This window comes from Cololabis saira, chromosome 17 (assembly GCF_033807715.1).
Source record: "Cololabis saira isolate AMF1-May2022 chromosome 17, fColSai1.1, whole genome shotgun sequence".
In the NCBI taxonomy this organism is placed as follows: domain Eukaryota; kingdom Metazoa; phylum Chordata; class Actinopteri; order Beloniformes; family Belonidae; genus Cololabis; species Cololabis saira.
Window position 1 is genome coordinate 4,371,157 of NC_084603.1, and position 124,627 is coordinate 4,495,783.

A 124,627-nucleotide genomic window follows, 5' to 3' on the forward strand; every position below is an offset into this window, starting at 1 on the left:
AGACATTCTGTGCAGTGCAGCTATTGTATGATAAATATATTTTGAAAAGAAGGAAATATTTTTGTTTTATGATTGTACTCTTTCACTGCAAGAGAAACAAAAGACTACAGACAGCCCTCGCACAGCCTTTCAGACAAACAAAGAGTGAGAGTGGTAATATTGGAAGTAAGTAGAAGAGAATCTAATGCTGCACTAAATTACAGTCATTGAAAGCTTGTATGGTAACCCAGCGATCTATCACTGTCACACAGAGAGGGAGGGGGGAAGCAGGGCAGACAGGCGCCAGGCACAGCAGGATCAAAGCAGGAACATACCTCAGGGAGAGAAACAGTTAACTTCGTTTAACCAATTGTCCTACAGAAGGAGAGACAGGCACACACACACAGTATGCTGCTGCAGGCCGAGCAGCAGAGACAATCTAGCATACTTGGTTTCACTGGAAATGATTTGACTTGATCTGTAGAGCTGCAGCACAAAACCAATTTGGAGAGGCCTCCTCAATGGGCCCTTTACAGTCTCTCGAGGGATTACAGCTAATAAACACAACAGACTGAAATATGGCCACTGACAATTTGATTACAGCCACAATATATAGAAATTTACAGTGATAATAACTCTTAGAGCAATGAATACAGACGTAAACGGCAGCTCGGATCTTCTTCCTACTTTAATGAAAAGAATGAATAAACCACCGTTCAGCGCGTGTTTTAAGGGGAGCCCCGATGAGGCCCAACAACAAACAATGTGACTAGTTTTTGTACCATAACTAAAATATATGATCCTGGAAGCAGTCTAAACAAACAGGAATTCAATGTACTTGCTCAGCAGTAAAATTTATTGATGTAATTAGCAATGGCTTAGAGAGCCAGAAGCATGAATTTAATCAATGAGTTGTAAACCTGAGCAAGAGGTGGAGTATTTTCTTTTGTTGTGGTAGTGTGTGTGTCTCGCTCTCTCCAAGACTATTATTATCATTATTAAATGTTTCAATGGGCCCCTGCCAGTTTACTACTTTGTGAAGTTTTGGATGTGTTCATATAGTTGATTTGGCCAACTTTACAAGACTGGCTCACAGTATAAAATTGGTAGGTCAAGTTCAAAATAAAGGCTGCATACTACATAGATAGCAGCCTATGCATCACCATTAACAAATGTATTGAAATTAATACTTGTTCCTATCTTATTAATACAAATAATACATTTACTTGATCTACGTTAACTTATACAAATAATATATCTTAATCTTTAGCAGCTACTGTATATTGACTCCGTAGCAACCTATCGCTTCTGAAAACAAGCTTGATAAGAGCAGCGTCATCAAATTTCATTGGCAAAGTTTTATGTTTTTTTTTTTTAATCAATCAATCAAATTTTATTTATATAGCACCTTTCATTCAGGTACATGAAATACAAGGTGCTTTGACATTTTGATTGAAAAATAAGCATAATAAACAAATAAATAAAAACTGGGAGACCAAAAAATAAAAACTGGGAGACCAATGCACCCTGACATACAATATAGAATATATAAAATTTATAAAAAGATAAAAGTTCAAGGATTAAGGCTAAAAAATAATCAGTCCACAACAATAAAAAATAATAATAAACATTATAAGAGATAGATAAATAAATAAAACAGATACCTTTAAAAAATGTTAAACAGAATAAAACTATAAAAACAGTGATGCTACATAAAAGCCAGACCAAAGAGATGAGTTTTTAATCTACGTTTAAAAATGTCCACATTTCCAGCTCCTCTCAGATCCTCCGGCAGGCTGTTCCACAGTTTTGGAGCATAGTGGCTAAAAGCAGCATCACCAAATCTTTTAGTTCTACTCTGTGGAACAGCTAGAAAGGAAGAGCCAGAGGAATCAATACCTTGCATCACACGAGAAACTTAGAACTGCCAGCAAGTGTTGGTTGATAACCTGATATCAGCCATGTGATCCACTGCTTGAATAAAATGTATGGTTAAAGTTACTAAATGTGATTAGTGTTTAAATGAAGAGTTCGTGGAAGAGAGCCTACTAGAAAGGCGGGACCACACTGGCAGTCCTTACATAACATGACTCGGCGTTTTGTAACTGATGAGGGGTTTACATCTGTCAAAAGCCATGGCACACGAAATCCTCCACAACATTGTCATGTGAAGTCGGACCTATCCGATCACGCTCTTGCCGAGTCACGTGGAGACGCCTCGAGTCTGATAGGCGTGCGGCAAAATGAGAGAGAAACTTGTGGCACTTCGCTGGAGCTGAGGTGGGCCCATGCGTAAAACCTGAAGTTTCACACGCAGCTGTGCAACATCGGTGGAAACTTGGCGACGACACTGCTCCTCCTTCACGCAGCCACACGGAACATAAACAGTGACGGCGAGAGCGGCAGAAAAGTTGGTTGTATGGCACCGCAGTCGTGCGTAATGAGTCTTGCGCAGGGATCACCGCCCTCGGCTGCTCCTGGAGACGCGACGCCGGAGGATAGAGCCGACTGTGGAGTTGGAACTGACAAATTGGCGCTGTCACTTGTGAAAAGATGTAAAAGCAAAAGTTTAGATCTGCCCTTCAGTGTGGAATCGCTGATATCGGACCGGGCTCCGTGCAGCAGGAGCCTCCCATCCCCGGAGCCGGAGCCGGAGCGCTGCGGCCGGACGGAGGAGACTGAGTGCGCGTCACCGAGCGGAGTTCACCGCTCCAGAGCGGAGGCCGCGGACGCCGGAGACCCGGACCCGAGCACCTGGCCGCAGGGGCCGTACGCATCTCCCACCCGTGAGTTCAGGGTTTAGTTTACGTCGGAAGTGTGAAAAGTGCCATTATTTGAATTATGTCACTGAGATCTGAAATTTGAATATCTTTTGTGGAGGCTTCAAATAAGCCCATTGGGTTTTTTGCCTCTTCCTGCACCTATAGTGTTTATCATTGATATGTCCTGTATATTTTTTTAAAAACTGTGCAAAACAATAAACTAAACTAAAACTAAAAAAAAACTAAAGATCAAATTAAAAGGCCTATACTCAGATGCAAATTTACTGATTACAAATTATGTAGGCCTCTGTCATGATTGCATCCGTTTATTTGATGATGAATTGTTTTACTATTCAGAATCACAATCAGAATCATGTTTATTTGACCAAGTCAGGTCAAACAAGACATGGAATTTGACTCGGTTATTTTCGCTCACTGTACAGTAAATAGACAAATGGCAGCTTTTACAATTTTTTTTTTAAGTGAAAGGTGCAGCAGTATGAGGTAGACATGGTTATTGAAAGGTGCATTGTTACAGCATATGATTGTGGTTATTATTATTATTATTAGTAGTAGTAATATAGTAGTAGTAGTAGTAGTATTATTGCACATTACATGTTACTCTGATTTGATGAGAGTTCATCAGAGCAACAGCTTGGGGGAAGAAACTATTGCCATTAGGTTGCCTTTTAAGAGTACACATAACTCACTGAATACCTTTCACCTACTGGGTAATTTATTAAAATATGTGGTTGGGCCGTTTCATGCAAATCCAAACATCACCTGAACAATCATTTCACTGTTGTGACTGTGCGCATCTCCTTCCAGGACTCCCCAGTCCGCCCCCGTGCAATCTACGGAAACACAAGAACAACAGGAAACCCAGAACCCCCTTCACAACCTCGCAGCTGCTTTCTCTGGAGAGGAAGTTCCGCCAGAAACAGTACCTCTCCATCGCGGAGAGAGCAGAGTTCTCCAGCTCACTGAACCTCACAGAGACGCAGGTCAAGATCTGGTTTCAGAACCGCAGGGCCAAGGCCAAGAGACTGCAGGAGGCCGAGCTGGAGAAGCTGAAGCTGGCCGCAAAGCCGCTGCTCCCGGCCTTCGCCTTTCCCTTCCCGCTGGGCGCGTCTGTGGGCGCGCCCGCGGGCCTGTACGGGGCTCTGAACGGACCCCGGCCCGCCCTGCCGGTGCCAGGATTATACAGCGGACCTTATGGGATGTACTACCTGTCTTAACTTCCACTCACTTTGAACTGAACTGCAAGAGCTGCCCTAGAGAAATGCCTAAGTGCAGCAAATAACCGGCCCTGCAAAACAGTCATTGTTGCGACTACATCCTCTTAAAATTACATATTCTTATGACAAATATTTTTGTTATAGTGACAAATCTAATTGCTTAAAAATATTATTTTTAAGCAATATTGTTTGCAGGATAATCTGCCTTAATTTTGAAGAGTGGGTTTATTTAAGGAATAAAACCTGTAATAAATCCGGGAAAAAAAATCCAGAGGACGGTCAAATATCACCTTTTAATTAAAGAATTTCCCCCAAAAATGAATAAAAAAAAATCCAAGTAAATTATTTCGGAACATGACCATTTTTGCAGCGCATTAATCCAAATCATTTTCCGTGATGGACGCAGACAGAGCCCTTCCTCAGATGCATTTTTTTTTAGACTTTGTTGTGTTGTGAGCGTTTCTGTTGCAAATGATGTTTTCCTTAATGCTTTACTGTTGCTCCATTAACTTTCTTGTCACAGCGAAGATGCCATGATTATTTAAAGACCAGCAGCTTTGAAATGAGTGCAATAACTCAAAACAGTTACTAAAAAGGTACATGCAATCTGCTTTAACTCTCATCCCAGAGGCCTTAGAAAATGTTCTATTTTAAAAGGATATTTTAAGAAAACACTGGATAGTGTCAGTCATGAAAGTTGATTTACTAACAACCGATGTAGTCATACTCGTGATTTAGCTTTACAGATCCCTAAGAAACTAAAACACATAATTGAATCACAAGCTAGCACTGAGTGATATGTATCTTCCTGGCTAAAAATACGCCCTTAGTTAAGTAGAAAATATCACATTTGCAATTAAATGTAGAGGGAAATATCCTCCAATCACTCACCAGTCTAAAACAACACTTTTTGACTAATATATTTACTTTAAAACAGACTTACACTGCTCACTTTTAAAAAATATTAAAAAACTTAAGTTACACTTCTTAGTGACCTAGAGCCCCCTACAACCTGAGAAGAAGCCATTATTAAATATGGATAAACCTGAATAAAATCGCTGTTTAACTCTAAAATTAAACAACAAACACTTCCAGGACAAATATCGGTGCCTTTTATATGCTGTTGATGATACCTGTATTATTAAAATAGGCTTTTACAGGTTTCGTCCTCAAATGTTGAATTTCTAAAAAGACATTATTTCTGCTTCTAAAGTGTTAACGAATTCCCATATTTCAGAGACACTTATCAACATTTAAGTGTTCAACGCCTTAAAAGAAGAATGTTTTTGCACAAGTTGAGACCTCCCAAGACCATTTCATTTTGTTACTAAATGCAAGTAAAACCTCATGTTTTTTTTGTTTTGCATACATTCGAAGTGCTAAATATGACTGAAAGACCTACAGCAGTCATTAATGTACAGTGTATTTGATATTTCAAGAGTTAAAACATGTTTTGTACAATTATTAAAGTCTATTGCATAAAGTCCGACATTCCTCTCATTTTTCTTTGTTTCCTGTGGACTAAAAATGCCCATATTGCAGCCTCAGACTGCACTGCACCCTTCTGCCAAACCTTTCCAGTAATAGAAAGTCATCTGCATCCAATTGCATAACTTTCTTGCAAAATTACATTAACACTATCATTTATAATTACACTTGGTCACACACTTGGTCCTGTGTAAGATGAACAAAAACAAAAAAAAGTCCAAAAAAACAACACAGCAAGAAAAAATATCCTACTTTCAGTACCTGAATAAAATATTCATTTATTACAAGTTACTTACACATTTGACATTTTATCTTAAAAAAGCATTTTCAAAGAACACATAAGACCATGTCTAATTGCAGTACTTCACTTCCTCCTGCCCCGTCGTCCTCTAAAGCTTCGGACTGAGCCATGACCGAAGCACACAGTCGAAGGAACCCTTAGAGTCAAATAAGACACATGCAGTTTAGTTCTGTATCACAAGTTGTTTAAATGATCAAAACTTCAGTAAATATTTATTAAACTTTTTTTAAAATCTTAAATTGATCCCCATGACAAAAAGATAAGTTAATAAACCAAAATAACTACGTAATAACACAAGATCCTTAAAAGAACAAGCTAAACCTAATTTTGAAATTAACATTTACAATCATCCAAAAACAATGCCTTCCATCCTTTATATTCAAAGACCAACCTGTATGAATATTGTGGTTTTATTGGTTCTGCAGTTGTTTCTGAGTCCTGAGACGTAGCAGACAAATCCCTGTTGAGAGCAGCTTCTTCCCCGGACACATGCATCTCCATGGATTCCTCTTGCTCATCTCGGTTGGACAGGGCATTGCCCATAGTCTCACACACACCCTCAGAGTCACACACATCCCCTACTACCTCCATGGCTGTGTCCTTCTGCTGCTGTTTATTCACTTCTCTGGATCTATGAATAGAAAAAAAGACATTATATACAAGACAAGGCCAACATTCCAACTTGATCCTTGGTTAAGCTGTACTTATATGTAAAAAGAAAAATATATATATATATATATTAAACACTAGTTACAAAGACGCAGCAAGGCAAATCTTATGATCTAACAAGGTTAAGAGAAGAATTTACATTCTTTTTTGAACTGAAACATTCTGCAAAATGATAGTGACCACTGTAAGAGAGTGTTAAATCAAAAATTACAAGTGTATTTTCTGACACTTGTAATTTTGCAGAGTAGCCTGCAGCATCACATTCTTACAGACGTTTTGCTGCCATCTAGTGGACAAAGTGTGATATACACTGTCTTACCCTCTGTCTTTTTTAGCTTTGTCAAATCTGAAGTCTGGTGGATATTTATGTATTTTCATTAGGTGGTCTTTTCTTTGTTTACAGGTCCTGAACTTCTGTCCACATCCTTCCACCAAACACTGGTACTGAAAAAATCCAGGAAGGAAACGTAGCATAAAATCATTTGTTTTCACCTTTGTTAAAACATTATTAGGAGCTTTTTGCTCCTAGCTTCGGAGGGTGAGAGTCACTGGCTTACCATGTCTTGCTTCTGGGCAAGAATTGTAAAGAGGGAGTCATGCCACTCCTGAATGTGAATATCAAGGAGCCGGGCACTTGGCAGGGAGCGACGGCAGGAGCAGCACACGTGTCTGTGCAAGGAGTTGTAGTGGTGCTCATAGTCCTCCAAAGTACTAAAGAGTCCAGTGCAGCCAGAGATGTGACAGGCGAACTCTGACACACTGTCAACAAGGAAACAACAAGAGGAGGACGACTGTTAGTGGCAGCCTGACCATCCCTGAAATTACACTCAAGTACAGAATTATTTCTGGATAAACTTGATTGTTTTGTTTGTTTTCCCCACACATAATTAGATATGAGTAACCCAATAACCATTAATCAATCAATCATGTCTCAATACTTTTTTTTTTTTTTGCTATTATACAGACACTATGCATTGACTTTCGTGCATTTTTTTTTTAATTCTCTTTTTATTTATAACAGCAGTATTCCATCTTACACGTTTATACATTCAATCTTTGACTTAAATGATTTTGTCCCTACTGTCCTCCAGGCATTTTTTATGAACAGTAATTGGAAACACTAACAGAAAAATAAAAAAAATAAATAAAAAACAAAAAACCAGGGAGCGCACCCATGTTTACAATCATTACATCACATAAAAAAATAGTTCACATGAAATCAGATGTGATTGGTTTCACAAACTCAGTCCATTTGGACCAGATCTTATAAAAGTTTTCTTTCTCAACTTTGAGGGAGGAAGAGATCTTCTCCATAACATAGATCTCGTAGATGATCCCAATCCAGTAGTCGATAGTGGGGGGTTCTACTTTTAACCATTTCCTTGTAACACATTTCTTACTGGCTGCCAACAGTATAGTCGGCAGTTTTTTGTCTTTTACATTCCACGTTTCGAACATTATGTCTCCCAAAAATAACGTTTCACAATTCAATGGCATGTTCACATTAAATATATTTTCCACATGCATCTGTATCTCCTTCCAAAAAGGGTCTTATTCTTTTGCAGTCCCAAAAAATATGGAAGTGGTTAGCTTCTTGAGACCCATATAGTCTCCAACGGGCATCCCCGCTGCCCTGATATCTTTTTTGAATGGGTGTGATAAAAAATCTTGTTATACTTTTCCAGCAGAACTCCCTCCAAGTATTTGACCCGGTTGAGATCCATTGTAGTTGCCATATTCTTTCCCAGCTTTCCTGTGTGATTTTCCCATTTCCTTTTTATTGACTCTCAATCATGTCACATGAGATTGCTGAGACAGCTCCAGGGCAGCATCCTTATTTGTGTGAGTGCTTATTTGCAGTGGTGGACAGTAATGGAGTAAATTTACTTGAGTACTGTACTTAAGTACATATCCAGAGGATTTGTACTTTACTTGAGTATTAAATTTCTTTGGTACTTATTACTCTTACTTGAATACATTTCCAAGACAAATATTTTTACTTTTACTCGAGTAAATTTCTAGGAAGGCTGAAAAGTACTCGTTACTTTCAGGTCTGCTCTTTTTTCTTCTTCCCTAAAATCCTATTGGACACAAGCTGTTTTTGTCAAAGGAGGAGACCTATCACAGTGCACGCTCTCCACTGGGATGTACGTAAAGCGGAAATACGTCAAGCCTCCTCAAAACGATACTGCCAAAGTAGCCTGCGTTTGTCAAGACAGAGACATTTGACATTTGAGTTATTGAAACAGAGATGTAGTTTTTTATAAAGCAGTGGTCTTTGAGGGGGATCCAGACTTAGTTGGATGGTGCAGGTTCATTTGGTTTCAGTTCATGATTGTTAATAAACTCTGCATCATCTGCTGTCCTCTTATGATCCCATTCATTTGATTTGTTTTTGGTGTTTCTGCAGGTTTTATATAACATTGTGGTTCTAAAAGCAGCACATATCAGTGCAGCTGGTTTCAAAGAGTTAATTCTCAGAAACAAGAGTTAAAAGATCCTTAAATTAATTTAGAAAAAATATAGTAATTTACTGATGTGGAAAATGAGAAATTTACTCTTACTCTTACTTTTACTTAAAGTAAATTTAAAAGCATTTACTTTTGGATACTTAAGTACCTTTAAAAGCAAGTATTTTTCTACTCTTATTCGAGTAATATTTTGACTGAGCTACTTTTACTTGTAACAGAGTAAATTTTGACCAGTAGTATTTGTACTCTTACTCAAGTACTGGGGTCGAGTACTCTGTCCACCTCTGCTTATTTGTGTCCTCTTATTTTGTTTTTTGTTTTTCTTTTCTTTTTTTAATCACATTTTATTGAGTGCAAACATTTTTGGTTCCAATATATTTACTTTACTTATCATACTTTAAAGTAATTGGCTATAAAATGTGTGTGGCCTTTTTCTTAAAAAAAAAAACAACAACCTTGATGCCATACCTGAGCGTGGGTTTGTCCTCTGCCTCTGAGATGTAGAGGTCCTGAAGATACATGTGTCTGATGATGTCTCCATCCTGCAAACAGCGTGTTGACATTACAGTAGTAAGTTGATGAGAGTTCGGGTACGTTGTCATGGTGACAGCTAGGGTAGCCACCTTTCAGAAATAGAAATAAGGGACGCCCTGATTTCAGCAGCGCAGGAGCCAAAAAAAAGCCCCAAAACTTCTAAACTGAATAAAAATGTGTTTATTTTATATGAAAAAACAAAATGCTTTGATTTAAAGTTTAAAGTGCTTTAATAGCATTGAACTTGCATAACTGTACAGACAGACAACCATATAGCAACTGAAATAACCTCCTATGCTACGTATGTCCATATCTGCCCAGATGTAGAATATAGATACAGGTGAAGAATATGGTGTAAAAGTTAATTTATTTCAATAATTCAACTAGAATATGGTGTAAAAGTTAACTTAATTCAATAATTCAACTAGAATATGGTGTAAAAGTTAATTTATTTCAATAATTCAACTAGAATATGGTGTAAAGGTTAACTTATTTCAATAATTCAACTAGAATATGGTGTAAAGGTTAATTTATTTCAATAATTCAACTAGAATATGGTGTAAAGGTTAATTTATTTCAATAATTCAACTAGAATATGGTGTAAAAGTTAATTTATTTCAATAATTCAACTAGAATATGGTGTCAAAGTTAATTTATTTCAATAATTCAACTAGAATATGGTGTAAAAGTTAATTTATTTCAATAATTCAACTAGAATATGGTGTAAAAGTTAATTTATTTCAATAATTCAACTAAAATATGGTGTAAAAGTTAACTTAATTCAATAATTCAACTAGAATATGGTGTAAAAGTTAATTTATTTCAATAATTCAACTAGAATATGGTGTAAAGGTTAACTTATTTCAATAATTCAACTAGAATATGGTGTAAAGGTTAATTTATTTCAATAATTCAACTAGAATATGGTGTAAAGGTTAATTTATTTCAATAATTCAACTAGAATATGGTGTAAAAGTTAATTTATTTCAATAATTCAACTAGAATATGGTGTAAAAGTTAATTTATTTCAATAATTCAACTAGAATATGGTGTAAAAGTTAATTTATTTCAATAATTCAACTAGAATATGGTGTAAAAGTTCATGAAAATATGGTACAAATCGTGTCCCGTATTAGTTCAATACGGGCAACATTTTTTTCTCAAATAAAGGACAATTCCGTATTTTACGGGACGGGTGGCAACCCTAGTTCGGGTACGTTGTCATGGTGACAGCTCGTCAGCGTTACCTCGAACAGCTGGTGATCCTTGTGCAGGCGGATGAGCTGAGGGACGAAAGTGAAGGGGTTCTCCTCAGACTGATGCTGCTGCTCCGAGGCGCCTGTCGGACGGTTTTCATAGCTGCAGCTCGCTGAAATACCTCCCCCCGCTTCATTCTGGACCGATTCCGCTTTCATGACCTCGTTATGGGAACGTTACACATATTCAACTTCAACCGTCGTAGGGGAATTGTGTTTGGTCCTTGATTGGCGCAAGATTACTGCGTCACAGACGCCACAGGCGGTGGCGCCTGTCAACATTTGAGTCGTTACTGCCCCCTACTGGCCAAATCAAATATATCCCAGAAAGTGAATAATGTTTGACCTAAATCCCACACATCAGCAGTTTTACTTTCTTGAATGGTGGTGCTGACTCGTGATGAGGCTATCCAAAGTCAGGCTTATATCCAGAGGTGGGTAGAGTAGCCAAAAATTGTACTCAAGTAAAAGTAGTGTTACTTCAGAATAATAACTCAAGTAGAAGTAAAAACTAGTCATCCAAATAATTACTTGAGTAAAAGTAAAAAAGTACTTGGTGAAAAAACTACTCAAGTACTGAGTAACTGTTGAGTAACGTCTGATTTTTTTTAACACAACCATTCAAACAGACAAAAGTACAAAATAATCATCTTCAGGCAAATTAAATCAATAAAATAATAAAATTAATTGAAATAAAAAGAAATAAAAATAGCTTGAATTAAAACAATCTTAAAGTAAATTAAATAAATAAAATAATAACAGAATAAAAAAAATAAATTAAGCACAAGTAGCACAAAATTTCAAGCGTTTGTACTTTTCTTTTTTAAACCAGGCTCCGCAGGCAGAACTAGAATAAGCCCATGAACTCATATAAACTCTGTGTGTGTTTGAGTCTGTGTAAATGTGACAAAACATGCAAAAACAAACATTTTTCCCAAAGAATCACTCAGTGATGTCATGAGATTGACGTGTACGCGAAGGGTATAAAAGAAAAGTAACAGCTCAACGTAGCCTAATGTAGCGGAGTAAGAGTAACAGTTTCTTCTTCACAAATCTACTCAAGTAAAAGTAAAAAGTATAGTGATTCAAAACTACTCCGAAAAGTACAAAATTTCCCAAAATTCACTCAAGTAAATGTAACGGAGTAAATGTAACTCGTTACTACCACCTCTGGTTATATCCACCAGACATGGTCCAAATCTGAATTTTCTTTGTCTTTGTGCTGTCACTGGCCCTCACAGTGCTTGCAACAACCCGTCTCAAGGACAGTTTATGACATTTGGGTCCACATAACACTTGCCAGTGTTGTAACTCCAGAATAGGAGTTACAGGGGAGGGTGGCTCAGTTGGTAGAGCCCATGAACCTGAAGGTCAGTGGTTCGAACCCTAGTTCCTCCTGTGTCCACCAAAGTGTCCTTGGGCCAGACACTGAATCCCCCGGTTGCTCCCGGTTGTCAGGCCAGCACCATTGTATGGCAGCTCCGCTGACAACCGGTGTATGAATGTGTGCGTGTGTGTGGGTGAATGTCCACAGTGTAAACGCTTTGGGGCTGTAGGAGTACAGCTAGAAAGTGCTATATAAGTGTAAGCCATTTACCATTTACCAATAAACACTTAAAAAAGCCCCACATGTCCCTGATCTCTGTTATGGACGGCATCTTCATCAGAGATGTCAGCTAACTACAATCTGGTACTACAATATTGATGACATGATGGCTTGGTAGTCAGCACTGTTGCCTCAGAGAAAGGAGGTTCCTGGTTCAATGCCCAACAATGGGTTTTCTGTATGAACTCCATGCCCTCCCACAGTCCAAAAGAACAACATTGATTGTAGGTTAAATGGTGATTTTAAATTGCACATAGAAGTGAGTGTTTGGGGTTGTTTGCCTATTAGCGACTTCTCTATAGGTGTCTCTTTTTACACTGAACAGACCTGGGATAGTCTTCAGGAGATTTCCGTAACCCTAAATAGAAATAAACAGGTCTAGATTCTGTGTGGAGTTTGCATGTTCTCCCCGTGCTTGCGTGGGTTCTCTCCGGCTTCCTCCCACAGTCCAAAAACATGCATATTAGGTTAATTGATGATTCTAAAATTGCCCGTAGGTGTGAGCGTGAGTGTGCATGGTTTGTGTGTTTATATCTGGCCATGTGATGGACTGGTGACCTGTCCAGGGTGTAACCCCTGCCTCTCACCTGAAATGAGCTGGGATAGGCTCCAGCAGACCCCCGTGACCCTGCAAGGGATAAAGCGGGTATAGATAATGGATGGATGGATGGAGGTCTAGATGACGCATGGATGGATAATAATAACAGTAAATTGTGCAACAAACCGCTTGGGTCCTCAAATACCACAACCACGTAGTGTAAAATGTTTTATGTTATTTTGAACTGAATTGGAAAAATGTTTTTCCCTCCTCTGTAACGAAGCTTCTAAATATAGAATAGAAATAGAAATAGAAATAGAAATAGAAATAGAAATAGAAAGCCTTTATTATCAATGTACATGTACAGTGGAATTATGCAGCAGCTCCGTCAAAGTGCACACATGCAAAGACTATGTAAGCAAAGAAGCATAAATGTATATGTACACTAGGGTTGCCACCCGTCCCGTAAAATACGGAATTGTCCTTTATTTGAGAAAAAAATTTTGCGTCCCGTATTGAACTAATACGGGACACGATTTGAACTTTTACACCATATTCTAGTTGAATTATTGAAATAAATTAACTTTTACACCATATTCTAGTTGAATTATTGAAATAAGTTAACTTTTACACCATATTCTAGTTGAATTATTGAAATAAATTAACTTTTACACCATATTCTAGTTGAATTATTGAAATAAATTAACTTTTACACCATATTCTAGTTGAATTATTGAAATAAATTAACTTTTACACCATATTCTAGTTGAATTATTGAAATAAGTTAACTTTTACACCATATTCTAGTTGAATTATTGAAATAAATTAACTTTTACACCATATTCTAGTTGAATTATTGAAATAAGTTAACTTTTACACCATATTCTAGTTGAATTATTGAAATAAGTTAACTTTTACACCATATTCTAGTTGAATTATTGAAATAAATTAACCTTTACACCATATTGTAGTTGAATTATTGAAATAAATAACTTTTACACCATATTGTAGTTGAATTATTGAAATAAATTAACTTTTACACCATATTCTAGTTGAATTATTGAAATAAATTAACTTTTACACCATATTCTAGTTGAATTATTGAAATAAATGAACTTTTACACCATATTCTTCACCTGTATGTATATTATACATCCGGGCTGATATGGACATACGTAGCATAGGAGGTTATTTCAGTTGCTAGTATGGTTGTCTGTCTGTACAGTCATGCAAGTTCAATGCTATTAAAGCACTTTAAACTTTAAATCAAAGCATTTAGTTTTTTTCATATAAAATAAACACATAAAATAAAATAAACACATTTTTATGTGTTTTAAGTTTAGAAGTTTTGGGGTTTTTTTTTTTTGGCTCCTGCGCTGCTGAAATCAGGGCGTCCCTTATTTCTATTTCTGAAAGGTGGCAACCCTAATGTACACACACTATAAACAAGAGTGAATGGGAGGATAAAAAATGTACATGGATGGGTGGGGGGATATTGCACTTAAATGGATGGAAGAATAATATTGCCCTTGAAAGGATGGGAGTATTGCACATAGATATTAAGATATATTAATGTTTTCACCAAATTAAAATCACATCCCCCCTCCTTACAGCTAGAGGTCATACAGAGAACCAACGATGCGACGTGAGCTACTAGGTCAGGCCCAGGTTACTATTAGGTCACAACAGTTTTAATGCTTCACAGCGCCTGCAATTTACCGTTTAACCACTAGATGGAGACAAATATCTCTTTGGGCCTCGCTGCTCAAGGGGAGAACCTTTGCCGTAGGGGCCAAGTTAGATAGTCAGTGGGTGCAAGTTAGGTCCGGGACTCACTTTTAATTCATAAATATAACGCTTTCAAACAGACCGACTAACTCCGAGCGGAACAATCATTAGAGTCTTTTTTTTTTAAACTGAAAAAAATCACTTGTGAGTAATTGTGCGTGACAGATGCTGATTTTCAGGATATTACACAGCAGATGGGCGGAGAGCCGAAGACATTTCCCACTGACTTCCAGCACACGATGACAGAATCCGTCCGACAGAGCAACATGTTACACAGGGGATATTTAGTATGGATTTTCTTGTCTTCATGGGGTAGGTGTGGGTCTTTCTTTCTTTCTTTCTTTCTTTCTTTCTTTCTTTCTTTCTTTCTTTCTTTCTTTCTTTCTTTCTTTCTTTCTTTCTTTCTTTCTTTCTTTCTTTCTTTCTTTCTTTCTTTCTTTCTTATTAACTATCCATAATGCTTGCAGGAATAATTGCAGCCAATGTGAGGACTCTCCCTCATGTAATAAAGTACCAAACAGCGATACCTCAGAGGCTGAAGGATTTGTCTCTTAACAAGGACACTGGTGCACACAAGGTAACGCACGCTTCACTGGTTTTAAAATCACATTTTAAATGTTTCTAACCTTTAAAGACTGCTTTGAAAGCATCCTCTGCTGTTCTTTTGTGCGTGAATAGAAATATCCTGATGTACTCCAATATTCTGTGAGTATTGCAGGGAAAAACTACACTCTACATCTGGAAAAGAACAAGTGAGAAGACTTCAATTTTCTTTATCTACCGAGTGTTTTGTACTTTTCTTCTTAATCAATACCACTTATTTATACGAATTTCTACCTTTTCAGGGATCTTGTTGGGAAAAACTTTACTGTGACATTCTACTCTGATCAAGGCACTGAAGTGTCAACTACAGACTCTGAGGTATGTAGTTTTTCATTCTTTCCTTTTATTTCAACTGAGTCTGACAGGAAGATATGTCTATATAATTATGACAGCAAGGTTAACATGATAACTAAGCTACCCTTTTACTTACTAACTTCATTCATGTAAGACACGGTAGTAGTTATATTATGTGTAAGCTTGACTGGGCGAGGACAGGATATTCTGCCATCTCCCCACCCAGTTTCAGTGGTTTTGTGATTAGTGACTTGTTAAAACACTGTCATTGCTATTCCCTTCTTGTAATTTTATGCACATCCTAGCACAAGATCAAAGTCAAGATATGTAACTGTTGATATAGGAATCAGGGCTAAAATTTGACCCAAATTGACTTATCACTGTGACTTTTATGATGGCACTGCCATATGAATATTGCCAAAGTTCTGACGACAGAAACATATCTTTCTCAACCTCAAAGTTCCCTTTTGATGACAAGTGACACAGAAGAATACTTATTTGGAAAAGGCCTTGAGACATATCTTATGACTAAGAGGCATACTAAATTTCATGTGTAATTGGACCACACAACCAAATATGTCCATTGATTTTTTCAAAAATGATCATTTTTTCAGGTTCAATGCTACTACCATGGACATGTTGTTGGAGTGGAGGAGTCTTCTGTCAGTGTTGGATTGTGCTCAGGAATAAAGTGAGTAAAGTTGCAGTAACCTTACTTTTATAAAACTTACATCAAATGACAAATGTTTTCCTAAAACAAAAAAAATATGTTTAGTTCAGCTTTGGCCATTTATATTTGCTCTGAAGTTCTTGCTGTGCTCTGCAGGGGGTTTGTAACCATTTATGACCAGGTGTACCTCATTGAACCACTGGCCACTGGGCAACCAGGACAGCAGGATGGCAGACAAAGTGTTGAAGCTCCCAGTGATGAGGGTCTTCATGCCGTTTACCACTACCGACACCTGAGGAAGAAGAGGAGCTCCTGCTCTCATGGAAACACCACCAATTTCTATGATCATGGAGCTCGTTTTTCTGGACTATTCCGTCTTGGCAGTCTGGTAAAGACAGCATGGACATATTATTTTGACTCTTGGGGATATTTTATGGTGCAGTTTAACATTCAGCCACAAAAAAAAAACAACATAAAAAGCATATGCAGAAAAGAAAATTATAATTAATGATGGATTCAATTGCTTTCAATCCCAAATTCTGTATCAGTAGGTTTGTATTTTCATCAAATTGTATCAATTTCCCAGAAAATTTTACAAAAGATAAAATGACAATCAATATATATATATATATATGTATATATATATATATATATATATATATATATATATATATATATATATATATATATATATATATATATATATATATATATATATATATATATATATATATATATATATATATATATATATATTTATATATGGATGTGTTTAAATTTTGTTAGATACATTTGGACAAAATGATAATTGGATTAAACAAATTTAAGAATATGGGCATAAATACATTATACCATAGATAGAAATAAACCTATCACCTTCAAGGTGATTCATAACGATTTAAAAACTCAAGAACCTTGGTTGCTTTTTGTCTCTGTCAGATTGGTTGTCTGAGCCCTCATAACAATAAGTGTGAGGTCTTTTCACCTCAGTCCCAGAGGCTGCTTTATTTTATTAACCATCTATGTATACGTTCTGTCATGATGCAATAATAAAGTAAGAGAGGGGATTTCATCATCTGCTGTGTATGCTCATTGAAATGTGGTTCTTATTGAAACAATTTGGCACTCTTCTGCCTAAAAAAGTACAGAGTAAAAAAGCTTGATCGCTACATGAATCTCATAAACTCATACATGAAGCTCATACATTGCATTTACAAAAATTATTATTGCTGTTAACATCCTCCTCTTGTGATTCCCAGAAAAGCAGTGCCCAGATCAAAGACTACCCAAGAAGAGCCAGGACAGTGGAGCTGGTTGTGGTCGTGGACAACAAAGAGGTTTGATTCCCCTTTTTCCTTTGTCTCAGTGTGTGGGTGCAGCCTGTGAGAGATACTTGATAGTAACACAATGGAACGAGTGATTATTGTCTAAGTGTAAGATGCTATTGATTGTATTACTAATTTAACTAATTTTGTAATTCATTATTTCTTCTAGTACAATAAATTTGGCCGTGTGGCGACCATAAAATCCAGAGTGCTTGAAACAGCAAACCACGTGGATAAGGTATGTTTTTTGGTCATGGAAGGGTTTGAATTTGTAAGGTTTTTATCTGGCGCTGACTTCAACGTGCACAGTGAATGCAACAGGAAGGAAAAATCTCTGTAAATTCACACCTAAGATCACAGTATTCATACCTGAACTTTAAAGCAAAGACTGCAAGTAGTTCTTGCGGTAACTTCCTGTCAGTTCCTGGCAATAACAGTTTTTTTTTCAAGAAACTCACATATACACACATATACACACATACTCACATTATCCACACTGGTTTTAGTTTCTTCTTATAATGTAGTTATTGTATGCTCTGCTCTGTCACAGCTGTATCGCCCTGTGGGTATCCGTGTAATGCTGGTACATCTAGTTATCTGGTCAGACAAAGATCAGATAGTGGTCAGCACCAACCCTGAGGTCACCCTTGGTCGCTTCCTTGAATGGCGTCGACAGTACCCGCTGTCAAGGATCAAACATGACAATGCACAGTTCATCACGTAAGAGATGCTTCCTGCTGTTTTAACTGACCAGCAGAAGGACAAACAGATGTTTAATTAAACCCTCACAGCAGAAGCCTTAAAACTTACCTTTTCTTCATTCAGAGGTGTGAATTTTGACGGCGAAACTGTCGGCTTAGCGAACATCAATTCCATGTGCACTTCTAACTCTGGAGCTGTCAATGAGGTGGAACAATTTTTTTATTTACAAATTCAAAACAGGTAAAAAGGTATTGAATTAGAAACATGTAAAATTAACTGTACTTATACTTGTCTCCTTAGGACCATAACATCAACCCAATAGGAGTGGCCTCTACTATTGCACATGAGATGGGTCACAACTTGGGCTTGTCTCATGATACTCAAAACTGTGACTGTGGCTCTGGCACATCACAAAGTGGCTGCATCATGGCTGACAGGGTTGGGTAAGCTAATTTTCCCACAACAATAAAACTCCCTCATGTTTTCAAACCCAAAAATAATGTGAGATGTTCTTGCTCTCTTGTAGCTTTGTTTATCCCAAGGAGTTCAGCAGCTGCAGTCGGCAGCAGCTCAGCAGATTTTTGGAGGAGGTCAATCCTTCCTGTCTGCTGGATACTCCCTCCACCAATCGTATCTATGGGGGGCCAGTTTGTGGAAATGCTTTCTTGGAGCCTGGAGAGGAGTGTGACTGTGGCACTGTGGAGGTTTGTGCACGAGGCAGTGAATAAATACACATTCAAAATGGCATAATCAAAGTACACAAAGGAAACTGATTTGGAATATTTTGATTTATAGGAATGCAAAAACCCCTGCTGCAATGCCACCACCTGCAAGCTGAATGCAGGAGCTGAGTGTGCAGAAGGAGAATGCTGCTACAACTGCAAAGTAAGTATTATTTATTGTGTCAGCTGCTCGTGAGTTGAATGAAGTCCCATAGATGTTAATTATCTTATATATCTAGACCAGGGGTCGGCAACCCGCGGCACTAGAGCCGCATACGGCTCTTTAGCGCCGCCCTAGTAGCTCCTGTAGCTTTTTCAAAAATGTTTGACCTTTTTTTTCCTTTTTTTCTTCTTTTTTCCCCTTTTTTCTCTTTTTTCTTTTTTTTCTTCTTTTTTCTTCTTTTTTTTCTTTTTTTTCTTTTTTTTTTTTTTTTCTTCTTTTTTTCCTTTCCTCTTTTTTTCTTCCTTTTTCCTTTCCCTTTTAATCTCGAATTTTCGACTTTTTTCTTGAAATTTCGACTTTTTTCCCGACATTTCGACTTTTTTCTCAACATTTCGAATTTTTTCTCGAAATTTCAACTTTTTTCCCGACATTTCGACTTTTTTCTCAACATTTCGACTTTTTTCTCGAAATTTTGACTTTTTTCTCGACATTTCCACTTTTTTCTCGAAGTGCATAATGAAAAGAAAATCTTGCTCCTCTAAAATATTATTTTTATTTTTCTCCTGCTCTAATACTCTTCCATAGATTTGCGTAAAAAAAAGAGTCATGTGGAAAGACATTAGCAGCTACATTTGCAGCCGAGGACCCAGTTCTAACTAATATAGAAACGTGCAGCATGTGTTGCCTTCATTCTAAGGCTGATACAAGACTCTTCATTTTTTGCGGCTCCAGACATATTTGTTTTTTGTGTTTTTGGTCCAATATGGCTCTTTCAACATTTTGGGTTGCCGACCCCTGATCTAGACACAGTTTGAGTGGTCCATCTGACTGGTTTTGTGTGAATGGATTTATTTCAGTAGTAGGTGCAGCGTCATCTGTTTTTTTCTCCTCTCTGAAGTTGAAACCGACAGGCAGGATCTGCCGACAAAAGGCAGGAGATTGTGACCTGGCAGAATATTGCACCGGCCTTTCTGCAACCTGTCCGACTGACTCTTTCGCCCAAAACGGCTTGCCGTGCAACCGTGGAAGAGGATACTGCTACAGTGGGCAATGTCCATCACGACAAGAACACTGCCAGAAACTTTGGGGACCAGGTGAAATACCTAGAAGTGACTGTGATTTAAATGTGCTTGTACTCTCATTCATCAAGACTCACCATACCATTGTCTGTGTAATGACTGTCTTCAGATGCTGAAGTAGCTGCAGATGCTTGTTTCTTTCTACATGGTAACTGCAGGCGGACAAGGTCCAGCCAGAGATGTCTGTATGTATTCACAAATGCAATCTGGTGCCAATGATAGCACATAATATCAGGGCTTCACTGGTGGTTTTGGCATTAACCACTTATTGGTGCTGTTTGGTTTCAGAGAGCAGTCTTGTGGAAAGCTTTTCTGTACCGGTGGATGGGAGTTTCCAGTGACAGCCAGGAAGTCCTTTTACAATGTAGGAAATGGAGTAACATGCAATGAGGCAACCATGAACCCTGATGACAACTACCCATCAGATTTGGGAATGGTTCCTACTGGCACCAAGTGTGGCAACAGTATGGTAAGAAAATTGTTTCTAAACAGATGACATGAGCAAAAAACCCCATGTGCCAGACATAATCACAATGCCTCTCCTATTAGGTGTGCTACAATCAACGATGTGAGGACATCAAAAACATTAAAGTGTATGGAACCAATGACTGCTCATCCAAATGCAGCAATCGTGGGGTAAGAACTTAAGTTGAAGTGTTAACGTGTCAGCATATTAGGGCTGGGCGATATGGACCAAAAGTCATATCTCGATATTTTCTAGCTAAATGGCGATACTCGATATATATCGATATTTTTTCTGTGACATAATTGGGGTTTCCCCCAAAGCATTATAGCATAGCATCTCTGTTAGCTTCATTTTTTTCTGAGGCAAACCCTTAAAAAAACAGTCAGTTTTAATACAAAGCCTCGTGCCAAATGTCACACAGGTTCCTTTATTAACAGAGGTCTGCACAATATCAAAATGTATAAAACAAATGAAATAAAAATAAACTGCCTGCATATATAGAATAAAAATGCTTCTTTAATAGAATAAAACAAATATCACTTTCCTGCATAACAATTAAATTAAAATACACACTGTGCAATTAATACAATGTAGACAGTAACAGGCAGACTTTTCCACTGAGGTTGACAGTTGTGCAAATAACAAAACATTTGTGCAAATCTCAAATAAAACATTCAAGTCAATTTGTCACAAAATAAGCTATATCAAAATCATAAAAAAAAATATAAATATATATATATATTTTTTTTTAAATCGATATAAACGATATTGTCTCGTACCATATCGTGTTTGAAAATATATCGATATATATTAAAATCTCAATATATCGCCCAGCCCTACAGCCTATAGGAGTGCTGTAGAGGCAGGACAACACAACTAACTATGCGGTCTCTAGGTGTGCAACCATGAGGGCAAGTGCCACTGCGATCCTGGATGGGCTCCACCTTTCTGTGATGTGCTGCAATCAGAGCTGACTGAAGGTATTGTATTTCTCAAGTTTGTCTAACCCAGGGGTCGGCAACCCGCGGCTCTAGAGCCGCATGCGGCTCTTTAGCCCCGCCCTAGTGGCTCCTGGAGCTTTTTCAAAAATGTTTCACCTTTTTTTCCTTTTTTTCCCCTTTTTCTTCCTTTTTTTTCTCTTTCTTTCTCTTTCTTTTCTCTTTTTTTCTCTTTTTTTTCCTTTTTTTCTTTCTTTTCTTGTTTTTTTGCTTTTTTCTTCTTTTTTTCTTCCTTTTTTCTCTTTCTTTGTCTTTATTTTCTCTTTTTTCTCCTTTTTCTCTTTTTTCCTTTTTTCTTTCTTTTCTTGTTTTTTTTTCTTTTTTCTTTCCTTTTTTTCCTCTTTTTTTTCTTCCTTTTTCCTTTCCTTTTTAATCTCGACATTTCTGCTTTTTTCTCGACATTTCGACTTTTTTCTCAACATTTCGACTTTTTTCTCAACATTTTGACTTTTTTCTCAACATTTGAACTTTTTTCTCGAGATTGTACTACAACATTAATCTCAACATTTTGACTTTTTTCTCTAAATATTGACTTTTTTTTTCTACATTTCTCCTTTCACCATTTGTCTTCATTCTAAGGTTTATACAAGACCTTTCATTTTTTGCGGCTCCAGACATATTCGTTTTTTGTGTTTTTGGTCCAATATGGCTCTTTCAACATTTTGGGTTGCCGACCCCTGGTCTAACCTGACAGATGGTTTCTTTTATCGTGCTTGGCCTGTTTAAGACCATGACTTTCGTAATAATTTGCTTTTCAACAAGATTTAATACTTCTCATAGACTCTAAAACAACTGTTGTCTGTTCTGATGAGCACAAACAAACACTGATTTAGTGGAATTTCCCCGTTAGCCTGTACAAATGAAGTAATGACGTTACAGTGAATTTTGTTCGCTGAACAAGTGATTTTATGTTGTTGCTCATCCTTGAGCTATAGATGTACCCTGACAAGATCTGCTGTGTGTTTTTGTGTGTAGAGCAAGGCCTGGTTGTGCTGATCGTGTCGCTGGTGGTCGGTGCACTTCTGCTGCTGGTCCTGATTATTGGGTGTCTAATGTGCAAAAGAAGACAACCTAAGAAGAGGTTAAGATTCTTTTTTTGGTCTTCTTTTCAGTTTTGATTAAATCACAACATACCGTAAGAATGTGAAAGAACCATATTATCTTTAGCGTCTTTAATTTTGGGTCCTGTGTGCATTTTCTTCAACTTTTTCTTACCAGAGGCCGAACCCCCTCAGGACAATCAAACCCATTGTTTCAGCCCAGCAGTGCACAGAGCAGCCCTCGTCTCGGGTCTGCACACATTAGCCAGCCTACATTTCTGGAGTCGTCAGCCACTCAAGCCTGTAGACCCCTGTTTCCTGCTGCTATCAAACCAGGGACTGGTGAGCTGAAACCATGCAGAGCAGCCCCAGGGGTAAGCCTCAGTTTTAGACTATCATCAAGTCTACATGAGACATATTTCCATTTATATCTGCAATTCAAAGCTTTGTGAACTGTCCCTGAGTCACACAGTGACGCCCAATGAGCAACTCTTAATCATAAACAGAACACTATTAAACTTAAGCTGCAAAACCCACTGAGGATTTAATCTTGAAAAAGAATAATGAAGAATTTGCTTTTTATTCTTCATGGTTTCTCTCTTTACAGCCACCCAAGAAAACTCCAGCAGTTCCTCAGTCAGCAAAGGTTTACCGGGTAAGTTTCTACTTTGTCTTTATCTAAATGTAACTTCATATGCATCTCTTACATTTCAACCACTAAATAAATATTTTTATTCATGCAGCCACCAGCCTTTTCCAAGACGCCAGTTTATACTGAGGTAAATTGGTACAATGATTTAAGCAACATGTCTTATTTTATTCTATTTTCTGTTAAACAACTCCAGTTGCTTGATCATCAAAATTATTGATTACTTATTAGAATTTTTGATCTTTTGTTTTGATAGTCAAAACCATCACCTCCATCTAGACCTCTTCCACCCCTCGCAACAAAACCAGTAAGTGATATTACAAGGCACTTAGACCTGATGTTGGGATTCACACAGAGGTGTCAAAATTATTCACATTCATTACTCAGGTAGAAGTATAGATACTAAAGTTTAAAAATGCTCCTGTAGAAGTTGAAGTATCAACTCAAGCTTTTTACTCATGTAAAAGTATAAAAGTACTGGTTTCAAAACTACTTAAAGTATAAAAGTAAAAGTAATGTAAGGGGGGGGAAAGCCATTGAAAATGAATGCATCTTAGTATAATGCAAATATATTAAAAAAAACACGTGTAATATTGAGCATTAACATGTGTTTCAGAGAGCAGCAGATATGATGACTAGTTGCCTATAAGTATTGTAATGGTGCAAAAAGTCAAACTTCATGTTCATGTTATCATTTATCCTAACCTTTATTGGAATGTACATCCAAGTTTAGTTGCAGGAATCTGAGGGAACGGATGTAAGAACAGAACTGGACAAGAACATCATTCATTTTGCCACAACCACAACCAAATTCACTCTATCCGGATGGCGCAATTTAACTGGATAGTTTTTTTTTAAAGGCCGAAATGAAATAGAGTAACAAGGCTGTTTTTAAAATGTAAGGAGTAAAAAGTACAGATAATTACGTGAAAATGTAAGGAGTAAAAGTAAAAAGTCGTCTGAAAAATAATTACTCCAGTGAAGTATAGATAACCAAAATTTCTACTTAAGTAAGGTAACGAAGTATTTGTACTTTGTTACTTGACACCTCTGGATTCACACAGTTGGCGGCCCTTGCCTTTGCTGCTTGTTTAAAAATGAATGTCTTTTTTCTAAGATCACGAAGCCAAAGCCTCCTGTGCCTCCAGTGAAGACAAAGCCTTCTGCAGTCCTGCCTTCCCTGCCACGCACTCAGTTGGTACGTATTCACACAGCGACAGACAGAGTGAACTGGACTTTCCAACAGTTGCCATAGCTGCAACTGGCATTCAGACATTCCTACATCCCGAATAAAGGCATTCACGTTTATAAAGACATCTGTGGTTTTTGGCATATCCCCAACATAGCAGTTTCATGAACAAGCAGTGGCTCACTCTTGGTCACAATAAGCTTCTCCTGACCAAAGAGCCAAGACTCTGACACAGTTAAATAAACATAAGGTCAACTGTGGGGAAGTGAACCACCAGTTCATCCAAAGTACGTGTTCTGACGTTGTTTTTTCTTTGTTCTTTCAATACAGCCTGGAGGGAGAACTGCCTTGATGCCCCCCAGCAAGCCAAGATAACAGAGTAGTTCACCCTGGTAGATCATAATGTTTTTGTCTCATCTTGAAGGATGATGAAGACGTGCACAGCAGCTACTCATCTGTTCCAAAATGAAAGTATGATCCACTGAAGGATCAGGAACATGAAACGATAGAGCTTTTCTATCAATTAGAGTTCCTCTGTGGACTACCTGTGTCTGTGTCCTGCTAATGCCTTCAGCATGGTGATGCAAACCTGAAGCCATCTTTGACTGAGTCAATTTGAGTTCTTTATGATTATCAATTGATTCTTCTACCGTGATTTTCTATTTTATCTTCAAGGGAAATGTATTTCACTGTGTTGATTCAGGGATTTTTATGATGCAGCTGCACTACCAATGTTTCTGTTTACATGTCCACCAGTGTCCTAGTTCTAACTGGATATTTTTAAGTATCCTGGTTGTATGCTGCACAGAAACTAGGACAAGAGCATATCCTGACTTTTTTTGTCCTGATTGTTACTTAGAGTATTCAAACAACCTGAATACATATGTGTGAGAAAAAGATAATGGTGAAACTCAAAACCAAGATAATAATGAGAATGTAAACACACTCATTGCTGCAACTTATTATCAGTTACTGTTCTCTGATCTTATTTTGGTACTGTCTTAAAGAAAATAATATAAATGGATTTTAAAATGTCTCTTAAACACAGATCAGATTAGAAAACAATCTTTCTTTGGGATGCATAAACTCTTGACTCTTTGCTTGAGACACCCAGCGTAAAAGAGACATAAACCAGCCAGTGTGTAGATGATGTCGGAGGTTGTTCTATCTCTCAAGCTGAACATCAAACAGATGTTTTGTGAAATGTTGTCTGATTCATCATTTTGCTCCTGTTTGTGGTCAAATAGCAAAACAGTATTATTTTCTGTTACATATAGCCCAATGAGGTTGTATTTTATTGTTTCTTCTATGCCACATTCATGTGTCTCCTATATGGTCATTTTGTCTTTTTTTAAGTATTCTGTATGTCCTTTAAGCAACCATTGAGATATGGTCACTCAAGTGTCTATTTATTTTTTGTTTGTTTTCTCAGTTTGGGTTTATGTTTCTTTAGAACCATCTTGTGTCTTTGGGTAATTTTAATTGCTTAATTGTTAGTTATGTGTCTTTTTGTGATTATTTTTTGTCTCCTCTGTATCTCATTTTGGTTGTTTTGGATCATTACAGAAGCCCAGTAGTTTCCTGGGCCTTTTTTCCATTCAGTAATCTATCCACAGCGTTGACATGGGCACTTTATATATTTTCTAAAATCGACAATGGACAACTTTTCTTTTTCTTGAACTTTTGTACTAACCCATGTACGCTTGAATGACTACATGTACCAGACATTTTGATTGTAAATCTGTATTAATCATGCCATAATGGGAGAGTTCTGCCTTAAGTGTTCTTAAATTGTAATGTTTAAAATATTATTGAGATTTTTTTTCTTTGTTTGTAAATCCAGCTTGAAATAAACGTGAATTGTTTAATATTCGTTGTCTCCCTCTTTACATCTGCACATTGGTTGCCATTGTTCATCAACGGTCGCCTAGCAACGAACCAAACAACACGTGGTCGAGAGAGGACATGTAAATGTTCGCGTTTTTATAAACTCTTCAGAAGCAGACTATTATTTCCAGACGAATGGATCGAGAACCCAACGATGACGAACTGCAGGATCTGTTCGCATGGATAGACCAAATACCTCTGTCCAGGCCCAAAAGAAACATTTCCAGAGACTTCAGCGATGGAGGTAGCGCATCTCTAAAGGGTGATTTATAGTTCCGCGTTACACCAACGCAGAGCATACGCCGTACCCTACGGCGTAGGCTCTGCGTCGATTTAACGCAGAACCACAATTCAGGCTTAAAGCTTGAAGCGTTTGTTTATGCTTGCAGTCCACAGGGAGCTCCTAACCACACAAGCCACAGGAGTAATGTGATCTGGCTTACTTTGCTACTAGATACTTTGCACGCATCTCTCCATTTGCAATAATCCTATTTAAATGTTTACTTCGTTTATCGACTCAAATGTCCGTCTGTTTACTTATTTACTTATTTCCCTGCTGGACCTCCGCAGTGATGGCTGCCGAGGTGGTCAAACATTTCTTCCCAAAGCTTGTTGACCTGCACAACTATAACCCTGCAAACTCCACACAGCAGAAGATTGGTAACTGGACCCTCCTCGACAGGCAAGACACCAGTAATCTGTTATTGTTGATGATTTTTCTTAAAAATACTGTGGTTACTTGAAGGGAAAATGAATAATAGTTCTAGATCATAAAACAGATCATTTTTTTCCACAAGAGTGAACATAATATAGCTCTATTAGAGCGTATAAAATGCAATTATAATAAAACATAACACCTCTGAAGTCTGCAAGGTAATTGCAAAGGATTTTGAATCCCCACATACAACCCTTCACAGTATGATGAAGAATTATCACAGTCATTAAATGGTTATTTAAAGGGTTACAAGAATACTATGCCTGAATTAAATCTGATGACAGTACTATGTGAACTTTGATGCTGATTGTGAAAATGAGCAAATAAATTAAATCATATATGAATTCAGCCAGTCCATGCCCTTTATTGAACCATGTTGGACTCAGTGGTTGAAAGCCAAAGAGTCAAAAAGCCCAAAAATTAAAATACCAAACATGGTGGAGGTTATATTATGTGGGAACTGCTTTGTTGCCCCTTGCCCAGCATCAAATTAATTATCTATCATCCATCCATCCATCCATCCATCCATCCATCCATCCATCCATCCATCCATCCATCCATCCATCCATCCATCCATCCATCCATCCATCCATCCATCCTGCTGATACACAGAAACTACACTTGGGTGCGACTAATTTCACAAGGGCTTCAAATAAAATGAATGGCCTGTTGCCCGTGGTTTATATTTTAGTTAAAAATGTCAGTTCATTTCTCCAGGGTGCATTTTTAATTTCTAGTATGTCATCATGACTAAAATTTGTTTTTTTTGACTTTTAGTTCAGTGGTACTTGACATTTTAGATGAAATCTTATACGAGTATAAATTATAAAAACTGAATATTATTTTGGCATTTGCATCTATTCTTGTAAATATTCTGAATTATGCACTTCACATTAATTCTGAAGGCTGTGAAAATGCAACAACTACGACCAAAAAAAGTTACTCAGCAACTATAAAAAAACATTTAAAAAAAATACAATTCTAAATATTTGACTTGAGAACATTCTTCCACAAACACATTCTCCACACAAGGTTACCTCCCTTGTTATTGTCTGCTGGTAGAAACGGTAGGCATTACTTAACATTCATGCTTTTCAGTATAGGTTTGCTGCTAACACTAAGTCACCTTTGCTTCGCCTGATATTGAACGTACTTCATCGTACTGTGTATCCACACATCTTCACCTTTGACACTTGTATGGAACAAAAGCAGTTACAGATTGATGGAACTACACTGTAAACATAACAGTTTCTTTGAATTCATCAGTGACTACGTTTACATGCACTCAATAACCCTTTTAAAACCCGAATATTGGCAATAACCCGAATTTGCACGGCCATGTAAACACTTTAAATAACCCGAATTTGCTCATATTCCGGTTTTTAAAAACCCGAATATTACCCCTGGGTTACTCCTTTTAAAACCCGAATATTCAGTCATATAAACGCCAAATGGAATATCCCGACCAAACGGAACAGGAATTTGTTTTCTGCGCATGCTCTGTTCGCAAGGAATCCTGGTCTTTTGAGTCCAGGAAGTTCTTCTAACCAGCCTTTCTCGACTGGGGTGTCGCGGCACCCTGGTGTGTCGTCAAAAAATGACCAATTCTGAGATTTCATATATAAATACCGTATTTTCGCAACCATTCGGCGTGCTGTGTGGAAAGGCATACCCTCATTTTTGTGTGTCATTTGTGTATTTTAAACACACACACAGTGCACCGCCGTCTACACACTAACACACATGCGCCGCGGAACACACACACAAGCACGCAAGTGTGCGTATTTAAAACATAGAGCGGGAGCAAAACTTATTTTGATTTACTTTATTTCAGTTTTTACATTAATCAAACCCATCGAAGTCTCATCCTCTGTGTCTGCATTAAAGAGCTCCGCTAAATCAGCTGTGCCAATCCGGATTCCTCGCTGTCAGAGTCTCTTTCCGTGCCGCGCTGAGCCTCGGAATGCTGGCTTTTGCAAAAGCTCGCAAAATAGTCCCAGCAGACACCTTAGCCCACGGATCAACAATCTATCTGCAAACTGTGGCGTAACTTGCCAGGCGCTGCTTTCCACTCTTGGAGAAACTGTGTTCTCCCTCAGTCATCCATCTCTCCCACGCCGCTGCAGCCTTAAGGCTGATTTATGGTCCCGCGTTAAACCGACGCAGAGCCTACGCCGTAGGTTACGTAAACTCTGGCGTAGTCTCTGCGTCGGTTTATCGCGGAACCATAAAAGGCTTCACTTTGAACGGCCGGTTCACACCGACGTCCAGCGGTTGGAGTTCCTTCGTCAGACCTCCCGGAATAACAGCAAGCACAGCGTTCATATTTTTCACTTCTTTTTTTACACTGTCTGTGTGAGATGGGTGCGCATAGAGTCACAGATCAGCAGCGATGGTGATATGTGGAAAAAACCACCGGGTCCCCGCAAACATACACCTGCCTCAGCCACTCATTTTGGCATTTGTGGACGGTAGCAAGTACCGGGATAGCGAGATTTACATGAAGTTGAGAGAAAAGTTGTGCGAAGCAGCATTTGTTTTGAATTTGGATACAGGAAGAAGAAGCGGAAATGACGTTAATTGCGTCATCACGTTCTCCGCGCGTCGCTGGTTTGATCAGATATCCCGAATGATTAATTACCATGTAAACAGGGATAACCCTGTTTGCTCACGCATGTAAACTGAATATTCCGAATGTTTCAGTAACCGGAATATTAGTAATAACCCGAATTTTGACTGCATGTAAACGTAGTCAATAACTCACAGTAGCTGCTTTTTTCACTGTTAAGACAATTAGAAACATATGTTGTTGTCATTTTTTTGTTGTTGTTCCTTTTCTTCTGTATGACTAGGAAAGTGTTTTCCAAGCTGGATTTTCATGTGCCCGAGGAGACAGTAAAGAGGATTGTACTGAGCACTGCTGGTGCAATAGTGCCTGTACTGAGTGCCCTCAGAGGGAAGATAGTCAAGAAACTGGAGAGCACGATGACCAATACACAAGTGTGTACTTAGACATATTTATAGAGTACCACAAGTCACTATTAATTTAAGGGCAAATTATAAATGATAAATTACTGTGCTGTGGCTATTTTTATTTTAACCAGATGTCTCTTTTTATTTAGAATTTGAACTACTATGACACCAGGAACCAAGAGAAACATCACGCAGGTTGAGCTGTTATTCTGTTATTGTCCTTAGACATGCAATAAATCTACTTTATTTCTTCGTCAAGAAGCTATTTAAGGGAATTAATAAGTAGAAGACACTGTGTATTATGACTTACTTTGCATTATAGCATATCACAGGACAATGATGAAGATTTGACTATGAATCAGAAAACGTATACGTCACGTCAGATGTGACTGTGTATCCATGTCTGCATAAGATCAAATGGATTACAAGAACCAAAACTGCTGAATTAATATAAATGTTATGACTGTGTTTTTAGTTGTATATTATGCAGTATGCACACTTGTGTTAGTTTATTTTGTGAAAAATGTTAGCTGACAATACTAAACTTTGGATTTTTTTAGCACAGAAAGGGAAGTGGGTATAATTTTAGAGCTTTTCTAGTGATACTATATATGCTTTTAGCTGACAAATATGATTTTAGCATCGTCCAAATGACACAGATGGGTTTTTTTGGTGTCTCATAAAACTATATAATGATTGCAATCTGCTAATTCTGCCAATGCAGTGCTTTTTCTTTCATTTTTTTTTTCTTGCCTGGTCTGATCTGTGCCTTCCTAACAGCTTCAAGGAGACAGCACTGACTCAGACATACCTCTTTTTAAAAGCATCAGAGAGGACTGATTAGAAAATGTCAAAACCTTCAGGGTGTGAATTGATGATATGCATCTCTTCCTTTTCCTGTACTTCACTGAAACCAGCCTGTGACGCTGATCTCAGAGCAGCACCTCCTCTCTCTGCTCTTCCTCTTCCATTTGAACCCCGTCCACTATCAGTTACAGGGCTTAGGTCCTCTTATCACTTCCCAACATCCAGATGACCTTAATCAGAGGCCTAAACTCTGCACTGTTGACGTAAAGCCAGATTTTCTCTTTTTCTATTTTCTTATCTGACTTCCTTGTTTCCCTCACTTTCTCGTAGTCACTGCCTGGCTGCTTCTAATCCATGTATCTTTACCTTAGTTGCACTCAGGAGATTTAGCAGAGGAATCTCTAGATTTTTAGATGCTATAAATATTTTTAGGCTGTAGTATTTTACTTCACATGCTATTTGAAGAAACAATTTGCTTTTGTTTTGATTTTTAAGAAATTCCTCAGAGTGAAGCAAAACGTCTGGCTCAACTAGCAGAAATTGGAAAAGAAGAGAACAGGATGACAAATATGTATGTATAACCAAAAAGTTTATTTGAGTTTAAATAAATTGACTGAACTGCCATTTTTTATACATCACTTATGCTTGATTTTCCTTTCAACTGTACAGGAGCCCACATCATGTAGTGACGTTTTATTCAGACATGCCCCCTACTTTCCAGCTAATGCTGCAGGAAAAAGAGCAAGCGGTCCTGGCTTTGCAGCAGACTGTGGAGGTACACACAAACACACTTTCTCACACACTCTGCTGACTGGTAGAATATGTGCAAACAAAGCTCTCCTCCATTTTTATGTCCTGTAGGGGAAGAGCTTTGTCATACACACTCACCACCTGTAACAGAGTTGCGTTAGCTTGTGTGTGTGTGGCTGATATGTATGTGTCACACGCTGTGTCAGCAGCGGTCAGTGAGTCAATATCAGCACAGCGGATGTGATGTGTTTTTCTTTTCCTTCTTTCCCCACATCTGCAAGGAAATAAAAAGGCAAGAATGATGATACATGCGTGCAACTTCCCCTTTTCTAAAGTGAATTCATTTAGTTTTTAAAGAAACATCTTCTTGTTTAACCTTTCAATTGCTTCCATGTGTGTAGATCCTTCAGATGAAAGTGAACAAGTTAGAGCATCTGTTGCACTTGAAGGACATGCGTATTGAAGATCTGACGCAGCACCTGGACCTGTACAAAGCAAAAGGCAATAAATCCTAATACACACACAAATGTACAGTACACCAAATATATGTAACCTATTTTCACACATAGTTTGGAGATGCCTTATCTTCTGAATAAAATGTGTTTTTCTGAAGAAAATCTCAGTCAACTCAATCTTGTCCCTCTCACCATTCATACCAGAAGTAAAAACATTTATATTGATGGTTGATGGTTCTTGGCAATATATTTTATACCGTTTGAAAGCCCCTTTATTTCCCTGTTAAATGGTGCCAGATTTTTAAGGAACATGCATTTGGGGGATGAGCAGCAGAGCTGAGGGTGCAGATTGTCACGATGAAAAATGTGCAAAATCTTCCTTGCCTATTCCAAACAGTTTATTTTGCCTTTGACTCTTGTTTGGTGTTTGGTGGATTGGATGAATGAAGTCTGAAGAAACAACACATATTGGCAATTTAAAAATTCATCCATTTGACAAACAGGAGCCGTGTGGAAGAACCACACACAGCCTGGCAGCTCGTGACCAGCCTGGTCACACACTGCTGTGCAATGGCATCCCATTCTTCAACCAGCATTTGTCCCAAGTCAGCCGGCGTGGTTGAGTTGGTCACTCTGGCATGAACAGCACGCCCAAGCCGATCCCATGATCCAACTGCTATAGACAGAGTCTGGGCTTATTTCTGAACATAACTTTCCTCCACATGTTCAGGTCCCAGTGCACGTGTTGCTGACACCAGCACAAACGGGCTTGACGGTTAAGGGCGATCATAGCCGGCCTCCTAGCCGCCCTGACACCAGAGATTAGCTGCATGTAGTCTGTTTTAGACTCTCTAGTCTAGATTGTCTGGGCAGAGAGCTGGCGGCCGTATCGTCCTGCAAATCTTGACTGCAAATCTGTAGAAGCCAGATGGCAGCAACTGGGGTTACCAGAAGCTCAAAAGAAGAGTTAATAACAGCAAAATAAGCTGTTTGTCATTTGGCAAATCTTTCATTGGCAAACCCTGCATACTCAGGTCTGGTGTTCATCCCACAAATGCATGTTCCTTACAAATATGGCACCATTTAAAAGGGAAATAAACGGGCTTTGCAAAAGTATAAGATTTATTTTCCAAGAAACACTGTTGGAACAAAGAAATAATCTAATCTAATGTCCTTACTTTTTGTGCTAAGTGTACAAACAGAATGGGGCTCTCTTAAACCTGAATAGAATGGCATTCTAATAAGTATCATTGCAAGCATCTGTATGTTTGTCGTCTTCAGAAGAGCTGAATATGTACTTGGTTCTGCAGGAGGACACATTAAATACTATATTTTCCTGGTAGAGTCATTTTGTACTGAACATTATGTGGTTTTTATTGTCTGCATTTATTAACAAGAAAGAGATTGATATGTTTTTTTATGGCCAATGCCAGCGATTACAAAATCTCCAATATTCATCAAACTGATGTATTTGTCTGTCTATGAAACTATCATTATATTTTCTGTTTGTATCCAAGGTTCATAAAGCAACCAAAGTGGGGTTGCCAAAGAATTTTGCACAGTACTGTAGTTATTTATTGAGGAGCATTTATCCTGTGATTGTTTTGTTTTTTTCATCGTAATAGTTGTTTTCTCAGAACTTATGTATCTTGCAGTTGTCTTTGCAGAACCTGTAGCATTTACGTGTCACATGAATAAGTCAGAAAACCACTTCCACATTGCTTCACTAAAGATGAGCTAAGTGCTTCACAAAAAAATGAAATAAATACATTTAAAAGGAGGAGCTTTGGTGAGATTTCCAGTCAGTCAACTTTCCGAGGAAGCTTACATCACTTCAAATCCTGTGAAAACTATTCAGAAAAAGAACACAGATATTAAGAACTGAATTGGCTCTGTTAAATGCACAAGTTGGTGCAGATGACCAAATATAGATACGTTTTCTTCTCCCAGCAGCCACAAGATCCGCAACCCAACCCACACACGACCAGTGGTTTGTGTGTAGGTTGTTAGAAAGCCTTTCTTCACTTACTGACAATCGACGTTACTCCTTTTAAAACATAGAGCTGCATGTCCTTGTAAGACTAAGTAGACCACCCAGTTAATTACCAAATTAATCTATTTATATATATGTGTGGTGGTGTATTCCTTTGTGGAGGCCCTGACCATGGCCTGCTTTTTCTTAAGTACCTCTTATATTCTGGATGGTTTTAGGGTGCAGCTTCTGAGCAGGCTTGTGGTATCATGCCGCACAGGAAAAAGGGAAAACAAAATGACTTTACGGCCTCGTCGCTCTGCTCTCTACTTTCATTCATTAAGCAGCAGAACTGTTTGTATGTTTGACCGAGAGAAGAGAGCTTGTAATCCACACAAAATGCATGTAGCACCATCCTGTAGGGTTGTACCGGTGGGCTGGGGAGGCAGGGTTGGCTCTGCTCAGTGAGCTTTATTGTCCTGTAGAAAGGCAACCCCCCACCATCGAACACCAGATCTGCATGCTTGTGCCTGTATGTTAACAATGAAAGTGTTTTATAAGACTAATAATTAGTTTACACCCTTGAGTGCAGAATGACTCAACATTTTCATGTTGTTCTCTTGGGCACTGCAGACTTTAAAATAACATTAATAACAAAATAGGTATTTTGTAATTACTATTATTGGTGATATATAGGCGACGTATGACAAACATACCAATAAAATTGTCAATTTTGATTGAACACTGAGCATGAATAGTACTCCAATATAAATCCTTCATGTGCCTCTTCAATGCATTCTTTAAACATTTATCATCCAGTGAGCAGGGAATGCAACAATATAGTGCAAATTCATCGAAATGTGCATGAATGACACATGTGAAATACTATTTGAGGTTCTTGTACCAGTCTTGAGGATCACCACAGAGACAAAAAATGATTTACACAGTGGGATATGCTAGGAAAAAAGTGCAACACACACAAGACAAGAATGTGAGAGAAAACTGCAGACTAGAGCAGCACTGTCTGCCGTTGATGATTCATATCTGTGTCACACTGCCGTTATAGGGCTGCTTTTACTCAAAGATTAGGCGGCCCACCCTTGTAACTCTAGGGAGGCACATATCCAGGAAGGTGTTGAAGGTAAAATGGACCACGTGTGATATGATGTGGGAAGATCAGGGACAAACGGAAGGAAAGAAGAGTGATGTTCAAACAGGAAGCTGGAAAAGCTGACCTTCACCTCACTTCCCATAAGAGGGAAAGATTAAAACTTGCTGATTTTATACCCTGACAGCAAATAAGACTACCCAGTGAAATAAGCACAAGCCAACAAATTCTTTACCCTTTAGTAATATATATATATATATATATATATATATATATATATATATATATATATATAAAAAAAAATAAAAAAAATCAAGATTAATTTATTTACACTTTCCTTTGTGACGACATTTCTCTAAAGAAAAATCTGATACTAGTCAAACATTAGTCACCGTCCCTCAGAAAGTTTGACAGATAAACAATACAAGACCCGGGTCTAAGAGGAAGGCATCTTTCATCACATCAACATTGAGGGTAACTCACAGTTTAGAGTTGCTTTTTTGTTTTGATATTGATGACATATCCTGTGGTATTAGAACAATGGAGCTCTGTATGACAGTGTTTATCAGTTCAACACAAGCTTACAGTCACTTCTCCCTAGCCACAAACATTCAAATGACAAGCTTACACAAGCAAATATGCTTTTCAATTCACTTCTGAATTTTCTGGGATTAGATATATCTACTTTGCATGTACTCAAAACTGGTTGAGACTAACTCGGGTTCAACTCTTTCCTAAAGAATTAAGAACAGTGTATATTTTTACTGTCCAAAGCAGATTCAAGATGCAGTCCTCAACTTGGCCTGTGTATGTTTTGTTTGACAAAAAACAAGATCACCTCTTTTTTTACTTCTAATTTTTACAGTCACATTTCTTAGATGTCAACCTATAATTATTAATTTTGTTCTTACATTCTCAAATGTTCGTATTATACGGTCACAATCCTATCTAGAGGGGTTTTTTCAAATTTGACGTATCTCTTATTTTGTATTCTCACAAGCTGGTGATAAATTGAGTCTATAATGTAATTTTTCAGCCTCTGTTACTAATCTAGATCAGATCTGTTTGGGACTGGGTGGTAACCACATAGCTCGTCTAGCATGGTCTTGGATTACCTCCTATTGACAATCAAGTGTACTACACAAAAACCAACACACACACTCACACACACCCATGCACATCAATGCAGAGAGGAGATGTACCAAAATAGGCTTTATTTTACATAAGAACATTGTCAAAACTTGAAAACAATTTTATATATATAAACATTTTAAAACAAGGAGACAATGTTTAGATTTCACAGATTATAGAAAATATTGACAAAAAAAAAAAAGAAAAAGAAAAAAGTGTTTTTTAATAACTAATCTGTACCACCCTATTTGAATCTCCATGTTTAACCCGCCACCAAAAATGTGGAGTGCAGCCTCCGACTGCTCTTTTGGAGATCAAACATTTCTCAGTGAAAGTGGAACTTTTTATTTCAGTCTGTGAACATGCCTGCCTGCAAGTATTAGCTAACTGATCATTTAAGGCTTGAATTCTGAATAGTGGAAGTTTTTAAAAGTTTGTAAAGCTCAAAACTGAACAAAATCCCCAAAAGTTGAGCACAATAAAAACTAGCACCAATTGCATCCTGTGTACCCCTAAACAAAATTAACCTCTCTCTTAGCAGAATAAAGAACATTTCTCTGAATAACACAACGCTGCCACAAAAAGGAAAGATTAACCAAGTTTAAAAAGTACAAGTTACAATTGCAGAAACTTTATGTTGCCCTTAAATCCTTACAAACCTCCTTAACTACTGATATTAGCAAAGACAGTGATTTTCCAGTAAATCAAATTTTCAATGACAAAATAAAATGTAAACTTTGATGGTTAAGATTTTAGTTATTTCCATCTTGACAGAAAATTCTCATAACATCACAGAAGGCTAACGGGCTGTATAGATAAAAACGAGTGCTGCAATCACTTTTACATGCCTACAATTGTTCATTGCAGTTGATTATGACGTTTTTTTTCCATTTTAATTTGAGATTAAACCATAGCATTGCTTATAATCATATCAAGTTTAATTGCCTATTTTGGTTTCTGGAGATATTAAGCTTTGGCAAACAAGAAGCAGCTGTCTTATTAAAATAAACTTCCTGAGAATTTACATTTAACCACCTCTGAATAAGCCATGTATATAAAAAAAAAAAAAGAAGAGAGATGGCAGACAGTTGCATACCATTAATCATCCATTTCAAGCAAACTACTTCCACATGCGTAGCCCTGACAATCAAAACCAAAGCACAAAAACAAATAAAAATGCATGCTGCCTACTTGACAACATCTTACAGTGTAGTGACCCACCATAAATGCTTTGCTTTTGTCTCCCCATATTAAATAGTTAATCATTTGCAATTAGTTATTTTCAAAAACCAAAAATCAGATCCTTCATCCTCTTTATCACTGCTCCATAGCTTGTGATGGAGGAATCAACACCTTTATGATAACAAAAAACAGCAGCGAATGAAAAAACTAGCAATCATCCAACCAATGTTACCAAAACTTAAGTTTTCCACTGAACATCTGTATAATCTGAGCAAGATGGAAACAAAGACAACTTCCATGAACTTCCATTGCTGCGATCACTACACTTGTAGCATCAACACTTCTGCATTTAACCTGTCCAAGTGTCAAAAGATCACTGTGAGCAGTGTTTCATGAGGGGTTTAGAAATGATCCTCGCACTTACTCACAGGAAGAAAACAGTCAACCAGAGACTGGAACACAAGATGGCACAAAAATTACTTACTCCACCTTACAATTTCACATTGTCCATCCAGCTTTTAATTCGTGTTGCATGTAATGATTCCAGTGCAGCTAAATCAGAAGTTAATTCTCAAAAATTTAAATGGTTCCTTTGACACACAACAAACGTTGAATGCAGATCCAAAAGCAAAGTTAAGCATTGTAACAGTAAAAAAAAGAAAGAAAGAAAAGCACATAAATTAGGGCGACTTCTTGCTGTCACCTTCCCAGGCATTCGCATTTTCATTTTATTGATTTTAAACTATGGCATCATACTCACTCTTTTAGCTCACTTTTCCCCAAAGAGAGGAACATGAACAACTTTCCCCTTTACCTTATCCCATCTACTCCTCAATTTCAGCATCTTTCATTTTTACCCATTCTTTCTTTGCAGTTTACATTTAAGACTGAAATGTGCTGTTTAACAAAACTAGCTGCAAAGCTGCCCCACCAATCATCTTCAGTTATAAATCCTCATCAAGTTCTCCTGTCACGTGGAGAGGCAGATGTGTCAATTCAATGTCCGTCCGTCTTCCCTTTAAGCAACTCTGGGTCTCTGGGCTTATGTGGACTGTTGTTTCCCTCAACGAACATGTTAGGAATGTCCTGGCCGAAGTAGATCTTACTGTTAGCCGCTATGGCCTGATACTTCATCAGCTCCAGGTATTCTGGCGTTAACTTCAGCTGCAAAGATTAAGGAAAAAGACAAATATATATAAATGCTTAGTCAAGACACTGTTAATAACAATGCTGGAATGACTACTGACATCCCAATGACCAGGGAGGCAATCTACTTCATTTGCAAATGAATGCATCACAGCTCTTGGAACGACTTTAGTAGGTAAGAGTGACTGATAAAGACTTCAAAGTCAGTTTCAGTTGAGGAGGATCTTTTCATGATTAATCAGCACAAACTATTCCCTGAAGAAGACACAGGAGACGTGGAGAAAAGGGGAGGAAATAAGCCCCGCCATCTAAAGCTTTGATGGTAAACACCAGCTGGACATGATTTACCCAATATAAGAATCTTTTTAAATGGATTCTAAGTCTACCACATGGACCGAAAATGACTCACAAGATTACAGCATGTCTGTCTGTATTAACAAATTTAATCAGATTTCCATGAGTTTAAAACTCTGGCAAAAACCACAATGCAGACAGAAAACACGGGTTTGCAGTATAAATAACTGACAAGCTGGAGTCGTGTTACCATCATGTACATCATACTGTAGTTAAATTTGAAAGATTTACAAACCTCCCATTCCAACTTTTTTTAAAACAAAATCCAATTACACACCGTGTAATGTTTGTATTATGTATAATAATACTGTTTTTACCCTGTTTGCTTCAGCAATCTTGGCAGCCGTGTAATATTCTGCATCGGCCTTAGCCCTCTCCCTAGCCAGGAAGGCAGCATCTGAAACAAAGAAACAGTGTTGAATGGGACACATGATGAGCTCACACGCTACTCATAGGAATGCGCTCTCTCATCCATCTCCAGGAAGAACTGAGAGCAGTAATGCTAACCCTCTATCTCAGAGATCTTCTTCTCCGTCTCTTTCTCCATCACTTTCTGCTTGAAGTGGATCTCTGCTACTTGGGCCATTTTCTGAGCCTCTGTACGAGATAAAAAGAAGAGTTTTAAAACACAGTGGAGCTCCACCTGGAGGAAAGGGGTTACACATGAGTGACTGAGAAACCAACTTCTAAAACTGCATGCAAATATAAAAACTGTGATTTACAGTAAAACACTGTATTTACCAATAATGGCTCTCTTTCGCTCAGTCTCTGCTTCCTTTTCCACCACCTTCTGAGTCTGAGCTGTTATCAACAGACGAGTCTTCTCTGCTTCCCTACGCACACGGACAAAATTACTTTGCATATACTCTATTAAGCTTTGCAGTCTTAGTTGAGTGTTTGGGTTGTCGATAGAAACTGAAGCACAAACCAATTCTATGCTCGTAAATAAGACTTCATAAACTCACATGAGTTCAAAGTTCCTCCTGATAGACTCAGGGATCTTTGGCTTGGTGACACGGACTGCCTTCATTGGATGGTGAAACAGAGGAGAGAAGGGGGAAAAAAAAAGACCCAATGCTGAATGACTGAAAACTGCACAACTTAAGCCTGTTCAGAACTGGATTTTAATGCTCTCCGTTGTGATTTAAATCTCATCTGTTACCCTTACGATTGTCCGAAGAAAAAACAGACTGCGACCTTTCACTGTTTACTAAACTATTAAATTCAAATAAATTGTCAAAGAGACCATGAAATTCATTTATTACTGACTATGTGTCACGGAGATTAAGGAAGGAAAACCCTCAGTTGAAGAAACTACCGTATTTTCTGGACTATAAGCCACTACTTTTTTCATAGGTTTTCAACCATGCGGCTTATACAAAGGTGCGGCTATTCTGTGGATTTTTCTTCCATCGGGGCGCTCTAACCGGAATTAGAATAAAAACTAAGACAAAATAAATGCAAAGAAGAATACGCTATTTCTTCTTTAGCAGATAGAAGTAGGTAGAAGCAGATTTCAAACAGATAAATAAATACTGGTTATTTTCTCTTGGTTCTGTCCCGTTTTAATCAGCAAAGTTGCTGCCGTGTTAAAAGACACTGTTAGGAAAGGATCTATTTAGGTACAAACATGTACATCATTTACAGTTAAAAATCCTTCTGTACATGTAGTAAATGTCTAATCTAACAACATAAATATCTGCGGCTTGCATATCTTTTTTTTTTTTTTTTTAAATAGAGCGGACGCGGCTTATATGCACGTGCGGCTTATAGTCCAGAAAATACGGTATTTGCATGTTTACAATCAATGTAAAACCAATTGTAACGTGCTTACGTACTTGTATTGTTAGTCCAGGTGCCATGACATTCAAATCCTTCTGCAATGCAATCTTCAGATTCTCATCTATAATATCTGCAACACAAAACAACAACTGCTTGAATTCATATCTTCCTGTGGCATATCATTTAAACATTTTCAGGAATGAATCCATCCCAACATGTACTACATTAAAAAAAGGAAAGAAAAAAAAAGTCCTACCAAACAACTCGATGTACACCTCCTGCAGTGTGTGCACACTGCAGAACTGGTTCAGTTCGTGGTGAATCTTGTTAAAAATAAGTGTTTTATCATAATCTGCAGTGTAGTTCCTCACAATGTCCAACACTGCAACATAAATAAATAAATAAAAACAACAGTTATAGAAATGCCATGCAGCCCATATAGTTTATGGGTAAACAAATAAGGGACTTTTGTAATGACAGATTTGAACTTTTACCTGCTAAAGGAACCAACATATTAACAACTTCTATCCTGTCAAAATAGATCATCACACCCCCACTGTGGAGAAAAACATAATCTGTTTAATAGATCATCATCATTTTCAAGAGGGGGGATTCATTTCTGAACAGCTCAGTAAGTTCAGCTGTACCTTGTTCCACAAGGCACATTCTTGATTTCATCAGTTTGGAGTGTCGTCTAAGAGAGAAAAATCAAAAACATAAAGATGCTGACAATACACAAATAATTTACAATGTTCTTAACCCACATGTTTCTTGTACACGCTGAGATACAATTGAATGTTGTGCATGCTTGTTTTGTTTTTTGACCTCAAATACAATAAAGAATGCCTATAACAACATAATAATCCATGTTGAAATTTATTAAAGACAATAGTTTTGTAATATATAAGTGATCTTGATTAACTTTAAGTTTCAAGATAACACTGAACTGTCCTCATAATCAACAAGTCCAAGCTGTTAGGTGCAGGTGAAAAAGAATTAAGTTAATCTCAGCTTTCACGGTCTTAACAGTTTGTGGGAATGCTGGTTTAAAAATAGTAAATTATATAAAATAGGAATTTTACATTATATGTAAACAAATAATAATCTAAGAATAATGTAAAATCTGTAATCTGTATTAAATACTTTAATTAGAATTTAATGGAGGGAAAAAAAGAGCAAATATGCATTAATGATATTAATCAAACAATGTTAAACAAATGCTCATACTATTCTAAGCATGTAGAGTACCATAAAAATGCAGTATAAATTTAGTGTAAAACGTCAACTTTTTGCATGCTGTATTTGACAAACGTATAAAGGATCAGAGCTGGTTTTCAGTGAACTGTCACATGGTTGACTGACATTGAATATAGATAAATTAAAAGAGCTGAAAGGTGACTTTACCTGCACTGATCTGAACGTTGTAATGAAAGGCATCATAATGTGATATCCAGGACCGTTGGGACCAGTCAGCAATGCCCCACCTCTGAAACAAATACAAATAATAATTGGTCAGTGTTGTCCTCTGCATACATGCATAATCTGAATAAACAGCATATATACCCAATTCACATCTAATACCACACAGTGCTGCAGACAAAATCTGTTTTGAAGAGGCTTCACACAAACATGGAAGCAGAAACCATAAACTAACTTTAGACTGTATGTGAACAGCCTTTGTAAAGCTTTTTTCTAGTTTGGCTGATGACTTAAAGTACTTTACAATACAAATTACATCCAGTCATGCATACACATACATTCATGAATCTTTTTCTTAGTTAATGTTATTCTAGCCATTGCACTCATTTCTTTAAACCATACACACTCTCATACACCAATGTGGCCTCACAATAGACCTAAATTCCCCCCTACACTAGGAATGGGTGATATTTTACCGTTCACGATAAACCGTCAAAAATATTCCCCACGGTAAGAATTTGTATCTCACGGTAAAAATGATAAATTGAGGAAATGAGCCAGAAAGAAAGAAAGAAAGAAAGAAAGAAAGAAAGAAAGAAAGAAAGAAAGAAAGAAAGAAAGAAATGAGCCTGAAAGAAAGAAATGAACCTGAAAGAAAGAAATGAACCTGAAAGAAAGAAATGAACCTGAAAGAAAGAAATGAACCTGAAAGAAAGAAAGAAATGGGCCTGAAAGAAAGAAAGAAATGAGCCTGAAGGAAGGAAGGAAGGAAGGAAGGAAGGAAGGAAGGAAGGAAGGAAGGAAGGAAGGAAGGAAGGAAGGAAGGAAATGAGCCTGAAAGAAAGAAAGAAGGAAAGAAAGAAATGAGCCTGAAAGAAGGAAAGAAGGAAAGAAAGAAAGAAATGAGCCTGAAAGAAGGAAAGAAAGAAAGAAAGAAGGAAAGAAATGAGCCTGAAAGAAAGAAATTAGCCTGAAGTAAAGAAAGAAAGAAAGAAAGAAAGAAAGAAAGAAAGAAAGAAAGAAAGAAAGAAAGAAAGAAAGAAAGAAAGAAATTAGCCTGAAGGAAAGAAAGAAAGAAATGAGCCTGAAAGAAAGAAAGAAAGAAAGAAAAAAAAAGTATTTTTTTATCGTCATTTTTATCGTTATCGGGATAAATGCCAGAAATGATTGTGATACATTTTTTAGTCCATACCGCCCATCCCTACTCTACACTCCATCTCGGAGGCTGAGATCATGTGACCAGAGCCTACTCATGGTCCCTCGTACCCGCTTTAAGACGCAAGGAGATCGCTCCTTCCAGGCCGTGGCACAGAGGCTCTGGAACGATCTCCCGCTGTCTCTACGTTCTCTGGACTCCATCAACGCTTTTAAGAACAAACCTTTTTCTTCAAGCTTTTAAACATTAGTAGTGAGAGGGTTGTTTTATGGCCACCATGTTGATTTTATGTACTTTTATTCTAGGAGCTTTTATCAGTATTGTCTTGATTTTAATCGTAGTTCTACTTTTATTGTAGTGGTTTATTTGTGTTATTATTGATGTTATTTTATTTTTTGTGAAGCAGAAAACTTTTTGCACACCAGATAAGCAGAAAGGTGCGTCGGAGGAGGATGCCTTGAGAAAGGTCGATGACCGAAACGTTGGCCCAATAAAACACTAGTCTGGTGAGAAGAATGTGTGCGGGAGTTTTCTTTTTAATTTTTTGTGAAGCACCATGTGACATTCCGTTGTCTGTGAAAGGTGCTATATAAATAAAATGTATTTACTTACTAAATTCAGAAAGTAGATGACAGTAAACTTAAGACGCCTGCCTCACCTGACTTGAATCAAAGTCTGGGTACGGTTGCAGATCTACACTAATGACTGGATATGCATTTGGTAAAACAAGTTAAAAGACAATATTTCTATATCCGGTGTAATCTTTACAATAAGGGTTCTTACATAAATCAAAATGGTGTGTACGCCCCTGATATTCAAATGTTACTTCCGTATTACACAAAACTAAAGGTAGCTTTTGCCATACCTGTAGTAAACTGCAAGGTGTCCTTCCTCTATCTTGTGAATAGAGGAATGCAACATGATGGCCATCAGTCCTAGTACCGTTGCAAACACTGCCCCTACATGCGGCATCGTCATCCTTGCTGGCACTCACCTGCAGGCAGAAAAAGAAGCATAAACACACTGAAGTATTTATACAACGTTCAGCATTCAGGGAAATCTCATGGCCTGTGGTCAGACACCTACACAGTCATTTGCAGCTGCAGAATACGCAGTCAGTTCCAAGTTGTTTTTATTTAGGTAAACCTAACAAAATGACTTTATATTATAGTCTAATTTATCCATACTTGACGTATTGCAACATTGTTTGGGGCGCTTCTTATTCTTCGTACCTCAACCAATTATTTCTAATTCAGAAAAGATTCTTGAGAATGATTTCATTTTCTTCTCATCAAGCACCTTCTGCACCCTTATTTAGCAAATTTAAGTTTCAAACATGCCTGTTTATGTTTAAGTTCAATCATTTCAAACAAGACATTCCAGGCACTTTTCATAATTTTTTTCTGTTATCATCAGATATTCATTCTTATTCAGTTAGAGGTGGGAAGAACTTTCATTTACGTCTTTGTCGTACCTGCAGTCACCAATCCTTTATCAAATTCCATGGCCCTCAACTCTGGAACTGTTTAGATAGATCTCTTAAGTTAGTGTCATCCTTAAAAATGTTTAGGACCAGCTTAATGGGGTATCTTTTATATAGACAAAATTAACAGGCTATTCGTACTAAAATGAAATTGCCATTTCATGGATATTTTTGTTTGGGTGTTTATTGTGTTTTTCTTTGTTTCTTTTACCTTTTTGTTTTTCCTTTCTATTCTTTTTCTATTGATTGATTTGTTTTGGTGATTTTGTATTGAGGGGGAGGATTTTTTATAAGCCCTTCGGGCTTCTTTTCCTCTCCTGCACAAATTATTTGTCCTTGTATGATAAAAAAAAAATGTACTGTTGTCATTGTGCAAATAAATAAATAAAATAAAAATAAATAAATAAAAATTAAAAAAAAGTTAATGCAGTATAGTCAGCCTGCACTTTCAGCTGTACTTAAACTTTCTGAGACTGTCAAAGCTGTAAAGGATAATGGTCATAAATTGAATGTACAGTATAATATTAAAGCAATTATAAGTGGTTATTCAAATTCATATCCTAAACTGCAGCAGTTTGATAAAGGAACTGCAGATACTCAATAAAGAGGAACCTTTTTAAAATGGTAAGTTCAAACATGACAAAACATTAACACAGTTTAGATAAATGCAGCAGTTATCTTGAGCACACAGCCACATGTAAAGATAATTTCAGACTGATATTTTAAAACAGGTGCCATGCAGTGAACGCTGCACGTCCACGGCTAAAGGCTGATTTATGGTTCTGCGTTACATCAACGCAGAGCCTACGGCGTATCGTACGCGGCGACGCACATCGTACGGTGAGCGTCGCCGCGTACCCTACGCCGTAAGCTCTGCGTCGATTTACACGATTTAGCACGTTTGCTTGCAGAATAACTTTTAAGGAACAAAGAAGAGACTCATTCCTCTGCCAACTAACGACGAAACGCATCTGGAGCTTAAATATACGTCTTTTACTATAGCCATCGCAATGGGGGAAAAGGCCGAAAGTGCTTGGTTTGGTGAAGTTAACCCGGACTGAAAGCTAGCGGGTTAGCTCTCACTATCGTGCAGGAAGTCACTTCCTCCGGAGCTGGTAGCTCAACGCTGACTTCAGCTGGCACGGCTGCTAGGGTAAATGACATGAATCAACTCACCTTGCTCTACGCTAAAACATAACAATAACAAAACGAAAGCGTTAAATGACTAACAGTTTATGAATTAATTTACCACAATATCGAACCGCCTCCCCGTCTGGTGTTCTCATTCAGCGACCCATCCCCCTCAGCCACGCCCACATCCCACTAAGCCCCGCCCATATCCCGATAAGCCCAGCCCACTTTTACGCCCACTCCTACGAGCCGTGACTTCTTTTGTCGCGCTGCCTTCACGAACCGTCAGAAAGGCAAGGCAACTTGATTTTTACAGGACTGTCTCAGAAAATTAGAATATTGTGATTTTCTGTAATGCAATTACAAAAACAAAAACGTCATATATTCTGGATTCATTACAAATCAACTGAGATATTGCACCCTTTTATTATTTTAATATTGCTGATCATAAGATAAGATAAGATAAAATAAGAAATCCTTTAATAGTCCCACAGAGGGGAAATTTCCAGATTACAGCAGCAAAGGGGATAATGCAAAACACAAGAGGCATCAATATCACACAATAATAATAAAAAACACTATAAACAGTATATACAATAATAATAATAATAAGAAGGAGAATAAAAATAGTAATAAAAAATACTAGTATATAAAAAGAATAACAGATGGATATTTACAGATGTTATTTACATAATTGCACGTTGCAGAGAATGATATTGCACATTATTTTCCAGTTTGTATATTTATTGTCAGGTTTACAGTTTAAGAAAACTCAAATATCCTATCTCAAAAAATTAGAATATTCTGGGAATCTTAATCTTAAACTGTAAACCATAATCCGCAATATTAAAATAATAAAAGGCTTGCAATATTTCAGTTGATTTGTAATGAATCCAGAATGTATGACATTTTAGTTTTTTTAATTGCATTACAGAAAATAAAGAACTTTATCACAATATTCTAATTTTCTGAGACAGTCCTGTATGGCACAATTCAAAAACAAGGTCATTCAATGTGCTTTACATCGACATTAAAAGCGGCAAGACATAATTAGACAGTAAATAACAAATAAAATGAAATAAAATTATGAGAAAAAAAGGTAAAATAATAAAAAGCACAAGTTGCTGATTTAAGACTACGCTTAAATAACAAATAAATGAAATAAAAATTATAAGAAAAGAGGTAAAATAATAAAAAGCAGAGGTTGCTGATTTAAGAGTACGCTTAAATAACAAATACATGAAATAAAATGGTAAGAAAAGAGGTAAAATAATAAAAAGCACAAGTTGTTAAAAATAAGTGCAGTAGAGTACAGCAGGTAAGTATTTAATTTAGGAGTATGCTTGAGTAAACAGTAATGTTTTTAGGCCTGATTTAAAGGAGCTGACAGTTGGAGCAGACCTCAGGTCTACAGGAAGTTTGTTCCACCGGTGAGGAGCAGAATAACTGAACGCTGCCTCACCTTGCTTGGTTCTGGTTCTTGGAAAACACAACAAACCACATCCAGAACCTCAGGGGTCTGGGAGCTTCATAGGAACTAACAGATTAACCATGTATTTTGGTTGAAGACCGTTCAGTGCTTTGTAGACCAGCAGTAAGATTTTAAACTCTATCCTTTGACTCACTGGAAGCCAGTGTAGTGATTTCATGACCGGTGTAATATGGTCCAGTTTCCTGGTGTTTGTAAGGACTCTGGCGGCAGTGTTCTGGATCAGCTGCAGCTGCCTGATAGTTTTCCTTGTTAAGGCCTGTAAAGATGCCATTGCAATAATCCAACCTACTGAAAATGAATGCATGAATAAGTTTTTCCATGTCTTAGACAGAATCCCCTTAATTCTAGCAATGTTTTTTAGGTGGTAATAGGCAGATTTAGTGATAAACTTTAGATGGCTGTTGAAGTTCAGTTCTGAGTCAATAAGTACACCAAGATTTCTGGCTTGATTTGTTGCTGTCAATGACAGAAAGAACAACTTCTAAAACGGACATCTTAAGCTTAAGAAAACTCAAATATCCTATCTCAAAAAATTAGAATATTCTGGGAATTTTAATCTTAAACTGTAAACCATAATCAGCAATATTAAAATAATAAAAGGCTTGCAATATTTCAGTTGATTTGTAATGAATCCAGAATGTACCGGTATGACATTTTTGTTTTTTTAATTGCATTACAGAAAATAAAGAACTTTATCACAATATTCTAATTTTCTGAGACAGTCCTGTATACCTAAAATATACTGTATGTAAAAGCCAAAGGAGGTTCAAATTAGTAGTACATTGTTACGTAATTACTACAGAATATCAGTATGCAAGCGCCTTAAATTGTATGTTAATAAGAGCCATTTGTCTATTACTGTTTGTAACTATTTCAATCTGGGTTAAATGAGCGAAAAAAAAAAGAAAACACGTTCATACTTGGCCAATAAAGCTTATTCTATTCTATTCTATTCTTATAAAACGATTTACATACAATTGTCAAGAGGTTTGATACTTGTTGGGAGAAAAAAAAATTATACCAACAAACAAATAACTCAAAGAAAAGGTAAACATTATGCACGTTCCATGCAATCATAAATATTTATTCACATTCTGTCATGCATAATCTGTCTGCAGAAATTCTTCATTGATTAAAATTACCAGAAAAAAATAAATACACCATTAACTGCTGGAAAAACTTTTCAACATTTTGTAAATACACTTTCAAAACATGCATAGTGCATAGTGCACTCTGTCATAATGTCTCACAGATTCCTGTCTTACACCACTATACACTATACTAATACAAGTAAATAACACAGATGGGGGACACACATCTTTCTGATAGTGTAAATTTGATAAGGCACTTATTACAGTAAATATTTTTCGGAAGATGCTACAGCTTCTGAGAATTGACATTCACTGCTTCAAACTGAGTCCAGGTCCAGTCCTGATCCTGTAAAGAGAAGCAACTTTATCTCACTATACAACTTATACTTATACTTTGTCTTAAAATCTTTTGTGTTGAAAGATGATATAGAAAAAACTACATACAAAATCAAATATTTAAGTGGAAAGAAGTTAAATACAGAATAACTCGGCACCAAAAAATTAAAAATGATATTAACAGCTCTAAGTTATTAAGATGACATGTGGAATCAAGGGTGCAGAAGGATATTTACATACTAAGATTTATTTCAGGGATCTGATAACATACATTTGCACAATGTTTTTTTTTGCCGTTACAACTTACCATAACACTATGGTTCGTTTCTTGGGTGACATCTTGCAACAGAGAAGTGAGATGACTCAGATAATGGTGATTTTCATCTAGCAGCCCATTAACTGTTTCACTGAAAAAGACAATCATCAAGACTCTTAACTAGCTGCATGTGTTCAAATTATTTATAATTCAGTTGAGAACTTATTCCATATGTTCTTACATTTGTAAGGTCAAATAGTGACCTCTTGTGACTTCTAAGAAAATACACCCACATGCCAAATGGTTCAAACTCATTTTCTAGACATTAGTTGATTCAAATGAATAAGTCACATTGTGTTTTATTGTGGCTGGTCCCTAATAATATTTATTCCAGATGCAAATGCAATATACACGCTTACCAGCTCTCAGAAATGTGATCTCACCTATTAGTAGGTTGTTCTGTCAGTGGCAGAGTTGGAGAATTGTGCTGGGACTAAAGGCACAAACCACACATAGTATTAGTTACAGCATCCGATCACTTCAGCATGTATCACTGTAAAGTATCACGCTCCTAAATCTTCACTGATGGTGAATCATTTTCTCCGTTGTGCATTTTATTATGTACTTACACAAGCAACCTTGAGAAGGAACCAGAACTCCTTCTGTCTCTTCCTTTGCATCTGCATCACTGCTGCCTCTGCAGCTTTTATGTTCTCTACTGCCCTTTCCAATTTAGGGAACAAATCCATGATGCGTCGCTTACACATTAAGACTGTACTACAGAAAACATTGGGAAAATAATGCTCAACACAATGTAAAAATGAACAAGGATGAATTTTACTTGGTCATGATTTTATCCGAATTAGACTTGCATATCATTTACCTTAGGTGGGTGTACAGGTCCTTCAGCACTCTGTCCTGGTTTTGAACCATCTGAAGTATCGTCTTCACCATGTCTGAGCTGTCACTGTAGCCATGTGGGGGGTCGGGACCTGCAGAAAACAAAAAATGATCCAACTTTAATGTTTAAAAAAGTAAATTACACAGTACATTTATTTACAATCCTGTTTTTTTCTAATTAATAGCAATCCTGAAGTGCAAGGGTGATTGAGCTTTAGCGATACATTTGTTCAGTAAGACTTTCTGCAGCTCTTCCAGTCATATGTTACTACATCATTCTGAACTGTATCTATAGCAACAAGCATCCCCCCAGCACTATAATATGCTATAAATAGCATAAAATAAAAAAGAAAGAGCTCCTTTAACCCACATTTACTATCTTATTCATGTAAACGTTTGTACTAACTTTTGCATTTAGCTTTAAGTTGCTTGTAGAGTTCAATAGCTTTTTCTTCACTGAAAAAGACACAAAAACACACATACACACACACAAAGAATGAGACTGAGCATATGCATACCTGGTTAAGGAATGGGTTGACATATGTTATAAAAATCCAATTTAAAAATACATTTCTGAGTCAATTAAAACTGCTAAGAGGCTTCAGAAACCTGATTTAAAAAAACATTGCCAGAGAACATCTATTTTCTTCCTGAAACAAAAAAACACAACAAAAATATCACTTGTACTGTAATCCGTTTATAATGGTTGTATATATCAGTTTATTTCTTCAGAGACAATATGAATATAAAAACTGGTCGCAGCCATAAAACAGAGTATCAGTTTGCTCATGTGACTTCAGTTTTAAGACAACCTTAAATGTGAATCATTAAACAGTTTTACAGTACTCACAGTTTTTCCATTATATCCCCTTGTTTTCTGGCAAACGGACTCCTCTGGAGCTCCACAATCTCAGAATGTAAGGCCACGATTTCTTCATCCAAATACCCCACATCTGCAACCTATAATAATAATAATAATAATAATAAGCTTTATTTGTATAGCACCTTTCCAAACACAGTTACAAGGTGCTTTTACAAAGCAGAATTAAAAGGCAGAATCCAATAAAATGACAAAAATATAAAAACATAAGAACATAGAAATACAATAAAACATTACAAAATAATAACATTGGATATTATAGAGTACATTATTAGATGTTAAGTAAAAGCACATTTAAAAAAGTGTGTTTTTAAAAGAGATTTAAAAATGGACAGAGATGTGGCTCGCCTGATCTCCTCCGGCAGGTCATTCCAGAGCGACGGGGCCCTGATAGCAAAGGCCCGGTCGCCCTTAGTTTTTAGTTGAGATCTTGGAATCTCTAATAGGGACCCGCCGGAGGATCTCAGGCTACACCTTGGCTCGTATGGGACTAAGCAGTCTTTGATGTACTCAGGGGCCAGTCCCATCCGGGCCTTAAAAGTGATCATTAAAATCTTAAAATCAATTCTAAAACGCACAGGTAGCCAGTGTAATGAAGCTAAAATCGGGGTTATGTGTACTCTTTTATTTGAATTTGTGAGGAGTCTGGCAGCAGAATTTTGGATAAGCTTAAGTCTGGAGAGATTATGTTTACTTAGGCAGGAGTAGAGTGAGTTACAGTAATCTAAACGGGATGTGATGAATGCATGAATGACAATTTCCAGGTTCTTGGGAGACAGAAAGGACCGGATTTTGGAGATTCTGCGTAGTTGAATGAAACAAGACTGGACAGTTGCTTTAACATGCTGATTAAAGTTGAGATTACTGTCGAAGATGATACCAAGATTTCTGCAGCTGGGGGTAATACTGGTGGAGAATAAGCCAAGTTGTGGTGAGATGTGATTGTGATACAACAGGAGAACCTACTTACACGGTATGGTCTTTCCACTACTGGAAAGAATGACCGTGAACTGTGCAAATGTCATACCTTTGTAAACTCATCAGACTTTTCTTCATTTTCTTGCCAAGTCCTCAACATTTTTTCTGAAGCTTCACATAAACACAAAAAAATAGCAAAACAATGACTTGGAGTTGGTTTCAGCAATGACTTTGAACTACAGTGTGTATCACAGCAGGACATTAACATCCACTCACAGATGCCAGAGCTGCACTGCTTTTTATATTGCTCCAGATCATGTTGGATGCTGGTCTTGAAGAAAGTCAGTTTAGCTTGGAGCTGCTGAGACTGGCAGAACAGCAGGTTCTTGTACCTCATCAAGTTAGTATTGTAACGCAGCAGACTCAGCCTACACAGACACAAGCTCAAGTCAACAAAGTCTCATTGTGTTTCTGTACCGGTATATATTGTATGTGAATGCACTTACATGGCAGCCCTCTGTCCCTGGTACAGGCGGAGGTAGTCCTCTTTTAGCCCGTGAATATAACTGACTGCTTCGCCCCACACTTTCCTGAGGGCAGACAGGGGCAGCTGTGTCTTAGTCTCCCTGACTGAGAAAACCACAGTGCACAAAAACACAGAATGGCACATATATTTAGACAATTTAATGGAAAAACTGAACATAAATCAAATTCAATGGGAAGTTTGTCAGTTCAACATTCACATTTTGATCAAATGAAAACCAGAAGAGAGCACATAAACAAATTAATCTCCATATGACTCAACTGTAAATCTCATAGGTCATGAGAGGTGTATGAAACTATGCTTTGCATTGTTTCTGTTCCCAGAATCTCTTTTTGTGAAATATCCTTTCTATTAACAACTCTCAAGGGAAAACACAACGCTCGAGAGATCAAAGAATAACAAGAAAAAGTAATTTATTAATAGAATTATGTTTATTATATATTTTCACAGCTAATCATAATTATGTGTCCCACCTATAAAGTTGACACTGTCTGGCAAAGGTCTGGCAGTCAGTGGTCCGGAGTACTTGGTGAGGTTCTTATCAAAGAGGAAGACTATGGAGCTGTCCCAGCCACGCTAAAAACAAAGAGATAATATCACTGAAAACACCCAAGTGTGTCTTCATGAAAGCTTACGCAACAATAAAGACAAAAACGTGTTAAAAAGACTAAAATATGCCTGTGACATTTATAAAATATGATCCAGAAAGAATTAATGCAATGGAATACAGAGCAGTTATTATTTATACTGTCTGCAAACATTTTATCAAACAATTACAAACCAACAATTCTCCCTTATTTCTTCTTACTCTACAAGCTGTACTGGTTAAATATAAAGACAAAAAAATAATATAAAAGAATATGGACTAACTAAGGACTAGATACCGTATTTTCTGGACTATAAGCCGCACCTGCATATAAGCTGCATCCGCTCTATTTTTTTAAAAATGATTAAAAAAAGATATACAAGCCGCATCTGCTTTATTTTAAAAAAAAAAAGATATGCAAGCTGCAGATAATTTCTGTTGTTAGATTAGATATTTACTACATGTACAGAAGGATTTTGAACTGTAAATGATGTACATGTTTGTACCTAAATAGATCTTTCCTAACAGTGTCTTTTAACACGGCAGCAACTTTGCTGATTAAAACGGGACAGAACCAAGAGAAAATAACCGGTATTTATTTATTTATCTGTTTGAAATCTGCTTCTACCTACTTCTATCTGCTAAAAAAGTAGTAGTGTGTTCTTCTTTGCATTTATTTTGTCTTAGTTTTGATTCTAATTCCGGTTAGAGCGCCCCGAGCGGTGGAAGAAAAATCCACAGAATAGCTGCACCTTTGTATAAGCCGCATGGTTCAAAACCTATGAAAAAAGTAGCGGCTTATAGTCCAGAAAATACGGTACTTAAAAACAAAATAATGGCTTTAAGTAATCAATTAAAAAAAGGAGATGCTGCTGCCTGCTGCTCCATATGCAAGTATGCCAGCACCTGTTTCACATCAGACATTTTGACCTGTGTTTCTGTGTCCGTGTGTGTTACACATACCAAACCATCTGGCAAACACTGTGCGGGTGGCCTGCGTGGGTCAAGGGAGATTCCCGTCTCCAGCAGTAGCTCTTGACTCAGCGGGGAGATAGGTGTCTGGGTGTGCGACTCCAGACGAAGCTGCAGGGAGTGTAAACTCTCCTCAGGACTCAAAACCAATGAATGCAGCTGAGCTGAGGTCATGTCCAAGACGTGAATGACCTGGATAAATAAACGTAGTATTTGTGAGGTCTACTGGGCTCACTGCCCTTTAGTCTACGATAAACACATTCCATACAGAGGCAAACGTGATCAAAGCCATGTGGTTAACCTTCATGCTGAGAATACTCTGCAAAATGGTGTAGCAATATGGCTTGTTTGTTTCAGGATCCAGCCCACCGCCACGACTTGCAGGGTCCCACATCAACAACATCTGAAGCAGGGTCTCAACTGGTTCCAGCAGAGGCCTGCGAAGACACACACGAGCGCATGGCTTAGACAGTAGTTACTGGGAAAAACTGGATAACTGGGGGGTATGAAAGATATCTTTTAGTCTCTACCTGCTCAGATTGTTAGGATACGGCAGATGTGTTGAGAACCTCACTTCTCCGTTCATGTCCTCAACTGCCACAATGTCTTTAGGACCTTTGTTCTTGACTTTGCTTGTCCTACAAAAGCAGGGGAAAAAACGGGTGAAAAAAATATATAGTCCCAAAAAAAAAATGCAAATTTTTCCGTAAGAATTGGAGGTTATGCTTATTAGTCTGAATTTATGTCCTCCTCTCATGCACGACCATTTTGACAACAAAAGTTTTATACTCTTCCACGTAAAAAATAACGTTTGTACTCAATCTTAGACGAGGCATTTCTCGCTAATAGTGAGTCAGTATTATTCACTAATTAATTTAATGTACCCTTAAATCTTTATTAAATAACAAAATCAAATAAAAAGAAAGTATACCATAATTCAGTTGTAAGTGTTTATGTATCAAGACATGATTGAAGGAAAAACAATTCTGATTCTTGTCAGGTCTTAAAATCAGATGATCAACAAATAATAATTTTATATTGACTGAACCAAAAAGTTAAATCCTGCAAATGTGTTTTAGGATACTTCTTCACTAGTATATTTGAGCCGATCGCTTATGAAGGTGTAGAGTAACTCATAAGGGACGTCTGCAAACCTGTAATGGCTATAAGTCCTATATAAACACTGCATATACTGCTGTACTGCTGCACCTTATACATACACATGCGTAAATACAACTTTATGTATTATTACTATTATTATACTCTGAAAAAAATTGAATGAATATTGCTTTGACCCAACTCTGAATGGCCCTAACATGCAGTTTCATCAGTATACAGACGAGAGATGCATCTTTACCCACCACTGTACAGGCTGCATGTGGTGCAGAAAAGGCCGAAAGCCACAAGTGCACTCAAAGATCACCGTCCCAAAGCTCCAGTAGTCCACAGTTACAGTGTAGGGTTTACTCTCAAACAGCTCTGGGGCCTGCCACAAATTCAGAAAGATTTGCAAATAAGTCGGAATGATTATTGGCATTTAGAATTTTGAAACAAGAAGAAAGTGTCACATTAGTGACCCTATCTTACCAGATACTGAAGAGTTCCAACAAAAGATGTACAGAGACTGCCCTGATCCAGATCTTTTGCATATCCCAGGTCTATTATTTTATGGACAAGCTGGAGAAAATATATGTTCCAAATGAAAACAAATAGAAAAAAAAACCTTCCACATGCATAGCATATAACAATTTGCATTAATAGATTCAGAAAAATTCACCTTCCCATCACTCTCTTGCAGGACTATGTTCTCTGGCTTTAGGTCTCTGTGAATTATTTTATTTTCATGGAGATACTGGATACCAGAACCTGTGTTTATAAATACAAAAAAAACCAAACCCCAAACATTATGCATAAATATGAGTTTTAAAGTAAAAGTCTAAAAAAAAAAAAAAACATTACCGATGTCTCCAAGCAATGTGAGGATTTCACTCTCCTTTAAACCACAACAATTTTCAGGTTTATTCAGCACCTGAAAAAAATAGCTAGATCAGTTATGTGCAACATTTAAAGGGACAAATATTTAGGGTCACCATAAACTATTCTTTGGTACCTTTCGTAGGTCTCCTCTTGTGCAGAACTCCATCGCCAGCAGCGGAAGGTCATTTATTGCAATGGAGTTCAATTCTTCTGGAACTTCTCTGGCCTGAACAATATTGACATGGTTCAGCCTGAAAAGTAAAAAAAGAAAAGAAAAAAAACTATCAAACATGCCATAATGTTTTCACAAGAACTAACCTTTGAAAAAAAATAAATAAATGCAGTAAAATTTGCACAAAAGGTATGTAACACTCACTTCTTCATGATCTGAATCTCTCTGCCCCACCGGTCTTTGTTTTTTGAGTTGAGCTCCATGCGACAAAGTTTCACAGCAATCTTCTCGCCAGTGTCCTGCTCCAAAAAAAGACAAGAAGTTAAACAAAAGAAGACGTGGCTGGGTTTGGAGTTTCTGCTCTTTACAATCTATATGATGAATTAATGAACTTACAAGATGCTGGTACAGGTAAACATGCCCAAAGGCCCCCATCCCCAGTCTCTCCTTCATCTCCCAAGAACCACACTGTTTGGCTCCAGATCGCTCCATGGCGAGATCTGCTGCAGGTCTGATCAGGTGAAAAGAGACAAAACAGCATAAACTTGGTCTTATATTTTGTATATATATATATATATATATATATATATATATATATATATATATATATATATATAGTTTAGTCTTGAGTGTGGATTTTTCTTGTATTTGTCCCTAACTCAGCTCAACGTTTTACTTCAAGACAGATCTGCATGCATGAGCAGAGGTGTCAAGTAACGAAATACAAATACTTTGTTACCTTACTTAAGTAGAAATTTTGGTTATCTATACTTCACTGGAGTAATTATTTTTCAGACGACTTTTTACTTTTACTCCTTACATTTTCACGCAATTATCTTTACTTTTTACTCCTTACATTTTAAAAACAGCCCCGTTACTCTATTTCATTTTGGTCTTTTAAAAAAAACTATCCAGTTACTGTAAATTGCTCCATCCGGATAGAGTGAATTTGGTTGTGGTTGTTTCAGATGTTCTTGTCCAGTTTTGTTCTTACATCCGTTCCCTCAGATTCCTGCAACTAAACTTGGATGTACATTCCAATAAAGGTTAGGATAAATGATAACATGCCTCTGAAGTTTGACTTTTTGCACCATTACAATACTTATAGGCAACTAGTAATCATATCTCCTGCTCTCTGAAACACATGTTAATGCTCAATAGTACACATATATGCTTCTTTAATATATTTGCATTATACTAAGATGCATTCATTTTCAATGGCTTTTGTCCTTAATGGCTTTTTCCCCCCTTACATTACTTTTACTTTTTTACTTTAAGTAGTTTTGAAACCAGTACTTTTATACTTTCACTAAAGTAAAAAACTTGAGTTGATACTTCAACTTCTACAGGAGTATTTTTAAACTCTAGTATCTATACTTCTACCTGAGTAATGAATGTGAATACTGAAGACACCTCTGTGCATGAGTGGATCAAAGGCAAAAACATGTTTATTGAGCTTGTGTTTTTTCTAATAGTTGCTTATTTTATTGTTTTTGTCCACATATTCCAGTAACATACACTCACATTTCCAAACGCCCCATTTCATTTCCAATAATTGACGTTTTCCTTAGACTTATGGCAACTAGCTGTTTTGGTCATGTTGCAGGATTGACAACATTACTCAGTACAGACAGTTCAAGGAGAGCTCGGATATCTACAGCGGAATAGGTACAAAAGTGTCTCTCTATACATATAATAAACCTACCTGTTGTGCAGATCACCGTCGATAAATGTTACTTTATATAAGTCATAACATTGTTGCTTCACAGTTAGCTAACCATGTTGTTTACGGTTCATCCTCAGGGTTAGTTTTTGAAAAAGAAGAGCTTTCCAAAAAGTAAAAAAATAAATACTTTTACCCAATAAGCACAACTTTAACGACAGAGTTTGTATTGAGTTTTTGTCATAATTTTAGACGTAAAGCTACAATTTACGACAACAGAAACCTGAGCAAAGTGAAAGTAAATGGCTGGAATAGTCTCTGCTGCGCATGCGTGTGTAGTTTACGAGCCGCATGCTTTGGGGCTTTCCCAGTCCTGGCCACGTGGATCTGGGATTTAAGGTCAGTATGCGTCCGGAATTTGTCTCCTCGGTTTTCCTTTCTGCCAGAAAAAGGGGAAAACCCCCTGGCAGCTGAGAGGACATATTTCTAAAACTTTAACGGTGCTTTGACTTCTCCACTAGATGGCGCCAACACACAAATGTCTTCGCCTCTACCATCATACATGGTGCCAGAGAGAAAGATGAAAAATTGGCTGCTTTGGTTTAGTAATACACATACTCAAGGGCTGAAAGTCGCGACACATTTAAGGTGCGTGAGATACGTATTTGTTGTGTGTTTATGCATACAGTGGGAATATGTTACACTAAATTTATAAAAAAGTTCTCATTCACAATAAAAGTCACTTCATGGCACTTTACACAGAAAACAAGTTCAATATAACGAAATTAAGTGCAATCCAGTTCAGTCCAATTCCAACTTAATCATATTAATTGTAATTCAATTAATCCAATTCATCCCAGTAAAGTCTCGGTACTAAAATCTGATATTTCATTAAAAAATAGCTACAGAAGCCAACAAATTTCATAGAAATGTCTTAATATCAGTGAAAATCACCATCATGAACAAGCAAGAGGAGACAGTGGAAAGATTAATTGTGGGAAAAAACAATTAACGAAGGGGGATCTCCAGCAGAACAATGCTCAGGATTGGCAGCCATCTGTTGAGTATCATGTTTTTTAAGATGTGCCTGCAGGAGCATGTTTGCAGCATGTTTGCAGCTCTTTGCATGGATTTTTTTGTCAATACAGGTGGACTAAATGACTTCAGACAGACTGTCAGAGGTGAGGTCTATGTAAGTGTCCATCCATGCTGTCAACTAAGAGTTCATCTGCACTATCTGCCAGTGTTGCATGTGATGTCATCAACACAGATGTTGCCAGAAGACAAACAAAACACGCCAATACATCAATGCATTCGTGATGCTTTATTAGGATTTCACTAGCAATCCACAGCTTTGCACCCCATGTTTTTTTCAATATAACTTTTTTTAAACTTTTGCACTGCAACAACACGATTGGGACATATTTGCCTCAACCAGTTGCAGGTCTGAGATGACAGGACAGAGAAAACCAACAAACAGCAATATTAGTCCAGGGATACCTATCCATGAGACACAGTAGAGAATAATAAGGAATAATGACACATAGATACAAAAAGAATAAAGAAAACAGAGTGATGAAAGAACCCAGTGCATCAAGAAAGACCCCCTTGCAGTCTGGGGCTATAGCAGCATTTCTAAAATGATGGTTCAGGGCACCTGAGACAGTCCTTACTATCAGCTTTGTCAAAAAGGAACGTTTTAAGGAACATCTTATCTGAATGATGGAGAGCTAAGAGGTAAGAGCTCAGTTGGGATAATATGCAACTATGAATTTATGGGTGGTTCTGAAAACCTTAGTGACTTAAAACAAGCTACTTTCACTGAATGGCAATCTTTCTGCCTCAACATATGTTTGAACAATATTATGTTTCAAACTTTGTGGCAATGGTTTGGGGAAGGTTTTTTTTTTCATTTCAACTTCACTGTGGCTCAGAACACAAAACAAAGACTGTAAAGACATGGTTTGATGAGTTTTATAGAGAATAACTTGAACTTGACTGGTCTGCACAGCTACCTGATTTCAACCCTACTAAACATCTTTAAGAATTAGTATACATATTGTGAGCCAGGCCTTGTCATCGAACATCAAGGCCTGACCTGAGGTGGAGAGGCAGCTCATGGGCAGGTGACGCAGACTCAGTGTCATCAGCTAACTAAGCTGCTAACTTGAAATCCAGTTATACAGAGAACACTGCATACACAATCAAAGGGCTAATCACAAGCAGTAGAGGTGGTAATGAACAGATGGGAAACAGACAAGGACAGGTAAAAAACAAAATATATGAGAGAGGAAGTTTTATTAAATTATATCAGTAAAACAACTCGTAGCTGAAGTTTGAGTTGTCAGGGAGAGCTCAAAATATCTTCCTTTTATCACGAACCCCAAGTACAATGTTGCAAAAATTCATTAATTTTGGATGTGAACAGTTCTGGGTCTTCATTATTGTATTTTGCACTTCATAATGCGCCACACATTTTCAGAGGGAGACAGGTCAGGACTGTAGGTGGGCCAGTCTGGTACCTGCACTCTTTTACTACAAAGCCACGCTGTTGTAACACATGCATAATGTGGCTTGGGAGTTTCTTGCTGAAATAAGCAAAGGTGTCCATGAAAAAGATGCTGCTTAGATGCCTGTATGTACTTTTCAGCATAGATAGTGTCTTCACAGATGTGCAATTTAACCATCTCATGAGCACCAACACATTCCAGTACCATAACAGATGTTGGCTTTTGAACTTTGCACTCATAACAATCTGGATGGTTCTTTTCTTCTTTTGTCCGGATGACACAAGATCCAATAATTCCAAAAAACAATTTGAAATGTGGTTAGACCCAATCTCACCTTTGTATTCACTTCAGTCCATCTCAGATAAGCTCAGGCCCAGAGTAACCAGTCTGGATGTTGTTGATATACTGTATGACATTCGATTTGCATGACAGAGCTTTAACATGCACTTGCAAATGTCACGACTGTTTCAACTAACAATGTTTTTCAACATTGTAATATTGGATTTTAATCCAGTGGGAGTGTTCTGTCTTTGTTTTCAGCCTTGCCGCTAATATGCAGAAGTTTCTCCAGATTCTCTGAATCCTTATGGACTGTAGATGATGGAATCTGCAGATTCGTTGCAATTGTATGTTGAGAAACTTTGCTCTAGAACTGTTTGTCGATTCACTTCATCACAAAGTGGTGAGCCCTCACCCCATCGTTGCTTATGAATGACTGAGCTAGTTGAAGCTGCTCTTTTTAAGCCCAATCATAACACTAACCTGTTTCAACTTAAACTGTGTACATGTGCAATGGACCATAAAGTGTAGTTGGTTAATTTAAAATGAGTGAATATTTGTAAAAAACAATAAAGTTTATCAGTTTGAATATTAGCTAAATTGCCTTTATAGTGTATTCAATTTAATATACAGTAGACAAAAAGCATCTCAAATCATTGTATTCTGTTTATATTTCTGTTTTACAAAATTTTCCAACTTTTGTAAATGGTGGCTGAGTTTGAAATCGACCACAAGACATAATGCGACAGACTAATATACGTGACACAGCGTCTAAATCTGTGTTGATGCATGTGACAACACATTTCCTGTTGCTGTGAAAAGTTAAACCATAGTCTCAGACGTGACTCTGCACATGTCATGTTTGTTGTCAAGTTTGTGAAGCAAGACAGATTTCAGGTTTTATACAAAATTGCATACTTAGTTTGTAACCTTGATCCTTTCTTCCCTTTCTTGAGTTTCTAAGTTGCCTTAATTTCCAGTCCACTCACCGCCTGTTGTCTGTCTCTTCGGCCTTCAGTTAGCTATACTTCCAGCATTTAGTTGTTTTTTGACTTTCATGGACTTCTTGTACTTGCAGTTTTTGCTTAAGTTAAGAGGTGGGTTTAGAACCACATCTTTCTGTGTCCTGCATGTTTGTGTTGGGGTCCTTTGTGTCACACCTTTCAAAGCTTCCAGATTTCTGGAGGCTTTAGTCATGTTGTCACTTGACCTTTCTGGATCCACCACAATCATATCACCCAGAAGGCACATCAATATCACATACAACCAGCTGCTTTAGACTGGTTTCCAGTTGAGTCAGGTAGCAGCAGGGTTGAGGAAGGGTAAAGGTAAGTGCGTCGTCATACTGACTTAATTTGTCTTTATCAGAATACAAAGCCACTCTTAAGATTACTGTCACCTTCCAAATGACAGTTTCCTTAAGCAGTAATAAAGAAATAAATCAAACCACACAAGAAGTCTGATATTTATGCAAAATAATGCCTTGTTACGTGTATAAATGTTGCTATCTAGCACAGGCCTCAAATGAGCAATGAGCTGAAGCACTTCCTCCTTTTAAGAAAATCCTTTTTAGACTTTGTGGGCTCCCCTAAAATATGAGATTTTTTTTGGCAATAATACATCTCTGCAGAGTGTGGTTGCTTTTGAGTTGATCATGAACACATTAAAAAACTTAAACATGGAGAGACAAGCATTAGTCTTTGACCTCAACCCTTTCAGTCAACATGAAAGAAGCCCTCTCAAAGACCGTAGAGTACATGTGATCTGCCTTTATGTTATATCTGCTACAACTCTATACTCCTAACTATTGATATAAACTCAACAGATAGAAGGCTCATGGCATGACATATATCTTTCTGAAAAACTCCACTCTTGTATTAACTGTGGAAATTGTATTTGTTAATTTAAAAAATCCAGAGAGATAAAACTTGCTGTACACCTGAGCAAATTCATACTTTTTGTAAAGTCATAACAAAGCTACTTTTATTCAAAATATTTAATCTCAAAATAAAACTATGCTCCTAGAAAATATTTGTTCAGGAGGATTTTCTCTTTTACCTCCTTCCTGAACAAGGTTGATCAGCTTTTGTTTGATGACAGGCATCAGCGTGAAGCAATACTAAGCACAACTGGCAGTTCCGGTGATATGCATACTGGGGGAGGTGGCAATACTAAATTAGAAAAAGAAACTTGAACGTCACTGATGAGCAGTTCAGGAGTACAGGAAATCGCTTGCAAAATTTTTGGTATTCCATACTGACAAATGCATACTTGAACTACTCTCTGTCTGGACATGTGTGCATGAGAAATTTAATGCACCTTATTTAACACTCTTTTAGTTTCCTTTAAATCATCGAGTTGTTTACTGGTGTATGCAGGAAAAGAAAAAGCAGGTTGGGTTTTGTGGTCAACCACGAAAGATAAAAATGAACGTGTCTAGAAGCCAAGACTGACGTTAGTGTGAAAACATTGGGATGTGACATGTTTCTAAGTAATTGATGTATTTTTATGTTACAGCGTGTGAAGTGAAAAGTTTCACAGTTCTCATCTCAAGTTTGTTGATCTAACAGTGAACATTTTTTTATTAATTAAAAAAATTAACTGAAGTTATAATCTCACTTTTAATCAAAACAGAATGCTGTCAATTAATTCTAATTTGTAGTATTATTTAACCTTAAATTTAGATTTATGTATTATTCACATTTAATAGAAGAAGCGTTCGTCATTGTTTTATCTTATTTTCTATACAAATGACTGTGTGTTCCTTGAAACTTCCATATTTAGGGTATTACTCAGTTATGGATATACACAACTGGAGCGTTACTACACATCTAGGATTGTAAATAATTAATACGGTAATTAATAATGGTCTTTAAGGCACCACTTACCGATGGAGGAAAAATAAATTGAAATAATCTGAATTTGTGAATTCTGACTTCTGGAGGAATTGACTCAAAAAAACAGTCAAGCAATGGCTAAAAAAAGTAAAATAGGTTCCTGCTACTTATTAAACACCATGAGCAGAAATATCAAGAAGCGGTTAAATAAAGAAAAATGGAAAAAACAAAACAAAGCAAGGCACCTGTGAATATAATGCAGGCTGGTTTGTGTTTGTGAGGTTCCTGCACAGGCAGTCTCAGAGAAGGAATAAAAAGAAATTGAACCTTAAAATGATTAGCTTAAAATTTACTGCGAAACAAAAACGTTGACTGTCAACTCCTGCAGAGAGAGGGGCAGACGCAGGAAAGATTAACAGGCCAGGATTCAAACCTGCACTGCCTGCATGAGGGGGATAGCCCCTGTAAATGGCGCCCGCTCAACCCGCTGAGCTATCGAGGGGACTGGATTGGCACATTCTTAAAAGAAAACACTGGTGAGCTCAACAACATCAAGGCCTGGAAAATGATTTGTAGAATGTACAGATATTTGTACGGTCGAGGATGAATGACATGTGAACAGATGAATGACATGTACTCCAAATTATATTTTTAGATAACACTTAACAGTTTTTAATGCTTATAAATTAAAGGGTTTTTTTATTTACTTCCTAATGAAATTAATTGTTTTAAGGATTTTAATGACTTGTTTACTGTGCAAATGAAATAAACTATTTTAAAGGGACAGTTCTTATATTAAAAAGGTATCATTATAGAGCCTGGGCTACAGAAAAACTTGTACCAGAATGGAGAACAAAGACTCATGGATTGGAAGAGTTCACAGAACAGATGGATTATTTATGTAAACACACATCAGAGACAACTCAAGACTTTTTGAGGGCAAAGAAATGAAATATTTGTCACAGCAGAGTATGCTTCCCAGCTACTGAAGACAGAAAGGCCCACAAACACACAGCACCTGAGGGTTGCTACAATAAAGCCATGGCAAAGCATCTCCAGGACACAACAAACTCCAGGAGTTATGGCCATATGGGCTCTAGACTTCCGGTAGTCACCCCTTTTAAGGGGCTGTAATCCCTGAATGGTAAATGCCATATTTTCAAAACCTATTGTCTTAAAGCTGAAAGCCAGCAATTTGAATGTTTTATTTCAAATCCATTGTGGTGGTGTGTAAAGACAAAATCATAAAAACTCAGTCAGTCCAAATACTTCCGGACGTGACTGCATATATTCCTTCAAAAACCTTGTTATTGTTACCATCAAAGCAGAGGAAATGTGAGTAACACTGGCGTCAGCGGTACCGGCGATGGAAGATTTTATCTCAGAAATTCCCCCTCAAAATCATTGACAATGCCTATTGTTTTAGGGGAAGTTGTAATACACTGTTGATATCAGACAGTCAAACATTGTCGTTAAATGTTGAGACCTTGTGAAAACTGAATTCTGCAATTCACATCTTGATCAATGTTGATCAATGTTGCAACCCTACATGCAATACGAAAATGTAAAAGACTCAACTTACTAATCAGCAATGTTGTAATGTACAATTTTACCGAAGATTTAGAAAAAAAATCTGCAGTATCTTTATGTATATATATATATATATATATATATATATATATATATATATATATATATATATATATATATAATGTATGTATAGTTGTATACACAAATTACACAAAGATTTAAAACAACCCACCAATTATTACCGTACAAACTAAGCGGGTGTGTGTGTGTGTATGTATGTGTGTGTGTGTCTTTGGAAGCAGATGCCATATACTGTCCTCCTTTATCAATTGAGAGTAGTTTTTCTGACAACAGTAGTTGACTTAAAACAAGGTCTAGCAACCCTTCGGAGATGTCTGTGCAGTTCTTTTTAGACTTGTGTACACAAAGTCAAAATGATTTTGATTTGTCTGTAGGGAGCCTCTGTATTATATAATTGAGGGTTATCTGTTTGGGCCAAAACTCTTTTGATTCATGTGATTTTGCAAGTACAGTTTACACTGCTTACCATCTAATAATATATGTATTGTTGTATTAACTCAAGAACAAAAACTACAAACAGCTTCATAAGTTAATAATAAAAATATATGTTGTTGAAAGCTACGAGGATGGCAGTGTATTAGCTGTGAGTAGATGTGATATTTGAGTTTCAACTAGGAATGGGAGTTTATTATCAATCAATAAATGGGGATTTAGAGTTGCCAGCTGAGTGTCTGCGCTTATATTGCACAACAGAGTCATCTTGTGTTCTCAAGCCATTGAAATATATTTTTATTGTTTTCCATTTGTTTCCGGTAAAGAGACACTGCTCACTCTTCCGCTTATTATCCATATCTGAAAAGCGGATTTGATTTTACTCATTACCAATTTTGGTTGTAGTTTTGAAATATATGGACTTTAAGGGGAACTTTATGTGTCACAGCACATGATAAATCCTCTTATTTGGTCAGCAACAGCATGGAGATGATTTTTTTTCTTGTGGTTTCTTAAACACCTCCCACTCACAGCTTCTGTGTTTTTAAATGAGAGGCAACACATTGGTGGGACCAGTACAGCAACAACTGAACCAGCAGCAGAGTGAATGCAAGTCGTCCTACAACTCAGCATATCAGAGGAGTCAGAGAGGAGAGGAACTGCTTCAGCCAGGAGGGATAGACTTGTCAGCGGTAACCAGATTTCTAAACCTTCCTTGACTATGATATTTATAATAGAATATAGAGTATAATGTGTTTATTTCTTTCTTTTTTCTCTAATGATGAAGAATCATCTTCTACTTCAACAACAGAAAAGTACAAATATTACTAAAGTAACTAAATCTTTCATCATGCAACCATTTTCTTTCGTCATTATCTCGTCAGCAACGTATATCTGGAATATTTGGAAATATGATGTTTGATATGTGTGTATTCCAAAAGTAAATTGATATGATGATGTGCACAGGCCAGACTGCAATCTGCTAACCTAAATTGATATTGCACTCATTGTACAGATAAAGATGATGTTTACAGTACTGAGTGCACACAAAGAACATCTTTCAGGATTTGATTTCACACTACAACAATGAAAGCAACATGTTTTAGTTTGAAATAAATGTAATTATACACAAAAAACTGGACAGCCAAAGTTTAATAGTATGCCAGATAAACGTGAGAATGGCATGTGTATTTTCCTCCACAAAAAAAAAAAAAAGTACAGCTATGGGAGTCTATTTTGTGCTTCACACTTCAGCCCATTGTGAGAAATTACATCCTTCCTTCACAGCTGCTCTTAGCTTTGTCATGTGCCTCTCCATATAGGGGCAGGCTTATAGGAGCTGTATGTCCACTCCAATAGCCTAGTGCCATGTTCCTCTTTTCTCATTGTGTTTTGTCTTTTCACAGATAAAAATATCCCATTAAGCAGAAGTGAAGATGAATTTATTTGTCATTATATCCGTCCTTGCAGCTCTCAGTGTTGATGCGGTAAGTAACAATAAACGGGAACATGTTTTAAGTTTAAAGCAGGCACTGAAGGTGGCATGAAAGCATATGACTGATGTCATCTCTACTCCTTGCAGGCTTTTTCCAGAAAACGCTACGTAAAGAGCAAAAGTAAGTTGACTGTCAAGTTGAATGGCAATACTCAGAAACATTTTTCTTTTTTAATATAGAAAGACATATTGAATGTTCTGAATCGTGTCTGCATTTTGATCTGCAGGGGAGTGTCGGTACAAGAATGGGAGCAGTTACAGGGGTTTTGTTGACAAGTCGTCAAATGGTCACAAGTGTCTCAACTGGAGAAGGGTTGAACATACTTGGGGAGCACATACTTGGGGAGCTGAAGAGGGAATTGGCAACCACAATTACTGCAGGTAACCTACATATTACATTTGATGCCTACAAATGTCAGAAACAGGTTTTACATTTTATTACAACTGCACTTTAACTTTAGGAATCCTAACAACAAGCTGATGCCTTGGTGCTATGTCCAAAAAGAAAAGACAATTCGAAAACGGTTCTGCAACATTCCCGAATGTAAGGCTGAGATTGGAAATTTGTGTTGATTTATCAACATTACATATATGTGGAATGAGTCACTGAAAATAATAAATAATTGTCTGTTCCGATGTAGGTGAGAGGCCAACGGTAAAACCAACGGTCAAACCAAAGGTAAAACCAACAGAGAGCACTGCACCTCCTGTGGATACAGGTAACTTTACCTTAAAATCTACACGTTCTCCATTGTGTCAAATGATTTTCCTTCACACAACTCAATATCATCTCCTCTGTCCTCCAGAGCTGACGTGTGGTGAGCGGCATCAACGGAGGATGAATAAAATTGTTGGTGGCTCCTTTATACCCATAGAGTCACACCCATGGATTGCTGCTATTTTTCAAAAACGCAGCAGGTTTCTTTGTGGTGGTTCTCTCATTTCACCCTGCTGGGTGCTCACAGCTGCACACTGCTTCCCTGAAGGGTGAGACTAACACAACGCCAAATCATTGTCTCCACTGCAATTATCATACCATAATATGACTCCCACCTTCATCTTGAGATGTTTACACCACTTGCACGTGTTTCAACCATTTGCATGTGATTTCTGTACAGTAAGGACACCATACTCAAGCATCTGTCCATGTACCTGGGGAAGTCTGCCACCAACGAAAGTAATCCTGAAAGGGAACAGAGCTTTTCTGTGGAAAAACTGATCATCCATCAAAACTTTAATGAGCTCAACTATAACAATGACATAGGTGTGTATGAGCGCAGTTGCGCTGTCATGTGTTGCATAAAAGAGTGACTTTATCTATAGGAACAGAAATCACTTATTTTTTTGTCTTATATCTCAGCACTGCTGAAGATCAAAAACGATGAAGGTTGTGCAGTCAAAATGGATTCTGTGAGGACAGTTTGCCTTCCTCCTCCTTACACTCAGCTTCCTCCAGGGGTCACGTGCAACATCGCAGGATTCGGGAAGGAAAACTTCAGTAAGCATTGCAGAACCTTTTAATCTCACTTCTTCCCCAGCCCTTTCAGTGTTTCTTACACCTCATGCTGTGTCTTCTGCAGACTCCTGGCACTACTCACAGCTCTTGAAACAGGCGGAGGTGACACTGCTGCCCAACGCTGAGTGCAAAAGAGAAGTCTCCTATGAAAAGCTCTTCACTGAAAACATGTTCTGCGCTGCAAGCCCTGACTGGAGCACAGATGCCTGCAAAGTGAGCATGCATTGTAGTGGATGAATAGCTTCCCTGTGCATTGTGCACATGTATACACACTGGGAGAGAAGAAACTTGTGTTTTCAACAGAAGTTGAAAGAATGCAGTATTAGTATGCATGATGCACTAAACCAAGTGTGTTACTTTGCAGTATATTATGTCTTTTTACTGGTCTTAGAGTAAATAAACTAAAATCAGCTTTTGCATGTCAATCGTAGGTCCATTATTTATTGATTCTACGTGATCTTTTACAGTAGGACCCATTTGTCACCTTTTGTTTATTGACTGATCTTCTCCTTGCAGGGTGACTCTGGCGGTCCATTAGTGTGTGAAGCAGCCGGCCGCATGTTTCTGTTCGGGGTGGTGAGCTGGGGTGAAGGTTGTGCCAGTGTGAACAAGCCAGGTGTTTACACACAGGTAACCCAATACAACAAGTGGATTGCGGCAAAAACTGGGCTCCTCAAATACACGAATGGACTGATGTATCCTCAAAAATGAAACCACGGGAGACTTTATGTAGTCTGTTGAGCACAGTATTCTTCGAGAAAGGGACATTTTGCAGCAGTTTTGTAAGCTCAGTTTGTATATATAGTAAGTGTTTGGAGGTTGTAGTTTTTAGATAGTGATGCATGATAAAGACAATTCTGATGTTCAGAACACAGACTGGCAGGCCGAAAACATCAAAATAACAGGATTGTTTCTCGGAGAGGATCATCCAAAACATATAAAGTAGTATGAAGCTTACAGTTGTGTTTAAAAGTTGTCAAATTAGTATTTTGTGTGTTGAGTTATAATGTGTCCTCAACAATTATAGTGTAGTGAATTATTTTTTTTTTTTTTAAATGAAATGTTCAAACATTATCTGGTAGAATAAGTAGCTAAAACAATCTTAAAAACATCAACAAACTTGCTTACGAGAGCAGCTGATAGGAAGTATTACAAATGTACAGTGAACATATTTTTTCATGTTTACTTAATTTTATGGTTCTGAGTGAAGTTTTTTAAATTATATATTACATTGTAAATAATGCTTGATACATTTTGGTACTCATGTATAAACTTTTTTTTACGCTTGCATATTTTTTAAGCACTTTATTTATCTTGTCTAATTTGATAGTAACTTTTTTCTTTGCGAGACTGGACCTGCTCTAATGTATTTTGTTTCATAAATAAATGCATTTTGTATTGCATCGTTCACATTATCATAAGTTCATTAATGTTCCTCTTTGTCTTTCTCGGACTTGTTTATGCAAGCAAACACAAGCTCATAAACATGGAAACGCCCACTGCCTTGCAAGCAGCACGCCATTTCCATTTCAAACTTCAAGAAAATAACAGTGGGTTGATTTTAGGGGGTCATACATCTGCGTCTTGCATGGAAAATATATTCAAACACGTTTTACTTAATTAAATGTGCTTTTTTTAATATGCAGTGTTCAGCAGGGATTCTAGTTTTGACTGACAATAACCCTTGCATTTGGTAATAAATGATGAAACATGTTGATTGCACCACAACTGTCACCGCCAAAAATTAAGAAATCTAGAGGAACTTAGTTGGGTCATTGGTCAATTTTAGTGACTTCATGTCACCTCTGCCTGTTTCAAATCCCAACACTGGATGGCACTATTGTACAGAAATGACATAAACAATAACAGTGGACGGTAACAAAGTAGATGTAAGGAAGTACTTCACTTGACTATATTTTTGAAAATTTTTACTTAACCTGAGTATTATTTTCAGCTGCAACTTAAAACTTTCCCTCTACTACATTTGAAATACAAACATCATACTTTTGATTCCACAACATATTCAAAAAAATATGTTTTCACACTGAATAAGGCCTGGCAGGTATTTTTCTCTATTCAAAATCCCACAGGATCATCCTCAATGCATTGGAGTGTTGCATTTGTTGTCTAGCAACAACTGTAGCAAAGACATCACACACAGCATCGGGAGGTAACACAGGTTAACTTTGTCAGTAGACGGCACAAATGGAAACTTACATCTGATAGTGCAACATCTGGGGTGCAGAGGTGCTCCTTCACAGTCATGTGTCCAGGATTATCATCATCCAAAATACATGTAGAGAGATGCCAGAGTCCAGAACATGCTCCTGCAGCCACATCTTGAAACTCCTGATGCTCCTGCTGTCTCCTGTCAAAACTTCAAATGTATCCATACCACCTCTCTGGGATCTCACACTCCACTCAATGACCAAATGATCAATGACCCAAAAAAAAAAAGGGACATTTGAGGTCTTGGGGTATATGATTATGTATTCTCAGCTATATTGTGAAAATATATTTTGAGATTGTTGATGTGTAGTTTGAATACACTCCCCTACTTTAACACTAAGCAGGAATGTATCTAAACAACTTTGCCTTGTTTTGTGGTAACATTGGACCGGGGGTCTATATACTCAAACAACTAAATCGTGTACTTAGCCTGGTGGTATTGTGGTATTTTCAAACATAATCTACTAACTATTTACTACTATTACATAAAACTGAGATGAGAATGAGTAAAAGTATAGTCAAATGTTTTTTGAAATGCAATATAACTGCATTTCTTTCATACATTTCTTCATGAGACATGCAACATTTGTATGAAACAATACCAGTTAAACTACATACACACACACACACACACACACACACACACACACACACACACACACACACACACACACACACACACACACACACACACACACACACACTTCTCAGTCTTGCATGCAAATGATATGCCTGCAATGATATGTGACACAGCAACTTTCTAACACAACATTTATTTAAAAACTTTCCAATTTTCAGATCTTTTTTTTCTTTTTATATGTATACCCTTGTACAATACTGTATCGCCTATCCCTTGTTTTCACTGATATGCTGATATTTGTTGTGTTTTAACCAGTGGTGCATTCTTGGAGATGTGATTTGTGAAAGATTGAGGCCTCTAGGCTGCAGGAACATCACAAAGATACATGTTCTTTACAGTTACTTGCACATGTGCAGTCTTGTTCCTGAGATTAGGAAGCTGCTGACTGTAAGAAATTGTTCAAGAAATGATTTCACTTCTTAACTTAATTTGTTATCACTGGCGCAATACCAAATTTAAATGAGACCCCAATATCCCCAAACCCCCAAGATCCTGGGTTTTTAACTAAGATTTACTGTAAAATTGGTTGTGTCACTTGTATGCAGTATGCAGGCTACTCTGTTGTTTATTAGAATTATACCAGGTAACCTAATGGGCTGTATGCTTCTCAGTCGCTTAAATATATGGGTCCAAAATGCTGGATCATAATATTCCTCATTAAAACTGAATGCAAGAAATTAAATGTAGCAAAAATGTAGGATGAAAGATGGCTGTAGATCTGTGTTCCTCGATCCAGGTCCTCTAGGGGCCCAGTGCTCTTCCAGTTTTAGACTACTATAGGTTTCCCTGCTCCAATACATCCCATTTAAATAAACGGATCGCCATCAATTTATCATCGAGGTCTGCACAAGTTTGTCCATTCATTTCAGTCAGGTGAGCTGGAGGAGGGAAACATTTTAGTCACATAAGTTATCTTGCTGTCAATGAACATCAAAATTAATGTAGCAGCTCTTTGGTTCTTTTCTTTTCCTTTTGTTAACATTTTAATTTCTATTTTTATTTAATGAAATCGCTTATTGTAAAATATTTAAAGGTGGTGAGAGTCCAGCGGCAGTGAAGACAAGGTGTGATCTGTTGCATGGCTAATATTTATCAAGTTTAAAAAAAAATCTGCATCTCTTTAAAGATTGTGTACGTTTTTTCCACTCAACATTTATCAATCAGACATCAATATATGGAGCACCAAAACTGACATAATTAAAAATAAAAGCTAAAATATGTATATATATTGTTTTTACTTTTCCTTATACATGCATTTGTTGTTTTTACATTTGCTCCTCTCCTCTTTTTACTTTACCTTATGCATTTCTGCCTCATTACGCAAATGAGGAGGGCTCATTTGCGTAATGCTTTTTGCTGTTTATTCACCAATAGTAAAGGAGCTGGGCCGAGAAGGGCAACCTTCTTAATTTGCATAATGAAGAAATACATATGTTAAAGTAAAAACGTGAGAAAAGGAAATGTAAAAACAACAAATGCATGTACAAGGAGAGGAAAAACAAAAAATATATATTTCTGCTTTTATTTTTAATCATGTCAGTTTTGGTCCGCCATAGCAATAGATTAATCTCTGAAGTAGTTTAACATGTAACAAAATAACACATTGCCACAGGATTCATGATCTTTATAAATGACAAATGAGAATGCAGTTTGGCTTTTTTTTTTATTTGTATTTTACAGGTTCAGCAAATTCTGCAAATAAATCCCTCCATTGTTTGAAACCTACATATTGAAGGTCCCTTAAAGAAAACACAAACAAAACAAAACAAAAATATTGGTGGAGTCTGTTTCAGCAATTTTGTAAATGTTTCCTCCTTTTCTTAAGTGAAGATGGTCAAACAGGCTCCAAGCAGGTATGCGAGGTCTTTGCTCATCATTTTCACTGCTCTCCATTCATCAGCATTCATCAGTCATATATAATTCGGTGGTGCTTTCCCTTTGATCTCCTCTCTCCTTGTTTGAGATCCAACCCCACCATCTGCCTCACGCTCACGTTATCCACTTCTTCCTTCCTGAGTCAGTTCATTTTCCAGATGATCACCTGTCCCCTAATTCAAATTGCCTAACCGGCCCACTTCCCCCCTACCAGCCAACCCCATATGTACATGTGGACAAGTTTTCCTTCCCCCAATTTCTTGCAATATAGAGGAAATGCTGTTGTTTAACTAATGCAGTTGGGTCTTGCATAGTGAGAATATCTCCTTATCAGAGCTTTAAGCTGTATCCACAATCCAAAATAACGTTCCAATCATAAATACACTTTAGTGGTATTGCTTTAGAATGATTGTTGCATAATTTAAAAAATACACATTTTATATTGTGTATGCTATCACAAAAGATAGGGAAAAGGAAAGAATGATATGACTCAATGTTTTAGCTGTATCAGAAAAATGAGTAACAGGGTCTGTAAGCTTCCCGTGAGTTCAACGCTATCAACGTCAACCAGGTCTTTTTTGCTTGGTGGTTGGTGGATAAAAAAAACAAAACATGTTGGGATATTATTGATTTGACGTTATCTTTATTTACAAAGTAAATTAATGGTCTTGATATACCGAAAATGTATCTGATGGAGGTGCAAGATGATAACAACTTCAGATGTGAGTCACAAAGGAGCCCAAATACTTGAGACATTTCACTGGAGACATCAGAAGAAGATCATGGTGTGTATACAAAAAGCAATATCAGTGCAATGTCTCTGAATGTTTTAAGTCTGCTTTCCTCCATACAAAAGATTGTGTTATTACACATGTAACACGTTGTATGAAATGTTGCTGACAGAATCTCAATGCCACCGAGATCGGCAGTGAGAGTAACTCTAAAGTATGTGAGTGCTTGTTGTTTACCTTTTGCCTCTTTCTCTCAACGGATACTCAGATCAGTACAAAACAAACACCTTCACTTGCAGAAATTGCACTGCAATTACTGGCCTTGAACACAGGAAGACAAACTGATAACACAGATCAACATGGGTAAATACTACATTTGTGTATATTTTTCACAGCTTAAATCAATGTGATGGATTTCACAGGATGGGTATATCGTTTCTTCAACCCTGACAAACAAATTAATTTGATCTAAGTACACTTTGTTGTAAATAACCAGAATCCACAAGGTCATTGCTAAAACAACACTTTAAAACCTCCCTGAGCAACCTGCTCTCTCTAATGTTTTCCATCAGAGTTTGTTTGGACAAGTCCACATATACAGACAGCTCACGGTAAGGTCACTGGAGCCAATCAGAGTTCATCCTGCATCCCCTCAATTACTCTCAGGCACCAGTTTACTTTACTGCTGCTCATACTCTGCCTCAGTCCAAATATGGATTTGAGGTGCATCGAGTACAACTGCTTCTCTTTAAGGACAATTCCCAACAAGAAGAGATGAGATGAGAGGGAAGATACTGGATCTATTCCATCCAGGAGAACCAGAGTGTCCAGTCTGTCTGGAAAGCAGCCTCTTTTCTCTGAATACACCACAAACATGTCAGTATCTTGGCTTTGGGCTCTTTGGTCAGCATGGGGTCTGAGGGGAATAAGTAATGCTGTTTTTGCTGTTGGTGTCTCATGTTTCCCCAAACACACACTCAGATTTCAGGAGGAGCGAGTACAACACCGGCAACCACACACAAACACACACTCAGAAACACCAGTCAAATGCACACATAAACTTTGAGTTGTGTTCAGTACTACATTTCTCAAACAGACTTACACAGACCATTTAAAGTTGGTTTCTCTGGTTAGTTTTGAAACACTTTAAAGCCAATCATTAAGAATGTTAAGTCACAGAGTAAAGAAGTAAAAAAAAAACAGTGTGTGGAGGCTGTGGGGTGATCACTGAGACTCCTTTCAGCTGCAGCCAGCAGCAAACTGAATCCTTGGTCTTTATTTAGACCTGGACATTGAGAACTGGAGACACGAACTCCCAACCCACCTTTTAATGAAGAGGGATCATGTGTCAGATGTTGGTTTAACGCTTAATTTAAACAAATCAAAAACACCAGAACTTTTTTTAAATTTTTTACTTAATGCAGTTGATTGAGGTATGCAAAGCTGACATTTATGTGGCAGCATGGAACAGCTTCTGGTCACATTTGTGCACCTAACCTTCTCCAGTTGTAGATACTAACTCCCCAACTGGATGTTCTCCCATATCTTGGAATTACAATTTCTTCCCGTTAAGTGACCCCAAACACTTTCCTTTTTGGGGTTACTGGCATGCATGACGTAATTTGGGAAGAGCTCTCATTTGCAGTGTGTGTGTGAGTGTGTGTGTGCAGGCGAAGCGTCAAGGCTGATTTATGGTTCCGCGTTACACCAACGCAGAGCCTACGGCGTAGGGTACGCGGCGACACGCACCGTACGGTGCGCGTGGCCGCGTACCCTACGCCGTCGACTTAACGCGGAACCATAAATCAGGCGTCAGTGCGCACCAGCAGCAACCCGCTTGGCAGCTGTATTCCTCGGCCGTGATTGGGCGGAGGGCGGTGATTCCTCCTGTCACGATTTGGGTCGTTCCCACCGGAGGACACCGTCCGCCCGAGTCCAGCCTTCAGCGGGGAGGGAGAGAGGGACTTCTTCTTCCAGGGTAGCTGGACTGACCAACTCGTTATTTGTCCGTCCGCGTCTGTGCGAGGAGGAGGAGAGGAGGAGGAGAGGTGCTGAGTGAGGAGGTGCTGAATCTGATCATCCCCTCTTGGAGCGACCACACGCCTTTTCCCTGTGTCGGTGGCTGCGGTGAAAGTCGTCCACGATGCCGGTGTTTCACACCAAGACCATCGAGAGTATCCTGGAGCCGGTGGCCCAGCAGATCTCCCACCTGGTCATCATGCACGAGGAGGGCGAGGTGGACGGCAAAGCCATCCCGGACCTGACGGTGCCGGTGGCGGCGGTGCAGGCGGCCGTCAGCAACCTGGTGCGGGTGAGTTTCCAAGCCCCGCACAGCGGCATTGCCATCCCAACTTCCCAGTCTGCACAAGACAACATTTCTGGAGAATAGCTGTTGTAAAATCACGAGAAGAGTGCTGTCTTCCACTACACATAACAGCATTTTTCCCCCACGTGACTTATATGTCATACACTGCAAAAACTCTGCAAAATCTTAACAAGAATATTTGTCTTATTTCTAGTTAAAATGTCTCATTTTTAGTAAAAAAATAAAAAAAATCTCATTACACTTAAAATAAGACTCGTCGCTGAAAAAAAAAAACATTTTTCACCTGTTTCAAGTAGATTTTCACTTGAAATAAGTAGAAAAATCTACCAGTGGAACAAGATTTTTGTGCTTGTAATGACAAGATAAATCTTGTCCCATGCACTGGCAGATTTTTCTACTTATTTCAAGTGAAAATTGAAAATTTAAAAACATGTCATTCTTTTGTTGTATTTAAGAAAATGGTTTGTAAAGCTATTTTTGAAGCTTATAAGTGCAATTGACCATCTGTAAATGTTGCTTTTCTATTGTTTCTTTGCCTTTTGTTGTTTCTTTGCTTTTCTATTCTCTTTTTGGTTTTCTGGAGGTCGGTAGCCAAAAATAGAAAGTTGGTACTATAGGCTTTAAGCATTTTGCTTCAGCCTATTCAGTTATTGTTCAACACAGTTTTTTGGTTTTGTATGAAAAGTTAATGCTGTGTACAATGTTTTTTTGGTGTTGTTTTGTGTTGCAATGACTGAATAAACTTCATTCATTCAAAATTTACTTGAAACAGGTGAAAATTGTCAAATAACAAGTCTTTTTTCTGGTAATGACTCTTGTTTTAAGTGTAATGATATTTTTTTGACTAAAAAATAGACATTTTAACTAGAAATGAGACAAATATTCGTGGTAAGATTTTGAGTTTTTGCAGTGTAGAAATCCCAACTTGGTCTCTTTGGCCATTCAAATGCTATAAAACTGTCACACACAGCTGACATGAGTCCTCCGTGCGTTCCTGCGGGCGTTTGTGTGCGTCCCCGTCGGCGCGCGTCCATACACACAACCAAGAAACACATGTCAAACTATCCAGATTGATCATCAGAAGGCAGCTGAGGTCAGTGGAGTTTATAGGGCGGAAGAAACGAGTGCTGGTTGAACGAGCAGGATGCATCTCTCCGTGTGGGATCAGAAAAACGATCAATTTCACCCGCGCCAGAGAAGGAGACGTGTTGTGGACTATGTTTCTGCTTCCTCGGCTCCAATAAACTGAGTTAAAGCAGCGCAAGCTTGGCAATTAATTTAAGAAACTCAGTTACCTCTCCAGAGGATAGTTTTCTTCCCTTTGATGACAACCTCATCTCCTTGCTTTTTCCCTCTGCTCCTTCCACTCATGCACTTTTCATGTTCAGCTGTCATTTCTTCTCCCAGTCGTTGGGTCTAATTGGTCGTTTTAAGTAGAAAGAGACAAGTTCAGTCAGAAACTGTCTCCCCAGTGTGCAGGGCCTTGCAAAATCAATACTGGCCACATCATTAATGCTGATCCGGGTCGTTGGTATTGATGCAGGGAGGACTGGCCTTCACTCACTCGGGGGTAAATCACCAGCAGGCAGAAGTAAACACTCACTCCTTTACTCAATGGTAAGGAGAGAAAAAGGTGGTGAAACGTGTCCCCTTAAAGGTTTTCCTCTGGTTTTTCAAGTTTTTCTAATCTAAGTGGAATAGTGGGTTAACAAAATCCCCAGTTCCTCTTTTGAATGGACTAAATCCAGCTTGCAAATAAAAACCATTTTGTTCAACATCTGAAAGGATGCATCGGAAATATTTTTATGTAATATATTTTGATTGTGCATATAATGGTAAGAACAGCAGCACAGTCGGCTTTTACACATATGTGACTAAAAGTAATTTCCTGTATTTTACGTAAATGCAACCAATTTTACGTACAAAATACCGCAGTCTAAAGTTTAACTCTGCAGAATGGATTACAACTGTTGCTTAATTATCATCTAAATGTATCCGTGTGATGCACAGCGATCAATAGCCAAAACATTCAGCGGATGACTAAATCATTCACACCCTGTTGGGATAAAAACATCTCTCATTATATTTATGCAAAAGTTCTCACGCAGGACAGCTGCTTCTCTGTGCAATGACACAACAAATCAATTTGAGTAATATCTTGTTAAGGTCATGAAAAGGGCTGCTTGGTTTGAACTCAAACACTGTGGCACATAAAAAAGGAATCCCCACGATGCAATACTCCAATTTGATTGAGTCATTAACGTCCAGTGGCTTCACCTTTTCCTATCTCTGGCTGTTGGTGCATCCAGAGAGTGAGCAGAGGGAGGAAGCCTCAGGCTTGTCGTTCAGTATCAGATGATGGAGATGTACTGTAAGGTTGCAGGGACACGGTTAGATTGTGGACAGAGAAAACATTGTTAGGGTGGAGAATGCAGAAGGATAAGAAAATAACACAATATAGGATACAACAAAAGGTCAGAATGTCCCTATTTTTTGTCAGCTCTCATATGTATATTTTTAAAGGGGTGCAAGTTTGTAGGATTGCTACGTTGCCAGACACTCTTAAACACATTTGAAGCCAATGAGAAGAGGTAAGGATGGGCTTGGTGATAAGTAAGAGTAAAGAAGTGGATGACAAGCTGGTTTTGAAGGAGAGCATCAAAGGAGCGTGAGAACAGAGGACTTGCGTGTGCAGCAGTCGGTTGCTGGGTAGATAAGCTTAATTGGACATAAAGGACACCTAAAGCTCAAACTGATACACTTCTGGGGACATAAAATGTATTTTAGAAAGATGATTCATTTTCTAGCCTTGTGCAGTTTGAGTCAACACACTATACTGTTCAGCAACATGCCACCATCGCCACAAGAGTCCCACTGCTCACTGATACTGTTACACAGATAACCCCGTCCAGCATGAGCGGGCTTTGGGGGGTAATTAAGATCTAGGTCACTGAGACACTTAGACGCACTCAAGATGGTGTCATTCTCGAACCGTCAGAGGTTGTGAGCGGGCTGATGCCAGATCCACCAACGATGTGTGAGGAGCTGCCGATGCATTCAGCTGAAAGAGTGAGCTTTCTGAACTTCTGCTGATGACAGAGCTGCCTCAGTGTTGTAAGTAAAGTGTTCGCTCCTGAAGGAGTCAGCACGGACCCCAAGTATGTCTTGGGGGAGGGAAAAGGAGGAATAAATAGATTTGCCACTGAGTGAAGTAGCCACACATCGAGAACAGAAAGAGGGAAGGCAGCATGCGAGGAGGGAGTCTGGTGACTAAAACAATCAAACAGCGTGATGCAGAATGAGTGGAGATGAGGAGAGATTACAGTTGTCAGTAGGACACTGGCAGCTGAGGGAGGGAAAGTGTCACTGGCATTTTTGGACCACCAACTCACTGTGCTTCACCCATTCAGACTTCTCTTCTTGCTCTTGCAGCCAAAAAAAAGTATTTTAGTTTCTAGCTTTTAGGGCTGTTCGATTTTGCCCAAAAATAAAATCTCGATTTTTTTCTCTCAAAATCCGATTTTCGATTACGATTACGATTATTTTGTGAATTGACAAAAGGCAAAGAAATGATTTCAAATATGCTGTTTTTTTATTGAACATTTGCTCCATTGGGCTTTAAGTGCAAACTTTGCTCTTATTAAACCAAAAATGAATGAATAAAGTGCAAAACTCTGTAAAATAAGTTTTAAAAAATATAATAAAATATAAAGTTTTATCTCTGAAAAAAAAAATCAGAAAATCAGCACTTGCAAACATACAGTAAGTTATATTTCCAATTAAATAAAACAAGACATTTTCTAATTAAACTAAACTGGGTCTTTGCATGCTAAATAATAATGCAACCCATGAAGGAGGTAGAGGTGTGTAATGTCAGTCATTACATTTGCTATTCACATTTGCAAGTTTTTTGCAAGGAACACGAGCCGGTCTACCCGGTGGCATGTTACAACGCCCCCTCCTACACTAAAGAGCCTCTCCGATGGGGCACTTGTCGCAGGTATTGAGAGGTATTTCCACCAATCATTAATATGTTATCAATCATTAATATGTGTGCAGACAAGGTAAAAAAAAAAAAAAGTGAAAAATCGATTTTACGAGTTTCACATTTTAACATCGTTCTAATTACATAATCGCGATTACGATTTAAAATCGATTAATCGAACAGCTCTACTAGCTTTGTTCACACACATCCCCTCTGCATCTCGGTCTGCTTTGAATCAACATTCAAAGTACATTCAAAGGACTTTTTTTTTGCTGTAAGTGCTGATTAATAGATACACTGGGATTTTACTTTAATTATTCTAAGAAGTTTGAGATCAAATATTTTGTCTCTGAAACTGCAGTAAACAATGTTTTTGATTGAAAGATGCGTGAAAGGACTGTGTGCAATACAAGGAGGTGCAGCAACAGAGAAGTGATTCCAGAGCGCAGCTTCACACGCTGCTGAGCACCTTTCAGCACTTTGTTCTGGCTTTATATAACACCCTTCAGACTAACTTTAAAGTTTCTCTTTTTCAGTGTTGTAGGTCTCATCATCTGTGTTCGCAGCAGCAGATGTCAGATGTTAGAAAAACTGATGTTAGCAAACTGAAAAATACCTCCGCTCCACAGACGTAACCATTCGCTGTAAAGAAAATCCAATACCAACCAAGAGCCGTTGGGGCTGGCTCCAAACTATTCACTACTCCTTTACCAGAAGCATCAACTTTTCTCTTTTAAATACTAAATCATCACATTTCTTCCATGAGTCATCATGCTATTTTAAGCTGTATTCAAACATTTTGATCAGTGTGGTGGTGGTTCATCTGACAAATAATTGCTTTGTTTTAAATTTGTCCTCAAAGATATGTCCCTTTTTTCCCCCCAAACAGCTTTGGTCCACCCTTTTCTACAAATATGCCTCATTATGACTTCATAAAGGCCAGTGTGGGAACAACCAAATGTCAAACTCCATCCATCCATCCTTTTTTCTAAACCTAGTTCAATGCTATTCAGTGTTATTGGGTAAATGTCAAACTTCTACAAGCTTCTAGACAGAAGTTAACAAGTCAATAAGTGATGTCACAGAGGGCCTTATTGCTCAGTGAGGTCCCAATCTGTACTAAACTGGACCATTTGTTTATTTAATGCTAATCATTTTAAATCAGGACTGAAAAGAGGTTAAATAAGCCTTGGTTGCACATGTGAACGAGACCAAGTTCTGGAGATTGAATACGGTTCTGTAACATTATCATCTGGTCAGCCAAACACATCCACCTCACAAAAAATCTGTGACTACGTTTACATGCAGTCAAAATTCGGGTTATTGCTAATATTCCGGTTACTGAAACATTCAGAATATTCCATTTACATGGTAATTAATCATTCGGGATATCTGGATCAAACCAGCGACACATGGAGAACGTGATGACGCAATTAGCGTAATTTCCGCTTCTTCTTCCTGAATCCAAATTCAAAACAAATGCTGCTTCGCGCAAATTTTCGCTCACCTTCTTGTAAATCTTGCTATCCCGGTACTTTCTACCGTCTACAAATGCCAAAATGTTCATATCCTTCATTACATTTATAAAATGATTAGTCTCCTCCTCACTCCAAAAGTGTGGCGCCGTCTTGCGTTTCGCCGTGTTTAGAAGTACGTCCTGGACTCAAAAGACCAGGATTCCTTGCGAACAGAGCATGCGCAGGAAACAAATTCATGTTCCGTTTGATCGGATATTCCGTTTGGCATTTACATGACCGAATATTCGGGGTTTAAAAGGAGTAACCCAGGGGTCATATTCGGGTTTTTAAAAAACAGAATATGAGCAAATTGGGGTTATTCAAAGGGGTTATTGGTGTTTACATGGCCGTGCAAATTTGGGTTATTGCCAATATTTAAAAGGGTTATTGAGTGCATGTAAACTCAGTCTGTATGTTGAAATGAGTCTAGTGCGCTTCACATTCACAGCCATTTCATTCACAGAACGTACTGAACCAATCACAGTGGAATGAGAGGAGGCTTTACAGGAGTATTCAAGAAAAAGCATTCAAAACAAATAAGATGGCTGTATAATTGCTTATAATAAACTGGGTCAACAACGTTTTACTGCAAAATCCAACAAAAGTCGTTCACTGGGGTTGCTACGCCACTATACACCATTTTTTATGTCTTTATTGATACTATTCCGGCGGTCACATGCTTTGTTGCTCTGATTGGCTATATGCTTATCCTGTGGCTCCCAGAGTCAGCTTCCTCAGTGTCCGTCGGTACTGTCCTCTGGAAATGAAAGTCAAATCCTAATCCAGATTAATTCTTTTGTATCAAAGAGGGAAATAATCAGGCCAGGCTAATAACATTGCGTAAATCTAAACTGAAAAAACAAATGGAAAAAAAAGCTCATATTAATCCTGGGATAAATACTGACCAGGGGCCAGCACATGCGTTCAATCAGGTACTGTACAAGTTTGTGGACCCAGACTGGTACATGAAACGATACTTGGACAGTGCTGGAAGTTCTCCTCTTTAGACCAAAATCCAAAACAATGAAGTTAATTGAAAAAGAAAAACATTTGTAGTATATGAAATCTGTACCTCCACCAGAACCGATGAGTGTCAGCCAGGTGAGTCTACGTTTATTTTGGTTGTTTGAAAAAAATGGCGATCTTTTTCTTCCTTTTTTTCTTTTTGCTGAAGCAGTTACTCTTTTTGAAGATGCACAACCACACTGTGTCCAGCAAACCACTTATCCATGCATTAATAATGTATTGAATAATCAATTGCAAGTGTTGCTGCTGACAGGAAACTCTGTTCCTCTGGAGGGTTTATAAGGATGATGTGGTCTACTTTTGGAGCTGCCTGCCTCGCATTTGGGAGCTGCTTGCATAATATGAACCCAGAAATTCACCTAGGCACATCAAAGGCCCCTTTAACAGTGTTTGCGAACATCTCACAGTGAAATGATATGGCAGGGACTAATATTTTATGCATTTCTGCACCTGCTTTGGAAATAAGACTAAGCAGGTTGCTGAAGTACAGAGTGTTCCCTAAAGTCAGTACCTTAGTTAGGCCATAAATCATGAAATAGGGGGACGACAGCTGAAATTAATGCAAATAGTGCACCAATATACAATTCATTTTACAATAAATTATTGCAGTTACAGTGTTTTAGTATTCAAAATGTTAGTTTATAACATTTTAATGCCAATGGGGAAAATATCCTCTTCATTTTAGGTATTGCCCAAAAACTGGTAATTTTTCTGAAGACTTTAAATACATTCTGGGCAAAGAACTCATGCTTTCATGGTATTTATTTACTAAAAAATTGATTTTTTTGTTTTCATTTTTTACCTTTGGCTCTCCTTGCACATCCTGACTCATCTGAAAATAACACACGTCCACAAGCTGCTGTCTTTCTGTGATTTTTCTGCAAATTCTTTTCAAGGTAGTGAATCATTTTACTTTTTATCTAATGAATGCTTCACGCTGCTCATTTTGTTGTAGATGGTCTGTAAGGCATCATTATATAATGATTTTTTTTCCAGCAGTGTGTGGTCTAGTAGCCTCCTTTTTTCTCAAGTCAGTTTATTGACTCAATTTTTTATGTAGATTTTAGCCAACAAGTTTGCAGTTTGTGTTTGGTGAATATTTCAAAGCATCGAGGTCACACAGGTATGCTTTATTTGAAATCTTACAATTAGAAGTCCAATCCAAACACTCTTCATTTATATTTAGAGGGATATTTCCAGTTATCTGAAAATATAAAGAATTAATCTATTTATATTCTAAATCAAATTTAAAAAAGTCTGTCTTTGGATCAAATACAGTTTACCTAACATTTCATGAAATCTAATTGGGAGCTCTAAATATTTGGGGACAGTTAAGCAGTATAAAATCATTTTGGGATCATGAAATACACATAAATTGTCTGTGAACCATGTTTTCTTCAATTATGTCGTTTATAAAAACCTGAATTTTGACTGGTCTTATCAAGATAAAGAGTATTTTTGTGCATATCCATCCATCCATCCATCCATCCATCCATCCATCCATCCATCCATCCAAAAAGGCGGGTATACACCCTGGATATGTTGCCAGTCCATTAACAAAAGTTATATTAGTGATTTAAATATAGAAAGTCTGATTTAATTAGCACAAAATAGAACAGTAAAGTAAACATATAGCTAATAAAACATCTTCAGCCTACAAATATGCCAATAAATAAATAAATAAAAGTGTCTATAAACTGAAAAAGAGATCACATGAGGACCAGAAACTGACCGGAGTGAAGCTGCTTCCGGAGTCTCTGGAGCCAGAGAGTTTATTAACCAGATTTCACTGATGCAGCAGCAAAAGACTGATGCCATCAACTCACTGTAATTGCATCTGCAGTGTGTGTGAGTGTGCGTGTATCTCTGTATGTGTGGGAGTTTGTATTATTACATTTGTGGCATCTGTAAACCAGAAGCACACTGCTCATGTGGCAGCCAACATCTTTGCAGGGTTTGAAAATGCCTGATGGCATGTGTTTCAGTTGGGTCTCTGGAGGGCAAGATTTGGTTTTAGGGTTGGAGTCTGACCAAGTTTCGAGTCAGGGGAGGTTTAGAGGTAAGGGGCTAGGGATTTGTGTTAAGAAAACAAAGAATAAGCTACAGAATTGTGTGTGTTTGGTTGTGTAGGCGGGTGCATGGTTGCGTGTGTGGGATGTCTGTTGTGTTCAAGAGCAACGTTTTTCAGTCAACTCTGGGAGTAAATGAACATCTGCAGATGCAGAAAAGGTGTAAAAAGTCCCCTTGCTGTATACCTGCTGTTGACTCCTACTACTGCATCAACAATTAAAAATAAAAAATCAACATTTAGCATATTTAATCCTGAATATCACGTGTGCCTGATATAATATAGAAAGTGATTATATTTCTGCATCTGTGATAATTCACCAACGAATTGATGCAGTGAGCACAACAATATGTAGCCATATTTGGATGCTTGATGTGAAAGTTCAAAGGGCTGCCGAAGAGCTCCCGATACGTCTTTCCCCGACATGCCGTCATGTAGAACAGCAGGCAGCACAATCAGTCAGAGCCTGAGCTACTTCCCTCAAAGATATGACATGCATGCATACTTGAAATAGGTGCAAATTGGTGCACACCCATTCACCCCTCAGACTATTAACAGTGCTCTTTTGAAAAAACAATTTCCTGCTTTGCTGCAGCAAGTGATAAAATAAATCTGTGTGTTGCAGGTGGGGAAGGAAACAGTCCAAACCACAGAGGACCAGGTGATGAAAAGAGACATGCCTCCTGCTTTTATTAAGTAAGTCTGTTTCTGAAACCACTGTGCATGCTTTGGAAGACGGAGCTCCGTCTGTTGCCGCCTGTCCCACTCACGGAGTCAACATTTTGGAAATGATCCACTTTATCTCGGCAGACAGAGAACTTGTTTCAAAGAGGATTCCAAGCAGTGTAATGTTTGGAAAAGTGGCTTCGTTCCCAGCTGCAACAAAGGGCTACTTCTGAGGGCGAGCGCGGGTGCACATCCGGCCTCAGCATCCAGACCTCTCAGTGGCTGTTCGCTGTTTTCCAGCTTGCATCTAAAAAGCTGACATAAACAGAGGGAGCCAGCTGAGAGCTGCTACTCAGCAGCTCCGGGGCTCAGAGATCACGCTGCGTTTACTTGCTTCTATTTTTTTTTTTTCAAGCGTGAACTCCAATGATTTTACAGCATTTATATCAACATCATCTTTTTTTTTTAGCTTACCTCCGTGCCTTTTTTTGTTTGTTTGTTGTTTTGTTTTTTATTTATTTTGAAGCCTCACAAGCAGTGTGCCACTCTTTTGCTGGTAGCTCACACATACATGGGGCACAACGCCATAAATCTCTCTCACGAGGCTTAGATGGGGGCATGTGGGAATGTGAACCCTCCTAAATATAGATGAACCAACAGCCATTGATACCCTGACTAGTTGGGGTTAGAAAGAGAAGATATTTGGCTTTATTTTAATGTTTTTAAAAATCATAACCGTCTGCAGGTTAATCACCAATTGAAAGGATGTAGAAAATTCATGTTTAAGAATTAAAGCCCTTCTTTTTAATAAGTTGTTTACAGATTTTGCAGAACTCAAGGTTACATTATTCACATATATCTCAAATTTCATAATTTTATCAAGATGTTTCCCAAATTAGACCTTTGCATGAAACACTTTGCATGACCATGAGCCTCCCGTTATGATTGTGTGTTGGCTGTTCTAAGACTGTAGTTATGGGTCCGTTTATTAGCTGTTTTATGTTCCCTAAGTCAGCCGTATGTTTCAGGGTGGAGAACTCATGCTCGAAGCTCGTCCAGGCGGCTCAGATGCTTAAAGCAGATCCATACTCTGTTCCTGCACGAGATTACCTGATCGATGGATCCAGGGGTATACTTTCTGGAACTTCAGACCTGCTCCTTACCTTCGATGAGGCAGAGGTCTGTGTTTTTCTTTTTATATCCGTGTGTGTTCTGACACTGACTCTCACTCAGAGGTGCTTTGGTATCTTTCAGTGAAATAAAGCTTTATATAGCAGCTGTGTAGAGGAAGGAAGAACTCTAGGAGCTCGGGCTGTAATGGAGGCAGATCTAATCACTGGGATCAAATGACTTCCCTCTATCATAACTTAGGGTGAGGGTGTGTGTCTGTGTGTGCACGAAGGTTCAACAGCAGCTCCATAAGTGGAGTCACATTGGACACGTGATTAAACTAACCATGCCTCATCACTAGTCTCTTTTTCGAAAAAGGAACTTTTCTCAGTCACAAGATGTACAACATCATAAGACTGTCCACACACACGCACATACACACACAAAGACACCACACAAACAACTTAATCTGCGTGTAAAAAAAAGCCTATGCACAAAGTGAATATTGTTGTTATTGTAATAAAGTTAGACACCAGTTAACACTGAGAGTTTGTGTCGTGCTGGAGATCATTCTTATGATTTTGTGTGTTTGTTTGTGCTTTAGGTGCGTAAAATAATCCGAGTGTGTAAAGGTATCCTAGAGTATCTGACAGTAGCTGAAGTGGTGGAGACCATGGAGGACCTCATCACTTACACGAAAAACCTCGGACCAGGTCAGCCCAAGTGTTTTCTGGAAACATGAAAAATAATTTTAAAAAATAAGAGGTTCTTAAAATGTCAGTATTTTTGTGAAGTTTCACACAGTTTACCACATGGAGAGTGAATGAATGATTTCATTCACTGAACCCCAATCCAGTATGCTCTGATAAGTTTTACTGTTTTTCATCAACAAAACAGTATACAGCAGAAAAAGTGTAGAAAAAAAGGTGTAAAGATTGGCATGGCGTGTTGCCATAGGCCTCCTTGAGACAATAGTATAGGTTTACTGTCAGTTTACTGATTATAGTGTGTCATACTGATATTATTACTGTGTTATTACTATTTCTATTGATGCCTCTTGTTTTTGCACTATCCCCTTTGCTGCTGTAAACTGCAAATTTCCCCTCTGTGGGACTATTAAAGGATTATCTTATCTTATCTTATCTTGTATTTTCTGCTGTCACTTAAGGTGAGCAGTAAACTGTCTCAGGGTGCAAACAGTAATCAATTACCGTACAGTAAACAGCATGGATGAATGCCAGAAATGTGCATAAGCACTGTGCCTGTCTACAGAATCACTATTCAATGAAACAGACTGGTAATTAGGGCCCGAGCACCTTCAGTGCGAAGGCCCTATTGTATCTGTAGGAATTTTTTTTCTTTCTTTCTTTCTTTATTTTTCTGACGAAAGGAGGGCCTTTTTGCCCCCCTAAACGTGCCCAAAAAGTCACCAAATTTTGCATGCAAGTCAGGCCTGGCGAAAAATTTGATATTTAATGGTTTGCATTAATGGGCGTGGCAAAATGGCTCAACAGCGCCCCCTTGAAAACTTTGTGCCTCAAGCCCCACGATACGGTTTGACGTACATGCACGAAAATCGGTACACACCTGTATCATGGCGCAACTGAAAGAAAAGTCTCTTGGCGTCATGCCCGAAACCGAACAGGAAGTCAGCCATTTTGAATTAGTCGTGTCATTTTGGCAAAATGTATGCCATTCCTTCGAAAGTTAATTCAGCCCGAACCGTAACGTGCCCCCAAGTGTGTTATACATCAAAATGTGCGTCTCCATCCTGCGACAACGCACATTACTTTTCTCTTTCAAAAGCGTTACCGTGGCGGCGCTAGACGCCAAAAAGCGCGCCCACCCTTCATCTGATTGGTTCGACAGAAAAAAATTTGTGCCTCAAGCCCCACAATACGGTTTGACGTACATGCACGAAAATCGCTACACACCTGTATCATGGCAGAACTTAAAGAAAAGTCTCTTGGAGCCATGGCCGAAACCGAACAGGATGTCGGCCATTTTGAATAAATTGTGTCATTTTGGCGAAATTTATGCCATTCCTTCGGCAGTTAATTCAGCCCGAACCGTAACGTGCACCCAGGTGTGTTATACATCAAAATGTGCGTCTACATCCTGCGACACCACGCATTACTTTTCTCTTTCAAAAGTGTTACCGTGGCGACGCTAGACGCCAAAAGGCGCGCCCCCCCTTCATGTGATTGGTCCATATTTGATAGTTCTCCAAAAGTCACCAAATTTTGCATGCAAGCCAGACTTGGCGATAAATTTGATATTTCATGGTTTGCATTAATGGGCGTGGCTAACGGTTCAACAGCGCCCCCTAGAATACTTTTCTCTGCCATAACTTTTGAATGGTTTGACATAGAGAGTTGTGGGTGGTGTCATGGGACTCTGTAATGAGTCCTTAAGCTTCGTTGGCCTTAATTAGCCCCGCCCCTTCTTCTGATTGGTTGTCCCGATTTTCTGCTATAACTTTGGAATGGTTTGACATAGAGAGTTGTGGGTGGTGTCATCAGATTCTTTATGGAGTCCTTGACCTTCATTGGCCTGAATTAGCCCCGCCCCTTCTTCTGATTGGTTGTCCCTTTTTTCTGCTATAACTTTTGAATGGTTTGACATAGGAAGTCATGGGTGGTATCATGGGACTCTGTAATGAGTTCTTAAGCTTCGTTGGCCTTAATTAGCCCCTCCCCTTCTTCTGATTGGTTGTCCCGATTTTCTGCTATAACTTTGGAATGGTTTGACATAGAGTCGTGGGTGGTGTCATAAGATTCTGTATGGAGTCCTTGACCTTCATTGGCCTGAATTAGCCCCACCCCTTCTTCTGATTGGTTGTCCCTATTTTCTGCTATAACTTTTTAAGGGTTTGACATAGAGAGTCGTGGGTGCTGTCATTTCTGATATGCTTATGGGGGGCGGTGGACGTGAGTGCGAGGGCCCGTTCATCGCTGCTTGCAGCTTTAATTTATGATTGTTTTTCATGAACAATCCAGTTTTAAACATAATTGCAAAAAACAAAAACAAATATGATTTATTTGAATCTGTTTGTCAAACTTTATACAGTTCTTTGTATTTAAATCCATCTCTGATAACAGGGTGCTCCTTTGATGCCAAGATGCTATGAATGAGTCTGTTCACTGGCAGGACCACAAACGGGCCATTTATCATCAGAAGCATCGGGTTAATTACGTTTTCAGTACACTGCGGTCTAATAAGCCGGAGAAAATCTAAAGCCAAAGTTTTCACAGACTCCACTGATGCAGTCACTGTATGTGATCAGTTCCTTAGCCAGCAAAGTTTAAACTTGTCCATGTATTAACAACTGTGTGAAAACCAAAGTCAAAGTAATAAAAAGCAAAATAAAATCCACCGCCTGGTTGGTTTGGATGTTGGTAACCTCTCTGATTTTTTTTACTGTTTTGCTCAGGAATGACCAAAATGTCAAAGATGATTGAGGAGAGGCAGCAGGAGCTGACACACCAAGAACACAGACAGATGCTCGTCAGCTCCATGAACACCATCAAAGAGCTGTTGCCGGTCCTTATCTCAGGTGCACATTGTGACTTTGTGTCTGCAAATGACAGAGCAGGTCACCAAGCATCCAGCCGTTGTTATAGCAACACTGATAATTGCAGTCATTAGGTGCTGAGGGATGTGAGCCTGATGAAACATCGCCCACCAGCAGCTCTGTCTGCAGTCATTTATCATGCCTTCTAGAAGAGGAATTGTTTTAGTTTCAGTTGCACATCGAAACAGGCATTTACATAAACAAAATAATTGTTTCTTGAGAAAATATATCTACAACTGTGCTTTTCTAGGATTTTTTTGAGTGATTATTTAAGACAATGACTAAGAGCTTTATTCACTCTCATCCCTCTCAGAATATTTTCATCAGGCATCTGTTTTCAATAAAATAGCTGACATAGTTTAGTGTGAAGCTGGATAAGAGCCTAAAGGCACAATCCAGAATGCTAATGCAGGAAACTTTAATTAAAGTCCATGAATTTACAAAGTAACACCCACACATATATGCAGGTTGCAAACAAAGATACCAAAAGAAATGTAATTGAAGGCATGAAAAAAAGATTTTTTTTCGTTAGTTTTTTTGGGTGGTGATGGTTAGCCATTTTTACATCTTCTGCACCTACATACCTAATCTGGAAGGGATTCTAGCTGTTTCCTCAAGTACAGAACCAGTAAGGAGTGTTTGCAACACATTTTTTGACATTCTGATTAAATATGAAGAGCAGTCAGCATCAAATTGTTACCCCACATTTAGTTCTTCAGTCTCTTGAAATGTTTTTTAGTTTTAAATCCACACCGATGAACGACCTCTACACAAACACCGTTTTAATAGAGAGGAGAGGAGGCAAATATTGTCCGTTAGATACGGCTTTAGTGATTGTCCATTTTCCCGTAACACCCATAAATAATTCTCCTGTAACACTCCTATTTCTGTCTTCAGCTATAAAGATTTTTGTCACAACCAAGAGCAGTCGAGGTGCTGGTGTGGAGGAGGCAGAGAAGAACCGGAGGTTCACCTTTGAAAAGATGAGTGCAGAAATCAACGAGATCATACGAGTTTTACAGCTCACAACTTGGGATGAAGATGCCTGGGCCAATAAGGTAAAGAACTGTGATGCTCATATTCATTAAAAACCTCAAAAATGAGATTTTACTCTCATTACCCATCGCTGACTGTGTTCAGACAAAATAAATGATACAAAGCAATAAACTCCAGGTTACCCAGTTAGATTAGTTTTTCCATGTTACAAAATATCAGTTTCAGTTTTATTCAAAAGAATATTTAACCATTTCATGGAGGAGTCCTATCCTGGCCGACCCACTTTAACAACATCCGTATTACTTTGCAGCACTTTGTTGCACATTAGCAATTGTGGCCATAAGATGACGCTACCTCATTGATCTACCATGGACATCATAACAGAGGTGACAAAGAGACCTGGGGCCTGTACTACGAAGCAAGTTCAACATACCCAGGATATCTTTTCCTTATCCAGATTCGCTAACCCGGACAATTGCAATCACGCTAAGCGGTCACACGACGGTGGTTATCAACTCGGTATATCAACCCAGGTTTCTCCAATCTGGATATGAGCGCGTGCACATAAAAGGGGCGGTGTTTTCAGCGCATGACCAATCGCAAGCATGGAGAAGTCCGCTGTCAGAGCCGCTTATTTCAGTAGCGAAGAGCAAACAATAATTTTACGGAAATATGATGAGTATAGGCATATAATACAGGCAAAAAGCAACACAGTTGCAGCTGCAAAATGCAGGAAAGACAGCTGGCAAAAGATCGCTGACTGTATAAATGCGTAAATTCATAGGGATATAAACATCACTGCCCCATCATTAGGGCATAAGTAGATCTGACTATAATTACAGTTGTCTATTCTGTTAAATGCATGTGTTGCTTAGATGTATTCGTATGGCGTGTATGACAATTGTAGCCTCATCCCTTCCGCTGCAACCCCAGCGGAGGGAAACGCACATGGGAGCAAATAAAAAATAAATATAAAAACATAATTCAAAGCGGTAAGTAGGCTCACTTTCATATCTTAGAAGTACAACAAGTACAAGGCTTTAGTGTTTCTATCACTCTCTGTTTTAGGATGATATCAGTATACAAAAGCACAATGAAATAGCATTGACATTACTTGCAGCAAACAGAAAAAGAAATGACAAGAAGAAGATCGGAGGGATCCTCTCACGATCCGCGCACCGAGCTCCACTGGATTCTCTTCGAAAGGGCATGCCATTTTCCAAGAGAGCTGATTGGTCAGTGGGCGGTGCTTTTATACCCGGCGATCTGTATCTCGAACATAACCTGCTCCGGAGCAGGTTAGCTGTTCAGCATAAGTTACCATGGCGATGTGCCCCGATAAGAAGTGAACCACCGTCGTAGTCCTGAAAACCCAGGGTTAAACCTGAAGTTACCTCGCTAACCCCAAATCCCGCTTCGTAGTACAGGCCCCTGGAAAAAAATGACAACAACAAGTGACTGAGCGAGAGTAAATCTTGGACAGTGTCGTAAAAAGCAACTTAACCTCCAGGTCTATAGGGGGATCTGCCAAGCTAAAAATTACAAAAAAGTTCCTTTATGCTGCTTTAAGGCGAAAACGAAGAGCTTTCAAAAGGATCTGGCTGCAGAAAATGGAGAAAGTGGAGAATTAGTCTTCACTTCTGAGCTAAAAATTATAAAAACTCCTTAAAAACATCACAAGGGAGATTTGCAACCTTTAGCTCAGAGGTCCACCTTACAGGCTGGATGTTAAGTTGCTTTTATGACGCTGTCTGAGATTTTCTTCTACTCTGTCTCTTGCTAGTTATCTGTCTTGATTTCTCTTCCATCATGATTTTCTTAGGCCTCTATGTTACCTCTGTGTGTGCGCCAGCTTCACTATTTTTGATGTATAACATAGTACTATAAGGCAAAGCAAAAATAATCATTTTGGCTGGCTTGTAATAGGGACAGGAGACCGTGACCCCTAGATGATGACTCCTACTAACTAATCTAATATTCCTTTAAATTATATTTTGACATTAAAAAGTCATTTGTGCTGTTTTAATGTATTCTAGGCTTCAAAAGAATGAGAGAAACAAACATTTTTGGAGGGGGATTGTGCACTTGGGACATGGCGGAAATAACTCATTTCCAAAATTAGATCTATTCATAAACTACGATTATCATAAAGCTTTTTTTTTAAGTCAGTTTATTGTGTTGTTTTTGTGCTCTTGCTATTTTGGCCAGATGTATTATTTAGACAGATTACATGTCTCAATGAGACTACCTGCTTGATTAAATAAATATCTGAAAAGAATAATAAATAACCTCTGACAGCCCGACATACCTGGCTCAGATACGGTAACCCCCTTTGGTCTTGCAGTGTCCACCTGCACATGTGATGTGGACACACACTCTCCCACCAAGCTGCATCTCTGAAAAATTCACTCTTTACTTTCTGTCTCCACTTTTTGTTTTGCTCGCTAGTTTAACTCCTGGTTCTGCTTTTCTTTCTTTACTTTCTTCCTCCTTCATTCTTTTCCTCCCTGTAGAAGGTAAGCCTGTTTCTCTCCCCCTCCCCCATGTTTCCAGCATGCAAATGTGTGGATATGTGTGATGGAGAAGGAACTGTGTCCTTATGCTTTCATGGTGCATACATGTCACTGAGGTATTCAACAGTGGATGTGTGAAGTGTTTTAGTCCACTGACTGTTACCTGGTGTGATGAAGTCGGCCCGCAGCACGCAAACTTCATCACTAATAACTACTTCTATATGTTCATCTGTTTCTCTCTGGATGTCCATTTCAGTAAAATGGCTTGAAACAGATGAGTTGTTTTTCTTGTGTTGCTCACTGTGTGGTAGAAACAGTGGCATCCTGTTTTGGGCAGAAAATACTTTCTCAGAAAGACATTTTTGAGCGTTGTTAGCGTTTTCAGTGAGATCATTAATGGTCAAGTTAAAATCTGTTCCACTTGTCTAACCTGTAACCCTGCATGATTCTCTGCACACAGCTTCCTCAAACAATGATCTGTCTGTGTGTGTGTATGGTTGTGTGTGTTTGCTGTGGAAGTGCTGCATACTCAGCGTACGAGCTGCAAAAAGCACTTTCTATCTGTGTGCAAGGGAAACCGCTGGCACATAATGACTGCCATCCCCTTGGATCATGAATTATAGAAGTAAGCTGGTTGCTGTCCAGACACATCAATAATAGATGTGCTACATTGAACGCTCCACTTAAGAGTTTCATTCTTCTCTTCACTGAAAAAAAGACGTCTCTCTCCATCTCATGATAACAAATTAAAAAAAAAGGTTTGTCATTGTCGAGTTGAGATGGTCAAACTCCATCAGGTGTCTAATATTTATTTTTACATCCTAGACTTCGTTTTGATACGATATAATTTAATTGCATAGTGACACAAAATATGTAACAACTGTTTTACTTTCTAATACCAGAACACTAAGTCTCACTTAATATATGTCAAATTAATAATCTAAAACTCATTTACAGAAAAATGTAATTCAAAGTTTACAGCAAGAACCCCATTTCCAAATTCTGGGACAGTTGGTAAATCACTTAAATGTCATATTCTGCTGACAATCAATAGAAAACCAACATTTTGCACCTCCTACAATAGCATGACTTAGAGCAGTGTCTCCCAACCTGGGGTCCGGGCCCCCCCTGGGGGTGCGCCTGAGATCTCTGGGGGGGCGCGAAACTTTGTCTGCTTTGAGGATATGCAGTTGTAAAAATTATATTTGCGCATGTTAAATAAATACAAAATAATAACACACCTAATGGAATACTGTAATCAAAGTCTGTATAAACCCACATATTATTTTAAAATGACCAAAATATATTTCTAAGTTATTTAGCAGGATAAAAACTTAATAACTTATTATTATATCATTATTCAACATTTAATCATACTACTACTCCGACAGGTTGTTAAAGGAAAAATGTTAAAAATGTTTGCACTCATATTAAAAGAGACATTTTTCAGAAATTATTTTATGTCCTTGCAATTATTTTCTGGGCGTATTTTATAAATTGGTGACACAAAATGAAGGTGAGAAAGACAAAGTCATATGTATACAGGGTAAACCAAAGAGAAATATATCACAAAAACATAATTTTCATTTTTTCAATTAAAGATTTGTAACGAATCACTTTACTCTTTTGCTGCTAGTACGTATGGGTCGGGGGGCACGGCTGGTCTTAGACACAAGTAGGGGGGGCTCCAAGGAAAAAAGGTTGGGAACCACTGACTTAGAGCAGCCAATAAACTTGTCTTCCTGAAGTCCAGACCCGTCACCCATAGAGAACAAAGACGAAAACAAGAGGACATCCTGAAATGTTGGGCTGCTGGACTTATACCCGATTCATCATACCTGATTTTGATATGATAGATATTTGAAAGTTCACAAGTGATTTGCTATAATTCTCTCTATATATATATATATGTCTTATTTCCCCTGGCCTATAACCATAAATGAAGTTTTAGCCTCAAATATGAATTTATCAAAACAGTCCCACAACACAACAGCAACTAGTCAGTCAAAATTGAACTCTTTATTGATGGTATTCCAACATGAAGAGTATTCTTGTTTTATTTCTAAGTTGTTCAGGAACACCGACTTTTCCCTTTGACTCAGGATATGGAGGCTTTAAAGAGATCTCTGGCTTTGATTGAATCAAGGATGGCGCAGGCTAAAGGCTGGCTCAAAGACCCTCATGGACAGCCAGGTAGATGTGTGCTTTGGTTTCATTGAATCTCGGGCTTAAACACCCTCCGTGTTGTTCACTAATTAAGTTCTCTGGCATGTTGTTCTCAGGGGACTCTGGGGAGGTGGCAGTGCGTGTCATACTGGATGAAGCCGGCAAGGTGGGAGAGCTGTGTGCCGGGAAGGAGAGGAAAGATATACTCGCGACCACTAAAGCTCTGGGGCAAATGACAGACCTGGTCGCAGATCTGCGAGCAAGGTCTGTACAGGAGAATGTGGACTGCTCGTTTTTAAACCAGTACTCGAGTTGAGGGGGGATGAGGGGGGATGGCATCCCCCCTGAAATAAAAACGGTCAAAATCATCCCCCCTGTAAAACTGCCATCCCTCCTTTCCATCCCTTATGTCATTTCATCAATGAATGTGGTATTACTGCTATTTCAACATTTAGAGTCATCACCAGAAAAATAACTTATTTGACCATTTTCACCTGTTTCAAGTACATTTTCACTTTAAATAAGTAGGAAAATCGGCCACTGGGACAAGATTTTACCTTCTTTCTTGTTCCACTGGTAGATTTTTGTACTTATTTCAAGTGAAAATCTACTTGAAACAGGTGAAAATTGTTGTTTTTTCCAGTGATGATTCTTGTTTTAAGGATAATGAGATTTCTTTTTTAATAAAATGAGACATTTTAACTAGAAATAAGACAAATATTCTTGTTAAGATTTTGAGTTTTTGCAGTGATCCATTTTACTTATCCTGTGAAGGACAGAGTCATATTGATAAGTTCAGAAAACAGTTTTTTATTGTTGTGTTTTGATGTATTTGATGTAAGCCCAGTGGATATTTAAAGCTTACAGAAGGCTGCATTTAACTGCTGCTATGTCATTCCTGCAGTATTTCTGCAGGTGTTTTGGTCAGTGCTATTATTTCTAATATATTATATTATTTGTAATCAGCACAAATTATCTGTCCCCATATGATAAAATCCACCATCCCCCCTGAATTCTGTTTACAACTCGAGTACTGTTTTAAACTCTCTCCTTTACTGGATTCAACTTATTTTTTGTCATGCTTCAGCATTGTTTTTACTGTGTCTTACAGAGGCCAGGGCCCGACACCGGGATGTGTGCAGCGTGCAGCCCAGTGCTCTCAGGGCTTGGATTTATTATTTGGCAAAGTGGACAATGCTGCGCGCCGACTGGAGGCTCTAATCAATGCCAAGCAGGCCATTGCCAGGAGGCTGGACGCTGCACAGGTGTGAGACAGGAACTTTATTTCATCGTGCTTCTTTTCAGTTATTTAACTCGCGGTTATTTAAGTGAATAGGGTCAACAGCCAAGAGCTTCCAAGGAAATTATCCAAAGAAAGCAAGAAGACTTCAATAAAGCTTACTGGATACAAGAAGTTCTCCAAAACCATCCAAACATGAATCCAGGCAATAACAAAACAGGAATGAAATATTTTGAAACAAAAGATTAGGTGGCCATAGTAGATAAGGAAAAGATGATACAGGACATAAAGTAAGTATTAATTAAGCTTAACAAAAACCTCATGCTATAATTCAAGAAAATTGAGATTGAAACTGTCAAAACAAAAAGAATTTGACAAAAACCAAGACAAAACCCCAGTGGATCAACATAAACGGTCACGGTTTTGATGTCTCATTTTCATCCTGGAAGCTCGTGATATTTTTGTAAAGGAGCACATTTATATCCTCATTAGATTTGAATTGAGTCGTTCATGTGTATTGCCAGGCATGGCTCGCTGATCCCCACGGCGGCCCCGAGGGGGAAGAGAACATCCGAGCGCTTCTAGCTGAGGCCAAACGCATCGCAGATCTGTGTGAAGACCCCAAAGAGAGAGATGATATCCTGCGCTCCATCAGTGAGATTGCAGGACTCACCGCCAGGCTTGTGGAGCTGCGCAAACAGTACGCATTCCCTCTTCTCACACATGCACCAGTAACGATAGACTGAATTTAAGTTTTAGTCCCTCCTCTCCCAGGCTCAGACTGCAACCAACTCCCATCAATAGGTGGCATATTTTACCTACCTGGAAAATATGGTGTTGCCTGTCAACCATCAGTCCAAGAATAAAGTATTTTTTACATTTTTGAACTCGGTGTGGTGGGGCCGTGGTATTTCTGTCGAGGGTTGGGAACATTTCCACTCATTTAACACTTTTTAGATATTTCAACATAATTTCTGATACAATCATTTGTTGTTTTATATGGTCAGCGGATAACAGGAAGATAAGTCACTTCATTTTATTAAAATTTAATCTCGTTTAACTAATTCAGTTGCACCATAAATCTTGCATTTGTCAACAATAGATTGCATTGCATTAATTTAGTAGATGCTTTCATCCAAAGTGACTTGAAACAGAAAAAAAAGTGATTTATTTGGAAAGCAAAAAAATGACCAAGCTGTCCAGAACCATACAAAAAACAAACAAAAAAAAACTACAGATTTGAACTTAAAAAAATAAATAAATAAATGTGTGTATGGGAACTATCAAGCTTTTCCTAATCTGGAACAGAAACTACTTTCACAATATGTGACTCATAGTCATATAACCCCACTGCATTCCTATAAGAACTAACTGTACATTCTCACAAAAGAAATACTTTATTAATGCTCTAATCTTGTAGATTAGTTATCTTTATTCAAAGCCATGATATAGTTCAATTTTTTTAGTCTTTAAAGACAGACGTGAAAATAATAATATCACAGACTGTGCTTGAAGAACCCAGTCACTAGAATTTGTACCTTTATGTCTGTAACCATATTGTTATCAATATTATTTATTCATAGGTATAATTGTCATTGGCTTGTCATCAGTTATTCGGAGTGGTATTTTTCTTTTAAATTACTATCTAACAAGGGTGAAGATGACATTAATAAATGGGTCTGAAAGTCGTCTTCATGGGCTGGTTTCTCTTCTAAATTGCTTTTATTGCCATTTGTCTTCCCCTCAAATCATCTTTCTGTTCCTGTTTCAGGGGTAAAGGCGACACCCCGGAGGCTCGTGCACTGGCTAAGCATATTGGAGCAGCACTGCTGACTCTGCAGTCCAAAACCAACCGGGCTGTGGCCAACATGAGACCGGCCAAGCCTGCCGTCACCTTGGAGGGCAAGATGGAGCAGGCGCTCCGCTGGGTGAACAACCCAGGAGTGGACGACAGAGGTGTAGGTGAGTTCAGAATGATGACGGCTTTGGATAGTGGCGTTATCAGACCTTTTTAAGCTTTTTGTGAGCCTGTGTGGATGATGGACGGCCAGCACTTAGTGGCATGAATGTCTGAATAACTCAGAATCAGAATCAGAAATCAAAATCAGAAAAGGGTTTATTGCCAAGTTTGTTAACACACACAAGGAATTTGTTGTGGTGATTGGTGCAATACAATAAAAATAAAAATATAAAAACAAACAAATATATAAGAGATAGAATAAAATGTATAAACAGAAATGTACAATATGAGGTTTTAAAGTGCCGGATATGAGTCTTTACAAAAAGTGACGTAGGATGACTTAGGACAGATAAAATAAAATGTATAAACAGAAATGTACAATATGGGGTTTTAAAGTGCCGGATATGAGTCTTTACAAAAAGTGACGTAGGATGACATAGGACAGATAAAATAAAATGTATAAACAGAAATGTACAATATGGGGTTTTTAAAGTGAAAAAACTAACTTGACTTATAAATGTTTTGCTATCATGCTTTAGTGAGCTGTCTCTCTGTTTTGTCAATGTATTTCCCCTCTTCTCCCATGCTTGCACATGGGAGCAGAGTGTGAGAGGCTGCAGTGGATCACAGGTACCTGCTCACTACCATCCTGGAAGACTGAACCAAATTCAGTCAACATTAATAACATAATGACTTCCTAGAAATATAATAACATCAGCATGAACAAACGAAACATTGCATCCACCTGTTTATCTTGGGTTTTTATAATCTATTATTTACATTTTTATATTCTGTACAGGACTGTCTCAGAAAATTAGAATATTGTGATAAAGTTCTTTATTTTCTGTAATGCAATTAAAAAAACAAAAATGTCACACATTCTGGAATCATTACAAATCAACTGAAATATTGCACGCCTTTTATTATTTTAATATTGCTGATTATGGCTTACAGTTTAAGATTAAGATTCCCAGAATATGCTAATTTTTTGAGATATTTGAGTTTTCTTAAGCTGTAAGCCATGATCAGCAATATTAAAATAATAAAAGGCTTGCAATATTTCAGTTGATTTTTAATGAATCCAGAATGTATGACATTTTTGTTTTTGTAATTGCATTACAGAAAATCACAATATTCAAATTTTCTGAGACAGTCCTGTATGTCACTGCATAAGCTGTTATTAATGTTAAAGTATGGTTTTGTTGTTGTAAATGTTACCTTTATTGTTGCAGCTCCTCTGCCAAGTTTTCATTGCAATTGTCTCAATTTACTTACCTGGATAAATACAGGTTTAAAATATATATATATTGTATCTGTAGATGTGGTGTGAGACTTCTTTATGTTCCCCAACAGGCCAGGCAGCAATCAGAGGGATGGTTGGGGAAGGGAGGAGGCTGGCAGGAGGCCTGCTGGGCCCGTATCGACAGGATATGATTGGCCGCTGCGACCGAACAGAGGCACTGATGACATCTTTGGCAGATATGGCGAACAGGGGGGAGGCTGAAGCTCCTCATGCACGAGCGACAGCTGCACAACTTCAGGGTACTCTCAAGGTATCTGAAGATGCCACGAACACACCCATTATTCTATACATGAATTAAACCTTGAGCTTAACTCTTAACACAAATGTATACAAAATGACTTAACAATGTTTATATACAGTATATATGTCAGACATTTCAAGCTGGGAATAATAACAATGTATGTATAAGGCAAAGCATTGGTGCAGAGCTCCATCTAGTGGATAGATCCAACACTCTCTGCCTCTACCAGGACCTGAGACAACACATGCAGGAGGTGATGACCCAGGAGGTATCGGATGTTTTTAGCGACACCACCACCCCAATTAAGATGCTGGCTGTGGCTGCAACTGCCCCCCCCGATGCCCCCAACAGAGAGGAGGTCAGCAACATGCTAAAATATGCTCCCAGTAGAGCGGTTAACCATTGTTTTCACTGATACGCTACCAGATGCTGTGGTTATCATATCTGTACTCCATGCAAATGCTAATGTTTGCCGTAAGGTTTTTGAAGAGCGTGCAGGAAACTTTGAGACACACGCAGGCCGGTTAGGAGCGACCGCTGAGAAGGCCGCTGCCGTGGGAACCGCCAATAAAATTACAGTGGAGGGCATACATGCTGCCGTGAAACACGCCAGGGAGCTCACACCACAGGTGTGCCTGTTTTCTTTTCTTCTGTTTGCCTCATTTGCATGAATACACAGACTGACACTAAACTGATACCAGCCCGAGTGTGACATGTCTGTGACTGTGCAGGTGACCTCCGCTGCTCGGATCATGCTGAAGAATCCTGGAAACAAAGCAGCATATGAGCATTTTGACACCATGAAGAACCAGTGGATTGACAATGTGGAGAGACTCACTGGTGAGGAACCGCTTGCATAAGTTTTAACAGTAGAGAGTTTTACATCGCAGCATTGAAACAGCCTGGAACAATCAGAAAAAGTGTCAATGCGTGTGCATGTGTACTTTCAGGTCTGGTTGACGAAGCCATCGACACAAAATCCCTGTTAGATGCTTCTGAGGAGGCTATAAAGAAAGACATTGACAAGTGTCGAGTTGCTATGGCAAACGTTCAGCCCCAAATGCTTGTTGCCGGGGCAACAAGCATTGCGAGACGAGCTAATCGGGTCCTGTTGGTGGCCAAGAGGGAAGTTGAAAACTCTGAAGATCCACGGTTCAGAGACACAGTGAAACACGCCTCAGACATCCTCTCACACACTATTTCCCCCATGGTGATGGACGCGAAGGCAGTGGCTGGGAATATACAGGATAAAGGTACAGAGTGGAGAGGTTTTGAAACAAAATGACAATGTTTTGTTTACTGTCTTATCTTTCTTTGTGCTATACGCTCTTGTCTGCAGCTCTGCAGAAAGCTTATTTGGACTCATGTCTGAGGATCCTGGCTGCAGTAGGAAAAGTGAGAGAAGCCTTCCAGCCTCAGGAGCCCGACTTCCCTCCTCCGCCTCCTGACCTGGACCAGCTTCACGTAAGCGCATTCAGATGCCCATGAGCCTTTTTTTTTTTTTTTTTATACATTTTTTATTGAGATCAATAGCCAAAGTAACAATGGTACATACATCTTCATAACTATTCCGAAGAAAAAAAAAAAACAATAGATCACTACATTCAGTGACCGTAGTGTACCAAGTATCACTAAAAGAAAATCACAAGTCAAAGATTTTTTCCCCTTTTTTTTTAACCCCTCCAACATAGAAACATAAAAAATATATAATAATAATAAAAAATAATAAAAAATATATATATAAAATTAAAAAAAAATAAATAAATAAAAAACAGCTCACTAAACTATTACTCTAAACACCATAATGCAAATACACACCCACACATAAATAAAATTGCAAAAAGGAAAGAAAAAGTATATGAAAACACCTGAATGAGTGCCAAGCACTATACAGGCACCTCTAAGTGGGTAACACTTTTAAGTTTGAAACATGGGATATGAAATGTTGCCATCTTTGATAGAACTTTTCAGTACTTCTACGACTAGAGTACCTGATTTTTTCAAGTTTCAGAAAAGACATCATAACCTTAAGCCACATAGAAATTGAGGGACTTACAGCAGATTTCCAATGTAACAATAATGTACGCCTTGCTATCAAAGATGTAAAGGCAACAACATCTCTCTGGGCTGAGTTTAAATTCAGTGAGGAATTCGGAATCCCAAATATGGCGATGAGAGGAGAGGGCTTCAGATTAATTTTAAAGCAGTAGCAGATCTTTTGTATATTAGCTGCCCAATAATATAACTGAAAATTGGGCAGAGCAAGTCCCCCGCTGAGTCTGCATCTCTGCAGCAAACCCATGAGCTGTTTTACTGGTGCAGTAAACTGGGATAAACTGTAAATTAAAGTTCCTCAAACTACAATATGGTTATATGCCGTGATATATTTCCAAAAGACCCCGAAGACCTTAATATGAGTGCTGGTGTCATACATGAACACACTAATTCTTGCCAAATTAAGATCCCTTTCGGTCATATATCATGATCTTAAATTTGAGATGCTTTCTTTTTTTTTCTCTCTCCTGTTAGAAGTCAGTGAGCTTTAAGTAAAAAAGGAAACTCCAGATATTGGAATACATCACAGACTGGATTTGATTACTTTTGATTTGTCTAATAATTAACCTCATCATCATCATCCTTTGGCCTCAGCCGAAGGATATTCCTGCTACTGTTGTTCTCATTAAAGTTTCACCCACACAGTCCAAATTAAACTGTTCAGATGAGGCCAATCAATATTTCCAGAGAATTTGACTATGATAAAGCTTATGGTGGGAATCACATAATGCAAGTTTTCATATGTATTAACTATAAATTTTAAACATCAGATCCTTCATTTTATGTCTTATGCTCCCATCACACCCCCTCTGTTCCTCAAGGACATTTAAGGAAGCGGCCTGTGTTTTTCTGTGTGTCCGCGTTTATTTTCCAGGTCAGTGATGAGCAGGCTCCACCCAAGCCCCCTTTGCCAGAAGGTGAAGTGCCTCCACCTCGGCCCCCTCCCCCGGAGGAAAAGGATGAGGAGTTCCCGGAGCAGAAGGTGGGCGAGGTTCTCAGCGAGCCCATGATGGTGGCAGCCAGGCAGCTGCACGACGAAGCGCGCAAGTGGTCAAGCAAGGTCAGTTCACGCAAACACACACAGAGACGTACAATCTGGTTATTTAACTCAAACGTCTGTGCAGACTTGTTATATTGGTGTGCAATTATGATCACATAACACTGCTTTTTCTCTCTGTTGGCAATAAGATACTTGCACGACAATTAAGTGCCTTCATATATTCTGAAGAAAATCTGAATTTTTAAAAGTCAAGTTGATCCTGAAATGTGGAGATCGGTGGCTCGATTATATTTTCAGGAAAAAATAACGGAAACTGTCATCTGTTCTTTGTGTTATAACGAGCTGCACATGCACACTTACATGCTCAGGTTTGAGAAAATGCTGGAGACAATCCAACTCTCCATCCATTACAGAAGGATGGAGCGGTATATTTGCAGAAGACTCTGTGTATGTGTGCATTCAGATGTCTCTGTGTTCAGGGATAGTTGGTTTGTAAAACTGACCAGTGATAATCAATGAATAAAGCCTTCTTGCTGTCTCTGTGTGCCTCATAATCATTTTCCCTTTCATAGCGCCCTAACAGTTTTTCCACAGCTGTGTTGAGTTCCACACATTAGAGGTGTTTTGCGAAGCAGGAATCCAAATCTATTTCCCACAACAGCATCGTGTCACCTTCAGTTTCTCTGCACACAGCTAGACTCCTAAATGCTCTCGATGGATGCCAGGCCCTGATTTTGGTTAGCGTTAGAGCGTGTTCGATCAGATTTCATAAGCTCAACTCAGCCACTGCCTCAGGCCCATCATGCACCTGCTGTCGTTCCAAGCCAAGTCCCCTGTCCTCTTTTTTTCCATCAAAGCTGTTATTTTGGCTTTGCGTTCAGTTTCACCTCCCTGCTCCTGCAGCACGCTTGTATATGCTCCTCCTCCTATCTTCTGTTCTTCCATCCAGTGCCTCTCATCTGTACTAAATGCGTCCTTTTCCCATGCTTCCCTCCCTCCTGCCATCCATGGCTTCCTCCTTTTTTTCCCCCTTGCTTCTTCTTCTTCCTCCCACTCCCTCTTTGCCCTCTTTCCTTCCCCCATCTTTCCCAATCAACCCTGCTCCTCCAAACGCCTCCAACAATCCCACCCACTCCCACCCTCCCCGTGCCTGGCCCAGCCTGAGGATGTGGAGGCAGTAGAGGAGAGGGATGTAGATGATGAAGATGAGTTTACTGATGGTGAGGATGACTATGAGCCAGAGCTGCTGATGATGCCGTCCAACCAGCCTGTCAATCAACCCATTCTGGCAGCTGCTCAGGCTCTGCACCAGGAGGCGCGCAAGTGGTCCAGCAAGGTCTGCGCACATACATTCACATGAGCGCACACACACAACCACATGTGGGCCAGACAGTCTTTTTAGTCAAAAAGTATGGAGTAAGATAACTTCCAAAAAGATGTTATAACTATTCGTATTCGTAATGATAAACATTTGTATGTAAATAAAAAAGTTGTACCCAAAATTCTGCTGTCACACACATGAGTCTGATAAATTATTAGGGTTAGGATTGTTTTTAAGTGAGTATGAATCTAAAAGCTGTGAGTGCAAAGTCTTGTGAATACAACTCTAATTTCTACGACTACGAGTTTTCACTGTGAACACGAATTCAAGTTTATGGGTACGAGTCGAAAAACTGTTGAAATGACGTCACAGGCAGGTCACAGCATAGACATAAAAAAAATAGAGAAACATATTTTCTCATCAACAAAACATGTTATTTTATTGTCTGAAAAATGGCAAAAATAAGAACTTTATTGATCCCACATAGGAGTAATTCATGTTATATCTGCTATAGAGAACAAGGTAGTGCCAAAAAACAATATATATCCCCTCTCACAAAAATAAGAAAAATATAGAAAAATAGATCAACAAAAACAAAATTTTTCAAATAACAAAATAACATATTTGAACCATTTTTCAGAAAATACAATAACATTTGAACCATTTTTCAGACAATAAAATAATTGAAAAAATCTGAAAAATAGTTAAAATATGTTATTTTGTTACTTGAAAAATGAAAAATATGTTTTGTTGATGAGAAAATATGTTTCTCTATTTTTGTCTATGCTTTGACCTGCCTGTGACGTCATTTCAACAGTTTTTCGACTCGTACCCATAAACTTGAATTCGTGTTCACAGTGAAAACTCGTAGTCGTAGAAATTAGAGTTGTATTCACAAGACTTTGCACTCACAGCTTTTAAATTCATACTCACATAAAAACAATCCTAACCCTAATAATTTATCAGACTCATGTGTGTGACAGCAGAATTTTGGGTACAACTTTTTTATTTACATACAAATGTTTATCATTACGAATACGAATAGTTATAACATGGACACATCTTTTTGGAAGTTACTGTATCTTACTCCATGAAAAAGTACTTTTTGACCACAAATGCACACCCAATCATGCACGTCCACGCATGTGAAAAGATAAATGCACCACACTAAAAGAGAAAGAAATAGCTCTGGCTGACAATGACTGCGGCTGTGCCAAAAACGAGCTCTGCATCCGCCACTACCATGGAAACCTCCAACCAGCTGCAGCTGAAGTTTTCACCGTTGTTGCATTCTACTCAGATGGTCTACACACGGTTACGCTGATGCCATGCTAAAGTTGCACTACGGGTTGAGAACTGAGGTAAAGGCAAGTTTGTTTGCTGCACCACAAACTGGTACTGGCTTCACAAGTCCCTCTCGTATGTTTCTCATCTGGTAAAGTGATTCAAAGGAGGAGCCAAGTGCTTTGTCTCACTGTTACCTCTGTGGTCAGTCATTCGTTGTCTGGCCAGCCTGGGAAGCCAAGGATGACAGTTTCCATAAAGAGTCCTGGGTGATGTAGCTTTGACGTTAGACTGCCTGCTGAACCCAACTGCTTCTGCTTCTTAGTCTCAGGGTGTGCACTAATCACCCGAACACTCATCACCTCATGGGTACTAACCTCAGGTTGACTCTATTGTGACCACGGTTAAATTATTTTTCATATCTCCATCTGTGAACACTAGAAAAGTGTGATAACTTGCACTGACACTGCATGCAGCGTGCTTCTAAACAAGACACCAGCGATGGTTTAGTGTTTGATGGCACTCTTTGCATAGTTCTACTACACGGATCTTTCCATCCTAATTCCTTATCCAAAGCTCAGCTCTCCTCTGATCGCAGCTCTTACTGCCTCCCTCTGCGTGCTGTGCACACAGGGTAACGATATCATAGCAGCGGCCAAGCGCATGGCTCTGCTGATGGCAGAAATGTCTCGACTGGTGCGTGGAGGAAGCGGGAATAAGCGAGCCCTGATCCAGTGTGCCAAGGACATCGCCAAGGCCTCGGATGAGGTGACGAGACTGGCCAAAGAAGTAGCTAAGCAGTGCACCGACAGACGCATCAGAACTAACCTGCTGCAGGTAAGGACATAATCATATGTACCCACGAAATATTCAAATCATATTGATAACATGTCATGATAACGATTACCCTGGTTGCTTTACACTGTGTCAGCATTTACCTGTTATTCATTCTCACAAGAATGAATGAAGGCATCACTTCTGTAGCTGATTGTCTTTATGTTATTTAAGCTTCTGTTATTTGATCAGTGTAGACTAGTGTCTCCCAACCTGGGTTCCGGGCCCCCCCTGGGGGGGCGCCAGAGATCTCTGGGGGGGCGTGAAACTTTGTCTGCTTTGAGGATATGCAGTTGTACAAATTATATTTGCGCATGTTAAATAAATAAAAAATCATAATAACACAACTAATGGAATACAGTAATCCAAGTCTGTATAAACCCACTTAGAAATATATTTTGGTCATTTTAAAATACTAAGTTATTTAGCAGGATAAAAACTTAAAAACGTATTATATAATTATTCAACATTTAATCATACTACTACTCCGGCAGGTTGTTAAAGGAAAAATGTTACAAATATTCGCTCTCATATTGAGAGACATTTTTCAGAAATATTTTTATGTCCTTGCAATTATTTTTTGTGCAGATTTTAAACATTGGTGACACAAAATTAAGTGAAAAAAAACAAAGTCATATCTATAAGAGATAAGATAAGATAATCTTTTATTACTCCCTCAATGGGGAAACTCACATGTTAGCAGCAGTAACTTAACACATACATGCAGGGAAGGGGGTAAAAAAGTAAAAAGTAAAAAAAAAATATATAATTACAGGACAGTATATACTGTACATTGCGAAAGAAAAAAAAGCAGGTAGAATGTGTGTGAGGTAGACAGACAGATATTGCATAGATATTGTATACAGGGTAAACCAAAGATAAATGTATCAAAAAACATAATTATTGTTCATTTTTTTCAATTAAAGGTTTGTAACGAATCACTTTACTCTTTTTTTGGGGGGGGCCCACTAGTCTAGACTAGCTAGACACAAGTAGGGGGGGCTCCAAGGAAAAAAGGTTGGGAACTGCTGGAGTAGACGAAGCCATTGTATGGCTATATGAACACACTGAGCCACCAGTTTATAAGGGTGTAAAAAGAAAACAAACACTTTTGTTGTCAAAGATCATTTTGGAAAACAACACTTAGATAGCCACACTCATAATCTCTCCTTCTGCAGGTGTGTGAGCGAATCCCAACCATCAGCACTCAGCTGAAGATCCTGTCTACTGTCAAAGCCACCATGCTGGGCCGAACAAACATCAGCGAAGAAGAGTCGGAGCAGGTAAACACACAACACTGCACAAAGAAACAAAAGCCAAAAATAATACAGATAAAATAACATTGACTCAATACTCGTCGCACAAAACCATATATTTTGATTTATTATCCCTAAAGAGCACCAAACCATGTGTAAAGCAGTTAAAACTAGCTCTATGTCAATATGTTACAAAAATGTAATTACCGCTTTAATAGTTGCTCTGGACCTTATTTGTTATGTGTTGCTTGTTGTCTATGCTTTTCCACTGCTTCATCATAAATGCATTTGCATAATGTCTGCCTAGAGGGTATGTTACAACCAAAAACGTAATAACGGCCAATAACGTAATAACTGACAATAACGTAATAATTTTGGCCATTTCAAATGTAATAAAGCCAATAGTGTAATAATGTGCCAATAATGTAATAAAACTTTTGAGCCAATAACGTAATAACTTTTTGCCGATAATGTAATAAGGCATTACATTATTGGCTGGTTATTACGTTATTGGCCTGGTATTTAAAAAAAACTTTCAAAATGTGATAACTGGTGCCGATAATGTAATAACACATAAATATGACAGCAGCTCTTGGAAATAAAGGTTTTTTTTGCAGTTTTTGGGCAGTTAGTGGATGACATATAGTCGTCATATTTATTCATCCAAGATATGTCTACACAAACATCTACACAGCTGCTTTATCATTACTGTAAAAAAAACAAAAAAACAACAACAACAACAACTTTGAAACGTCACTTGGGGCCTGTAAGCTCAATGTGTTGATGTAGTTTTTAATTTTCAAACATGAAAAACAAAGTTAGACATATGAACCCTGCAGAGCATTCATTTTAGATCTCCAACAGCTGGTTTCAGTAGTGATCTATTTGTTGACTGGTTAACAGAAGTATGTTACAAGCGTCCTGAGGCGTCTCTCTCTTCTTCTTCTTGTTTTTATTATTGTTTATTTCCAATCAAAAAATCTGAACTGCAATATATAATATACATACAGCAAAAACATGAACAAAAAAAATAAAAACTGTTCCTCCTCAAATGAAAAGTAGCTTTCGCTCATTTACAAATGTGAAAAAAAAACTTAAAATAGTTGACAAGGGAGGAATCATAACAGACAACTGGGATTACTTCTTCCAGTATATGTCTTTGATTTTGTACTGCCCGAAAGTCAGATGAGTAAGGACTATCCAGGCTTTCATCCATCGGCTGTCCTTGCTAAACAACTCCTTTATTCTTGTACTCAGACCACTGTTGCGTCCAGCATCCTCAATGTCATTGTCAACCAAAGGGTTAGCCATAGACTGTTTATCAGAATTAGCTTCAGTTTGAAACAGAAAGCCAGGTTCATCAGCTATACAAGCAGGTTCATCCGATATAGAGGGGGGGTCGGGATTGTTACAACCAATAGTGTAATAATGAGCCAATAATGTAATAAAACTTTTTTTTTATTACATTATTGGCACATTATTACACTATTGGCTTTATTACATTTGAAATGGCCAAAAGTATTACATTATTGGCAGTTATTACATTATTGGCCGTTATTACGTTTTTGGTTGTAACAGGGTAGTTTGGCACACCTCTAACTAGGAATGGGTGATATTTTACCGTTCACGATAAACCGTCAAAAAAATTCCCCACGGTAAGAGAAAGAAAGAAAGAAAGAAAGAAAGAAAGAAAGAAATGAGCCTGAAAGAAAGAAAGAAAGAAAGAAAGAAAGAAAGAAAGAAAGAAGAAAGAAAGAAAGAAAGAAAGAAAGAAAGAAAGAAAGAAAGAAAGAAAGAAAGAAAGAAAGAAAGAAAGAAAGAAAGAAAGAAAGAAAGAAAGAAAGAAAGAAAGAAAAAGAAATGAGCCGGAAAGAAAGAAAGAAAGAAAGAAGAAAGAAATGAGCCAGAAAGAGAGAAAGAAAGAAAGAAAGAAATGAGTCTGAAAGAAAGAAAGAAAGAAAGAAAGAAATGAGCCAGAAGAAAGAAAGAAAGAAAGAAAGAAAGAACGAAAGAAAGAAAGAAAGAAAGAAAGAAAGAAAGAAAGAAAGAAAGAAAGAAAGAAAGAAAGAAAGAAAGAAAGAAAGAAAGAAAGAAAGAAAGAAAGAAAGAAAGAAAGAAAGAAAGAAGAAAGAAAGAAAGAAAAGAAAGAAAGAAAGAAAGAAAGAAAGAAATGAGCCAGAAAGAGAGAAAGAAAGAAAGAAAGAAAGAAATGAGTCTGAAAGAAAGAAAGAAAGAAAGAAAGAAAGAAAGAAAGACAAGAAAGAAAGAGAAGAAAGAAAGAAAGAAAGAAAGAACGAAAGAAATGAGCCTGAAAGAAAGAAAGAAAGAAAGAAAGAAAGAAAGAAAGAAAGAAAGAAAGAAAGAAAGAAAGAAAGAAAGAAAGAAAGAAAGAAAGAAAGAAAAGAAAGAAAGAAAGAAAGAAAGAAGAAAGAAAGAAAGAAAGAAAGAAAGAAAGAAAGAAAGAAAGAAAGAAAGAAAGAAAGAAAGAAAGAAAGAAAGAAAGAAAGAAAGAAAGAAAGAAAGAAAGAAAGAAAGAAAGAAAGAAAGAAAGAAAGAAAGAAATATTCCCGTTGATGACACTTTTTGTATTGGTATTTTTTTTATCGTTATTGGGTTAAATGCCAGAAATTATCGTGATACATTTTTTTGTCCATACCGCCCATCCCTACCTCTAACTGAGGATGTGGGCGCTTTAGCTTTTTTGAATTAGCTTAGTAATCAAAACAAAGCACACTAAGACTGCTCCTCTCAAAAACAGGACGGAAAAAGGACGGGAGCAAAAAGAGAGCATTTCAAACAGATGGTGGTTTGAGGTTAACATTTGACCTGATTGACCTAATTTTAACATAAAATGATCAACTTATGAATGAGTACACCATGGGCTCTTTGAGTAAATCTCTTACATTAGTTGTGACATCATCTGAAAGTGGTTGATTGCTATCCATTTCCCTGTCTAGGCTACGGAGATGTTGGTCCATAACGCCCAGAATCTGATGCAGTCGGTGAAGGAGACTGTCAGAGAAGCAGAAGCCGCCTCCATCAAGATCCGCACGGATGCAGGATGCACCCTCCGCTGGGTGCGGAAAACCCCTTGGTACCAATAAAACTACAAGGACACTGACTCTAGTAACAACCTTCACCTTGAATCGGTAGCACAAACCTCGAGTAAAAGTAGCACTCAGTGCTCTCATTGTTAGACAGCACTTCAAGAGGAAACAGCAGGACTTATTTTCTCCAGCGTAGTTTGGGTGCAAACAGCAGAAAGCAGTAGATTTGGTGCCATGTAGGTTTTATTTACTGGAGTGAGTTCAGCTTTGCCCTCTTGTATCTGCTACTGTGGAATAATGCAGGCTTATCATCGGAGACCGTTTTTAAATATATATTTTTGGTATGTTTTGTCTCAAGACTTTAATCCAGATCCCAGGCATATATTTTTTGCATGAAATGTTTTTTCTATTTTATAAAAGGCAAATTCAAAGGCAAATTCTGACATTATAAGATACCTAACTCAAAGAGGAAGTTTACTTTGCATTCTTCTTTTTGTGTGTGTGTGTGTGTGTGAGTTTCTTATCGTCTGTTGTATATAAAATGTTTAGGGGAAATTTTTCAGTTTTATTCCCTGGGAATGACACTAAAGTGTGGAGTCCTTTGATGCTTATTTTTAATGATGACTAAATAAATACCTATGAATTCAATAGCAATACATCATCGCTGTTGTCATTGATGATGTCTATACTTGAATAACTAAAAGGTCCTGAAAGTGCTAAAAATGAGTGGTTCTCAATCACAAAGCTATTATTTAGAGATTGCAGTAAAGTTCATACTTTCTGAAATGGTCACGGTGTTGGTATGAGTGATGTTGAAGTTTGACATGGTTTTGATGTGTTTTGAATTGTGTTTCAGTTTTATTTAACTTTAACAGTGATAAAATGCCAAAGGATTTGTTTTACATTACTGTAAGCCTCATTAAGTTCTCTTAATAATAAATATCCAGGTTATTAAAATCAACAATGCAGACCTTTTGTAGAAACTGTTAATTTTTTGAAGTTAGAAAAAAAGATTTGTGAATGTTTTCTTGTTTTTTTTTTATTATTTGACTCGTAATGCTTTGTGCCTGCACTCTCTGTAACAGTTGAGCTGTTGGGGATTATTTGGACAGTCATCCAGCATCTCATTTTTTGTTTTTTGTCCTTCTTCCTCACTTTGAATGCTGTAACAGATTTTATTTCAAGACGACCCCGGTGGTTTGAGAGTAAAACTTCTTTGTGATATGATGCAGGGATGCCAGCCCAGCATCCTGTAATGTGTCAGATGTAAAACAGAACTACATATTGATGTCACACATAAAGCAAGATCAGCGAATGCTCATTTTCATTCCTTTATCAGTAGGGCTTTCTTTTCTTTCTTTTTTTTTAAGAATACCAGAGTAAATTTAACTTGTTTTGAAACAGTATGTGTGTGTTCGGTGTGTAATCTAACTCTTAACAGTCTTCTTCAGCCATCCCTGTGAATGTTGAGGTCTAATCACAGCACAGAATACTGCATTTCACTTTTATTTGGGCCTGCAGAGCATGTAGCAGTCACTGTTCCTTCACTGAGAGTGACAGGGTGTGGAGCTGTGTGTACCTGATGTTTTCATTCACCCTGAATGTACCGATAGCCTCTAGCCCTGCCAACACATCTGCTGTGCCTTGGAAGAATAAATGACTATAATGATGAGAGACGTCTGCTGCTTAACTTGCTTCACAAGTCTCTGGATGTACAGAGAACTTTGCATGTCCATGCCAGTAAATACCACCTGGAGCTAAATGCACAGAAAAGCTAAAGCTTTGAACATCTGGTTAACGTTTATTACACCATATCTATTAAAATGAATCTGGGGGGGGGGATGTCTGCCCAACATTTCATGATAATCCGTTCAGTTATTACTCTGAAGTATATGCAGAACTGAAGTACCTTTCAGGGCATGGTTATTTAATAACAATGCATACACAAACATGAATGTAAAGCTTTTATAGACATCTTATAAACTGACATACAGATTCAACTTCATACAAGAGCTTTAAGAAGCATTTTTCATGTAGACAATTGATTGATTGTGCAAATGCTGTGCTGAGAAGTGTCATTCAGATTAATGTGTGGCTCTTAAAGATTTATTCGTGCTATTCCCAACAGACTAACTGTTCTTTGGTCAACCTACACTTTGTACTTTAATATGAGATGTTTTTAAAATATATTTCCCTCACGTGTCCCAGACATATTCTATTCAGAGCTGAAACTGCTCTTTGAAGGCCACATTAAAACAGTGAATGTGTGCAAAAAGTGCCTGTACTGACTCATAGAGGGTATTACATTAGACTTTTCAAAAATAAACGTATCTGTATGTATAAAACGGGCTACCTAATATCATATAAAGTGTGCTTACTCTCAGGCAACATGCAGGCATTATTATTCAGGTGCAGATGTGTGGTGAAGAGCAAGGCAGTGAGCCACATATAGTCTCCTTTTTCAAAGTAAAATATTCCACTTAGGCAGCACTTAGAACGTGTTAGTTAAAAGAAGAAGAAGAAAAAGAAGCAAAAAGTAAGGAATAAGGCATACAATGCAGCTAATTTAAACTGCAAAGAAACATATAGGCATTCAACAAGATCACGTGATTATTAAGGCTTCCCTTTAAATACCATAAAAACACAATTGATATATTACACACACACACAAAATACCAAATCTATGATAAATAACTGTTAGAAGGCAGAAACGTTCTTTAACAACAATGCATCTTTGAATATTTAAGACTTGTTGGAAAGCTGATTTGACAGTAGAGTAACCTGGCACCGTCTCTGGCACATTGGCTTGCTGATCTTTGACCATCGCTCAGGTCCGCACTTGGAATTTTCCCGCTTTCGTCAGGTATTTCACCCCTTTAAATGGCTTGTACTTCTCTCCGAACATGTCGAGACGACTCACTTTGAGACCTGCACAGAGCAGACAGAGGTCAGAAGAGGAGTGATAGCAAACACAAACCCTGTTCTCCAAACTCATTTAAAACTCCATTTCCCCTACAAGGACCTTTGACATCCGGGACAAAGGAAATATCCATCTCAAAGTGCAAGAAAATAACAGCTGAAAGGGATTCACAGGAAACCTTTTTGAACTTGAAAGCTGGCTCAGGTACAAACTCTCTTTTAAAGGTATTAAACCCCTAAAACTCCAATTATTGAAAGGGAATATCTTAAGCCATCAATTTTTCTCCCCACAAAATAGGGCTGTTCGATTAATCGATTTTAAATCGTAATCGCAATTATGTAATTAGAACGATGTTAAAACATGAAAATCGTAAAATCGATTTTAAATTTTTTTTTTTACCTTGTCTGCACACATATTAATGATTGATGCCATATTAATGATTGATGGAAATACCTCTCAATACCTGCGACAAGTGCCCCATTACACACCTCTACCTCCTTCATGGGTTGCATTATTATTTAGCATGCAAAGACCCATTTTAGTTTAATTAGAAAATGTCTTGTTTTATTTAATTGGAAATATAACTTACTGTATGTTTGCAAGTGCTGATTTGCTGATTTTTTTTTCAGAGATAAAACTTTATATTTTATTATATTTTTTAAAACTTTTTTTCAACTTATTTTACAGAGTTTTGCACTTTATTCATTCATTTTTGGTTTAATAAGAGCAAAGTTTGCACTTAAAGCCCAATGGGGCAAATGTTCAATAAAAAAACAGCATATTTAAAATCATTTCTTTGCCTTTTGTCAATTCACAAAATAATCGTAATCGTAATCGAAAATCGGATTTTGAGAGAAAAAAAATCGAGATTTTATTTTTGGGCAAAATCGAACAGCTCTACCACAAAATAATAATCATTATTCAATATGTAATAATATGTAAAGAAAACAGCCTCGACTCCTTAGTTTAACAATCTATAATTTGTGTTTTCTTCAGATTTACGATGAAGTTAAACATTTTTGTTGGAGCAGGTCTTTATAAAAGGAAAGTAATCTCTAATCACCTGATATAGCCAGCTGCTGTATCTTCAGATCAATGTTGAGCGAGGGGTTCTCCTCAGGCTTTGGGACTCCGGCCTGCATACTCAGACTGCCTCGTAAGTTAGGAAGCTTCTGGGTGTTGAGTTTACCAATGTCCCAAACCAGCACCTATGAAAACATGTGTGCTCGGAGTGAGGCTTCATTGCCAACCAATCAATTTAACATTTAGGACAGAAGTAATTAAGATCTAAGCAGCCCTGCAGAGAGCTTTAAAGAGCCTGGTCAAGGGCTGGTTACCCTGGTGGCCAGGTCGTAGGTGTAGTTTCCCTGTGTGGCTGTGAGATTGACACTGAGCACGGCTTTAGGCATGTGAATGGTGACCATCAAACCCTCCACTGTTTTCGCCATGGTCTGCTTGGGTCCGATGGTGATGTCCAGACGACCACAAGATCCCGTCTCTAAGAAGCTGATGTTCTGCTTCACGTACACTGGAATGGCTACGAGACTGAGGAAAGAAACAGACACAAGTAGCCTCAGTGGAAAATGGTAAGGGGATTATTAATGAGAGGGGTGGCGGGCATTGAAATATAAAACATTGACACTGTGAGTGTCCATTGTGTTTTGATTGGCTACAATAGTGATACTTAACTTATTGAATGAATGAATGAATGAATCTTTATTTCTGCTTGTAAACACTTTTTTTACAAAACAAGATGGAAAGTTAAAATAAACATTTCTTTTGCCGAAAAGGTGTAGCTGAAGCCGTAGCTTATAGTGCCTACCCTTTTTATCTTAAGATCAGCTTAAATATGAGACATTAGCATTACTCCGTGTAAACAAACAATACGTAAAGAAGACAAAAATAAGTAAGAGAAAATATAAAATTGACGTTTCACAATCTAGAATGTTTTTGATAATATACTTTATAATTATAGTGTTTTATATTTATTTACAGTATTTTCTTTAAACATTTCCTTAAACTTGAAGATAGAACTGCACATTTTTAGGTCGTTGTCACAACTATTCCAAATTTCTCTAGCCTTAACTGATGTCCATCTCTTTTTAATATTAGTTCTTGCTGTCGTCATCTCAAACATGAGTTTCCCCCTCAGGTCATAGCAGGTTTCTTTTATTTGGAACAATTCCTCAATGCAGTTTGGAAGCAGTTTCTGCTGGGCTTTAAAGGCAAATTGAACAGTTTTCTGCTCTGCTATATCATATCATGCAATTTTAGAGTATTATATTTAATAAAGAGATTATTTGTTGGTTTATAATAGTCATATCTATTAATTATCCTTAAAGCTCTTTTCTGTAACAGGAAAATAGGGTTTGTATTTGTTTTATAGGTGTTACCCCATATCTCCACACAATAAGTCATGAATGGAACTATGAGTGAGTTATACATCAAAAACTATGCTCTTTGACAGAAAAAATAATTTGTTTTATTTAATATTGCTAGGGTTTTAGACATTTTTGATTTTACACTATTTATATGTGATTTCCAGCTAAGTTTATCATCAATTATTACCCGTATTTAATAGCAAAATATAATACGTACTTTTGAGAGCTGACATGGTACGACATGAGTGTGAAGTTTCCATCTGGCGGGATGAAGGACAGGACACGCTCCGACTCCCAACGCTTGAACCGCACACACGGATGGAAACTCACGTCATCCAGGAGACGGGGATTCTGTGAACAAAAGAAAAAAAAAAAAGGGATTAATAAACAAAGTGAGAAGATTTTAAACTTGGGGGGGGGGGTGAAAGAAGATTAAAAAAAATACACCGACAAAAAAGCAGAGCGTTTAGGGGAAATTAACCGACCATAAAGGACAGAGTGAGATCAGGCATCCCAGTGAGTTTCACACAGGCTTCAATTACACCCTGGATTTCTGCAAATACTGTCGAACCTGGAGTCAAAACAATTGTAATGTCAATTCACAAAAAAATAAGTTTCGATGCCATGAATACATACTACAGGTGTGGAGATTTTTAATACCTGATTTGTCTAGAATGGCATCTATTTCCTCTATCACATCAAAATAGGCTTCGTTATTAGTATATTTCACACCGGCCCGCCTCCATGGAATATTAGACAATTGGCCTGTAGGTAGCACATCTCCAACGTTACTACCACCTGGAAAACACACAGGGCAAAGGCGCGTTAACAATGACGTCTGGTTTAGATGTATAGCACATGTATAGCATTATGTTTATTGTATAGCATGATTCAACACAAGGTAATTCAAAAATCTTTACATCAACATTAAAAGTGGCAAGACACAATTAAACAGTAAATAACAAATAAAATGATGATAAAAGAGGTAAAATCGTAAAAAACACAAGATGTCAAAAAGTAAGGGCAGTAGAATACAGCAGGTAAGTATTTACTTTAAGAATATGCTTCAGTAAACAGTAATGTTTTTAGGCCTGATTTAAAGGAGCTGACAGTTTGAGCAGACCTCAGATCTACAGTAAACATAAATTAAATTAAATAAAACAAAAACGGCAAGGAATTTTAAGGCAAATAGCACCGACATTTTTGCACATGTAAATTAAGATATCAAGTGTTAAGGTATGAAATTCTTTGTTTTGTTTTCTTATCTTCTCTTGAATTGTTGTTTTTTACATGTACAAAATAAATCAAATCAAAAAAATTTCAGAGAGAGATTCAAATAAAAGATACTTTGATATATCAGCTAATATTTTTTTTGCAGAGTTATTTGACTTAATTGTTTTTACAGAGACAAAAAATCGTTTGAAATCATTTAAAAAAACATTGTAAAGAGGGCTTCATTTTTCTCCACTTACAACAGTGTATATGATATTTAGCCAGTAAAAGAATGACATTAACCACACAGCCATCTGATTTTGGTACACGGGCTGAAATCTGGTTACCTGTGAGTGTATTGACAACCGACCGCAGGATGGTGGGAGGCTTTATCATCTCCTTGAGGACATTGGACTCTGTTGCTAGTGGAAACCCGTTGTCCAACATCTCCTCCAGCAGCTCGTAAACAGTCACCACGTTGTCCTTGATCACAACTTCTGAACACTCTCCAAAGTAATCCTGTAAACAAAAATAAGTGTTACACTGACAAGGGGCATCATACATGAGTAGTTTTATGTTGTTTTTTTTAAATCATACACAGCATGTGAAATATACTTGATGTTAAACTATATTGTTGCAGGAGTAACTGTTTAATGGTCTGCAAAGAAAATTATGCATCTATGGTAGGGCTGGGCGATATGGACCAAAAGTCATATCTCGATATTTTCTAGCTAAATGGCGATACTCGATGTAAATCGATATTTTTTATGTGCCATAATTGGGGTTTCCCCCAAATCATTATAGCGTAGCATCTCTGTTAGCATCTCTGTTAGCTTCATTTTTTTCTGAGGCAAACCCTTAAAAAAAACATTCAGTTTTAATACAAAGCCTCGTGCCAAATGTCACACAGGTTCCTTTATTACCAGAGGTCTGCACAATATCAAAATGTATAAAACAAATGAAATAAAAATAAACTGCCTGCATATATAGAATAAAAATGCTTCTTGAATAAAATAAAACAAATATCCCTTTCCTGCATAACAATTAAATTAAAATACACTGTGCAATTAATACAATGTAGACAGTAACAGGCAGACTTTTCCACTGAGGTTGACAGTTGTGCAAATAACAAAACATTTGTGCAAATCTCAAATAAAACATTCAAGTCAATTTGTCACAAAATAAGCTATATCAAAATCATAAAAAAAATATATATATATATTTTTTTTTTTAAATTGATATAAACGATATTGTCTTGTACCATATCGCATTTGAAAATATATCGATATATATTAAAATCTCAATATATCGCCCAGCCCTAATCTATGGATCAACCTGCAGAGTTCAAGACTTCCACTTTAATTTTCAACATAACACACATAAACACAACATACCCATAAAAGCACAGCCACTACCTCTGATATCTCGTTGATATTGAAGAATTCTTCTTTTATAAAGGCCATGCCTATTACTCTGTCTTTCTTTGTGGTAAAATGTGTGCTTCACTGTTATTTGTGACCTCAATGGGATTGTTTCTGGTATAATTGCTTTCTGTACTGAGGCCAGTATCACATGGAGCACAGCCTAGTCCTGCAAAACATCATTTCTAACTCTGACATTGGCTGAAGTTAGGCCAAATGTGTAAAATGAGGTTCGGTCAGGGTTACCATGTCCACACTGAATGAAAGTCAATGCAGTTATTCAAAATGATAGCTGCGCAAGTTTGTGTGTAAATGTCCATGTGTTGTTCTAGAGCAAAGAGTGTTAGGTAAATACCACAGATTAGATTAAAAGCCCCAGGTTTATAAGTAAAGACTTACATCCTTTACAACCTAGGGGGATAAAGTCCGCATAACGGTCACAGATTTTGTAGACATGTGATCCTCTGCAGCAGACAGCGGGTAAAGTGAAGTTTGTTAAATTCTCAAGCTAGAAAAAGTCCACGTTAGAGTACTCAAAATCTGCCGGTAGCGCACATTTTACATCCAAGTGGAAAAATCAACACCATCAGGTCAAATCCCACCTGGAATGTGTCTGCCACTCTGTGCAGGAACTCAATGACGAAGAGCGGGGGGACCTCAGTCTGGACGACAGACAGGAAGACAATCTTGCCCCTGAATATAGAGATGAGATAGTGGTGTGGGGTCTGCAAAACGGGGGGCACATTTTCCGGGTCCGCCACCTTCTCCTTCACCTCAAAAAAGTAATCACACACGCTCCGGCTGATGACACTCTTCCAGTGTTTCTCCAGGAAGATATCTCCCGAGTGATTAATCAGGAACAGGCTGTGGATCATCTCAGCTGCAACAATGAGGAGATTGTTGCTGTTAATGCATGACATGGACACAGACTGGAAGAAACCACAACAGCTGCTTTATAAGCATAACCCACTATCACTCAAAACAATGCAATGTATGTGTTACACGTAGTACTCGAGTTGAGGGGGGATGAGGGGGGATGACATCCCCCCTGAAATAGAAAACAGTCAAAATCATCCCCCCTGTAAAACTGCCATCCCCCCTTTCCATCCTTTATGTCATTTCATCAATGAATGTGGTTTTACTGCTATTTCAACATTTAGAGTCATCACCAGAAAAATAACACCAGAAAAATAACTTATTTGACAATTTTCACCTGTTTCAAGTAAATTTTAACTTGAAATAAGTAGAAAAATCTGCCAGTGGGACAAGATTTATCTTCTCAAAAATCTTGTTCCACTGGCAGATTTTTCGACTTATTTCAAGTGAAAATCTACTTGAAACAGGTGAAAATTTTTGTTTTTTCCAGTGATGAGTCTTGTTTCAAGTGTAAAGAGATTTTTTTTTACTAAAACGAGACATTTTAACTATAAATAAGACAAATATTCTTGTTAAGATTTTGAGTTTTTGCAGTGATCCATTTTACTTATCCTGTGAAGGAAAGAGGCATATTGATAAGTTCAGAAAACTGTTTTTTATTGTTGTGTTTTGATGTATTTGATGTAAGCCCAGTGGATATTGCTTACAGAAGGCTGCATTTAACTGCTGCTATGTCATTCCTGCAGTATTTCTGCAGCTGTTTTGGTCACTGCTAGTATTTGTAATATATTATATTATTTGTAATCAGCACAAATTATCTGTCCCCATATGACAAAATCCACCATCCCCCCTGATTTTTTTTACAACTCGAGTACTGGTTACACTTCAGTATTTGTTGGAAAAATGTATCTCCTGAAAACCTGCACAATAACTGTAACTTCACTACCTGGCTACTAATCAAACATATTAACCAAATTACAAGGAAAATTAATGAACTAGAAGGTTGAAAGCGCCACAGACACACAATAACTGCATATAGAAACAGGGGCAAAGTTTGGCATCTTGTTCCTTGTTTTAGTTTTTTACCTGAGTTGACTGCTGCAACAAAACTAATGTCGATTTGGCAGAAGGAGTCTCTGAGGGGACGCCTGAACAACTCTGCACACGTAAACACAACGAAGTCCCCGATAAAACCCTCCAAACAACGACACTCGAGCCCGGGGAGTATTAGTGAAGTGCTGGAATCTGTCCTGGGATGTTAAAAGCGTTAACAATCCTCGCCTTAACTCTTGCGACCCTTTCGATTGAAAGTTTCGCTCTTTTTACTCAGGCGGGCTTTACGGGCAGCTACACTTAAAGGTCTGGGGGTTTTCTTACTCTGCGTACGGACTTGCAGGCATCCAATGAATAATTGAACACAATTTATAAACAAAGACACACGTTTATACATATGGAGGATTTTTTGTGCCAAAATTAAATAAATAAATACATCATTAATTAATTAAAATGGGAATTAAATATATCATTAATTAATTAAATGTGTCATTAACTAATTAAAATTAGAATGAAATATGTCATTTATTAATTAAAATACAATTCATTTTAAGTAAAAATATATATTTATTATTTCAGCATTTAATTAATTAATGACACATTTAATTAATGATTTCTTGTTGCGTGTGAATCATGAAATGTAAAACTGCATTTAATTAATTAATGATACATTTAATTAATTAATGATATATTTCATTCCCATTTTAATTAATTAATGATGTATTTATTTATTTAATTTTGGCACAAAAAATCCTCAATATATACAAAGGAGGAAATGCAATACAATATAAGGAAATAGAACATAATTTGGGAGGTATCATGAACAAGAGACATACACACAAACAATAGGGTAAAGGCAAGGCAAGTTTATTTGTATAGCACAATTCAATATAAGGTAATTCAAAAATCTTTACATCAACATTAAAAGCGGCAATACACAATTAAACAGTAAATAAACTGTTTATAAAACAGTTTATGGAACAATCTGAATAAAGAAAACAAAGAATCCAATTTAAACATTACATTCAAAAGAACAATTAAAGCCTGTATGTATAGACGGCGGTAATTTTATTTTGTTTTAGTTTTTTATTCACTTAGTTGTTGTTTTTTTTTATTTTTAATTTATGTTATTTGTGAAGTTATTTCTTGGAAAAAGGGGCAGATCAGATAAGATTACTCTTCTTTCTGCTCCCTTTTCATTCACAATTTGTATTGTGTAACATTTGTATTTGTATTGAATTGTTTTGTTTTTTTAATGAAATAAAGAATAAATGAAATGAAAAATCGTAAAAAACACAAGTTGTCAAAGAGTAAGGGCAGTAGAGTACAGCAGGTAAGTATTTACTTTAAGAAAACGCATCAGTAAACAGTAATGTTTTTAGTCCTGATTTAAAGGAGCTGACAGTTTGAGATCTACAGTAAACATAAATAAAATTAATAACAAAAACAGCAAGTTATTTTAAGGGAAATAGCACCGACATTTTTGCACATGTATATTAAGATATCAAGTGTTAAGGTATGAAATTCTTTGTTTTGTTGTTTTGTTTTCTTATCTTCTCTTGAATTGTTGTTTTTTTACATGTACAAAATAAATCCAATCAAATCAAATCAAAAGAATTTCAGGGAGAGATTCAAATAAAAGGTACTTTGATATATCAGCTAATAATTAGTTATTTGACTTAATTGCTTTTACAGAGACAAAAAAAACGTTGGAAATCATTTAAAAAACATCGTAAAGAGGGCTTCATTTTTCTCCACTTACAACAGTGTACCGGTATATGATATTTAGCCAGTAAAAGAAGGATATTAACCAAGAGAGACACTGATTTGTCAATTGTATCTATGTAAAAAATAATATTTGAGATTTCTAATTTTGGGATGTCGTTCATTTTTAAAGATAGCCAATTTCTAATTTCATGCCAAAACATTTGTGAGACAGGACACAATAGAAACGTATGATCAAGTGATTCTTCAAGGAATAACCTGTCTTATGATTTCATAGTAATTGCAAAGGAAAGTGGCAGCCAAATGCTGCAAATCAAAATCTTTTATTAGCTGATCACATAAAAAAAAAAAAACAACAACAAAAAAAACAGTGATGAGCCTCTATTAGGCAAAAGAGTTGGGAATTTACTAGTCTGGATCATTCAAGTGTTAGTTAATGCAATGCTAAGGAGGAAGGTTTTCAGTAATGATCCGACAAAAACCATTGCTGCTCAGGTTTTAACACTGTTTTCGAATCATATCAAGTCAATGATTTTATTCGAGAAAGACTATTCACAAGTGCAAAACATTCAAGACCATTGCCAATCTTCAAAAATGCTGACATCCCAGCAAATTCACCCCAAGGTCAGACCATGTAATACTCTGAGAAGTTGTAAAACACCCATTAGTTACACTTCACCCCACAGGCTTCAGATACAATAGATATGTTAAGGTTTATGACAGCACAAGTAAGAAAAGATAACACAGGTATGTCTTGTTTAAAAAGGTTTCCAGGAAAAAGCGTCTTCTCTCTGTAAAGAACATAGTCAAGGGCGAAACTTTAGTTTCAGAGGTGGGGGGGACACAAGTAGGAACGGTAAATTTGTGCGTGTAGCTGTAGCATGGATGTGCAGTGTGGCTTTGTAAGAATATGTGTGTGTGAATGCGAACAATCAAACAATTTTAATATGGATTTACTTTTTTAGACACCTTTTAACTGCGTCGATATAACGCAGAACCATAAATCAGCCTTGAGCAGTACTGAGGGGAGAGGGGAGGACGGAGGAGGGGGAGCGGGGCTGCCGTGCCGTCTTTGCATCGTCTTCGTACAGGGTGTCTTGATGATTTGCAATTACAGGCTGAGCCTACCGTTAGTTTTTAAACTGTAAAAAGTGGGGGGGACAAAAACATGATTTTGAAAAGAGGGGGGGACATGTCCCCCCTGTTCCCAGTGGAAATTGCGCCCTTGAACATAGTAACATGGCTCAGGTTTGCAAAGCTGCATCTGAGTAAACCACAAAACTTGACAAAAGACATAAAGTCATGATGCACAATGCCATATTTGGCAATAATTAAACCAAGCATGTCAACACAAACACACTAACTGTCACACATGATAGGAGAGGGGTGATAATTTGGCTTGTCTTGCAGCTACAGAATCTTGAAGTTACTGATTAAAGCATGTCCTCTTCTCTATACCGAAGTATTCCATATATACATATATATATATATATATATGCGATGATATCTCAGTATATATATATATATATATATATATATATATGTATATATGGAATACTTCGGTATAGAGAAGAGGACATGCTTTAATCAGTAACTTCAAGATGTTGCTGCTAATGGTGGTTCTACAA

The 124,627-nt window shown here is 37.8% G+C and overlaps 9 protein-coding genes across 12 annotated transcripts; 5 read left to right on the forward strand and 4 right to left on the reverse strand.

The window, feature by feature from the left end:
• Nucleotides 1-2,234: 2,234 nt before the first annotated feature.
• On the forward strand, nt 2,235-5,460 carry msx3 (muscle segment homeobox 3). The gene is made up of 2 exons (XM_061745628.1): nt 2,235-2,765; nt 3,570-5,460. Exons 1-2 carry the CDS (start codon nt 2,399-2,401, stop codon nt 3,977-3,979), a joined length of 777 nt encoding a protein of 258 aa, XP_061601612.1. The 5' UTR covers nt 2,235-2,398; the 3' UTR covers nt 3,980-5,460.
• Nucleotides 5,461-5,537: 77 nt separating this feature from the next.
• On the reverse strand, nt 5,538-10,955 carry znf511 (zinc finger protein 511). Its single transcript, XM_061745626.1, has 6 exons — nt 10,690-10,955; nt 9,377-9,450; nt 6,995-7,196; nt 6,757-6,881; nt 6,160-6,399; nt 5,538-5,904 (listed from the first exon to the last, which is right to left on the reverse strand). Exons 1-6 carry the CDS (start codon nt 10,855-10,857, stop codon nt 5,832-5,834), a joined length of 882 nt encoding a protein of 293 aa, XP_061601610.1. The 5' UTR covers nt 10,858-10,955; the 3' UTR covers nt 5,538-5,831.
• A 3,757-nt stretch (nt 10,956-14,712) lies between these two features.
• adam8a (ADAM metallopeptidase domain 8a) lies at nt 14,713-25,408 on the forward strand. Its single transcript, XM_061744737.1, has 25 exons — nt 14,713-14,942; nt 15,098-15,207; nt 15,309-15,382; nt 15,476-15,551; nt 16,142-16,218; nt 16,354-16,585; nt 17,457-17,534; nt 17,692-17,760; nt 18,073-18,242; nt 18,348-18,429; nt 18,525-18,667; nt 18,751-18,928; nt 19,020-19,109; nt 20,008-20,203; nt 20,298-20,373; nt 20,477-20,657; nt 20,738-20,824; nt 21,550-21,634; nt 22,628-22,733; nt 22,871-23,066; nt 23,300-23,347; nt 23,436-23,471; nt 23,598-23,648; nt 24,459-24,539; nt 24,861-25,408. Exons 1-25 carry the CDS (start codon nt 14,825-14,827, stop codon nt 24,903-24,905), a joined length of 2,685 nt encoding a protein of 894 aa, XP_061600721.1. The 5' UTR covers nt 14,713-14,824; the 3' UTR covers nt 24,906-25,408.
• A 1,144-nt stretch (nt 25,409-26,552) lies between these two features.
• spef1 (sperm flagellar 1) lies at nt 26,553-32,197 on the forward strand. The gene is made up of 7 exons (XM_061745007.1): nt 26,553-26,661; nt 26,988-27,099; nt 29,985-30,132; nt 30,255-30,300; nt 31,408-31,483; nt 31,582-31,687; nt 32,064-32,197. The coding sequence occupies exons 1-7, from the start codon at nt 26,553-26,555 to the stop codon at nt 32,175-32,177; spliced, it is 711 nt and encodes a 236-aa protein (XP_061600991.1). The 3' UTR covers nt 32,178-32,197.
• Nucleotides 32,198-36,396: 4,199 nt separating this feature from the next.
• Nucleotides 36,397-46,164, reverse strand: erlin1 (ER lipid raft associated 1). 2 transcript variants are annotated; one of them, XM_061745005.1, is made up of 12 exons: nt 46,100-46,164; nt 44,233-44,361; nt 42,197-42,278; nt 41,440-41,486; nt 41,287-41,348; nt 41,049-41,174; nt 40,849-40,922; nt 39,976-40,034; nt 39,752-39,843; nt 39,518-39,607; nt 39,328-39,407; nt 36,397-38,674 (listed from the first exon to the last, which is right to left on the reverse strand). In XM_061745005.1, the coding sequence occupies exons 2-12, from the start codon at nt 44,343-44,345 to the stop codon at nt 38,507-38,509; spliced, it is 993 nt and encodes a 330-aa protein (XP_061600989.1). In that variant the 5' UTR covers nt 44,346-44,361; nt 46,100-46,164; the 3' UTR covers nt 36,397-38,506. The 2 variants fall into 2 exon arrangements, with proteins under 2 accessions (XP_061600989.1, XP_061600990.1); XM_061745006.1 differs by having other exon boundaries at nt 46,103-46,132.
• A 2,363-nt stretch (nt 46,165-48,527) lies between these two features.
• LOC133463692 (inhibitor of nuclear factor kappa-B kinase subunit alpha-like) lies at nt 48,528-58,148 on the reverse strand. 2 transcript variants are annotated; one of them, XM_061745373.1, is made up of 22 exons: nt 57,811-58,146; nt 56,502-56,616; nt 56,310-56,404; nt 56,067-56,184; nt 55,916-55,985; nt 55,734-55,822; nt 55,544-55,633; nt 55,318-55,442; nt 54,487-54,594; nt 54,258-54,393; nt 53,948-54,148; nt 52,872-52,974; nt 52,361-52,484; nt 52,131-52,282; nt 51,964-52,025; nt 50,907-51,016; nt 50,463-50,512; nt 50,040-50,148; nt 49,786-49,933; nt 49,600-49,649; nt 49,208-49,307; nt 48,528-48,910 (listed from the first exon to the last, which is right to left on the reverse strand). In XM_061745373.1, the coding sequence occupies exons 2-22, from the start codon at nt 56,595-56,597 to the stop codon at nt 48,851-48,853; spliced, it is 2,196 nt and encodes a 731-aa protein (XP_061601357.1). In that variant the 5' UTR covers nt 56,598-56,616; nt 57,811-58,146; the 3' UTR covers nt 48,528-48,850. The 2 variants fall into 2 exon arrangements, 1 of the variants encoding a protein (XP_061601357.1); XR_009784360.1 differs by lacking the exons at nt 48,528-48,910; nt 49,208-49,307; nt 49,600-49,649 and adding an exon at nt 50,666-50,706 and having other exon boundaries at nt 49,799-49,933; nt 57,811-58,148.
• A 7,868-nt stretch (nt 58,149-66,016) lies between these two features.
• LOC133463548 (tissue-type plasminogen activator-like) lies at nt 66,017-69,490 on the forward strand. Its single transcript, XM_061745140.1, has 11 exons — nt 66,017-66,129; nt 66,844-66,924; nt 67,020-67,053; nt 67,160-67,313; nt 67,394-67,476; nt 67,574-67,651; nt 67,739-67,919; nt 68,051-68,196; nt 68,293-68,430; nt 68,513-68,661; nt 68,965-69,490. Exons 2-11 carry the CDS (start codon nt 66,874-66,876, stop codon nt 69,157-69,159), a joined length of 1,209 nt encoding a protein of 402 aa, XP_061601124.1. The 5' UTR covers nt 66,017-66,129; nt 66,844-66,873; the 3' UTR covers nt 69,160-69,490.
• A 6,344-nt stretch (nt 69,491-75,834) lies between these two features.
• On the forward strand, nt 75,835-111,833 carry LOC133464043 (vinculin-like). Of its 2 annotated transcripts, XM_061745987.1 has the most exons (22): nt 75,836-76,234; nt 85,471-85,541; nt 86,540-86,690; nt 87,226-87,334; nt 90,055-90,177; nt 91,093-91,253; nt 95,807-95,897; nt 95,987-96,134; nt 96,982-97,135; nt 97,635-97,810; nt 98,882-99,072; nt 100,424-100,623; nt 100,844-100,972; nt 101,094-101,243; nt 101,346-101,454; nt 101,565-101,867; nt 101,954-102,078; nt 103,544-103,729; nt 104,829-105,005; nt 106,908-107,111; nt 108,287-108,391; nt 111,322-111,833. In XM_061745987.1, exons 1-22 carry the CDS (start codon nt 76,067-76,069, stop codon nt 111,466-111,468), a joined length of 3,378 nt encoding a protein of 1,125 aa, XP_061601971.1. In that variant the 5' UTR covers nt 75,836-76,066; the 3' UTR covers nt 111,469-111,833. The 2 variants fall into 2 exon arrangements, with proteins under 2 accessions (XP_061601972.1, XP_061601971.1); XM_061745988.1 differs by lacking the exon at nt 104,829-105,005 and having other exon boundaries at nt 75,835-76,234.
• Nucleotides 111,834-113,297: 1,464 nt separating this feature from the next.
• Nucleotides 113,298-121,529, reverse strand: ap3m1 (adaptor related protein complex 3 subunit mu 1). The gene is made up of 9 exons (XM_061745989.1): nt 121,308-121,529; nt 119,948-120,225; nt 118,272-118,443; nt 117,373-117,510; nt 117,198-117,283; nt 116,930-117,063; nt 115,669-115,876; nt 115,395-115,539; nt 113,298-114,339 (listed from the first exon to the last, which is right to left on the reverse strand). Exons 2-9 carry the CDS (start codon nt 120,218-120,220, stop codon nt 114,239-114,241), a joined length of 1,257 nt encoding a protein of 418 aa, XP_061601973.1. The 5' UTR covers nt 120,221-120,225; nt 121,308-121,529; the 3' UTR covers nt 113,298-114,238.
• Between the last annotated feature and the right edge of the window lie 3,098 nt (nt 121,530-124,627).

Bases quoted from the DNA above. Each gene is read 5' to 3' on its own strand.
- erlin1 (XM_061745005.1), bottom strand. From the start codon at position 44,345: ATGACGATGCCGCATGTAGGGGCAGTGTTTGCAACGGTACTAGGACTG. The intron at 41,175-41,286 runs GTAAAAGTTCAA...TTTATGTTGCAG, and splicing joins TATGTTGGTTCCTTTAGCAG to TGTTGGACATTGTGAGGAAC. The intron at 39,408-39,517 runs GTTAGCATTACT...TCTTTGTTTCAG, and splicing joins GAAGATCTCTGAGATAGAGG to ATGCTGCCTTCCTGGCTAGG.
- adam8a (XM_061744737.1), top strand. From the start codon at position 14,825: ATGGGCGGAGAGCCGAAGACATTTCCCACTGACTTCCAGCACACGATG. The intron at 20,204-20,297 runs GTGAAATACCTA...GACTGTCTTCAG, and splicing joins CCAGAAACTTTGGGGACCAG to ATGCTGAAGTAGCTGCAGAT. The intron at 23,472-23,597 runs GTAAATTGGTAC...TTGTTTTGATAG, and splicing joins AGACGCCAGTTTATACTGAG to TCAAAACCATCACCTCCATC.
- msx3 (XM_061745628.1), top strand. From the start codon at position 2,399: ATGGCACCGCAGTCGTGCGTAATGAGTCTTGCGCAGGGATCACCGCCC. The intron at 2,766-3,569 runs GTGAGTTCAGGG...ATCTCCTTCCAG, and splicing joins GCCGTACGCATCTCCCACCC to GACTCCCCAGTCCGCCCCCG.
- LOC133463692 (XM_061745373.1), bottom strand. From the start codon at position 56,597: ATGGAGCGATCTGGAGCCAAACAGTGTGGTTCTTGGGAGATGAAGGAG. The intron at 52,485-52,871 runs GTGGGACACATA...TGGTTTTCTCAG, and splicing joins AGACAGTGTCAACTTTATAG to TCAGGGAGACTAAGACACAG. The intron at 48,911-49,207 runs GTAAGTTGTAAC...TTCTCTTTACAG, and splicing joins AAACGAACCATAGTGTTATG to GATCAGGACTGGACCTGGAC.
- spef1 (XM_061745007.1), top strand. From the start codon at position 26,553: ATGGATCGAGAACCCAACGATGACGAACTGCAGGATCTGTTCGCATGG. The intron at 30,301-31,407 runs GTTGAGCTGTTA...TTGATTTTTAAG, and splicing joins CCAAGAGAAACATCACGCAG to AAATTCCTCAGAGTGAAGCA. The intron at 31,688-32,063 runs GTACACACAAAC...CCATGTGTGTAG, and splicing joins CTTTGCAGCAGACTGTGGAG to ATCCTTCAGATGAAAGTGAA.
- znf511 (XM_061745626.1), bottom strand. From the start codon at position 10,857: ATGAAAGCGGAATCGGTCCAGAATGAAGCGGGGGGAGGTATTTCAGCG. The intron at 7,197-9,376 runs GTATGGCATCAA...CCTTGTTGACAG, and splicing joins GAGGACAAACCCACGCTCAG to TGTGTCAGAGTTCGCCTGTC. The intron at 6,882-6,994 runs GTAAGCCAGTGA...GGATTTTTTCAG, and splicing joins TTGCCCAGAAGCAAGACATG to TACCAGTGTTTGGTGGAAGG.
- ap3m1 (XM_061745989.1), bottom strand. From the start codon at position 120,220: ATGATCCACAGCCTGTTCCTGATTAATCACTCGGGAGATATCTTCCTG. The intron at 118,444-119,947 runs GTGGGATTTGAC...TTTTGTTTACAG, and splicing joins GAGTGGCAGACACATTCCAG to GATTACTTTGGAGAGTGTTC. The intron at 117,064-117,197 runs GTCGGTTAATTT...TTTTGTTCACAG, and splicing joins ATCTCACTCTGTCCTTTATG to AATCCCCGTCTCCTGGATGA.
- LOC133463548 (XM_061745140.1), top strand. From the start codon at position 66,874: ATGAATTTATTTGTCATTATATCCGTCCTTGCAGCTCTCAGTGTTGAT. The intron at 67,477-67,573 runs GTAAGGCTGAGA...GTTCCGATGTAG, and splicing joins GTTCTGCAACATTCCCGAAT to GTGAGAGGCCAACGGTAAAA. The intron at 68,431-68,512 runs GTAAGCATTGCA...TGTCTTCTGCAG, and splicing joins ATTCGGGAAGGAAAACTTCA to ACTCCTGGCACTACTCACAG.
- LOC133464043 (XM_061745987.1), top strand. From the start codon at position 76,067: ATGCCGGTGTTTCACACCAAGACCATCGAGAGTATCCTGGAGCCGGTG. The intron at 95,898-95,986 runs GTAGATGTGTGC...TGTTGTTCTCAG, and splicing joins AGACCCTCATGGACAGCCAG to GGGACTCTGGGGAGGTGGCA. The intron at 107,112-108,286 runs GTAAGGACATAA...CTCCTTCTGCAG, and splicing joins TCAGAACTAACCTGCTGCAG to GTGTGTGAGCGAATCCCAAC.